The sequence below is a fragment of the Arachis hypogaea genome, chromosome 4, assembly GCF_003086295.3.
Source record: "Arachis hypogaea cultivar Tifrunner chromosome 4, arahy.Tifrunner.gnm2.J5K5, whole genome shotgun sequence".
Taxonomy (NCBI): domain Eukaryota; kingdom Viridiplantae; phylum Streptophyta; class Magnoliopsida; order Fabales; family Fabaceae; genus Arachis; species Arachis hypogaea.
Genome location: NC_092039.1, coordinates 19,925,268 through 20,069,446, shown reverse-complemented (window position 1 = coordinate 20,069,446; position 144,179 = coordinate 19,925,268). Strand labels below are relative to the sequence as shown.

At 35.9% G+C, this 144,179-nt stretch overlaps 1 protein-coding gene, 1 long non-coding RNA gene, 1 other non-coding gene and 1 pseudogene across 3 annotated transcripts; 2 read left to right on the top strand and 2 right to left on the bottom strand.

Moving 5' to 3' along the window:
* Positions 1 to 30,767: 30,767 nt before the first annotated feature.
* LOC112796454 (uncharacterized) lies at positions 30,768 to 32,717 on the bottom strand. The gene is made up of 3 exons (XR_003199209.3): positions 32,332 to 32,717; positions 31,123 to 31,196; positions 30,768 to 31,016 (listed from the first exon to the last, which is right to left on the bottom strand). It is a non-coding gene; the product is annotated as an uncharacterized lncRNA (long non-coding RNA).
* Positions 32,718 to 63,158: 30,441 nt separating this feature from the next.
* On the bottom strand, positions 63,159 to 65,035 carry LOC112794729 (uncharacterized). The gene is made up of 3 exons (XM_025836712.1): positions 64,849 to 65,035; positions 63,887 to 64,029; positions 63,159 to 63,740 (listed from the first exon to the last, which is right to left on the bottom strand). Exons 1-3 carry the CDS (start codon positions 65,033 to 65,035, stop codon positions 63,159 to 63,161), a joined length of 912 nt encoding a protein of 303 aa, XP_025692497.1.
* Positions 65,036 to 97,913: 32,878 nt separating this feature from the next.
* Positions 97,914 to 100,001, top strand: LOC112794728 (ABC transporter B family member 9-like; annotated as a pseudogene).
* A 6,950-nt stretch (positions 100,002 to 106,951) lies between these two features.
* LOC112798630 (small nucleolar RNA R71) lies at positions 106,952 to 107,055 on the top strand. The gene has a single exon (XR_003200234.1). It is a non-coding gene; the product is annotated as a small nucleolar RNA R71 (small nucleolar RNA).
* The last annotated feature ends 37,124 nt before the right edge of the window (positions 107,056 to 144,179 follow it).

Here is a 144,179-nt window from a genome sequence, read left to right as displayed (position 1 = left end):
CTTCTTTCCCTCTAGAGTGGCAGAGGGATGTGAGAGTGTCTCGCTATACCTGGGAGATGCTTGATGATGTTGAGCGTGCCTTGGTTGTTGTTCTTGAGGATCTATAGGGGGCACCACCCCATCTTGATACAAAAAGATTTTTGAATGACCCGTCCTTGGTTCGGGCCGTTTTGGGTACTTGTCTGACTTGTTTCTACACTTGTTTCTTAATTTTTTCTTCCTCTTATTGTGACTGTAACTCTTTGCTGTGGCTGATTCTGTATTTGCAGAGATGTCAAAGAACAATAACTCCATGAAGGCCTTTAAAAGGGTGAAGAAGGCAACTGCTGCTCTGAACATCTCCGCTAAAGTGGCCGGAGAGGGATCTTCTTAGGTCCCAGTGAAGCCTCCTGTGCCGAGTTCTCCCAAGCTGAGGAAAGCAATTCCTACTCCTTGGTTTCATCAGGTCGATCCTCCACAGACTTCTGCCGTTGCTTCTGGTGCTCCTCCTTTAAAAAAGCAAAAAACATCTGAGCCCTTTAACCTGGATGCCCCGGATTTTGATGCTATCAAGTTTGTTGACCAGAAAATTGCCCCCTATGGTGGGGTCTCCATGGACGACGTGTCTCTTCTTCAGCATCTGGATTTTATCGCCAAAAGTAGTGTGAAAATGGCACATATGGGTGCGGCTATTTTCCGAACAGTTCAGGGGATCCCGATTCATGCCACAAAATCCTTCATGGAAGAGGCCAAATCAGAATTTGATCGGATCAAGGGTCTGAAGGAGGAGTTGGAGGTGAAGTTGGCGAAGGTAGAGAAGGAACTGGAGGGTGAGAAGGCCAGCTCTATTGCTTTAGCTGCTTCTTTGAAGTTGGCTGAGGACATGACACTGAAGCACAAGGATAGCTATGTTTCAGCTTATAGGGAGTTAATGCATCTTCGGGATGATTTGGAAACTGTTTGGGTTAATTATGCCGAGCTTCAGGGTCACCTTGTGGGTAGCGTAACTGCCGCCTCTGAGAACCTGATGGAGCAGTTCCGGATTGTTGCTCCTGATGCCGACTTGACTCTCGTTAGTCTTGACAACGTTGTGAGGGATGGTAAGATTGTCCCTGATGACCAGGATGATGATGATGCTGACCCTCCCCCAGTGCCTTCTGTCAAAGTGTCGACCTCCTCGGTTCCTCCCATTACGTCCGACCCGGATTGCCAGATTCTGAACCGGGATGATGGAACTGTAGATGCTGTGCCTATTCAAACTTTCCCTCCTTCTCCCCGTACTGATGCTGCCGGGAAGGCTCTAGATCTTGGTTGACCTCCTTTTATTTGAGTATTTTGTGTAAATAGCTCGGTTTGTGGGCTTTTGAACTGTTTATTGTTTTGTTTAACTGCTGACACTTTTTTAGTTGTCTGCCTGACAACTTTTTACATTGAAAAACAAAAGTAGCGCTTCGAGGTAGATTTCGGTGGCCTTTTGAAGCTTTATCATACTATGCTTTTATTGTGCTTTTAGCATGGTATCTCTTCTGGTTTTGGAATCTTGCTGCTTGACTTCTTTGGGTTGCTTTTTTACTTGTTGTTCGTAGCTTGGATTCCTTTGAGGCCGTGATTGTGTGTGTCCGATTTGTTTCTCAGTTTTTCTCGCCCTGGCTTGTATTTTTAGCGCCTTATAACCGATTTCTTCATATTGGTCCCCTTTTAAGTTGTTATTGTAATCCTCTTTCTTGGACCTTTGTTAGGTCTCTTTCAGGGATTACTTTTATAACTTGTTTTGTAGGAGATCGACTTCGTTAGGTCATTCTCTTCTAAGTTGTCTTTGTAATCCTCTTTCTTGGACCTTTGTTAGGTCTCTTTCAGGGATTACTTTTACAACTTGTTTTGTAGGAGATCGACTTCGTTAGGTCGTTCTCTTCTAAGTTGTTTTTGTAATCCTTTTTCTTGGACCTTTGTTAGGTCTCTTTCAGGGATTACTTTTACAACTTGTTTTGTAGGAGATCGACTTCGTTAGGTCGTTCTCTTCTAAGTTGTTTTTGTAAACCTCTTTCTTGGACCTTTGTTAGGTCTCTTTCAGGGATTACTTTTACAACTTGTTTTGTAGGAGATCGACTTCGTTAGGTTGATCTCTTCTAAGTTATAGCAATTCCTTTTTAATAGGGTTGGCCAGACCTCTTTCCAGGGATTTGCTGATAACTTGGGTTGACTTGATCTGACTTTTTATTGTCGGCCAGGCTCTTTAAGTTATTATATAGCAATGCATAAGACCTTGTCAGGTTCTTTTTGGGATCACTTTCGATAACTTCTTGCATTATTCTGTGTTCACCTTTGCCGATTTGTAGATGGTGGTTTCTGTCCTAGTTTAATCGACCTTTAGGTGAATCGCATTTTCACCTTTGTCGGTCGATCATTCCTGTCGAGATCGTATAGTGAATCTGTTTTTCACTTTCTGTTCGATCCGTTGCTTTATAATCGGACGATGAATGCTTCAGATTAATGCGTCTTGGGAATTTGTAGAATATCTGAAATGTATTTTATTTAAAGAAAGTGCAAATATATACAGGCGGGAGTTTTTCAAATCCTTAAGTCGGATTAAATCTCAATCTTGACGCCTTATTAAAAAACCTTTTCAGGAAAAAGAGTGCATCTTGTGATGAGACCTTTTCTCTTTCCTAACTATAGTACCTTCTTAGGTTACAGGCGTGCCATGATCTGGGGAGTTCTCGTCCCTCGAGTTTGGACAGCCTGTAGTAGCCCTTCCCAATTACTTCTGTGACTCGGTAGGGTCTTTTCCAGTTGGCTGCCAGCTTTCTTTCTCCGGGTCGAGTTGTTCCAATATCATTTCGGATTAAAATGAGATCATTCTCAGCAAAACCTCTTGGCACTACCTTTTGATTATACCTGGAAGCCATTCGCCGCTTTAGTGCTTCTTCTCTGATCCAAGCTCTTTCTTGGATTTCCGGAAGTAGGTCGAGCTCTTCTCTTTGAAGTTGAGAGTTGGTTTGTTCATTGTAGTGGACTACTCGGGGAGACCTTTCCTCTACTTCTATTGGAATCATTGCCTTCACTCCGTATGCTAATCGAAATGGTGATTCGTTTGTAGTAGAATGGGGGGTTGTTCGATACGCCCATAGGACTTGTGGAAATTCCTCGGCCCAAGCTCCCTTTGCTTCTTGCAGTCTTCGTTTCAGCCCGGCCAATATGACTTTGTTGGCCGCTTCGGCTTGTCCATTGGCTTGGGAATGTTCGACGGAGGTGAACTGGTGTTTTATATTTAAGTCGGCCACTAGTTTTCTGAAGCCTGCATCTGTGAATTGGGTGCCATTATCTGTGGTGATGGAGTATGGGACCCCGAACCTTGTAATGATATTCCTATATAGGAATTTTCGACTTCTTTGAGCAGTGGCGTTGGCTAGGGGTTCTGCCTTAATCCATTTTGTGAAATAGTCTACCCCCACTATGAGGAACTTGACTTGTTCCGATCCCTGGGAAAAGGGTCCGAGAAGATCGAGTCCCCACTTTGCAAATGGCCAGGGTGAGGTCATGCTGATGAGCTTTTCCGGCGGGGCGATGTGAAAGTTGGCATGCTTCTGGCATGGTGGACATGTCTGTACAAATTCGGTAGCTTCCTTCTGTAGAGTGGGCCAGTAGAATCTCACCCGGAGTACCTTTTTGGTGAGAGCTTGCGCTCCGAGATGATTGCCACAAATGCCGCTGTGTACTTCCTCCAAGACTTCCTTTGTATTGGAGGTTGGTACCATTTTAACAATGGTGCTGAGATCCCTCTTTTGTATAGGGTGTTGTTTATGATAGTGTAGTACTGTACCTCCCTTTTTAACCTCTTTGCCTCCTTTTCATCTGTAGGGAGCGGTTCTGTTTTGAGGTAGTTAATTATGCGGGTCATCCATCCTTGATCCCGACCTGTTATGGCTAGGACTTTTTCTTCTTCGGATATTGACGGGTTCTGTAGTATTTCCTGGATGAGGCTTCTATTGTTGCCCCCTGGTTTGGTGCTGGCTAGTTTTGAGAGTGCGTCAGCTCGGGCATTTTGCTCGCGGGGTATGTGGCAGATCCTATATTCCCCGAGTTGTCCGAGCTGTTCTTTGGTTTTATCCAAATATTTTTTCATAGTAGGATCTTTGGCTTGGTAGCTCCCTGTTATTTGTGAAGTAACGACTTGTGAGTCGCTGTAGATGTTGAGTTTTTGAGCTCTAACTTCTCTAGCCAGCTTCAAGCCAGCTAATAACGCTTCGTATTTCACTTGGTTGTTTGAGGCCGGGAATCTGAATTTGAGGGAAAGCTCGAGTTGGGTTCATTGGTTGCTTTCGATTATCACACCTGCACCACTTCTGGCTTTATTCGAGGAACTGTCCACGTATATATTCCACTCTATGGGGATCTCTGGGGCGTCTGTGAATTCTGCGATGAAGTCGGCTAGGTATTATGATTTGATGGCTGTCCGTGCTTCGTATTGGAGGTCAAACTCGGACAACTCAATTGCCCATTGTAAGATTCTTCCTGCTAGATCTGTTTTCTGCAATATCCCCTTTATGGGCTGGTTGGTCCGAACCTTAATGGTATGCGCTTGGAAGTACGGGTGAAGTCGTCGGGATGTGAGTATGAGAGCGTATGCAAACTTCTCTATTTTCTGGTAGTTCAGCTCTAACCCCTGTAGTGCTTTATAATGAAGTAGACGGGTTGTTGCCCGCCCTCGTCTTCTCTAATTAGTGCTGAGGCTATTGCTCGACTTCCTACTGCGAGGTACAATATGAGTGGTTCCCCTTCTCGTGGTCGAGATAGGATAGGTGGCCGTCCCAAGAATTCTTTGAAGTCTTGGAAGGCTTGTTCACATTCTGTTGTCCATTCAAAGTTCTTTCCCTTTCTTAAAGTAGCGTAGAAAGGGAGGGATCTTATCGCTGACCCTACTAGGAATCTGGATAAGGCTGGCCAGTATCCCATTGAGTTGTTGTACCTCTTTGACGTAGGTTAGGCTCTTCATGTTGAGTATAGCCTGGCATTTATCTGGATTTGCCTCGATTCCTCTTTGTGTGAGCATAAAGCCCAAGAACTTACCGGCTTCCACTGCGAAGGTGCATTTAGCCGGGTTAAGTCGCATGCCATGCTTTCGTATGGTGTCGAATACTTGAACCAAGTCGGACAGTAATGTTTCTTCACTTTGTGTCTTTATCAACATGTCATCCACGTAGACCTTCATGATTTTTCCGATATGATCTGAGAATACCTTATTCATTAGCATCTGGTAAGTAGCTCCCGTGTTCTTAAGGCCGAAAGGCATTACGATGTAACAATAGTTTGCTTTAGGTATTCGAAACGAGGTATTTTCTTGATCCGGTGGATACATTGGGATCTGGTTGTACCTCGAGTATGCGTCCATAAACGAGAGATACTTATATCCCGATGAGGCATCTACTAGAGCGTCGATGCTTGGTAGTGGATAAGGGTCTTTTGGGCAGGCTTTGTTCAGGTCGGTGTAGTCGGTGCACATTCGCCACTTCCCATTTGAATTTCTCACCAAGACGACGTTTGCTAGCCATAGTGGGTACTTAACTTCTCTTATGAACCCTGCCTCTAGTAGTGCTTGCACCTGTTCTGCTACAGCCTGAGACCGTTCTGGCCCGAGTTTTCTTCGTCTTTGTTGTACCGGCCGGGATCCCGGATAGACTGCCAACTTGTGGCTCATCAGTTCGGGATCTATGCCTGGCATGTCGGCAGCTTTCCATGCGAAGAGATCAACATTATCTCGTAGGAACTGTATGAGTGATTCCTTTGCGTCTCCTTTCAGGATCGTGCCAATATTAGTTGTCTTATCCGAGGTGTCTCCGATCTGAACTTTCTCTACTTCACCTTCGGGCTGTGGACGGAGTTCTTCTCATCTTTGAACTCCGCCAAGTTCGATTGTGTGGAACTCTCCTCCTTCACCTCTGAGGTTTAGACTTTCGTTATAACAGCGACGCGCCATCTTTTGATCTGCTTTTATTGTAGCTATCCCTTCTGTAGTTGGGAATTGCATACATAGATGTGGAGTTGAAACCATTGCACCGAGTTGATTTAACGTCGTCCGACCTATTAAGGCGTTGTAGGCTGAGCTTACGTCAACCACAATGTAGTCTATCTTAAGTGTTCTGGACTGGTTCCCCTTTTCAAAGGTTGTATGTAGCGATACGTATCCCAGTAGTTGTACTGGGGTATCCCCAAGTCCGAACAGGCTGTTCGGATATGCTCTTAGCTCTTTTTCTTCTAGGCCGAGCTTGTCAAAGGCAGTTTTGAATAAGATGTCGGCAGAGCTTCCTTGGTCAATTAATGTATGGTGGAGGTTGGCGTTTGCCAGTATGATAGTGATGACCATGGGGTCGTCGTGTCCCGAGATGATTCCAGATACGTCTTCTTTGGTAAACGTGATTGCTGGGATGTCTGGCTCCTCCTTTTTTCCTTCGACATGGTATACTTCTTTGAGGTGTCGCTTGCGAGATGACTTGGAGATTCCTCCTCCCGCAAATCCGCCGTGTATCACGTGGACGTGTCTCTCTGGTGTGCGAGGTGATCGTTCAGACCGTCTGATATCTTCATCCCTTCTTCTTTTTCTTGGCTCTTTGTCCCGGTTGGCCAAAAATCGATCTAGTTTTCCTTCTCTTACTAATTTTTCTATGACGTTTTTCAAGTCGAAGCATTCGTTGGTGGAATGTCCTCGAACTCGATGATACTCACAGTATTCGTTCTGATTCCCTCATCCTCTTTTGCCTTTGAGTGGCCGAGCTGGGGGTATTTTTTCCGTATGGCAGACTTCTTTGTAAACATCTACCAAGGATACCCTGAGAGGGGTGTAGTTATGATATTTTTTGATTTTCTCCCCGGAGCGATCTTCCTTTTTCCTGGATTCTTTATCTTTATCTCGGTAGGCAGAACCGAACCTCGAGGCTTCCCCAAGCCGAGAATTCTCCTCCATGTTGATGTATTTCTGCGCCCGTTCTTGTACTTCATCCAAGGATGCAGGGTACTTCTTTGATATAGATTGGCTAAACGGTCCTTCTCGTAGGCCATTTATGAGGCCCATAATGGCAGCTTCTGTTGGTAGATTTTGTATGTCCATGCATGTTTTGTTGAATCTTTCCATGTAGTTACGAAGACTCTCCCGATTTTCTTGTTTGATTCCAAGTAGGCTGGGTGCGTGTTTAGCCTTATCTTTTTGTATGGAAAATCTGGCCAGGAACTTTTTGGCCAGGTCGTCGAAGCTTGAGATGGACTTCGGAGGTAGGCTGTCGAACCATCTAATGGCTTTCTTGGTAAGAGTTGTTGGAAAGGCCTTGCAGCGAACTGCATCCGAGGCGTCAGGGAGGTACATTCTACTTCTAAAATTGCTGAGATGATGGTTGGGGTCTGAAGTGCCGTCATACAGAGTCATATCCGGAGGTTTGAAGTCTTTTGGGATTTTGGTCTTTATAATTTCCCTGGTGAAAGGATCTTGATCCTTGCGAGAGCTATCTTCTAGAGTGGATTGATGAGCGGATAATTTATACACTTTTTGGCACTATTTTTAGTATGTTTTTAGTACATTTTAGTTAGTTTTTAGTATGTTTTATTAGTTTTTATTTAAAATTCACTTTTATGGGCTTTACTATGAGTTTGTGTGTTTTTCTGTGATTTTAGGTATTTTCTGGCTGAAATTGAGGGACCTGAGCAAAAATCTGATTCAGAGGCTGAAAAGGACTGCAGATGCTGTTGGACTCTGACCTTCCTGCACTCGAAGTAGATTTTCTGGAGCTACAGAAGCCCAATTGGCGCGCTCTTAATTGCGTTGGAAAGTAGACATCCTGGGCTTTCCAGCAATGTATAATAGTCCATACTTTACCCGAGATTTGATGGCCCAAACCGGCGTTGCAAATCAGCTTCAGAATTCCCGGCGTTTAACGCCGGAACTGGCACAAAAATTGGAGTTAAACGCCCAAACTGGCATAAAAGCTGGCGTTTAACTCCAGAAAAAGTCTCTACACATGAAAGATTCAATGCTCAGCCCAAGCACACACCAAGTGGACCCCGGAAGTGGATTTTTACGTCATTTACTAATTTCTGTATACCCTAGGTTACTAGTTCACTATTAATAGGATCTTTTGACATTGTATCTTCACCTCATGACACATTACACGTTTCTTATTGTATCTTCTACGGCATGAGTCTCTAAACCCCATGGTTGGGGGTGAGGAGCTCTGCTGTGTCTTGATGGATTAATGCAATTACTACTGTTTTTCATTCAATCACGCTTGCTTCTATTCTAAGATATCACTTGTTCCTCAACTGGATGAATGTGATGATCCGTGACACTCATCATCATTCTCGCCTATGAACGTGTGCCTGACAACCACCTCCGTTCTACTTTAGATTGAGTGAATATCTCTTGGATTCCTTAATCAGAATCTTTGTGGTATAAGCTAGAATTGATGGCGGCATTCAAGAGAATCCGGAAGGTCTAAACCTTGTCTGTGGTATTCTGAGTAGGATTCAAGGATTGAATGACTGTGACGAGCTTCAAACTCCTGAGGGCTGGACGTTAGTGACAGACGCAAAAGAATCACTGGATTTTATTCCGACCTGATTGAGAACCGACAGATGAATAGCCGTGCTGTGACAGAGCGCGTTGAACATTTTCACTGAGAGGATGGGAGGTAGCCATTGACAACGGTGAAACCCTACATACAGCTTGCCATGGAATGAGCCTTGTGTGCATGAAGAAGAAGACAGTAGGAAAGCAGAGATTCAGAAGATAGAGCATCTCCAAAACCTCAACCTGTTTTCCATTACTGCAAAACAAGTACTTATTTCACGTTCTTTTACTTTTTACAATCAACCCTGATAATTATTGATATCCTGACTAAGAGTTACAAGATAACCATAGCTTGCTTCAAGCTGACAATCTCCGTGGGATCGACCCTTACTCACGTAAGGTATTACTTGGACGACCTAGTGCACTTGCTGGTTAGTTGTGCGGAATTGCAAAAGTGTGATTGCAATTTCGTGCACCAAGTTTTTGGCGCCGTTGCTGGGGATTGTTCGAGTTTGGACAACTGACGGTTTATCTTGTTGCTTAGATTAGGACTGTTTTATTTTTGTTGGTTTAGAGTCTTTTATTTGAGTTTAGTTTCATATTTTAAGTTTGGTGTCAATTGCATACTTTTGTTTTCTTTTAATTTTTCGAATTTGCATGTTCTTAGTCCTTTCTTAATCCTTAAAAATTCTAAGTTTGGTGTCTTCTTTGTGTTTTCCTTTAAATTTTCAAAAATTTGTGTTTGATTTTCTAAAAATCTATTCTTAGTGTTCATCTTGACATTCAAAGTTTTCTTGTTTGTTCTCTTTGTTTTGATCTAAAATTTCTAAGTTTAGTGTCTTTTTTTTGTTTTTCTCTTTCCTCATTAAAATTTAAAAATCAAAAGAAAAATTATCCTTTCCTTATTTTACTCATAATTTTCGAAATTTTGCATTAAATTAGTCAAAGATTTTCAAAATCATATCTTTTTTTTAATCAAGTCAAAATTCTAATTTCAAAAAAATTGATCTTTTCAAATCTTTTTCAAAAAAATCAAATCTTTTTCAAAATAATTTTCAATCATATCTTTTTAATTGATTACTTAATTTAGTTTTCAATTTGCTTTGATTTTATTCTCTTTTGGTTTTCAAATTCTTATTTTATTTTCCATTTATTTTATTTCATTATTTTCGGTTATTTAAAAGAAAAAACAATTTTACTTTACTTGTGAATCCATATCATATTCCCTTTCTCCATCATGGACCTAAGTGGAATTGAGCAGTCCAGAAGGACTCTGGGGTCATATGCTAACCCCATTACAGTTGCATATGGGAGTAGCATCTGTATACCTCCCATTAAAGCAAGTAGCTTTGAGCTAAATCCTCAACTCATTATCATGGTGCAGCAAAATTGCCAGTATTCCGGTCTTCCACAAGAAGAACCTACTGAGTTTCTGGCACAGTTCTTACAAATTGCTGACACAGTATGTGATAAAGAGGTGGATCAGAATGTCTACAGATTATTACTGTTTCCATTTGCTGTAAAAGATCAAGCTAAGAGGTGGTTGAATAACCAACCCACAGCAAGCATAAAAACATGGAGACAGTTATAAGACAAATTCCTGAATCAATTTTACCCTCCAAAAAGGATGACACAGCTAAGGCTGGACATCCAAGGCTTTAAACAAGAGGATAATGAATCCCTTTTTAATGCCTGGGAGAGGTATAGAGGTATGCTAAGAAAATGCCCCTCTGAAATATTTTCAGAGTGGGTACAGTTAGACATCTTCTACTATGGGCTTACAGAAAAAGCTCAGATGTCTCTAGACCACTCAGCTGGTGGATCTATACATATGAGGAAGACGGTTGAAGAAGCTCAAGAGCTTATAGATACTATTGCTAGAAATCAACATTTGTACTCTAGCAATGAGTCCTCTACAAAAGAAGAAGTTATGGCAGTAGCCACTGATCCTACTCCTCAAGAACAGATGGTTGAGCTTAATCAGCAATTACACCTGATGACAAAACAGTTAGCAGAATTTAAAGAGATGCTCCAAGAAACTAAAATTGCTAACAAGAACATAGAATCACAGTTGAATCAGGCAAAACAGCAGTTATCTAAACAGATAACAGAAGAATGCCAAGCAGTTCAACTGAGGAGTGGGAAGACATTGAATAACACTGCTCAAAGTAGCAAAAAGCCAATAAAGAAACAATTGACAGAGGATAACCAAACCACTGTCCAAAATCCCTCTGAGGACAGTAAGAGCCCAGAGAGGAATACTCTTGGCGTTCAAACGCCAGAAAGGGGGGAAAAGCTGGCGTTAAACGCCCATTCCCTGCCCAGTTCTGGCGTTCAAACGCCAGAAAAGGGGGAAAAGTTGGCGTTAAACGCCCATTCTTCACCCAATCCTGGTGTTCAAACGCCAATGGGGAATCAGACACCTGAGAGTGCTGGTAGTAACCCCTCTAAAAAGGCTTCTCCAACCACCTCTGTAAGGAATAAACCTGCAACAATTAAGGTTGAAGAATATAAAGCCAAGATGCCTTATCCTCAGAAACTCCGCCAAGCGGAACAGGATAAGCAATTTGCCCGCTTTGCAGACTATCTAAGGACTCTTGAAATAAAGATTCCGTTTGCAGAGGCACTTGAGCAAATACCCTCTTATGCTAAGTTCATGAAAGAGATCTTAAGTCATAAGAAGGATTGGAGAGAAAATGAAAAAGTTTTTCTCACTGAAGAATGCAGTGCAGTCATTTTAAAGAGCTTACCAGAGAAGCTTAAAGATCCTGGAAGCTTTATTATACCATGCACATTAGAGGGTACTTGTACCAAGAAAGCTATATGTGATCTCGGGGCAAGTATCAACCTAATACCTGCATCCACTATCAGAAAGCTTGGCTTGACTGAAGAAGTCAAACCAACCAGAATATGCCTCCAACTTGCTGATGGCTCTATTAAATATCCATCAGGCATAATTGAGGACATGATTGTCAAGGTTGGACCATTTGCCTTTTCCACTGACTTTGTAGTGCTGGAAATGGAGGGGCACAAGAGTGCAACTCTCATTCTAGGAAGACCTTTCCTAGCAACTGGACGAACCCTCATTGACGTCCAAAAAGGGGAATTAACCCTGAGAGTCAATGAGGATGAGTTCAAGTTGAATGTTGTCAAGGCTATGCAGCATCCAGACACATCAAATGACTGCATGAGCACTGATATTATTGACTCTTTGGTGGAGGAGGTCAATATGACTGAAAGTCTCGAATCAGAGCTAGAGGACATCTTAAAAGATGTTCAGCCTAATCTGGAGGAACTAAAGGAAATAAAAGAACCTCTGAAAATTCCTCAGGAAGAGGAGAAACCTCCTAAACCTGAGCTCAAACCACTACCACCATCCCTGAAATATGCATTTCTGGGAGAGGGTGACACTTTTCCAGTGATCATAAGCTCTGCTTTAAATCCACAGGAAGAGGAAGCACTAATTCAAGTGCTAAGGACACACAAGACAGCTCTTGGGTGGTCCATAAGTGATCTTAAGGGCATTATCCCAGCAAGATGCATGCACAAGATCCTATTGGAGGATGATGCTAAGCCAGTGGTTCAACCACAGAGGCGGCTAAATCCAACCATGAAGGAGGTGGTGCAGAAAGAGGTCACTAAGTTACTAGACGCTGGGATTATTTATCCTATTTCAGATAGCCCCTGGGTGAGCCCTGTCCATGTTGTCCCCAAGAAGGAAGGCTTGACAGTGGTTCATAATGAAAAGAATGAACTAGTTCCTACAAGAACAGTTACAGGGTGGCGCATGTGTATTGACTACAGAAGGCTCAATACAGTCACCAGAAAGGATCATTTTCCTTTACCATTCATAGACCAGATGCTAGAGAGACTAGCAGGTCATGAATACTACTGCTTTTTGGATGGCTATTCAGGTTACAACCAAATTGCAGTAGACCCTCAGGACCAAGAGAAAACAGCATTCACATGTCCTTCTGGAGTATTTGCCTACAGAAGGATGCCTTTTGGTCTATGCAATGCACCTGCAACCTTTCAGAGGTGCATGCTCTCTATCTTCTCTGATATCGTAGAAAAGTTCCTGGAAGTCTTCATGGATGACTTCTCAGTATTTGGAGACTCATTCAGCTCCTGCCTTAACCATCTAGCACTTGTTCTGAAAAGATGCCAAGAGACCAACCTAGTTTTGAACTGGGAAAAATGTCACTTCATGGTGACTGAAGGAATTGTCCTTGGGCATAAAATTTCGAACAAAGGAATAGAGGTGGATCAAGCTAAGGTGGAGGTAATTAAAAAATTACCACCACCTGCCAATGTTAAGGCAATCAGAAGCTTTCTGGGGCATGCAGGATTCTACAGAAGGTTTATAAAGGATTTTTCAAAAATTGCCAAACCTCTGAGTAATCTGCTAGCTGCTGACACGCCATTTATCTTTGATAAGGAGTGTCTGCAGGCGTTTGAGACTCTGAAAGCTAAGCTGGTCACAGCACCAGTCATCTCTGCACCAGACTAGACATTACCATTTGAACTAATGTGTGATGCCAGTGACCATGCCATTGGTGCAGCATTGGGACAAAGGCATGGTAAGCTTCTGCACGTCATTTATTATGGCAGCCGTATTCTAAATGATGCACAGAAGAACTACACAACCACAGAAAAGGAGTTACTTGCAGTGGTTTATGCCATTGACAAGTTCAGATCTTATTTAGTAGGATCAAAAGTGATTGTGTACACTGACCATGCTGCTCTTAAATATTTACTCACAAAGCAGGATTCAAAACCCAGGCTCATAAGATGGGTGTTGCTTCTGCAAGAGTTTGATATAGAAATAAGAGACAGAAAAGGGACAGAGAATCAAGTAGCTGATCACCTGTCCCTGATAGAACCAGTAGCAGGAGCATCCCTCCCTCCTACTGAGATCTCTGAAACCTTTCCGGATGAGCAATTATTTGCTATTCAGGAAGCTCTGTGGCTTACAGACAGTGCAAACTATAAGACTCAAGGTTCCCCTTCTGTAACCATGGAAAGGAAGAATGAAGAGCTTCTCTCAAAACAAAGTCAAACAGAGCCCCCACAGTCAAACTCTAAGTTTGGTGTTGGGAGGCCACAACTAACTTCTAAGTTTGGTGTTGAACCCCCACATTCAAACTCTAAGTTTGGTGTTGGGAGGTTCCAACATGACTCTGAGTATCTGTGAAGCTCCATGAGAGCCCACTGTCAAGCTACTGACATTAAAGAAGCGCTTGTTGGGAGGCAACCCAATGTTATATTTATTATTTTCCTTTGTTATTTTATGTTTTCTATAGGTTGATGATCATGGAAAGTCACAAAATCAATTGAAAAAGCAGAAACAGAATGAAAAATAGAAAGAAAAATAGCACACCCTGGAGGAAAACTTGCTGGCGTTTAAACGCCAGTAAGGGCAGCAAATGGGCATTTAACGCCCAGTCTGGCACCATTCTGGGCATTTAACGCCAGAAAGGGGCACCAGACTGGCGTTAAACGCCAGGAATGGGCACCAAGCTGGCGTTAAACGCCAGAAATGGGCACCAGCCCGGCGTTTAACGCTAGGATTGGCAGAAGGAGCATTTTTGCTCACCACTTGGTGCAGGGATGAATTATCCTTGACACCTCAGGATCTGTGGACCCCACAGGATCCCCACCTACCCCACCACTCTCTCTCTTCTTTCTTCTTTTGCTCGAGAACGAGCAAACCTTCTAAGTTTGGTGTGGTAAAAGCGTTGCTTTTTGTTTCTCCATAACCATTTATGGCACCTAAGGCCGGAGAAACCTCTAGAAAGAGGAAAGGGAAGGCAAAAGCTTCCACCTCCGAGCCATGGGAGATGGAGAGATTCATCTCAAGGGATGCACTTTCCTCCACCAAACTATTGGGAGCAAATCAACACCTCCCTAGGAGAATTGAGTTCCAACATGGGACAACTAAGGGTGGAGCACCAAGAACATTCCATCCTCCTCCATGAAATTAAAGAAGATCATAGAATCATGAGAGATGAGCAACAAAGGCAAGGAAGAGACATTGAGGAGCTCAAGCACTCCATAAGATCTTCAAGAGGAAGAACAAGCCGCCATCACTAAGGTGGACCCGTTCTTTAATCTCCTTGTTCTTTATTTTCTATTTTTCGAATTTTTATGCTTATGTTTATCTATGTTTGTGTCTTATTACATGATCATTGCTATCTTAGTGTCTATGCCTTAAAGCTATGAATGTCCTATGAATCCATCACCTTTATTAAATGAAAAATGTTTTTATTACAAACAAGAAGTACAGGATTTTGAATTTATCTCTGAAACTAGTTGAATTAGTTTGATGTGGTGACAATACTTTTTGTTTTCTGAATGAATGCTTGAACAGTGCATATGTCTTTTGAATTTTTTGTTTAAAGAATGTTAAATTTGTTGGCTCTTGAAAGAATGATGGAAAAGGAGAAATGTTATTGAGGATCTAAAACAATCATCAAATTGATTCTTGAAGCAAGAAAAAGCAAAAAAAAATAAAAAAAATAAAAAAAAGAAGAGAAGAAGAAAAAGCAAGCAGAAAAAGCCAATAGCCCTTTAAACCAAAAGGCAAGGATAGAAATAAAAAGTGATCCAAGGCAAAAAGAGTGTGCTTAAGAACCCTGGACACCTCTAACTGGGGACTCTAGCAAAGCTGAGTCACAATCTAAAAAGGTTCACCCAGTTATGTGTCTGTGGCATGTATGTATCCGATGGTAATACTGGAAGACAGAGTGCTTTGGGCCACAGCCAAGACTCATAAAGTAGCTATGTTCAAGAATCATCATACTTAACTAGGAGAATCAATAACACTATCTGAATTCTAAGTTCCTATAGATGCCAATCATTCTAAACTTCAAAGGATAAAGTGAGATGCCAAAACTGTTCAGAAGCAAAAAGCTACTAGTCCCGCTCATCTAATTGGAGCTAAGTTCCATTGATATTTTGGAGTCTATAGTATGTTCTCTTCTTTTTATCCTATTTGATTTTCAGTTTCTTGGGGACAAGCAACAATTTAAGTTTGGTGTTGTGATGAGCGGATAATTTATACGCTTTTTGGCACTATTTTTAGTATGTTTTTAGTACATTTTAGTTAGTTTTTAGTATGTTTTTATTAGTTTTTATTTAAAATTAACTTTTCTGGGCTATACTATGAGTTTGTGTGTTTTTCTATGATTTCAGGTATTTTCTGGCTGAAATTGAGGGACCTGAGCAAAAATCTGATTCAGAGGCTGAAAAGGACTGCAGATGCTGTTGGACTCTGACCTTCCTGCACTCGAAGTGGATTTTCTAGAGCTACAGAAGCCCAATTGGCGCGCTCTCAATTGCTTTGGAAAGTAGATCCTGGGCTTTCCAGCAATGTATAATAGTCCATACTTTTCCTGAGATTTGATGGCCCAAACCGGCATTGCAAATCAGCTTCAGAATTCCCGGCGTTTAACGCCGGAACTGGCACAAAAATTGCAGTTAAACGCCCAAACTGGCATAAAAGCTGGCGTTTAACTCCAGAAAAAGTCTCTACACATGAAAGATTCAATGCTCAGCCCAAGCACACACCAAGTGGACCCCGGAAGTGGATTTTTACGTCATTTACTCATTTCTGTATACCCTAGGTTACTAGTTCACTATTAATAGGATCTTTTGACATTGTATCTTCACCTCATGACACATTACACGTTTCTTATTGTATCTTCTACGGCATGAGTCTCTAAACCCCATGGTTGGGGGTGAGGAGCTCTGCTGTGTCTTGATGGATTAATGCAATTACTACTATTTTTCATTCAATCACGCTTGCTTCTATTCTAAGATATCACTTGTTCCTCAACTGGATGAATGTGATGATCCGTGACACTCATCATCATTCTCGCCTATGAACGTGTGCCTGACAACCACCTCCGTTCTACTTTAGATTGAGTGAATATCTCTTGGATTCCTTAATCAGAATCTTCATGGTATAAGCTAGAATTGATGGCGGCATTCAAGAGAATCTGGAAGGTCTAAACCTTGTTTGTGGTATTCTGAGTAGGATTCAAGGATTGAATGACTGTGACGAGCTTCAAACTCCTGAGGGCTGGGCGTTAGTGACAGACGCAAAAGAATCACTGGATTCTATTCCGACCTGGTTGAGAACCGACAGATGAATAGCCGTGCTGTGACAGAACACATTGAACATTTTCACTGAGAGGATGGGAGGTAGCCATTGACAACGGTGAAACCCTACATACAGCTTGCCATGGAATGAGCCTTGCGTGCATGAAGAAGAAGACAGTAGGAAAGCAGAGATTCAGAAGATAGAGCATCTCCAAAACCTCAACCTGTTTTCCATTACTGCAAAACAAGTACTTATTTCACGTTCTTTTACTTTTTACAATCAACCCTGATAATTATTGATATCCTGACTAAGAGTTACAAGATAACCATAGCTTGCTTCAAGCTGACAATCTCCGTGGGATCGACCCTTACTCACGTAAGGTATTACTTGGACGACCCAGTGCACTTGCTGGTTAGTTGTGCGGAATTGCAAAAGTGTGATTGCAATTTCGTGCACCATGGATTTCGTAGCTTTAGTTCTGAGATCGGCTTCGAGTTTTAGAAGTTTATCTTCTAATTCTCGGCGTCGCCTTATCTCCCGATGCAGATCCTCTTCTTTTTCACATTGATGTTGGGCTTCTTTCTCAAGTTTCTTTAATCGATCCTGAAGCACCTCTATCACTCCTGGATTTGATGAATTTTTGTCCCCGTTGGGCTTCGGAGTATCTTTGAGTGTAACATCCGCGTTCTTGTGCGGCGTTCTATCTTCCAAATCTGAATCGTGGTCGTTGTCATGGTCGTCCACCATGGTGATGGGATGACTTCTAGGCCCCCTGGCAACGGCGCCAATGTTTCGAGGGTTACTTGAAACTGGAGATCGATCTCGGACGAGATCTTCTGTACTGGTCGATGCTAACGTGTCCGGCTGGTGGAAGACGGCTGGGGCTGTCGTGTCGGAATTGTTGGACTAACTACACTGCTGATTCCTTGTCACCAAAGGGTGGGGGGTACCTGCAAGGGACTCCGATGCTTAAGTTAGCAAGGGTATTAAACAGGTATTGAGTAGAATCAGAGTATGAGTTATACCTGGGTACTCCAGAGTATTTATAATGGTGAGATGTAGCCTTCTGTGGATAAGATAAGTTAGTTATCTTATCTTATCTTTTCAAGTGAGGTCATCTTATCTTCAAGGGAATCGCCCTTCTCTCTGTAAGCTTGGGCTGCCTTTAGGGTTTGAGTCGTGTTCCTTGAGTTAGGCCCTTCTTTGGGCTTTTCCTGTCGCTTTGGCCGACTTCTTCGTAAAGAAGTCGGTCTGCTTGACCTAAAGAGGTCGGTCGCTTTACTATTTGAACATCCCGGGTCGGACAACTCGACCCAGGGTATGAACAGGTGCTGATTCTCCAACTGAAGTATGCCGAACATGACCTCTACAAGTACTTGCAGGTGCTAATTCTCCAGCTGAAGCATGTGGCCCTTTCTCCTGGAAGCCATTCCATATACGTGGGCATCCCCATATAATCATTCACTCATACAGCCCACGGCTTAAAATTTTCACATAAGCACCTTAGTTATTTACTTTCCGTCACCCTCTCGTGACCTTTTAATCATTTCATAAATCACACGTGCTGTGTTCTCTTTTCCCCTTCCTCCTTCTTCTTAACAAACCGAACTTAAATAATAACTTAAAACAAAATCTCTCCTCAAAAGATTGAATTTAAAACATTATACTTTTCTTAATAACTCGAATTGAAAACAAGACTCTTTCCGTAATAAATCGAAAACAAATAATATTCTTAAATCAGATTTGCTTTTAAACAATGCTTTAAACAAAGTCTTAGAGTTTTATAAAAATTTCGGCAGCATTTTCTCTAAAACTGGGACTTTTGCCACCCTTTAAGAGTCCGAACCAAAATATTTCTCAACCTTTTTCAACCATTTCTAATAACTCAAATTAATTCCAATATCAGAAATCATCTTCAAAAACTCAACTCATGACCAACAATTCAAACCAATTTCCAATGTTAAAATCATTTCAAATAAATCAACAAAGTTCATTCCTAATATCCCAAATCATTTCAAATGCTGGTTCATTTTTCAATACCCAATTAACTGCAAGCCAAGAAAATTATTTTACATAGTATTTAATCAAACCAACTTTCCAACTCGATAATTAAAGACAAAATAAAATCATCATCATAATAACCTTAAACTAAATACAAAACCCAACTAAGCGTCTTCAATCAATCAATAAACCATTTAAACTAGCATTTACATTCATTTCAGGCAACTCAGTTTAGTTCATAAAACTTGCAAAATCATAAAAATATATTTTTCATATTAATATCAACTTAAAACAATTCTTAGTAGTAAATTAAGTTTAAGAAATCGCCCCTACCTCAGCTCGTTGAAACCAGCAAAACTAAACGCGCAAAGAAATTATTTTCTCTCAGCCTGCACTCAGCGGCAGCTGCAACCACAACTCCACTATATCCGCAGCCACAACAGCAACTTAAAATCACCTACATGCAATAATCGAGATTCGACCCTAAGGCATTAACATCGCAAGAACCTCAGCGTAAGTTAACAGAATAGTGACTTAAATAGGTTTTCAGAATGGAAACGCCTACCGCAACTAAGAAGAAACAACTGAGCCAGGTAGCGGCAGATCCGGTGGAGGTTCCGACAGGTAGAGGCACGGCGACGTAACCTCCAACAGCGGCAGTGATGAAAGGCAGTGCTCTTCTTCCCCTATGCGTCCCTGATTTGCACATCTTCTTTCTCTTCCCTGAACGGCGACACATAGCGGTGACAAAGGCGCGGATGGCGGCGACAGGCTTCCTCTCGACGATGGCTCCTCCAATGGCGATGAGACGCGGTGGTGGCAGTGCGAAAAAGCAGCAGCAGCGCAAAAGTGTGGCGAGGACAGAGCTTCCTTCCTCTTCTCCGTCGATCTCTCTTTCTCTTCTGCTCCTCGGCGACCTGATTCTTGATGGTGACGCAACGGCGATGCTGAGATGGCGGTGATGCATGGTTTGACGGTGAGCTCCAAGGCGTGGCGTGGTGCGATGGCAGAGCGGGTTGGACGGCACGGTAACAAGCTTAGCCAACGACTCCTCCCGTCTCTCTCTTCTCCTTCGCTGGTTCTCTCATTCTCCTCGCCCTCCCGTTTCTCTCTTTCTGTTTTTCTTTTCTTTCTTTTTTTACTCAGCTTCTGCATGTATGTGTGCATATGGGGTTGGGGGCGATGAGTGATGAGTAGCGGTGAGGTTAGGGTTAGATTTAGGGAAAAATTAGGATTTTGTGAATGAAATTAGGGATTTTGGATAGTTTAGTAATTTTAATAAAATTAGGATAATAGAGTAATTGAAAACTAATTTTAATCCGACACTAATATTTATAGAAATACTATTTAATTATCAACTTACAAGTTTATTTTCAAATAAATACTCTAATTCAATAATTAGAGATAATCAAATTAATTTCTTTTAAAATTATAAAAAAACTTTAATTATTTAAATTAATGCATATAAATCGTCTTTTATTATTATTATTATTATTATTATTATTATTATTATTATTATTATTATTATTATTATTATTATTATTTTATTAAAGCTTTCAAAATCAATAATAAAAAAGTACTCAATTAATATAAACGTTTTTAAAAATATATTCTCAAATAAATAAAATAAATCATTAAATAACAATATTTAGTTTTTGAAAATTCGGATCTTACAGGTTGCGGGGATATGAATTAAAAAGAAAGGAGGTTCTGAGAGTGATTTGCTAAAAAAAATATGGTGATCATTAAGTTCTTAAAGATGTTTTGATTTTGTTTTTTGAGTATAGTCCAATATTTTTTAATGGTAAAAAATAAAAGAATTGTACATAACCTTATAATAATATAGGGTCCATCTACTGTAAAGATGCATTTCTGTACAGATTTACAGATTTTTGTTTTATTGATTTAAAAGCGTATCACTAAAAGTGTTGCTTAAAGAGAAAGTGTTACCCTTAATCGTTAACTTGGCTCTGATACCAATTTTTTTCGTCGACTTTTTCGAAATTTCTATTAACTCTTCATATTTTATTTTGAATAAGTTTATAATTTGTATAGATTCAATTGGTGGTGCTTTATTTAAAGGATTTTGATAAAAATAATTTGCAAATTCATAATCTAAAATATTGACCATTTCTACTATTTCTCTTGCATTTATTACTAGTCCTTGATATATATTTATAATTTTGATTTATAACTTTTCAATCTTGTTTTAGTTTATAATATTCTTTTTTGCATGGATTATTGTATATAAAATCTTTTATCTGTTTGTCTTTTTCTTGAATATAATTTCTCAAATCCTCAATAACTTCTTTTATTTCTACACTTTCTCTTGTTTCTAAATATTTGTTTAATTTTTCAATTTCATTCTCCATTTTTTCTTTCAACAGCTTTAATTCTTTTAAGTCATAATATAATTTTTCAGTCATTTATAAATTTTTTAAGTTTAATTCCAACTTGTTTATATTTATTCTTATTTCTATCCTTTTTATTATAAGATCATCAATTTCAATATGAAGATTATTTAATTCCCTTTTATACTCCTTTATTTTACTTTTTAATTTTCTCGTCCTTTTTCTTTTTATTTTATTTTCTGATTTTTCAATCTTTTTATGCTTCATTATTTATTTTAAAATTTCTGCAAACTCTATCATCGATTCATCACTATTTTCTAGAGATTCTATTAATTTTTCTAGCTTTTCAACTTCTCTTTTCAACTTGTCATAGATTATTTTTAGGGCTTCAAATGCTCTTTGATTTATTTCAGAATAATTCAAACGATTTTCTCTTTCAAAGAGCTCTTGTTTCTTGTCTTGATAAGTTACATATATTTCTTCTTTATTTATTGTCATAATTTAGTATTTAGGGTTTCATTTAATTTTTCGACCTTTTTTGTTAGTTCTTTTATTTCAGAATTTTCTTCTTTAATTTTTAACTTGGATAAACTTAAAGGGCTATTAATTTTAGATTCTCTTATTTGAAAATTCGATGAAACTAATTTTCCTGATGGTTCTTTTAATAATAGAACTAGGTTTTCAATAGCTTTATATTTTGGTATTTCTGTTTTTACAATTTTCTGAAATAATTCATCAACATAAATTCTTTCTCTGTTTTTAAATATTATACTATGATGGCTATTTGTTAAAGCATAATTTATTGCATATGTAATTGAAAATGGTTCGTCATCTTGTTCCATTAGATTCTTTCTGTGAAATTTATAAGCCAAACTTATAGATCTTCCAAGATTTTCAGTTGATAAAGGTATAGCGTATCCAAGATGGGCATTGAATTTAACATTTACGTTTGCCAAGTTTCCATGAACAATTCCAATTATTTGATCTATTGGGTCATCAGTAATTCTTTTGTCACAGATTGCTAAGCTTATTGGTGAATTAATTCCTTTCATATATGTAGATTTGATTAAGACTTGTATAGTACTAATATGAATCGATCCAATTTTAGATCTTTTTTGTTGATCCTTAATTTTCTCAATCTATTTACTCAATTCTTCATCATTTATCAAAGCTATTTCAAGTTCTCCATTGGCGTATTTTAACTTTATAGGGGCTTCAAGTTGAATTTTTCCATAATATATTATATTTTTTCTATTAAAAACTTCTTTTAAAAGATTTTGTTTATTAAAATTTTCATTTGATTTGAGATTTAATTCTGTTTTTAGAACAGCCTGTTTTTCATTATCTAATAAGGCAGATAATCTATAATAATCAGATTCGTTCGTTAATTCTAAGCTTTTAAATAATTCATAACTAAGAGATTAGGATAAAGGCGTACCTTTCTGGAGAAAAACTTCCTTTATTTAGTATATTTTACATAAGATGTTTTTATCTCCAGAGGGGAGATTATAGATATTAACTCCAGAGGGGAGTTTAAAACTATTTTTTTCCTAAGGGAATTCTTTTGTTAGACTACAGAATCGCCTCGGCAGCTTCCTCCTCGCTCTCCTAGCATATGAGTACTCTTAGCCTTCTGCTTTCTGTTTTCTGATGATCTCTACAATCGCTCAAACAACCTATTTATAATAGTTGGGTTTGATGGACAATTCCCATCTTCACCCTTCTTATGACGTCATTGTTTGTTCTCTTGCACCAGCTACATTGTTGGTTCTTTATGACCTAAGTGCTTACGTCACTATGCAATAATGTTGAGAGATGCTTCAGATGCGCTGTCCTCCTCTTTTATCATGTGACTCTTAGTTGCATTGTCTTCTTCCTTCATCATGTGAGTTGATTCTGTTTCATTATTGCTTTCTTCAGATATCTCTGAGGCACATAGCTGGCACTTGTGGTCTTCTCTGTCTTTTATCAAATAGCAGAGATTCCTCTTTATCCCTTCAGGGAGCTTTTCTAAGAGTCCGGATAAGTTGTAGAATGCTGATTCAAATTCTACCAAGAGTCTCATCTCTCTTTCTTCAATTTCATTTCTTTTACTGGACACAATTAGAGTATTTCTACTTTTATAATTAATCCTTGTGTGAGATTCCTTCGTTATTTTTTGAGTTCTTTCAAAGACCCTTGCTAATGTGCTAGCTAGCCTTCCTTCATGACTGTAAATTGTTAAATCTTGAATCTGATCATTTGGTTGAAAATTTCCTGGGAAGACGGACATGAATATTACTTGGTGTGCTGGGACCAAGCATTCTTCTTCTTCATTAAAAATAGGTTGACTGTTTGTAAATTTTAGGGATATATCCCTTGGATTCACATTGTCAATCATATTTTTAAATCTCTTTACTGCATCAACGAATCCTGCAGGAAACTCACTAATAATTTTTAGATCATTAAAAATTAAAATTGTATCAATTAATCCATACTGAAAAAACTGATAGGTGTCAGATGGGGAAGCATCTGGAAATATAACCAGCTTTGTTAGCTGTTCTTTGGCAATAGGATAATATCCCAAAATTGCCCTTTTTTCTTCAGTCCAATTTAGGACTATGTTAAGGGTTTCTCTGAGATTTGATCTACAGACCCTTTTCTTTTCCTTGATTTCAGCCCTTGTAGGAATGTTTCTTATTATCCCTGTTCTCTGGTTTTGAATTGGAGCTTTATTTGCTCTTTTTAGGGTTTGCTCTGGATGGAGAGCTTTATATTCCCTGAAGGATTCCTTTGCTTCTTCCAGTGTTAAAAACCCTCCTTTATGAATTATCCTTGATTGATGTGTGAATGGTGCTGCTTTTTCCCAGGCATCATATACTCCTTTCATGGGGCCATTATAAATTACATAATATTTTTTTATCTTGGGTAGATTTTTTAATAATTTCAGCAATTGTTTTATTTTCTGAAATTTTATCTTCACCTGATTTGTCCACCATGCTTAGCTGGCTGAACTCTGATGGTTTTACTTGTTGTGTTGATTTTATTGCTTCAATGGACTTCTTGAGGGATTGGATCTGTGTCCTTATTTGCCGGCAATGCTTGCATTTTTCGAGTTCCTGCTCATATTTTTGAATTTCTTGATCTAATGCGTTGTAGACGAACTCCATTCTCTTGTTAATGTATCTGCAATAACATTTTTGTCACCCTTAATATATTCAATTTTTATTGGATATTGTAACAAAAATAATTGCCATCTTACCAATCGTCCATGATTATAATCAACTTTTAAATTATATTGTATGAAACCCGTTAGGTAACTTGAATCTGTCCTTAATGTAAATTCTCTGGGTAGTAAATCAATTTTCCATTTCTTAAGAGATTTAATTGCTGCTAGAGTTTCCTTTTCATGAGTGGTATATCTCTGTTCCGTTGGAGTAAAAGTCCCTGAAATATACCTGCAAAATAATTTCTTTGGGGAATATTTAGAATCTAGTGATTCTTTTTCTTGTTCCAAACTTTTTATAGCTTTCTTAGCTTTTAGACAACCTGACCAGGTTATGTCTGAAGCATCTGTTTCTACTATTAAATAGTCATTTTCTTCTGGAATATAAAGTTTTGGAAGTTTTTCACATAATTCTTTAATTCTTTGAATTTGCATACTATCTTTTTCATCCCATTTCCATTCTTTTTTAGTACTTATTTTTGGAAATAAGCTTTTAGTGTATTCTGTTATATTCTTTAAAAATCCTTGATCAGAAATATAATTTATACATCCTAAAAATCTTTGTAATTGTTTTCTATCTTCTATTTTATTAGGAAATAAATTTACCTTTTCTAGAACATTTGGTTGAAGTTTTAGCTTTCCTTGGGTGGATAGAATTAATCCAAGAAACTCTATTTCTTGTTTTGCTATTCTTGCTTTCTTTTTGCTAAGAACTAATCATTTTTCTTTACATCTTTCTAAAACTATTAATAATTTTTGAAGATGATCTTCTTTATCCTGTTTTGTAAAAATTAGTATGCCATCAATGTACACTAAAACAAATTCATTTAACTTTTTTAGATTTTCATCCATAAATCTTTGATAAATACCTGGGGCTTGTTTTAATCCGAATGGTAATACATTCCATTCATAGAGCAACACACTTGTTGATTCTTTTGTTGGGCAAGTAAAAGCAGTTAATTTCTTTGTTTCTTCGTCTAAACGAAGTTGCCAATATCCTGATTTTGCATCAAGAGATGAAAACCAAGTTGCTCCTTTGATTTTTTCTAAAATAGAATCTTTTCTTGGAAGTTTATGAGCATCACCAATAGTTGCTTCATTCATCTTTTTATAGTTAATAACCATTCTTCGTTTTCCCCTTTTAATTTCATTATTGTTTTCGACATAAAAGGCTGGAGCCACATGAGGACTTTTACTTATTCTTATAATTCATTTTTCCAAAAAATCTCTACATTCTAATGAGAACTCTTCTCTATCTCTTGCGGAATAAGGAATTTTATTTGGAACATTTATCTCTTTTGTAGGATCTTTTAATTTAATGCTTACTAATTCGTTATTTGTATTTTTAATATCTAAAGGATTTTCAGCACAAATTTCATCCAAAAGTTCTTCTATCTTTATTTCAAGATTATTTTTTTGGAATATTTATCTGAAAGTATAAATTTAAATAACATGTCTCTAATATAGAAAATATTTTAAATTTTAGAATCTTATCTATAGTAGTAGTTGGTATTTTTATACGTTTTGATTTTTGATTTATTGAAGAATCGTGTGGAGCTTTTAAAACTATATATGTTAATTCTTGAATGAATGGATGATATAGCTTTAAAAAGTTATTTCCTATGATAAAATCCATTCCAGAATCTAACATATATATAGATGGAACAATGAACCTATAATTTTGAATAAAAATTTCAGCCATCTCTGCTTTTTGGTCAATTTTATGTATTGAATTGTCAGCTATTCTAACTCTTAATGGTTTCTTTAATTTTTTCCAATCAAGTTTTATATTTGAACTAGCAAAGCATTGTGTTGCTCCAGAATCTATGAAAGCATTTATAAACTTTTCTGTTATTTTTATAGTAATAAATATGGCATTATTACTTAATCTCTGAGTCTGTTTCTGAGACATATTCAAAAATATAGTCTAAGTTATCATCATATTCCTCTATTGGTTCTATGAAACAAGACTTAGCAATTTCTATTTGTTTAGTAAGATCCTTTTTATCCTTCTTTTTCGGACATTTATTTGCATAGTGTCCTTCTTCTTGGCAATACCAACACTTGCAATTTTCTTTTTTATTCGGGCAATAGTCATTTTTTTGTCTTTTGTTTTTATTGTTATTTCTTTTTCTAAAGTACCTCTTTTTTCTCCACTTTGGATAGTATTTTCTTTTTCTAAATTGATATTTTCTTTTTCTTTGAAAAAATTTATTAAGACCATATTTTTGGGGTATTTCTTCATTATCCTGACAGCAAATTCTGATTATATTTGCAAATCTTTTTTGAGTCGCTTCTTGCATACAACGTTCTTTTATTTCCTCTCTTATTGCAGAGGTTGCTCCACCAAAATTATTTTCAATTGTCCCTCTATTTATTTCTCTTATAAATCTTCCCATTATAAATTCATTAGCAGGATATGGAAGTTTTGTTATATACATACTAAGATAATGATTTTTATCTTCTTCTTTTAATTTGTAATAATGTATTCTATATTCACATATATAAGACTCCACATTACATAGATCATATATCTGAATATTAGCTAAATGGTTTTTTGCTTCTTGATATTCTTTATTATAGACTTCTTGTCTATGATCTATAATATTTTTTTCCAAAAAATTCTTTATATAAAATCATCATTATATATAATATCTTATCATAAGCTGTTGTTTTTGTTGCTAATTCTTCTATTATTTGGTTTTCTATTGATGTCATATAATCTCTTATAGTTCCTTTAGTATGAAACCCTATGTAATTCCAAATATCTCTTCCAGACAATTCACTAAGTTTTGGATTAGTAAAGGCTTCTAATAAAAAGGAATTTAACCAATTTTCGAAAATTTCTTTTTCATTCTTTTTACAATCTAAGTCAAGCATTCTTTCTCCTTCCATTTCCTGGATTTTAGGAACGTATTTTGATGGTATTTTTGTATATTTTGAATCTTTATTTATAAACCCTTTTTTAAAAGCATAATTATCAAAACCTGTTTCCCATTTAAATTGAGATTGATTATCCTTAGATGTTCCAGCTTCATTTTTTACTTATATTGGAATTGCTGGTTCTTCGTCACTTGAATAATCTAGAATGTGTTCTTCATTTTCTATATTTTCCGAATTTACTAATTCTTCTTCTATTTGAAAACCATGTTTCATAATATTATTTTCTTGAGCCATTTTTAATTGTTTAAAAAGCATTGTAACTTCTTCTAATTTTTCTTCAATATTCATAATTTCAATGGTGGTTTTACTTTTAGATCTGTTATGTTGATTATATTCTGAAATTTTTCTTCTTTGGGATTCTCTTTTCCTTATCTCTTTGAAATTTTATGGATACTAATATTTCTTCAAGCATATCTACTATAGAATTTAATTGTGGGTTGAAAATATGATAAAGATGTGGGAAATCATTTCCATGGTAACATTTTTTAGAAATTTCGTGTGAAAAATAAGTTTTTTCAGGTTTTTGAAGTCCTTCAATAAAACTTATAGTAAAATAAAGATTTTGAAAAAAATCATTTTGTATCGATTTTAAGAATTCGGTGTCATTACAATTAACATTAGTTAAAATCATTAATGTTTGATCTATTAATTTTGATAACTTAATTATTTCTTCTCTTAAATCTTCTAATTTACTTTTTTCCATTAGGTGACGCTTTTCTTTGTGAAGAGTTGCGGTTTTGAGTGAAAAGTGTGGCTTTAGAATGTATGGTTTAAATTTGCCACATAAGCATATCTTGAAACTTTACTCTGTACACTATAATTCACTAATAATATATCTATTAAAACTAAAACATCATCTTTACCACATCGAAGTAGCGAGATTTTGTTCAAAACCAATGCAAAATATATTTTAATTCTGTTTTCAGATATGCATTGGGATATTTTCATTTGTTAACTTCCATGTATAGTATCCAACCCGGAAGCAGGTATTAAAATAGTAACTGACGAACGGATTTTTACTAGTAAAGAATTTCATAGAAATAATCACGTTGTAAGTATAGTTTCTAAACCAGTAAAAAAAATTTTCGTGCAAAAGGTTGGTTGTCACAAGTAACAAAACCCCTAAAAAGTAATAACCGAAGTATTTAAACCTCGGGTCGTCTCTCAAGGAATTGCATGGAGGTATGATTTATTATTGGTTATGGAAAAGTATCTTTTGGGTTTTTTGAAAGGTTTGACCAAAGAATTTAGATGGCAAGAAAATAAATTAATAACTAGAAAAACTCTTAGCAAAGTGTGAGAACTGGATGTCCTATCCTAGTTATCCTTATCAATTGTGATGAGAATTAGCTTTTGCTCCCACTTGGTCAACCTCTAACTATAAAGGTATGTTAAGTGGATAAATCAATTTGATTCCTCAGGTCCTAGTCAATTCCTAAGAAAAGACTAGAGTTAGGGAAATTCAAATCAATCAGCAAAGAATTCCAATTTTCAATCAAAAAGGAGTTTGATAACTCAAGTGTCTCCAATTACTCAACACAGACTAAGAATGTAAAAAGATAAATTAAAATAATAAATATGAAATATCTCAAATTGCATTAAATAAAGAAATCAAATCTAACATGGAGTTCATAAACAAATAAAAGAGAAACTAAATTAAAAGAACATTGAACCTAGAATTGAAAAGAAGAAGAAATCCTAATCCTAAAACCTAAGAGAGAGGAGAGAGCCTCTCTCTCTAAAACTACATCTAAAACCTAAAATTGTGTGAATAATGAATGTTGTATGTTGTCTTGAGTCTCTGCATGTTCCCTTGCTTTAGTCTGTGTTTCTGGGCCGAAAATTGGGTCAAAATAGCCCAAAAATCGCCCCCAGTGATTTCTGTTAATTCTGCAGATCGCGCATGCACGCGTACGCGTCAGTCATGCGTATGCGTCGTTGGTCGTTTTGGCATGTCACACGTCCGCATCAAGCACGCACACGCGTTATCTTGCAGAACTCCAATCTACGCGTACGCGTTAGGCACGCGCATGTGTCGATGCAAATTTCTTCATGTCGCGCGCACGCGTGAGCCATGCGTGCGCGTCGATGCTTGCTGGTTATCTCCTTAGTTTCTTGTGTTCCTTCCATTTTTGCAAGCTTTCCTCTCTATTCTCTAAGCTATTCTTGCCCTATAAAGGCTGAAACACTTAACGCACATATCACGGCATCGAATGGTAATAAGAGATGATTAATATTAGCAAATATAAGGCCAAAGAAGCATGTTTTCAATCATAGCACAAAATCAGGAAGGAAAATGTAAAACATGCGATTTACATTAATAAGTGTGAAAATCCTGGATAAAATCCACTCAATTAAGCACAAAATGTATCACGAAATAGTGGTGCATCAGTAACATATATTTGTTGCATTCGGATGAAAAACACCTCTCCATGTTAAAGGGTTGTTCGTACGAGTACTCTCAAGAGGGTTTGTATATCTCTCACTAGCTGACCAAAAATAGACTAGTGTACCTAAGCATATGTTTGGGTTACGACCTTGACAATGACTGCAACCCCATATTTGGAAAGGGTATTAGAAAAAGGCGAGATAATGCGCCAAAAAATCTCGTCAAATTGTGACTTTATGGTTCACGTCTGTGTCGTGAGGATGCCGACTTATTTCACCAGTATCACATCGCCTTTTCCACGCCGTTAATGACATTCGCATTGTGTGACCTCAACACCAAATCGAGGGAAATTCGTAGCCGAGTTTGGTAGTTCGCTGCCTGAAGTCATTGGATCTCAATTAATAAGTTGCATGTAGTAGTACCCTGACCGTAAATCTTCATCATAAACAAATCTTAAAACCAACAGCTCTATGTGCATCTTAAATACCCACCATAATACTGTGGATTGTCTTTCTAATCATCCATTGCAAGATCCAGATCCCGCAGTTCACTCTATGCCATCAAACATACAAATTCAATTGTGGTTGTATATATATGCAGCGAGTGGAAATGGTATCAACGAAGTATACTCCCCAATAAATTAAAAAAAATATTTTATAAAAATTATTGTCAAAAATTATTTTATGTTTACCATATTTAATGCATTATATATATATATATATATATATATATATATTAAAAAAATTTATTATTATATCTTTTAAAGTATGTCTTTAGAACACAAATTAATTAAACCCCTAAAAATAAAACTTGTATATACTATTCATACATCGATACATTTTTCAAATTAAACCAAATATTTTTTTCGATAAATTAGTTCTTAATTTTCATTATTATTATTAATATTATTTGTACTTGCCAGTAGTCCCTTCCATTTTTTTCCCATTCGGTCATTCCTATTGACTTTTTTTTTTTTGGTTAGGTTTCGTAATTGAAGTGATAATTTTCCTCTAACTTTAAAAGTGAAAACTTCTCAAAATAATTAACATTAGGGGTGATGTAATCAGTTTGGTTTGGTTCGGTTTTAGACCGAAAACCAACCAAATCGACCTGATCGGTCCTATAATAATACCAACCATTCGGTTGGTTGCTGGTTGATCAATCGAACCGAACCAAACCGAACCAACAACGGTTTGGTTCGGTCGGTTTTTTCAATTTTTTATACCTATTGATCAAAATTAAAATTATCATAAAATAAAGTTTAAAACCTTCAATAAACTAGAATAACAAGAGTATATCACATCTAAATTCAATACAAATTCAACTAAATTAAACATAAAACAAAGACAACTAAAAATGTCTAGCAAAACAACAAAAATAAACACACTTTAAACTGAAACAATCACTTTGTAACAAATAAAAACCAAACAGCCACCATGCTTAATCTGAATCCACACCAGACTCATCATCATCTTCTCCGGTTGGTGCAATTTCTACAAAAATAAAACAAAAAAAATCAATATATATTATAAACATAATATAGATTATAAATTATAAACATAAAGCATAAAAGGAACTACAAATTTCTTTTTTTCATACCTAATTCAAGTTTCTCAAACTCTTCAATAAGCTCCTCAAAATCTGTTGTCATTGGGCTGTTCTTTGCTTGTTGGCTGCATATATATAAACATAACAATGAAAAATTAGCATTTTAACTCATCAACAGCACCAAAAATTATTAATTGTAGCATTTAAACTTGTGAAACATACTAATTATATGCAGCCATATATATGCACTTATGCAGCCATGTATATACACTTATGCAGCCTAAATTATTGCATGAAGAAACAGTAAACCCATGTGCCATGTACCTATTTCTAAGCTTCATTGTGAAAGAACCATGGTTCTAAATTAAGTACTGCAGTAATCTTCATTGTGAAAGAACCATTGTGAAAGAAACAATAAACCCATGTGCCATGTACTCTTTATTTTCTAGATTAAGTACTCTTTATTTTCTAAATTAAGTAATCTTCATTGTGAAAGAACCATTGTGAAAGAAACAGTAAACCCATGTGCCATGTACTCTTTATTTTCTAAATTAAGTACTTTTTATTTAATCTTTCTGTGTTAGTATTATCAAACCTGCATCAAAGTAATTATTGGTCTTTTGGTCTAGAAAAGACTAAAGAATACTACTATTCACGTTCATTTTTATCTCTAAACTTGATTTATTAAGTATGGGATACTGCATGACATGAGACATGACAATGTTTAAAAATTTGTGGCTAATTACAATATCCCAAATCCATAACTTAAAGAAAAAAGAACACCAAAAATTAAATTATGAAGATATTTAAACAGAAAAAGGTATCCAAATCCCTCAGTTTCATAGACAGAAAAAGGTAAATATCTAATAACTTGCAATAAATTTTGAAAAAACCAAAGATCAGGGAGACAAAACCAGTCCTAAAGATTAATCAACGAGAAAATTCAATTAGGATTCAAGTGGTCAGGCAGTAACTAAAGTAGGTCAAATATCTCTGTAAGCACCAAATTTTTTTATTTTAGTTATATGAGTTAATATTCAGAATAAATTGTGAAAAAATCAACGAACAAGAACATTGTGAACACTGAACAGCAACAGCAACAAATTTTCAATCAGCCCACCAACAAACTTTATTTAATTTTTTATTTTTTATTTTCAATTCAACGAACAGCAACAGCAACAAACTTTCAATCAACCCACCAACAAGAACATCTAATAAGTAATAACTTGCAACAAATTGTGAAAAAATCGAGTTACCAACCTCAGAAGATTACACTGTGAGTTGCAGAAGAAGGCTTGGCGACGGAGACTGCTGAACGGCGACGAGGACTGCTCACTGCTGGACGACGATGGGGACTGCTGGACGGAAGAACGGCTTAGACCGAGATCGACGACGGCGAGACGATGGCGTGAAGACAGCTCTCTGCAACGCCCGTGATGGAGATCGACGACGTCCTTCACGGTGACTCGACGACGGCGCTCTCAGCTCTCTGGCTCTCTGGCTCTTTCAAGCTCTCATTCTCACAGCGTCTCAGGCAATCAGGCATAGAAGAGAAAGATGGAGGTTGTGACTTGTGGGGGTGTGACTTGTGTTGTGGCTGCGCTGAGTGAGTAGGGATTGGGGGTTAGAGGATTGCATATTAGGTTAAAGGATAAATGTGTAAAAACAAGGTTTCTGAACCAATATTTCGGTTCGGTTTGGTTCGGTTCGATTTTTACTGAACCAACTGAAAATCGAACCGAACCGATCGGTTTAATTCGAAAAAACCAAAAAAACCGATTTTTTCGGTTTTATTTTCGATTGTTGTAAATTTCGGTTTAATTTTGCAGTAAAATTCGATTCGGTTCGATAACTTACACCCCTAATTAACATTACACAAAAGTATATGCACTTGCCATAAACATGCCATCTATTAATAAGACCATAATTAGTTATCGAAACACTAAAAAAAACCTCATATATGTAACTCAATCCTTCTAAAAGAGGGGTTCATACAGAGCTCAACACAACTACCAATCCTTTTTCCTTTTTTGTATATATAGATTCACGAATATATTATAGTAACAAAAAAATATGGTTATAAATACAAAGTACAAATTGCTCTTAAGCGTATGCCTTTGTAAAGATTTACAAGAAAAACAAAGATTACTTCAACAAATAATTATACATTAATAGAGTTTAAATAGTTAACGGGACCATAGCCAATGTTGTCCAATCGTCAACAACCATAAATTTGTAATTTATTCTACACCCGGGCAATGGCCCACACGAACTCTGCTATCTGGCCGAAATGATCTTCTGTCCTCATCAGGAAAGAATTAATGAATAGAAAAAAGGTTTAATTACTTTATTGGTCTCTATAGTTTTAACAAATTAGTGAATTATGATTTTTGTCTTTTTGTTCCTTTCAATTGGTTCCTACACTACTTTTAATTTTATAATTAGGTCCTTTATAGTGTAATAGATGTTATAGTTAATTGAATATTTCTTTGCAAGTTGAACATATTCATAATTAAAAACCTAACTAAATCTTTGACCAGAGATTTCTTGGACAAAATATTCTGTTAATTTTAACGTCTTTGTCTTGAAAAGGGTCTAATTACAAAATTAAAAGCAGCATATGGACCCAATTGAAAAGATGAAAAATACATGAGCTTAATTGAAAATTTGATATAATTATAGAGACTAACAGAATAGTTAAACCTAACAAAAAAGAAAGAGTGCATCCATAACTGCCTTTCAAATTCAAAACCAAGATATCTAAAACTGTAAGATCTTTTTAAACTAGCACACACTCATTATTATTTAAGGGTAATAATCCACTCCCCAAGGTATGAAGCTGTAAACCCCGCTAAAATCAGTAGATAATTAGTCAATAAATTGAATTTTAATTAGAAAAATTAAAAATATAAATCCAATAATAAAATAGGATAGAGCTCTTCAAAATGAAAATTTTGATACCAATTTCGAAAAATTTGGCCCAAAATTTGGCGAGATGGTCTGAACCGGTTAAATCGGGCCCGTGGGCCTAACCGGATCCAATCACATAGAAAGGGACAGAGCCATCGCCTTCCCCATTCAGCAACAAAACACGCTGAAGACAGCAAGGGGGAGAGGAGAGCTCCAAACCCTCACCATTGCTTCAATCCACCGTAACTTCCCCGTTTGAGCTCTGATCGCCGCACCGTTTGCGGCTGCACATCCAGCGCGTCGAGCTCTACGTTTCTATCGGATCAATTTCACGGGTAAGCCACAATCCCATCTCAGATTCTCTACCCCCTTTTGATTTGTGAAATTGAGTATGTATGCATGCGTTGGAATTGAATTGTGGACATTTGGAGGGTTGGTGGAAGATTGGTTCTAAGGTTTTGATTGATTTCTCAAGCTTGTCGGGTTGTGTGTATGACTAGTGTGGCTGCCTTGGACTAAATGTGGTGATCGGCAAAGGTATGGTTTAGGTTTTGCGCATTTAATATGCAAGGCTCTGTGAAAACTTAGGCTAGAGAACTATAGGTTAGGTTGAAGTGGTTAAATGTGTTAAATGATTAGTCTTTATGATATTGATGGATAAATTAATGTTGGGCATGTGTTGAGGAATATGGTGAATTTATGATGTTTCTTAGTGTTTGGTTATAGTTGAGCAATTGATATATATATATATATATATATATATATATATATATATATATATATATATATATATATATATATATATATGAGGGAAAAATGATTCCATACAAACTCACCAGCAAGTGTACCAGGTCGCATCAAGTAGTAATAACTCACAAGAGTGAGGTCGATCCCATAGGGATTGATGGTTTGAGTGATTTTGATTAACAGAAGCGAAATTGCAAGTAAACTAAAGTGCAAAATGTAAATTGGCTGAAAACTAAAGTGCAGAAGAAGTAAAATTGCAGAAACTTAAAGTGCAAGAAAATAAAAGAGCTGAAACTTAAGTTACAAGAAATGTAAATAACTGAAACTTAAAGTGCAAGAAATATAAATTACTGAATATAAACTGCTGGAAATTGTAAATTGATTGAAGAATTAAAGGGATTTGGGTGCTGGGATTTAGAATTTAACAAGGAAAATGCAGATTGAAGTAAATCAGAGAGCTATGAGATGAATGGTTTCAGCTCAGTAGCAAAACAGAAATGGAAAATTACTTCAAGAAACAAAACAGCAGGAAACTTAAATCAATTATGAAATTCAAAAGAGAAATTGAAGATCGAAGAAGGGTAATGAGATTAGAAATCAGATATAGATCTCAATTACTCTCTTGATCAACCAGAAGAGAATTTGCAGAAGAAAATGAAAATGAAAACAAGAAAAAATGATTAAGATCCAACTCTTAGAACAATTGAGAAGAAAAGTAAAAGATGATTCTCAGATTTTGAATCAATGAAGCTCTTCAATCTCAATTCAAAACACAAACACAGAAAGTAGAAGTTGTAGAAGAAAAGAAAAATGAAAACAGAAAGCTAGATCCAATTCCCAAATCCCAAATTCAAAGATAAATCAAAGACGCTACCCTTGGCCTTTGGTTTGTGCTGCACCATTTGGTGCTTCCTCTTGGAGTGCTACGTTCACAATTTTGAACGTTCCTTGTTCCTCTATTGGAGCACTACGTTCAATGAAGTGAACTGGTGCACGAAATTGTAATCACACTTTTGCAATCTGCACAACTAACCAGCAAGTGCACTGGGTCGTCCAAGTAATACCTTACGTGAGTAAGAGTCGAATCCCACGGAGATTGTTGGTTTGAAGCAAGCTATGGTTATCTTATTAATCTTAGTCAGGATACCAATAGGATTCTTTAGCCTCAATTGTAAAAGATAAAAGAGCATGAAATAAATACTTATTATGCAGTAATGGAGAATATGTTGGAGTTTTGGAGATGCTTTGTCTTCTGAATTCGTGTAACATAATGCTTCCTCACTTTCAAAGTGCAAAGTTCCTTCCATGGCAAGTTGTATGTAGGGCGTCACTGTTGTCAATGGCTACTTCCCATCCTCTCAGTGAAAATGGTCTAAATGATCTGTCACAGCACGGCTAATCATCTGTTGGTTCTCGATCATGTCGGAATAGAATCCATTGATTCTTTTGCGTTTGTCATCACGCCCAAAAATCGTGAGTTTGAAGCTCGTCATAGCCATTCAATCCTTGAATCCTACTCGGAATACCACATACAAGGTTTAGACTTTCCGGATTCTCATGAATGCCGCCATCAATTCTAGCTTATACAATGAAGATTCTGATCAAGAAATATAAGAGATACTCATTCAATCTGATGTAGAACGAAGGTAGTTGTCAGGCACACGTTCATGGGTTGAGGAAGGCGATGAGTGTCACGGATCATCACCTTCTTCATAGTGAAGCGCGAATGAACATCTTAGATAGGAACAAGCATGTTTGAATGGAAAACAGAAATAATTGCATTAATTCATCAAGATGCTGCAGAGCTCCTCACCCCCAACAATGGAGTTTAGAGACTCATGCCATCAAAGAGTATAAAATTCAGATAAAAAAATGTCATGAGATACAAAATAATTCTCTAAAAGTTGTTTAAATACTAAACTAGTAACCTAGGTTTATAGAAAATGAGTAAACTAAGATGGATAGTGCAGAAATCCACTTCTGGGGCCCACTTGGTGTGTGTTGGGGCTGAGACTTAAGCTTCTCACGTGCATGGGCTGTTTCTGGAGTTGAACGACAGGTTGTAACCTGCTTCTGGCGTTGAACTCCAACTTGTAACGTGTTTCTGGCGCTGAACGCCAGACTGCAACATGGAACTGGCGTTGAACGCCAATTTACGTTGTCTATCTTCGCACAAAGTATGAGCTATTATATATTGGTGGAAAGCCCTTGATGTCTACTTTCCAACCCAATTGAGAGCACGCCAATTGGACTTTTATAGCTCCAAAAAATCCATTCCGAGTGCAGGGAGGTCAGAATCCAACAGCATCAGCAGTCCTTTTTCAGCCTGAATCAGATTTTTGCTCAGCTCCCTCAATTTCAGCCAGAAAATACTTGAAATCACAGAAAAATATACAAACTCATAGTAAAGTCCAGAAATATGAATTTTGCCTAAAAACTAATAAAAAATCTATTAAAAACTAACTAAAACATACTAAAATCTACATGAAAATACCCCCAAAAAGTGTATAAAATATCCACACATCACAACACCAAACTTAAACTGTTGCTTGTCCCCAAGCAACTAGATAAATAAAATAGAATAAAAAGAAATTAAGAAACAATAATATCTCAGAATTTCAAGGGAAGCTCAGATTCTAATTAGATGAGCGGGGCCAGTAGCTTTTTGCTTCTGAACAGTTCTGGCATCTCACTTTATCCTTTGAATTTCAGAATGATTGGCATCCATAGGAACTCAGAATTCAGATAGTATTATTGATTCTCCTAGTTTAGTATGTTGATTCTTGAACACAGCTACTTTATGAGTCTTGGCCGTGGCCCTAAGCACTTTGTTTTTCAGTATTACCACCGGATACATAAATGCCACAGACACATAATTGGGTGAACCTTTTCAAATTGTGATTTAGCTTTGCTAAAGTCCCTAATTAGAGGTGTCCAGAGTTCTTAAGCACACTCTTTCTGCTTTGGATCATGACTTTAACCACTCAGTCTCAAGCTTTTCACTTGAACTTGCATGCCACAAGCACATGGCTAGGGACAGCTTGATTTAGCCGCTTAGTCCTGGATTTATTTCCTTGGGACCTCCTATCCATTGATGCTCAAAGCCTTGGATCCTTTTTACCCTTGTCTTTTGGTTTTAAGGGCTATTGGCTTTTTCTTTTTCTTTATCCAATGATTCCTTGTAAAATTTTTTTCACTGCTTTTTCTTGCTTCAAGAATCAATATTCATGATTTTTCAGATCAACAATAATATTCTCTTTGTTCATCATTCTTTCAGGAGCCAACAATTTTAACATTCATAAAATTCAAGATAAAAAATATGCACTATTCAAGCATTCATTCAGAAGACAAAAAGTATTGCCACCACATATAATTAATTAGAATTTTCCTTATTAAATACTCAAAAAATATAAATTGCCTCTTTATTCTAAAAATCTACTATTTTATTCATGTTTGATGATGGTGAGAAAAATAAATTATAACTTAATTGAAAATAAAATCAAAATAGATATACTAATTACCACTACTTATATATAACTTCTAAGGTAAATTCCTATAATAACAACTATCACAGAGTTAAAGCTAAAATTAGAACTCAACAACCTTTATTTTGGGAAGTGGATGTTCCTCTAGTCTGTGGGGTGCTTGGTCCTTCAAGAGATAATTTTTGACGCTTCAGTTCCTTTAAGTCACGCCCTTGCTCTTCTTGTTCCCTAAGCAATTTGCAAAGCATGCTATTTTGATTATTCTGTTCTTCCTTTATTTGGTCTATAGCTTCTTGCAACTTGGCAACAAATACTTCAAGATATTCCCAATATTCAATTTGAGGGATTTCCGGGAGGAATTCCTGTGCTCTCAACTTGATGGTGTCATCCTGTGCTTGTTGTTTTTCCATTGATATTTTGGTGATTGGTCACTCAACTGAGATATACTCAGTTATTCCCATTTTTACTCCAGCATCTTTACATAGCATAGAGATTAGGCTTGGATAAGCCAATTTGGCATCCTTGGAGTTCTTGTTTGCTATTTTGTATAGTTCACATGAAATTAGCTGATGAACTTCCACTTCTCTTCCCAACATAATGCAGTGGATCATCACTGCTCTTTTAACAGTGACTTCAGAACGGTTGCTAGTGGGCAATATGGAACGCCCAATGAAGTCCAGCCAGCATCTGGCTACTGGTTTGAGATCTTCTCTCTTGAGTTGATTTGGGACGCCTGTGGTGTTGGTGGTCCACCTGGCTCCAGGGATGCATATATCCTTTAGAATCTTGTCCAGGCCCTTGTTTGTTCTCATCATTCTCCTATTAAAGGAGTCTGGGTCATCTTTTGCTGAGGCAGCTTAAAGATCTCCCTGATTTTGTCAGGATGGATGTGAACAATCTTTCCTCTGACCAAGGTCCGATAGTCATAGAGGGCAATTCCAGATATTCTCTGCCTGTCTGTTTGCCACAGATTAGCGTAGAACTCCTGAACGATGTTTCTTCCCACTTTTGTTTTATGATTAGCTAGGATTTCCCAGTCCCTGTTTCGAATTTGCTCTTGGATCTCTTGATATTCATCTTCTTTCAGATCGAATTTGACTTCCGGGATCACTGACCTTAGACCCATTATTTTGTAGTAATGGTCTGAATGTTCTTTGGTTAAGAACTTTCTTTGATTCCAAAGTGGTTTTGGAATACTCTCTTTCTTGCCTCTTGGAGTGGGTTGTTTTCCTTTGGGAGCCATGATCTTAGTGGGTATGTTTTAGTGATCACGGATAAACACACCAAACTTAGAGGTTTGCTTGTCCTCAAGTAAAAGAAAAGAAATGAGAGGGATAGAAGGAGAGCTAGTGTCGAATGGTGGATGAGATGAGGGAAGCCGAATGTGGATTTAAAAGGGAGGGGGTGGGTTTTTCGAAAATTTTAAAAAGATAAGATAGAAGATATGATTTATAAAAGATAATATGATAAGAAAAAGATATAATTTAAAAATAAAAAGTTGTGAATGATATTTGGAAAAGATAAATCTGAATTTTTATTTTGAAAAAGATTTTAAAAGATAATTGAGTTTTGAAAAATTTGAAAAAGAGTTGGATTGGATTGGAAAAGGATTTGTGTTTATGGATTAAGATACATTTGATATTTTTGAAAAAGGAATTTTAGAAATTAGGATTAAAATTTTTGGAATTGATGGATGATAGTTTGTAACATGTTTATGCAAGGAATCATGAATTGAAACATAAAAATTAAAAAATTGTGAAGTAAAAATGAATTTACCTCCTCCCCACCATCCTGGCATTAAACACCAAAATGCTGCATGTTTTGGGCATTTAACGCCCATGTGCAGCTTCTCCTGGGCGTTCAACGCCCAGCTGTTGCTTCTTTCTGGCGTTGAACGCCAGGAACTCCTTTGTCACTGGGCATTTTTCTGAACGCCCAGGACGCTGTAAATCTGGCGTTAAATGCCCAGAAGGTGCTTCTTTCTGGCTTTCAACACCCAAAAGATGCTTCTTTCTGGCGTTTAACACCCAAATGGCTATCCTTACTGGCGTTGAACGCCCAGTAGATGCTTCTTTTGGGCGTTCAACACCCAAAACAGCTTTTACTGGCTTTTTCACACCAGTGAGCTTCCTTTTTGCTGTTTTATCCTGCGAATTCTTTTGTAACTCTGTGAACTCAAGCAATTACTATTTTACCTTGAAGATAATTGACATAAACCTGTAAAAATCAATTAATTAACAAATAAACTTTGTAAATGGCTGGGCTGCCTCCCAGCAAGCGCTTCTTTATTGTCTTTAGCTGGACTATTACTGAGCTTTAGTCAAGTCTCAGTTTTGAGCATTCTTGCTCAAAATTGCTTTCAATATAATGTTTGACTCTCTGTCCATTAATAATGAACTTTTTGTTAGAGTCATTATCCTGAAGCTCTACGTATCCATATGGTGACACACTTGTAATCACATATGGTCCTCTCCACCGGGATTTCAATTTTTCGGGGAACAATCTGAGCCTAGAATTAAATAGCAGAACTTTCTTCCCTGGCTCAAAGACTCTGGATGACAATTTCTTATCATGCCATCTTTTTACTTTCTCTTTGTAAATTTTTGCATTCTCGAAAGCGTCGAGTCTGAATTCCTCTAACTCATTTAACTGGAGCAATCGTTTTTCTCTAGCTAACTTGGCATCAAGGTTTAGGAATCTGGTTGCCCAGTAGGCCTTATGTTCCAGTTCCACTGGCAAGTGACAGGCCTTTCCATACACAAGCTGGTATGGAGAGGTCCCTCTAGGAGTCTTGAATGCTGCTGTATGCCCACAGAGCATCATCCAAGCTTCTTGCCCAATCCCTTCTATGGTTAATCACAGTCCATTCTAGGATTCTTTTAAGCTCTCTATTAGGTAGCGTTTGTTTTGAGGTACTGAGACAGAGACTGAGAGACTGAGACTCAGTATCATGTTTGTTAGTTCAGAGACTGGTACTAAAATTTCAGTATTTCAGTACCTCCAAAAAGTAGGGACACAGGGGACTGAAATTTTTAGAGATGGAGACTGAAACTTTAATAACATTTTATACCTAAAATACTTTCATTTCAATTAATTAATTCCAATTTTACCCTTTGTACAAATTAAATTAGAGTTTCATTCTTGTTTCAATTACTGTCTCCCATTTTACACCAAACAGAATACTGGGAATTATTTCAATCCCTGTCTCTTAGTCTCTGTCTCTCCACCAAACGCTACCTTAGAGACTTCAGCTTGCCCATTTGTCTGTGGATGATATGAAGTGGCTACCCTGTGGCTAACTCCATATCGAACCAAAGCAGAGTAAAGCTGTTTATTGCAGAAATAAGTGCCCCCATCACTGATTAATACTCTAGGGGTACCAAATCTGCTGAAGATGTGTTTCTGGAGAAATTTCAGCACTGTCTTAGTGTCATTAGTGGGTGTTGCAATAGCTTTCACCCATTTGGATACATAATCCACTGCCACCAGAATATAAGTGTTTGAGTATGATGGTGGGAAAGGCCCCATGAAGTCAATACCCCATACATCAAACAACTCAATCTCTAAGATCCCTTGTTGAGGCATGGCATAACTGTGAGGCAGATTGCCAGATCTTTGGCAACTGTCACAATTAAGTACAAACACTCGGGAATCTTTATAGAGAGTAGGTCAGTAGAAGCCACATTGAAGGACTCTTGTGGTTGTTCGCTCACTTCCAAAATGTCCTCCATACTGTGATCCATGGCAGTGCCAGAGGATCTTCTGTGCTTCTTCTTTAGGCACACATCTACAGATTACTCCGTCTGCACATCTCTTGAAGAGATATGGTTCATCCCAAAGATAGTACTTTGCATCCGTGATCAACTTCTTTGATTGCTGCCTACTGTACTCTTTTGGTATGAATCTTACTGCCTTGTAGTTTGCAATGTCTGTAAACCATGGCACCTCCTGGATGGCAAAGAGTTGCTCATCCAGAAAGTTTTCAGAGATCTCAGTAAGAGGGAGGGATGCCCCTTCTACTGGTTCTATTCGGGACAGGTGATTTGCTACTTGATTCTCTGTCCCTTTTCTGTCTCTTATTTCTATATCAAACTCTTGCAGAAGCAACACCCATCTTATGAGTCTGGGTTTTGAATCCTGCTTTGTGAGTAGATATTTAAGAGAAGCATGGTCAGTGTACACAATCACTTTTGATCCTACTAAATAGGATCTGAACTTGTCAATGGCATAAACTACTGCAAGTATCTCTTTTTCTGTGGTTGTGTAGTTCTTCTGTGCATCATTTAGAACACGGCTGGCAAATAAATGGCGTGCAGAAGCTTGTCATGCCTCTGTCCCAACACTGCACCAATGGCATGATCACTGGCATCACACATTAATTCAAATGGTAATGTCCAGTCTGGTGCAGATATGACTGGTGCCGTGACCAGCTTAGCTTTCAGAGTCTCAAACGCCTGCAGACACTCCTTATCAAAGATAAATGGCTTGTCAGCAGCTAGCAGATTACTCAGAGGTTTGGCGATTTTTGAAAAATCCTTTATAAATCTCCTATAAAATCATGCATGCCCCAGAAAGCTTCTGATTGCCTTAACATTGGGAGGTGGTGGTAATTTTTTAATTACTTCTACCTTAGCTTAATCCATTTCTATTCCCTTGTTCGAAATTTTGTGCCCAATAACAATTCCTTCAGTCACCATAAAGTGACATTTCTCCCAGTTTAAAACCAGGTTAGTCTCTTGGCACCTCTTTAGAACAAGTCCTAGATGGTCAAGACAGGAGTTGAATGAGTCTCCAAATACTGAAAAGTCATCCATGAAGACTTCCAGAAATTTTTCCACCATATCAGAGAAAATTGAGAGCATGCACCTTTGAAAGGTTGCAGGTGCATTGCACAGACCAAATGGCATCCTTCTGTATGCAAATTCTCCAGATGGACATGTGAATGTTGTTTTCTCTTGATCCTAGGGATCTACTGCAATTTGATTATAACCTGAATATCCATCCAGAAAGCAGTAGTATTCATGACATGCTAGTCTTTCTAGAATTTGGTCTATGAATGGTAAAGGAAAATGATCCTTTCTGGTAGCTGTATTGAGCCTTCTATAGTCAATACACATACGCCACCATGTAACTGTTCTTGTAGGAACCAGTTCATTTTTTTCATTATGAACCACTGTCATGCCACCCTTTTTAGGGACGACTTGGACAGGGCTTACCCAGGGGCTATCAGAAATAGGATAAATAATCCCAGCCTCTAGTAATTTAGTGACCTCCTTCTGCACCACCTCCTTCATGGCTGGATTCAGCCGCCTTTGTGGTTGAACCACTAGCTTAGCGTCACCCTCCAATAGGATCTTGTGCATGCATCTGGCTGGGCTAATGCCTTTAAGATCACTGATGGAGCACCCAAGAGCTATCTTGTGTGTCCTTAGCACTTGAATTAGTGCTTCCTCTTCTTGTGGTTCTAAGGTAGAGCTTATGATCACAGGGAAGGTATCACCTTCTCTCAGAAATATATATTTCAGGGATGGTGGTAATGATTTGAGCTCGGGTTTAGGAGGTTTCTCCTCTTCCTGAGGGATTTTCAGAGGTTCTATTATTCTCTCTGATTCCTCCAGATCAGGCTGAACATCTTTAAAGATGTCCTCTAGCTCTGATTCGAGACTCTCAGTCATATTGACCTCTTTTATCAGAGAGTCAATAATACCAATGCTCATGCAGTCATTTGGGGTGTTTGGATGCTGCATAACTTTGACAACATTCAACTTGAACTCATCCTCATTGACTCTCAGGGTTATTTCCCCTTTTTGGACGTCAATAAGGGTTCGGCCAGTTGCTAGGAAAGGTCTTCCTAGAATGAGAGTTGCACTTTTGTGCTCCTCCATTTCCAGCACCACAAAGTTAGTGGGAAAGGCAAATGGCCCAACCTTGACAATTATATCTTCAATCACGCCTGATGGGTATTTAATGGAGCCATCAGCAAGTTAGAGACATATCCGGGTTGGTTTAACTTCATCAGTTAACCCAAGCTTTTTGATAGTAGATGTAGGTATTAGGTTGATACTTGCCCCAAAATCACATAGAGCTTGTTTGGTACAAGTACCCTCTAATGTGCATGGTATCATAAAGCTTCCGGGATCTTTAAGCTTCTCAGGTAAGCTTTTCAGAATGACTGCACTGCATTCTTCAGTGAGGTAAACATTTTCAGTTTTCCTCCAATCCTTCTTATGACTTAAGATCTCTTTCATGAACTTAGCATAAGAGGGTATTTGCTCAAGTGCCTCTGCAAACGAAATCTTTATTTCAAGAGTCCTGAGATAGTCTGCAAAGCGGGCAAATTGCTTATCCTGTTTCCCTTGTCGGAGTTTTTGAGGATAAGGCATCTTGGCTTTGTATTCCTCAACCTTAGTTGCTGTAGGTTTATTGCCTACAGATGTGGGTTGAGAAGCCTTTTTAGAAGGGTTATTATCAGCACTTGTATGTGTCTGATCTCCCACTGGCAATTGAATGCCAGGAGTGGAAGCTGGAGTGGCGTCAGACGCCAACTCCTTATCTGTTTCTGGCGTCTGAACGCCAGAACTGTGCTTTCTTTGGGCGTTCAACGCCAATTCCTTGCTTGTTTCTAGCATTGAACGCCAGGACTGAGCATGGTTTGAGCGTTCAACGCCAGCTTTCCACGCATTTTCTGGCGTTTGAGCGCCATAATCTTTCCTCTCTGGGCTCTTACTGTCCTCAGATGGATTTTGGGTAGTTTGCTCATTTCTTGGCTTTCTACTACCTTGAAGTGAGGTATTTAATGTTTTCCCACTTCTTAATTGAACTGCTTGGCACTCTTCTGTTATTTGTTTGACAGTTGCTGTTCTGTTTGCTTTAACTGTACCTCCATATTCATATTAGACATTCTTATTTCTTGTAGTACCTCCTTGAATTTGGCTAGCTGTTTTGTTAGAAAATCCAATTGCTGATTGAATTTAGTAACTTGTTCTGCAGGACTGAGTTCAACAGTTACTGTTTTAGCCTCTTCTTTCATGGAAGGTTCACTACTTAGGTACAGATGCTGATTTCTGGCAACTGTATCAATGAGCTCTTGAGCTTCTTCAATTATTTTTCTTATATGTATAGATCCACCAGCTGAGTGGTCTAGAGAAATCTGACCTCTCTCTGTAAGCCCATAATAGAAGATGTCTAACTGCACCTACTCTGAAAACATTTCAGAGGGGCATTTTTGTAACATCTCTCTGTATCTCCCCCAGGCATCATAAAGAGATTCATTATCTCCTTGTTTGAAGCCTTGGATGCTCAGCCTTAGCTGTGTCATTCGTTTTGGAGGAAAATAGTGATTCAGGAATTTTTCTGACAGCTGTTTCTATGTCTTTATGCTGTCCTTAGGTTGGTTATTTAACCACCTCTTAGCTTGGTCTTTTACAGCAAATGGGAACAGTAATAGCCTGTAGACATCCTGATCTACCTCCTTATCATGTACTGTGTCAGCAATTTGTAAAAACTGTGCCAGAAACTCTGTAGGTTCTTCTTGTGGAAGACCGGAATACTGGCAACTTTGCTGCACCATGATAATGAGCTGAGGATTCAACTCAAAACTACTAACTCCAATGGAGGGCATACATATACTACTCCCATATGAAGTAGTAGTGGGGTTAGCATATGACCCCAGAGTCCTTCTGGACTGTTCATTTCTACTTAGGTCCATGATGGAGAAAGGGGAGATAATGTGAATTTATTTTATTTATTTTATTTATTTCATTAAATAAATATATTAAAAATTAGAATTTTATGTTAAAAGAATATAAATTTTGGTATACATGAGCTTTTAAAATTAGTTTAGTTATAAAATGTCTTTTTTTTTACAAGGTTGAAATGTCTATTGAGTCAACGAAAATATCTCTTTCTCTACATTAAGATAGCTTTTGTTTATAGAAATGGGATACTGAGACAAGAATACAGATACACAAAATCGTTTTTGACAAATGAGACATGGACAGAAACATTGTATCTAGAGACAATGAATTAGTGTATTTTGTGTTCATCCTGACAGAAAGTATACAGAAATACTAATAACAGACACAACTTATTTTTTTTCTTTCATTATTCTTGTTAATTATTCATAATTATATTTTTTATTATTATATTTTTTTCCAAATTTTCTGAATGAAAAAAATAAAAATAAATTGAATTTTTATAATTTGTTCTAGTTTATTACCAAAACAGTATAAAAAAATACAGAATTTTGTATCTCTATCTTTTGTATCTTATTCTCATTGTCTTGTGTTGTCTTGTTATCAGAAACAAACACAGCTTACCAATTTGTCGCTGTCCAATAGGTTGCGGCATGGACAATGCGCGATTCAAACCTCCAACAAAATCTTAAATAAAATATTAAACTAATCACTACACCAACTTAAAAGGCTATATTTTTTTGGACAATAAAAAGCGGCCTAAGACCATCATATCATAAGGAAAATACAAAACTAAAACAAACACAAGTACAACAAAAAACTTTATGAAATTAATTAAAAAAATAATTATTTCCTTTTTTAAGTTAGAGTAGGTTCGCCCACTGCATTGGTGAACTTGTAGATTTTGTTGAGTTTCACCCACTGATCGGTGAACTCCATTGAAACTAACGAAATCGTCTACTAGTACAATAAATTTGTTTAAATTTTTATACAATTTGAATTATATTAGTATATTCTTTTTATTTTCCTTTAATTCACATCATTTAAAATTGTAGATTATAAAATTTTCAATTTAAAATTTAAGTATATATATTTTAAATTAATGTAATCGTATTGTTAAAATAATATGATTACAATAATATGACTACGTTTATTTTATTCAAATTAAATTAAATTATTAATTTAAATTTATTTTTTATTTAATTTACTTAATCTAAAATTGTAAATTATATCTATTTAAATTTTAAATTTAAAATTTTTTTTATAATTCAAAATGTTAGATTAAGTGAATTAAAAGAAAAAAAGTTAAAATATACCAACACAATCCAAATCGTATGAAAATAGGAACAAGTTTGCTATACTAATGGACAAACTCGCTAATTTCAATAAAGTTCGCTGATGCTTCAATCATGCTCCAACTTCAAAAATAAAAAGAATTTCAAAAAATAAAAATGAAAAAATTTGTTTTGAAAAATATTTTATTTTTAATTTTTTTAAAAAATAATTTGCCCAATACAGTTAATTGGTATAATTTATTGAGCAATTGGTTTTTGGTCAAAGTATGGGCCAAAACCCAACCAACATACAAGAACCCAAAAGCTAAACCCAAACCAAAAATTTAATTAGTTATTTAACTTTCATTATGAATAAATTAGTTATTTAACTTTCACTATGAATAAATTATACACCTAATAAATATTAATAACTTAATAACTAACCTACTTTGTGCTAACTTATTAATGTCATCCGGTTTACTCATGTATTAAAATACTAATCCTATAAAACTTTTCTAAATAAAATCACGTAGACTTGTTAATTTGAATAATAAAGATAACACTAACTTTAAAGTTGATAACTTCCACAATGTATCAACTACCGTTTAGGAGGTTCATGTCAAAGTTCTGTGCTTCTACGTGTGTCATAACGTCCGAGAAACTAATAACTATCAACGAAACAGTGCGAAAAAGAGAGAAATGAGAGAAATGTGGGGGCAAAGTGAGGTCAGAAGCGCTATGAACGAATTTCATTCATAGGTGCTCTTCATCTTTATCTCGTTTACAGTGTAAACGAAATAAGGCACGTGTTATAATACGTGTGCAAACATCTTACGTTGACACGTGTTTGTGCCTTATTTTGTTTACACTGTAAACGAGATAAATAACTTAATAAAAATTTATAAATACCTCCCAAATTAATGTATATTCATAATTTAAATATTTATTTTATTTATTTAAAAAAATTCACAAATAATTGTTGTTTAAAATGTTACTCATTCTATTTAGAGAAAAATCCTAAATGGCCCTTGACAATTATCTCGAAAGACAACGAGGCCCTTAACAAAAATAATATCCAATCAGACTCCTGAGATTTATTTTTGCGGGACTAATTAGTTGCTGTGGCAGTGTTTTTTTTATTTTTTTTGGCACATAAACTAATCAGTTCCATAAAAACAAATTCAGAAACTAAAGTTAGATTTTTTTTTGGAACCTCGTAGTCTTTTCAAGATAATTGTCTATTCACTCTTATATTTATAACTTATATTTACAGATAAAAACACAAAAAACGGTATTTAAGACCTATCTCAATGAATAATTTCATCAGAACACAAAACTTACTCATTAAATTACTTTGTAATGATGACTCAGGTTTTTGTTTTTTAATGGTAGAGCTGTTCTTAGGGGTTTAATGGGTACCATATTCAAATATAAATAGGATTTTGATCCCCCAACACATCAAACTCGCCTCCACAATTCTTTTTCCATTAAAAGAGTTGTGGTTAAGCTCTATTAGGAATACAAAAGACTTTGATTGAGAAAGATCAAAGAACCAAACTCTTTCAATCATGCTCATGAATTCAGGTATGCTTTCGCATTCAAGTTTTTCTTTCTTATTGATTTAACATGGATGGTCTTGGCATTAAGAAATTACTAAAATTTTCAACAAGTGGTATCAGAACCATCTATGAGAGAATCATTGAAAAATTATAAATTTTATTTAGTTATAATTAAATCTTAATTTGAGTTTATGAAATTAGACTCAAATCAAATTTGTAAAAAAAAAAAGTTTCATATATATATATATATTACCTAAATTAGCATGCGTGAGAGTAGTATTTATATGATTCGATAATAAAAAATTCAAAATTTTGTTGTTATTATTATATTTGAATTCAATGTTGGGAGTTGTTCATACCCTGGGTCGAGCTACCTGACCCAGGATGTTCTACAGACAAAGCAACCGACCTCTTCAGGTCAGATCAATCCGACCTTTTCTCAAAGAGCTCGGCCAAGTCACGAGAAAGCCCAAACAAAGGGCCCAAATAGAGGAGCACGCCCTAGATCCTAAGGCAGCCCAAGCCTACAAGAGAAGGGCGGTTCCCTTGAAGATAAGATGACCTCACTCAAAAGATAAGATAAGATAACTAACTTATCTTATCCAAAAAGGTCACTCCACACCATTATAAATACACTGGAGTACCCAGGTATAACTCATACTCTGATTCTACTCAATACCTGTTTAATACCCTTGCTAACTTAAGCATCGGAGTCCCTTGCAGGTACCCCCCACCCTCCGGGGATGAAGGATCAGCAGTACTTTCAATCCCACGAGTCGGACACACCAACTCCGGCCGCTATACACCTGCCGGACACGTCGGCTCCGACCAACACAGAAGATCTCAACCGAGATCGACCTACAGTTTCAGGTAACCCTCGGAACATTGGCGCCGTTGCCGGGGAACCTGGAAGTCATCCCATCACCATGGCGGACGACCATGACAACGACCACGATTCAGGTCTGGAAGATAGAACACCGCACAAGAACGCGGATGTCACGCTACAAGATACCCCGAAAACCAACAAAAACTCACCAAATTTGGGGGCAATAGAAGCGCTCCTAGACCGCCTAAAACAACTTGAAAAAGAAACCCAACAACAACGAAAAATCGGAAAAGATCTACAAAGAGAGGTGTAGCGACGTCGAGAATAGGAAGAAAATCTACAGCAATTGGAAGCCGATATTAAATCAAAAGCCCCCCGGGCCAAGTCTGAAGAAAATTCATGCAAAGAGCAAGACCCATTCACCAGAAAAATCATGAAAACCAAAATTCCAAAAGACTTCAAACTCCCGAATATGACTCTGTATGATGGTACCACGGATCCTAACCACCACCTCAGCAACTTCATAAGCAGAATGTACCTTACCGACGCTCCAGATGCTGTTCGCTGTAAAGCCTTTCCAACAACTCTGACAAAGACAACAATCCGATGGTTCGACAACCTACCCCCAAAGTCTCTCTCAAGCTTTGATGACCTAGCTAAAAAATTCCTAGCCAGATTCTCCATTCAGAAAGATAAAACCAAGCACGCCCCCAACTTACTAGGGATCAAACAAGGAGATCGGGAGAGCCTCCGCAACTATATGGAAAGATTCAACAAAACGTGCATAGACATACAAAGTTTACCAACAGAAGCAGCCATCATGGGACTCATCAACGGCCTACGAGAGGGACCTTTTAGCCAGTCTATATCAAAAAAGTACCCGACCTCCTTAGACGAAGTACAGGAACGAGCGGAAAAATATATCAACATGAAAGAAAACGCTCGGTTAGGAGAGACCTCAAAACCGGGGACCTCCTACCGAGACAAAGACAAAGAATCCAAGAGAAAAGAAGATCGACAAGGGGAGAAAATAAAAAATACCATAATTACACTCCTCTCAGGGCATCCCTGGTCGAGATATACAAAAAAGTCTGCCATACAGAAAAAATCCCCCCAGCACGGCCACTCAAAGGCAAAAAGGGAGGAGGAAACCGGAAGGAAAATTGTGAATACCATCGAGTCCGTGGACACTCCACAAACGAATGCTTCGACTTAAAAAATATCATAGAAAAATTGGTGAGAGAAGGAAAATTAGATCGATTTCTGGCCACCCGAGATGATGATCAAAGAAAGAGACGAAGGGATGAAGATACCGAACGAACTGAACGATCACCTCGGACACCAGAGAGACATGTCCACATGATACATGGCAGATTCACAGGAGGTGGGATTTCCAAATCATCTCGCAAAAGATATCTCAAAGAAGTATATCATGTCGAGGGAAAGGAGGAAGCACTCAACATCCCAGCAATAACATTCACTAAAGAGGACGCCTCCGGCATCATCTCAGGACACGACGATCCCATGGTCATCACCATCATATTGGCAAATGCCAATCTACACCGCACCTTAATAGACCAAGGGAGTTCCACCGACATCTTATTTAAAACAGCCTTCAACAAACTCGGCTTAGAAGAAAAAGAGCTTAAAGCATACCCAAACAGTCTGTTCAGACTAGGAGATACCCCGGTTCAACCACTGGGATACATACCACTACATACAACCTTCGAAAAAAGAAACCAATCCTGAACCCTCAGAATAGACTACATCGTGGTCGATGTAAGTTCAGCTTACAATGCTCTCATAGGTCGGACAACACTCAACCAACTTGGCGCAATAGTCTCGACCCCACATCTATGTATGAAATTTCCCACTACGAAAGGAATAGCCACGATAAAAGCAGATCAAAAGATGGCACGTCGCTGTTATAACAAAAGCCTAAACCTAAGAGGTGGGGGAGAAGAGTTCTACACAATCGAGCTGGGCGGAGTCCAACGACGAGAAGAGCTTCGTCCACAACCAGAAGGCGCGATAGAGAAGATTTAAATCGGGGATACGTCGGAAAAAACAACCAATATCGGCACAATCTTAAGAGAAGATTCAAAGGAATTACTAAAATAATTCTTACGAGATAATGTTGATCTCTTCGCGTGGAAAGCCGCAGACATGCCAGGAATAGACCCTAAACTAATGAGTCATAAGTTGGCGGTCTACCCAGGATCTCGGCCGGTACAGCAGAGACGAAGAAAACTTGGGCCAGAACGGTCCCAGGCTGTGGAAGAACAGGTACAGGCACTACTGGAAGCAGGATTCATAAGAGAAGTCAAATACCCACTATGGCTAGCCAACGTCATCTTGGTGAAAAAATCAAATGGGAAGTGGTGAATGTGCACCGATTACACCGATCTCAATAAGGCCTGTCCAAAAGATCCATACCCACTCCCAAGTATTGACGCCCTGGTAGATGCTTCCTCTGGATATAGATATCTCTCATTTATGGACGCTTACTCGGGGTACAACCAAATCCCCATGTACCCACCAGATCAAGAAAAGACCTCGTTCTTAACACCGAAAGCAAACTACTGCTACATTGTGATGCCTTTCGGTCTCAAGAACGCAGGAGCTACTTATCAAAGGCTAATGAATAAAGTCTTCTCGGATCACATCGGAAAGGTCATGGAATTCTACATGGATGACATGCTAATAAAAACACAAAGTGAAGAGACATTGTTGTCCGACCTGGCCCAAGTGTTCGACACCATAAGAAAGCATGACATGCGACTCAATCCCGCGAAATGCACCTTTGCAGTAGAAGCGGGCAAATTCTTAGGTTTCATGCTCACATAAAGAGGAATTGAAGCAAATCCAGACAAATGTCAGGCCATACTCAACATGAAGATCCCAACCTGTGTCAAAGAAGTACAGCAACTCAATGGGAGATTGGCCGCCCTATCCCGATTCCTAGCAGGAGCTGCGATAAGATCCCTCCCCTTCTATGCTACTTTAAGAAAGGGAAAATAGTTCGAATGGACAACAGAATGTGAGCAAGCCTTCCAAGACTTTAAGAAGTTCTTAGGATGGCCACCTATCCTATCTCGACCACGAGAAGGAGAACCACTCATATTATATCTCGCAGTAGGAAGCCGGGCAATAGCCTCAGCACTAGTCAGAGAAGACGAGAATGGACAACAACCCGTCTACTTCATCAGCAAAGCACTACAGGGATCCGAGCTGAACTACCAGAAAATAGAAAAATTCGCCTATACTCTCATTTTAGCATCCCGACGACTCTGCCCTTACTTCCAGGCTCACACCATTAAGGTTCGAACTAACCAACTCCTAAAAGGAATATTGCAGAAAACAGATTTAGCAGGCAGAATTCTACAATGGGCAGTCGAGCTGTCAGAGTTCGACCTCCAATATGAAGCTCGGACGGCCATCAAATCATAGTATCTGGCTGACTTTATCACAGAATTCACAGATGTCCTGGAAACCATCACAGAATAGAATCTCTATGTGGACGGTTCTTCAAATAAAACTGGAAGCGGCGCATGCGTAATAATAGAAAGCAACCAAGGAACCCAAGTCGAGCTCTCTCTCAAGTTTGGGTTCCCGACCTCAAACAACCAAGCAGAATATGAAGCATTGTTAGCTAGTTTGAAGTTGGCTGAAGAGGTGGGAGCTCAAAAACTCAACATTTACAGCGATTCACAAGTGGTCACATCACAAATAACAGGGAGCTACCAAGCCAAAGATCCCACCATGAAAAGGTATTTGGATAAGACCAAGGAACAGCTCGGACAAATTGGGAATATAATATTTGTCACATCTCCCGCGAACAAAATGCCCGAGCTGACGCACTCTCGAAACTAGCCAGCACCAGACTAGGCAGCAACAATAGAAGCCTCATCCAGGAAATATTACAGAACCCATCAATCTCAGAAGAAGAAGAAGTCCTAACCATAGTAAACCAGGACCAAGGATGGATGACCCCCATAATCAACTACCTCAAAATAGGAACACTCCCCATAGAAGAAAAGGAGGCAAAAAGGCTAAAAAGGGAGGCACAGTACTACACCATCATAAACAACATCCTGTATAAAAGAGGGATCTCAGTACCATTATTAAAATGCGTACCGACCCTCCCACACAAAGGAAGTGTTAGAAGAAGTACACGGCGGCATTTGTGGCAATCATCTTGGAGCACGGGCCCTCGCAAAAAAAGTACTTCGGGCAGGGTTTTATTGGCCAACATTACAGAAAGAAGCCACAGAATTTGTAAAGACATGTCCACCATGTCAGAAGCATGCCAACTTTCACATCGCCCTGCCAGAAGAGCTCATCAGCGTAACTTCACCTTGGCCGTTTTCAAAATGGGGACTCGATCTTCTTGGCCCCTTTCCCCAGGGGTCAGGACAAGTTAAATTTCTCATAGTAGGGGTAGATTACTTTACAAAGTGGATCGAAGCAGAACCCCTAGCCAACGCTACCGCCCAAAGAAGCCGGAAATTCCTATATAGAAACATTGTCACAAGGTTCGGAGTCCCATATTCAATAACCACAGACAATGGCACTCAATTCACAGATGCAGGCTTCAGAAAACTAGTAGCCGACTTGAATGTAAAGCACCAGTACACCTCCATCGAACATCCACAGGCAAATGGACAGGCCGAAGCTGCCAACAAAGTCATATTGGCCGGGTTAAAACGGAGATTACAAGATGCAAAGGGAGCCTGGGCAGAAGAGCTTCCACAGGTCCTATGGGCATATCGAACGACGCCACATTCCACTACAAAGGAATCCCCCTTCCGATTAGCATACGGAATAGAGGCAATGATTCCAGTAGAGATTGAGGAAAGATCGCCTAGAGTAGTTCATTACAATGAGGGAGCAAACTCCCAACTTCAGAGGGAAGAGCTCGACCTACTACCTGAAATCCAAGAAAGGGCTCGGATCAGAGAGGAAGCTCTAAAGCGTCGAATGGCTTCCAGATATAATCAAAGGGTAGTACCGAGAAGTTTTGCAGAGAACGATCTTATCCTAATCCAAAATGATTTTGGAACAACTCGACCAAGAGAAGGAAAGCTGGTAGCAAACTGGAAAGGACCCTACCGAGTTATAGAGGTACTTGGGAAGGGCTACTACAGACTGTCCGAACTCGATGGACGAGAGCTTCCCAGATCATGGCACGTCTGCAACCTAAGAAGGTACTACAGCTAGAAAAGGTAAAAGATCTCATTATTGGATGCACTCTTTTTCCTGAAAAGGTTTTTTAATGAGGCACCAGATTGAGACCTAGACACTATCCGACTTAAAAGGATGAAAAAATTTGCACAAGTATATATTCGCACTTTTCTTTGAATAAAGTTTATTTAGATATTCTACAAGATTCCAAGACGCATTAATCTGAAGTATTCATCGTCTGATTATAAAGCGACAGATCGGCAGAAAGTGAAAAGCAATTTCACTGCACGATCACGACAAAGATAATCGTCCGATAAAGGTGAAAACGCGATTCACCCAAAAGACGATCTAAAGATGCGAACCACTTTCTACAAATCAGCAAAGATGAACACAGAATAATGTAAGAAGTTATCGAAAGCAATCCAAAAAAGAACCTGACGAGGTCTTACGGATAGCTAAAATAATAACTTAAAGACTGGCCGACGTTCAGAAGTCGGACCAAGTCAACCCAAGTTATAAGTAAACCTTGGAAAGAGGTCTGACCAACCCTATTAAAGAAGATTACTTTAACTTAAGAAGAGATCGACCTAACGAAGTCGATTTCCTACAAAACAAAGTTATAAAAGTAATCCCTAAAAGAGACCTGACAAAGGTCCAAGAAAGAGGATTACAAAAATAACTTAGAAAGCGATCGACCTAACGAAGTCGGTTTCCTACAAAACAAAGTTATAAAAGTAATCCCCGAAAGAGACCTGACAAAGGTCCAAGAAAGAGGATTATAAAAATAACTTAGAAAGAGATCGACCTAACGAAGTCGGTTTCCTACAAAACAAAGCTATAAAAGTAATCCCTGAAAGAGACCTGACAAAGGTCCAAGAAAGATGATTACAAAAATAACTTAGAAAGAGATCGACCTAACGAAGTCGATTTCCTACAAAACAAAGTTATAAAAGTAATCCCTGAAAGAGACCTGACAAAGGTCCAAGAAAGAGGATTACGGAAATAACTTAGAAGGGGACCAACGCAAAGGAATCGGTTACGGAGCGCCAAAAATACGTACAAAAACGAGAAAAACTGAGAAACAAGTCAGACCCACACAGACACAAAGGATCCAAGCTATAAGCAATACGTACAAAGCAATCCAGAGAGGTCGAGCTGCTAGGTTCCAAACATTCTCAGAAAACAGAAGAGATAACAAGTTATAAAGCCTCGGAGGCCATCAAAACCTAACCTTAAAAGGATAGCGAGCTACTCTTTGTTTTTCAAAGTAAAAGTTGCTAAAGCAAGCAACTAGAAAATGTCAACAAATAAACAAACAAAAAAAAGTTTTAAGAGCCCACAAGCCGGGCCAACTACACAAATATCCAGAGAGAGATCAGCAAGTATCAGGAGCCTTCTTGGCAGCATCAGGACAAGGAGAAGGAGGGCGAGTCTGAATAGGCATAGCATCTATAGTCCCATCCTCCCGGTTCAGAACCTGGCAATCCGAATCAGGTGCAACCGCAGGAGCAAAAGAGGTTGACACTTTGGCAGAGGACACAGGGGGAGGATCAGCATCATCATCACCCTCGTCATCAGGGACAATCTTGCCATCCCTGACAACGTTGTCCAGGCTGAAAAGGGCGAGATCGGCCTCGGGAGCAATGACTCGAACTTGCTCCTTCAAGTTCTCGTAAGCAGCAGTCACGCTGCCAACAGGATGACCTTGGAGCTCAGAATAATCTTCCCAGGCATTGTCCAACTCCCCCCTCAGACGCATCACCTCCCGATAAGTCGTAATGTAACTCTCCTTATGCATCAGGGCTGTGTCCTCGGCCAACCTCAAAGAAGCTGCCAGTGAAAGGGAAGTTGCCTTCTCATTCTCTAGATCCTTCTCCAACTTGGTCACCTTTAATTCAAGTTCCTCCTTCAGCCCCTTCATTCGGTCAAACTCCTGCTTTGCCTCCTCCATAAATGCTTTGGTAACATGGAGAGGAAGATTCTGAGCAGTCTGATATATAGCAGCTGCCATATACGCCATCTGTACGTGATTTCGGGCCATAAATTCCAAATGGTGGAGGATGGACACATCGTCCATTGAGAGGGTACCATAGGGACCGATTTGCTGATCCACAAATTCAATGGCATTAAAATCAGGAGCGTTGAGGTCGAAAGGCTCAGCTGGTTTTTATTTTTTATGGGGAGGAGCAACAGAGGGAGCAGCAGAGGTAGGGTGAGGATCCACTAGACGAACTTGGGGAGTAGGGATTACCTTCTTCACCCCAGGGGAACTCGGCACAGACGACTTCACATGTGCTTGGGAGGATCCTTCCCCAGCCGCCTTGGCCGAGATGTTTTTGGCAGCAGTCGCCATCTGCGCTCTTTTAAAAGCTTTCATGGATTCATTATTCTTCATCGCCTCTGCAAATAAAACAGAAATTAAGCTACAAGTCAGCAAAGACAGTTACGAGTAATATAAAACAGATAAAAAAGGAAACACAAAATACCAAGCTCAATTTGAAGAAGAGAGGGATTGGTTAGAAATTTCTTTGTGTCAAGATGGGGAGGTTGACCCCAGTGTTCTTCCAAGACAGTCACAAAGGCTCGCTCAGCCTCATCCAACATTTTCCACGTATATCGGGATACCCTCACATCCTTTTGCCATTCCAAGGGAAAAGCAGGCTCGTCATTTTCATCTAGAAAAAAGGGCCGAGCTCCTTCAACAGCTCGGACCTTGAAAAAAATAGTTTTTAAAATCACGGAATGACTCGTCAAACATGGAAAAGACCTTCTTTCCGTGGGCAGAGCGAAAGGAGACCCAAGCTGCCTTCTTTTTAACCACTCCGGGCTTAGTCAAGACAAACAGATAGAAAAAGAGAGATTGGGAAGAAGGGATACCAAAACCATTGCACAACAATTGAAAAATCTTTATGAAACCCCAGGAATTAGGGTGAAGTTGCGAGGGGGCAACATTGCAGGACCATAATAGGTCGGCCTCAAATTTAGTAAAAGGAAGGGTGATACCCAGCTGACCAAAGAAAAAGTCATAAACATAAAAGAAAGGGCGATCGTCAACAACCCGAGTAGAGAAGCAGATTCTCTCTTCGGAGGAGGAGGGAACAAGTTCATAGTTCTTCTCATCACCAGGATTACTACAGACCCTATGAAACTGCCTAAGCTGCGCGCAAAACTCGGAATCAACCAAAGAGACACACATAAGAACCATTGAGTCCACCCAATCAGCCATGCCCTCAGGAACCCGGGAAGGCATCTCTACAATGTTATTGCAAGAAGACATGAGGCCAACTAAATCCTACAATAAGAAAAGAAGAGTGGATTACTAAAAAAGCATCTCGGACGAGGGACAAAATAACTCGACGGACGAACAAAAAGGAAAGCCCCAAGATTCAAACCAAAGTCCTGGGGCATCCTTTGGAGGCAGTAATAAAGCAAGAATTCAAGAAATTTCTACAGCTGGCGTCCCGACACTCATCAGAAAGAAAATAAGTCTCAAAGGAAACAAAGGAAGTAAAAACACAAAGTCACCACCTTTCTACAGTCTATCAGCAAAAAGCATTGTCAAAAATAAAAAATACCAAGCAAAAAATCATCAAAGACGCAAACCTTTTCAGAATCAAACAAAAACCATCATCTAAAGCGCAACCAGAAGCGGCGACAACATTTAAGCAACGAGAAAAGCAAAAAAGACTCGCACCAAAAACGAAGAAATTCCAGAACACGCAACAATCAGGCACGGTAAAAACAGAAATATCCAAACTTTCTCTGAGCAAAATTCAAACTTTCTACAAACATATAAAGAAACAGAGGAAGAAAAATTGAACCTGGAGAAACAGAAGAAACCCTCGCAAGAAAGCCGAAGAGCAGAAGCAACAAAACCACCCCTCGAAGCGGAAAACTACGGAGATAGAAAGAGAAAATCTGGAAATAACCCCTCTTCCACAAAGAGCAGTGACAGAACAGACGTTGTGGAAAGAAATTACGAAAGAAACAGAAAATGAGAGAGTAAAGGGAGAAGTTACGAAGAAGAGCGAAGAAGAGAAACCGTTTTTTGAAGAAAATTCAAAATAAAAACCAGGAGAAAACGGGGCAATTAATACCAATTAATGAAGGTATTAAACCCTCTCACATTCCCAAAAGCAAAAGCGCTGATATAAAAGCGCGCGCTTTTAGAGGAAAACATTCTACATTCAAAAGATTCTACAAAAGGAAGAAATCGACAAAATGCTTGAGTTTGGATTCATCATAGAAGGACCGAAGTCAAAAACTCGACCTCAACAAAAAAGACCGAGCTCAAGCAGGGGCACTGTTCATACCCTGGGTCGAGTTACCCGACCCGGGATGTTCTACAGACAAAGCAACCGACCTCTTCTCAAAGAGCTCGGCCAAGTCACGAGAAAGCCCAAACAAAGGGCCCAAATAGAGGTACACGCCCCAGATCCTAAGGCAGCCCAAGCCTACAAGAGAAGGGCGGTTCCCTTAAAGATAAGATGACCTCACTCAAAAGATAAGATAAGATAAGATAAGATAACTAACTTATCTTATCCAAAAAGGTCACTCCACACCATTATAAATACACTGGAGCACCCAAGTATAACTCATACTCTGATTCTACTCAATACCTGCTTAATACCCTTGCTAACTTAAGCATCGGAGTCCCTTGCAGGTACCCCCCACCCTCCGGGGACAAAGAATCAGCAGTACTTTCAATCCCACAAGTCGGACACACCAGCTCCGGCCGCTATACACCTACCGGACACGTTGGCTCCGACCAACACAGAAGATCTCAACCGAGATCGACCTACAGTTTCAGGTAACCCTCGGAACAGGAGTTTAGAACAAAAACTTTTGGCGTTTTTATGTTATACGTTTATAGATCAAGATTCAATTCATTGATATATAGGATAATAATAATTATTTTTTTGAACAAAAAAAATTCAACACAACTGAGTGGAGCAACGAATAAGCAATAAATAACAAAAAGAGTTAATATATAGGATATAGTCCATTGTCATCTCTGGCATTGTTATCAACAACCAAACGGATCAACATCGCACCATTTTCTGTAACTAAAAAATGACTTAATTTTGATTTTCTCAATACCTGTCTCTGAATTCTGAAATATTATGCTATTGCGTTCCAACCAAATGTTCCAAATAATAGCAAAGGACCATTTCAGCCACTTTTTTGTTCAACTTTTCTACCAGGCACTCCAATCTAACTTTCAAAAAACTCTTTGATGGTTTTCGAAATAGTCCAATCTCTATCCGCACATGCCTACCAAGCACATCACACCTACCAGGTAAACTCACAGCCAAAAAATAAATGATGCACAAATTCTATATCATTTTTATACAAAACACAGATATAATCACTATGATAAATAATTCCTAGTCTACTCAATCTCTCTTTAGTATTAACCCTGCCTACTAGAATAAACTATGCAAATAACTCAACTTTTGGGGAACCAATCCTCTCCATATTATACTAGTGAAACTATAGCTCATGATGTCCTCCGAGATATTCTTTTTCTGCAACACCTGCACAAATGAGTAAGTAGAAAAGGCACATGTTCTATCAAATTTCCATATAATTGTATTCTCTCTACCAGTTGATAGTTTAACTGGTCTTAATCGGTCATAAAGTTGGTTAAGAAGCTCTAACTCCCATTGGAATAAATCTCTCCTCTAATGAAAGTTCCATACTTACTCTAACCTATCCCAGAATTCACAGTCCCCTATGACAGATCCTTGTTGATTTGAAACAGATAAGAGTCTTGGAAAACTCACTTTCAAAGATTCACTTTGTAACCAATCATCTTCCCAAAATCGAATGCCTCTTCCATCTCCCACTTTCATGGATAATCCACTTATCACCTTATCTCTTACCTGTTGCTCCTTAATATTCAGCTGGCAAATGTCTTAAAGGTGATGTCTGTGTTGACAACAATACATTGGAAAAATTATTACAAGAATGTACAATCTTCTTCCACAACGGACAATCCTCCTTTAAAAAGTGTCACCACCATTTGAACAGAAGTGACATATTCCTGATTAACACATCCTCTACCCCTAATCCACCTAACTTTTTTGTGCTTGTACCACTTCCCATTTCATAAGGGATATGCCATTGTTCCCATCTTCTTTACTCCACAAAAATCTTCTCTGTAACCCAATCAACTTCTGATGACCGGATTTCATTACCCACATGAAAATGATGAATCCATTCTTTTGGCAAGCGCACCAAAATTATCGTCAAGTAATAACCCACAATGGAGTGGGATCGTATCCACAGAGACTGGTAGATTTGAGCAATTTCAATCAATTGGTGAATTAGTCAAGCTAAACAGAATAAATTGTAATTACAGAATTATAAATGGGCAGAAATATAAATGGCTAAAAGGTAAAGAAAAGCTGTAAAGTGCAGAAATAGAAATGGCAAGAATGTAAAGGGCAGAAGATTAAATGACTTAATTGTAAATGGGAATGGGAATTTGCAGAATATAGAAGAAAGCTATAAAGAATGGGGAAGATAAGGATAGGGAGATTTATTTAGATCAGGAGATGTTGCCTCTTTGGATTAGATCCAGCTTATATCCTCTTCAATCATGCAACTCATTGACCTCTTGGAAATCATGATTGATTCAGTCCCAATCCCTTGGTGACTCAATCTTTCAGATCTTGATTAATAGCCAATTCCTTGGTCTAATTGCTCATGAAGAGAGATATGTTTGGTCCCTGATTATACCACACATCATCATAGGTCCAAGTAGGGGAGGATTATATGTCACCATATCCAAACACCAAAACCGAGATCCTACTCAAGTGTGAGAAGGGAGTTCTAGCATGGTTTCATGTTTCCTTTACCAAGGTTCCCATGAAACCCATTTTGTATTCAATCTCTTTTCCAAGATAATTGAACACTAAGCATGAGGGTGAGAGCTTGGCGTGCCACACCTTCGACCTCAAGTGGCACGCCCAGACCTTTTTAGCCTTCAACCTCTTCTCTGGAATCTTGTACTAGCGTGCCACGCCATGCTGCTCAAGTGGCACGCCCATTCATTTGTGGGTTTCTTAAGCTTGGCATGCCACGCCTGGCTCCTCAAGTGGCACGCCCAAGTGATTTTTGAAGCTGGCGTGCCACGTGTTCGATACCAAGTGGCACGCTCAGCTTGTTTTGTTGTTTTCTTCCCCTTTTTGATGTCTTTTTCACCTAAAATTTAGCACAAACTCATTTCAAAGCAATGTACTATAATATTCATCAAATAATGCATGAATTGCAATGATCAAATGAGATTATGCTCTTTTATGGTCCTTTTTATGCAAGAAAAAAGGGTAGATGATGCAAGTCATCAATTTCTCTGCAACCGCCTTTGACATCTTATACAAGCTTAAGTAGTAGACCGGCAAGTTATTAAGTACAGATTTGATTAGTACTAGCTTGCTAGCTTTGTTAAAAGTCTTCGCTTTCCATAAACTAAGCTTGTCTTTTACCTTGTCTATAATTAGTTTCCAGGTCTTCACTAATCGAGGATTTTCACCTAGAGAAATCCCTAGGTATTTAACAAGTAAAGCAACTTCTTTACACCTAACAAACCATACCTATTTGTCACCTATTCCTGCTCACAATTAACAAAAATCAAATTTGACTTATCAAAATTAATACTCAATCCAGTCATAAACTAAAAAAATCGCAGAAGCCTCTTATAATTCTTAATTGTCTCCGTTTCTTGGGGGTAGAATAAGATTGTGTCATATGTAAACTGGAGATGCTATAGCTCTATGTTGTCCCTCCTAACCAGTAGTGGAGAAGTGCGTCTATTCCTAATTTCCTCACCCACCATCCTATGCAAAATATCAACGACAAGAACAAATAGAAAAAGAGACAGTAGATCTCCTTGTCTAAGACCTCTCTCCATCCTGAACAGCTTGGATGGTGACCTATTAATTAAAAGGGACATAAATGCTGTGGTCACACATTCCTTCACCATGCTCTCTATCTGAGGTCAAAACCCATCTTTTGTAGCACAATATCTACGAAGCTCCATCTAACCCTGTCATATGCTTTCTGAAAGTCTAACTTGATAATCGCCGCCTTCTTCTTGCGCAACTTCAGCCATTGGACTTCTCACATGCAATAAGGGCACCATCATGTATTTTCTGTCCCTTCACAAACACAGACTGTGCCTCCCCTACTAAACCTGGCATCACTAACCTCATTCTTCTCACTAACACTTTTGATATCACTTTATACATACAACCAACCATACTAATCAGCCGAAGATTTTTATTTTTCTTAGCTCCTATAAATTTTGGAGCTATCGCTACCCATGTTACATTAGCATCCATTGGTAGTTTAGCACTTTAGAAAAATCCTAACAATGCCTCAGTAAACTCCTGACCAATCTCATCTCAACGCTTTTTAATGAAGTTCATATTATATCCATCACTACCTGGAGCTTTAGTCGACTCACAATCCAAAACTGCCTCTTTGATTTTCTCAGTCGATGACAGTACCTCTGATGCTACTACCTTATCTTCATCAATTTGCTTTACCAACCCATCACGGAACCTAATCATAGGAGCATATTCTTGCCGATACAACTCGTTATAAAATCCTCTAATCGCAACCTTTATTCTGGCCTGGTTTTGCACTAGGCTTCCATTGATTAACAAAGCATCAATTCTGTTGTTCCTCCTTCTACTCGACGCTAGGTTATGAAAGTATCTAGCATTCTTGTCCATGTCTCTAGTATGCTGAGATCGAGACAACTGCTTCCAATGAATCTCCTTTATGACATACCACTTCGCACAACAACTCACCAAAGCCTCCCGTTGAGCCTCCACCGTTCCATCATAAGTACCAGCACTAACCATATCATCAAGCTTCTTGATCTCTTCTTCAAACTTATTTATCATGTTGTCCATATCCCCAAAATTATCCCTATGCCATCTTTTCAGCGGTACCGTCAAGGCCTTCAGCTTATTAGTGAACTAATCATCACCCAAGTTCCTCCATTCATCCTTCACCATCCTCAAATATCCCTCATGTATAAAATAGGAATCTAAACTTTGAAATGGTCTTAGGCCCCCACTAACTCTTGTACCTTTTACAGTCAACGGGCAGTGATTTGACAAACCTCTATGTCCCCTTTCAATCGAGTATCTGAGAACTCTTCAAGCCACTCTATACTGACTAGAACCCTGTCAATGGGACTACAAGATCGACCTCTAAACCATGTGAACTTCCGATCATTAAGAGGTAAATTCACAAGCTGTAAATCTTGCATTCAATCTTTAAAGTCTTCCACAGATGCCGGTAAACTAGTTGCACTTTTTCTTTCCTCCACCCGTAGTATTTCATTAAAATCTCTTATGAAACAAAACAGAACCTGACATAACCCCACAATATAGCTCAACTCCTTCTAGATCACTAGTTTCTCATTCCGCACATGCGTCCCATACACCAAGCATAATGCACAGTTAGCTATTTTTTGTCAGCAATCCTTCAACACATAGCCAACCCTCCGATTCGCTTTGGAACAATTTGAATGTTTAAACACCATATCATCCCATATTAACAATAAACTTCCAGAGGCATCTGTTGATTCCACATAGTCCCAGCCCACCATGTCACAACCCTAAATTCGTGCTACATCAAAATTAGTCACTACATCTCTTTCTTAGTTTCAATCAAGGATAACATATTCAACATATATTTTTTCTTTAATTCTTTCACCATATTGAGCTTGTCGTCCCCTCCTAATCCTCTAACATTCCAACAACTATAAATCATTTAAAAGTATTTTACACACCTTTTTATGATTTTTGGGTCTGCTCTTCCTTGCTTTCCCTTTTTGTATCGGCCAATCTTTTTTTGCCATAATTTCTTCATTCTGATCTTGCAAAATAGTCATAAGGTCTTCTTCTTTATCATGTAAGACTGCACCAAACTCCAATGCCAACCTCCATATTTCTCTATTCTCAATCATCTATGCTTCCCATGTGAACCTCTCATCAGCATTTTCGTTCATACATTTTACTTCAGTTTTGGACTTAGTATCCTCCATGTCCTATCCTTTGACATTTTTTTGTTGCACACCAGCCGTTACTAATGTTTCAGGTCCCACAACGTCGTCTTCATCTCCTACCCATGTCACATTAGTCTCCTTTTCTTGATGTTGCATCGAATAGTCTCCATGATCAGCACGGTCTCCTTCCCTTTCAACCAACACTTGCAAATCCTGGCACCCATGGTCATTCACATCCACCGCAGGCCCCATCGTCATGCCTTTACCACTGAAACTACCTTGATCCTGAGCTTGGACGTCGTTTGGAGCTACTCATCCTACTCGACCGGCCACGCTTATCCTCGGCACCGGGTCATGCGGGTTGCTTCCCTTAGCCACATCGTAACTCTTGTTAACTGCCTCTGAATGTGGACGACTCCTGTTTCTCGCAACACACCCTTCATTGCGCAAGACACGACCCACACGCACTTCTTCAGACCAGGAGACAAGTCCCCGACCTGGCCCAGCGTCCCCAACCAAATCTTGCAGCAGCTGATCTTCTATCACAAGCTCAACTTTCCCCAATTTTTTTCTTAACCCATTGGTTTGATGGCTCAAAGAGGATGTGGCTTCATTTTTGTTTTTCTTTCCCATGTTCTTTTTAAAATCCAAGCTCATATTATCCCATTCTTCCAAAATTCTCTCCCCTTCTTTGGACACACTTCCCCTATCAATATATTCTTTCATGACCATTCTTTTGGAATCAAACTCCACACTCTCATCAAATGCCCCAGAATCCGCATCCCCATTAATTCCTTTTAATTTGAATGGATCAGTTAGCTATTTTTTGTGATTTGGAGTTAATTTCTCTTTATTTTATTCATTCAAAAAAATGTCAGGTGTTACCATTCTACCCTTCTCTTCAACGTCATTTTTGCACATGTCACGACTAGAGCTCAACTGTCGGATCCTAAACTGCCACCTTCAACATCGTTCCATCATCATATGAACCAGAGCTTTCACAAATTGGCCTAACTATTACATCTTCCAACAGATATTTATCTCTATATATCTCACGTCCCACCTCTTTTACAAAAATATTAAATCCACTAGTGCCTACAGTGATATAAATCTATTCATTAATCACATTGAATACACAAGTATCGATTAAAACTTGATCAACGCTAAATGATTAAACAGGATCTATCACTTCATCATACTTGACTGCTTCCCTCCCATAGACCGTCGATCGTACATGTAAGGGCACTCCATAACACTCTAGCCAGACTCTTTTAGTCTCACTGTGTTCTGATTCCTCGCATCTCTATACACTATGAAAGAATTGTAAAAGACTATTCATTTTGAAAGTAAATGCTTCCTCTGCGTTCTTCACAGTATTAAAAACTAATAGCACCTTGTACGCTCCAAGCTCTCTGACTTCAACACCCGAAAGAAGATTCTTACAGATTACTTTTCTTAGCGATTTACACTCAATGACCGTCGTCATTCCTCCTACTAAACTCCTCAACAGCCAATCAAAGTTTTTTTTTGCTATTGGGATTTCAAAATTTTTCGTCTATCCATTCCCATGCGGGTCTTTAATGTATTCTTCTTCGTCTTTTCTACTTTTGTAGTATGAATCAAACTTTGTCCTCTTCGAGGTTGCCTATTCTCCACCGCATTCCTTACTTTTTCTTCATCGCACACCCCAATTTTCTTCCCATCCGTTGCCCTTCTATATTTAGCCTCTCCGACAGAGATTATTTTACCCCCTAAACTCATATGATTCATTTCTGCTATAGCCTTCATTGCCCCTCCCTTCATCGTATAGCGTACAAAAACAAACAAGTAAACCTTACTATTTTTCAGCTTCTGGGATATATAGATGTCATTGATTCGTCCCGTCTAATGGAATAAGTGAAATAATTTCTTTTTCGAAATATTTTGCAGTAGATTGTCCACAAAGTGAAAAATAAATTATTTTTCAAACGATAATACTCTCCTCAATTCCAAACTCTAAGATCTCTTCTTCGTCCGTCCCTAGTTCTACCTCACTTTGTATTCTCTCTCTCTCTCTCTCTCTCTCTATATATATATATATATATATATATATATATATATATATATATATATATATATATATATATATATATATATATATATATATATATATCATATTGTACCACTTCTAGTTAATGATAATAATAATAATAATAAGGATATTATTATTGATCTAGATTGAAAGACCTTTGCAAAGGGGTTTAATAGCATGAATATTATTTTATGATTTATTTTGTTATATAAAAAAAATTATTGTGACTTTTTGTTATTTAAATTCTTTTGTTGTGGATTGAATTTTTGTGTAATCAAAGAAATTAAGAATTGGTTAATAAGGATTCACTATATATGAGATTATTATATATTATGTCTTATTATTATTATTATTATTATTATTATTATTATTATTATTATTATTATTATTATTATTGTGCTATGTAAGCATTTTGAACTTGTTACATAAAAAAATTAGTAACAATTTGAATCATATTATACTCATATATTTTGTAAGGTTCAGTTTTAAAATAAATTGGTTAAATATTATGCTATCAAAGTAGCCTCTTTTGTAAAAGCTGAGTTATTTTGGAACAATTAGGAATATGGTTATATGTAATTCATGTGAATATTGGTCGGCCAAAAAGAAAGTCTATATTTGGCATAATTACATATGCATATCAATGATATTTATATATTTGGGTAGCTAGTTAAGAATAAATTAATGGTTATTTTTTATGTGAACAATAATCGACGCAAAGAAAGTTTATTGTTTGACCCAATAATAAAATCCTTATGTTTATTTTCTATTTATTTATGCAACCACTAATCGACCCAAAGTTAAGGAAGGTTGGTTTTTGGCCAATTGGTAAAAAAATATATATGTGGTAATAAATAAATATATTTCTCAAATTTTCATTTGAATAATAAGTCAATCCAAAGATAGACTTATTGTTCGACATAATTTTATTGAGAATATTTTATAAACCGCACTAATAAATTTATGTGTACGTAATTTATGTGAGTATAGATTGGTCCAAAAGAAGTTCTGTACTTTGCCAAATTACATACGCATTTATGATAGTAGACATGCGATAATTATTTAGTTCCATGTGAATAATAAGTTTTTCCAAAGATAGACTTATTGTTTAATAGGATTTATTATTAATGTTTAATTACGAGTTAATATTCAAAATGACCCCTAAAATTTGATCCCTGATGCAATTTAGTCCTCAAACTTTTAATTGACTCAAATTATACCCTGAAAATTTGACCTGTACCTCAATTTGGCCCTTTCATCATTTTTCGTCACCAGAAAACTAACTTGGCAATTTTAAATGGCACTTGATATTTTCTAAACGACGCCGTTTAACGCTTAGCGCGAGAAATATTTAGAAAGGACGTTGTGTGACATGCATGAGGGAGGGGGTTAAACAAAAACCCAAACGTTAACCAAACGTCGTGTGACATGAGGACTTATATAAGAAGGGTCAATTTTGAAGTGGTTAACGTTTGGATTTTTGTTTAACCCCCTCCCTCATGTCACACGACGTCATTTTTGAATATTTCTCGTACCAAGCGTTAAACGGCGCCATTTAGACAGTGTCAGGTATCATTTAAAATTGTCAGTTCAGCTTTCTGGTGACGGAAAATGACAAAAGGGCTAAATTGAGGCACGGGTCAAAATTTCACGGTACAATTTGAGCCAATTAAAAGTTTGAGGGCTAAATTGCTCCGGGAGTCAAATTTTAGGGGTCATTTTGAGTATTAACTCGTTCGATTACTGTATTAAAAATACCACTTTCAAATTAATATTTCTGTCTAAAAACTAAATATTAATATTGTACTAGGTATCTATGATGGTCCCACTATTATATGAATTTTATTCATATAATATGTAGCTTGTGGTAACTTATATTTCATCAAATTAATTATTATCTCATATGGTCTTTTGAAATAAATATGGTTGCTGACTGTTGGGAAAAACTCAATAAAGGTTCAAAAACAAGAACCTATCTAATAGCGGAAGCACCAAAAATAATTTTTCCACAACCTGTGCAATTAAATGGGCAACACCAAAGATACTCCAAGCAGTAAATATAATGACAGAAATTAAATAATCAGACACCAGAATTTTAACGTGGGAAAACCCCCAAAAGAGGGACAAAAAACCCACGAGACCTAGTCCGAAAAAATCTTCCACTATCAGAATAATGGGTACACAAAAAGTCTTCCTAGTAACACTAGGGCATCTCGACAATCAACAAAATGCATCACCAAAACTGGTGGAATCAACATAAACCCTCCACAAAAGTGGGTATCTCAAATCAGGCAAAAAAAAGAGAAGGCAATACAACAAATAAGTTATATCCTAATGTTCATCTCTACACCAAGAATAACATACTAAAATTTCATAAGAAATGAAGCAAGTTTACCAATTTAATAGGATCAAAGTTGGCTTGCCTTTTTCCCCTAAATTCTTCTCCTCTTCGGCGCTGTAACCCTATTTCATTCCTTTCATTCAAAAACAAAGAATGAAAGCTCTTCTCTCTCTCCCGTGCTTCCGTGGCTAATAGCCACCTTATTTCTTTTTTTTTTGTTTTAAAGTTGTGGGCCCCACTTGGTTGGAGACCCACCAACAAATCTCCCCCTCACCAACTCAAGTGGGGATAGGCTGCTTGGTGCACGAAATTGTAATCATCAATGGCGCCATCAACATGGTACGCTCAATTGCAATCTTAACTCTTTATCACAACTTCACACAACTAACCAGCAAGTGCACTGGGTCGTCCAAGTAATAAACCTTACGCGAGTAAGGGTCGATCCCACGGAGATTGTTGGTATGAAGCAAGCTATGGTCATCTTGTAAATCTCAGTCAGGCAGACTCAAATGGTTATGGAGGATAACATAAAACATAAAGTAAAGATAGAGATACTTATGCAATTCATTGGTGAGAATTTTAGATAAGCGTATGGAGATGCTTTGTCCCTTTCGTCTCTCTGCTTTCCTACTGTCTTCATCCAATCCTTCTTACTCCTTTCCATGGCAAGCTGTATGTTGGGCATCACCGCTGTCAATAGCTACAGTCCCGTCCTCTCAGTGAAAATTTTCAACGCGCTCTGTCACAGCACGGCTATTCAGCTGTCGGTTCTCGATCATGTCGGAATAGAATCCAGTGATTCTTTTGCGTCTGTCACTAATGCCCCACAATCGCGAGTTTGAAGCTCGTCACAGTCATTCAATCCTTGAATCCTACTCAGAATACCACAGACAAGGTTTAGACCTTCCGGATTCTCTTGAATGCCGCCATCAATTCTAGCTTATACCACAAAGATTCTGATTAAGGAATCCAAGAGATATCCACTCAATCTAAGGTAGAACGGAGGTGGTTGTCAGGCACACGTTCATAGGTGAGAATGATGATGAGTGTCACGGATCATCACATTCATCAAGTTGAGGAACAAGTGATATCTTAGAACAAGAATAAGCTGAATTGAATAGAAGAACAATAGTAATTACATTGATACTCGAGGTACAGCAGAGCTCCACACCTTAATCTATGGTATGTAGAAACTCCACCATTGAAAATACATAAGAACAAGGTCTAGGCATGGCCAAATGGCCAGCCTCCCAAAGTGGGTTCAATCATAAAAACATGATCAAAAGATTCAAGTGATCAAAAGACGAAAATACAATAGTAAAAGGTCCTACTTATAGAGAACTAGTAGCCTAGGGTTTACAAATATGAGTAAATGACATAAAAATCCACTTCCGGGCCCACTTGGTGTGTGATTGGGCTGAGAATTGAAGCATTTTCGTGTAGAGACTCTTCTTGGAGTTAAACACCAGCTTTTGTGCCAGTTTGGGCGTTTAACTCCCATTCTTGTGCCAGTTCCGGCGTTTTACGCCAGAATTCTTGAGCTGACTTGGAACGCCTGTTTGTGCCATCAAATCTCGGGCAAAGTATGGACTATTATACATTTCTGGAAAGCCCAGGATATCTACTTTCCAACGCAGTTGAGAGCGCGCCAATTGGGCTTCTGTACCTCCAGAAAATCCCCTTCGAGTGCAGGGAGGTCAGAATCCAACAGCATTTGCAGTTCTTTTCAGCCTCTGAATAAGATTTTTGCTCAGGTCCCTCAATTTCAGCCAGAAAATATCTTAAATCACAGAAAAACACACAAACTCATAGTAAAGTCTAGAAAAGTGAATTTTAACTAAAAACTAATAAAAATATAATAAAAACTAACTAAAACATACTAAAAATAATGCCAAAAAGCGTATAAGTTATCCGCTCATCACAACACCAAACTTAAATTGTTGCTTGTCCCCAAGCAACTGAAGATCAAATAAGATAAAAAGAAGAGAATATGCAATAAATTCCAAAAACATCTATGAAGATCAGTATTAATTAGATGAGCGGGGCTTTTAGCTTTTTGCCTCTGAACAGTTTTGGCATCTCACTCTATCCTTTGAAATTCAGAATGATTGGCTTCCATAGGAACTCAGAATCCAGATAGTATTATTGATTCTCCTAGTTAAGTATGATGATTCTTGAACATAGCTACTTTATGAGTCTTGGCCGTGGCCCAAAGCACTCTGTCTTCCAGTATTACCACCGGATACATACATGCCACAGACACATAACTGGGTTAACCTTTTCAGATTGTGACTCAGTTTTGCTAGAGTCCCCAATTAGAGGTGTCCAGGGTTCTTAAGCACACTCTTTTTGCCTTGGATCACAACTTTATTGTTTTCTTTTTCTTCCTCTTTTTTTTCGCATGTACTATCTTTTTTTTTTGAATTCTCTGCTTTTTCTTGCTTCAAGAATCATGTTTATAATTTTTCAGATCCTCAGTAACATGTCTCCTTTTTTATCATTCTTTCAAGAGCCAACGTTCATGAATAACAAATTCAAAAGACATATGCACTGTTCAAGCATACATTCAGAAGTCAAAGTATTGCCACCACATCAAAATAATTAATCTGTTATAAAATTCAAAATTCATGCAATTCCTCTCTTTTCCAATTAAGAACATTTTTCATTTAAGAAAGGTGATGGATTCATAGGACATTCATAACTTTAAGGCATAGACACTAAGACACTAATGATCATAAGACACAAACATAGATAAACATAAGCATAATTTTCGAAAAACAGGAAAATAAAGAACAAGGAGATTAAAGAACGGGTCCACCTTAGTGATGGCGGCTTGTTCTTCCTCTTGAAGATCTTATGGAGTGTTTGAGCTCCTCAATGTCTCTTCCTTGTCTTTGTTGCTCCTCTCTCATGATTCTTTGATCTTCTCTAATTTCATGGAGGGGAATGGAATGTTCTTGGTGCTCCACCCTTAGTTGTCCCATGTTGGAACTCAATTCTCCTAGGGAGGTGTTGATTTGCTCCCAATAGTTTTGTGGAGGAAAGTGCATCCCTTGAGGTATTTCAGGGATTTCATGATGAGTGGGATCTCTTGTTTGCTCCATCCTCTTCTTAGTGATGGGCTTGTCTTCATCAATGAGGATGTCTCCCTCTATGTTAATTCCGACTGAATAACAGAGGTGACAAATGAGATGAGGGAAGGCTAACCTTGCCAAGGTAGAGGACTTGTCTGCCACCTTATAAAGTTCTTGGGATATAACCTCATGAACTTCTATTTCCTCTCCAATCATGATGCTATGAATCATGATAGCCCGGTCTATAGTAACTTCGGACCGGTTGCTAGTGGGAATGATTGAGCGTTGGATAAACTCCAACCATCCTCTAGCCACGGGCTTGAGGTCATGCCTTCTCAGTTGAACTGGCTTCCCTCTTGAATCTCTCTTCCATTGAGCGCGCTCTTCACAAATGTCTATGAGGACTTGGTCCAACCTTTGATCAAAGTTGACCCTTCTAGTGTAAGGGTGTTCATCTCCTTGCATCATGGGCAAGTTGAATGCCAACCTTATATTTTCTGGACTAAAATCCAAGCATTTCCCCCGAACCATTGTAAGCCAATTCTTTGGGTCCGGGTTCACACTTTGATCATGGTTCTTGGTGATCCATGCATTGGCATAGAACTCTTGAACCATTAAGATTCCGACTTGTTGAATGGGGTTGGTAAGAACTTCCCAACCTCTTCTTCAGATCTCGTGTCGGATCTTCGGATATTCACTCTTTTTGAGTTTGAAAGGGACCTCGGGGATCACCTTTTTCATGGCCACAACTTCATAGAAGTGGTCTTGATGCACACTTGAGATGAATCTCTCCATCTCCCATGACTCGGAGGTGGAAGCTTTTGCCTTCTCTTTCCTCTTTCTAGAGGTTTCTCCGGCCTTAGATGCCATAAATGGTTATGGAAAAATAAAAAGCAATGATTTTACCACACCAAACTTAGAAGGTTTGCTCGTCCTCGAGAAAAAGAAGAAAGAAGAGAGTAGAAGAAGAAGAAATAGAGGAGATAGAGGTGGCTTTGTGGTTCGGCCAAGGGGGAGAAGTAGTGTTTAGGTTGTGTGAAAATGAAGGAGTGAAGAAGAGTTTATATAGGGGTGGGGAGAGGGGTAGGGTTCGGTCATGGATGGGTGGGTTGGGAGGGAAAGTGGTTTGAATTTGAATGGTGAGGTAGGTGAGGTTTTATGAAGGATGGATGTGAGTGGTGAGGAGAATAGTGGGATTTGATAGGTGAGGGGTTTTTGGGGAAGAGGTGTTGAGGTGATTGGTGAATGGGTGAAGAGGAGAGAGAGTGGTAGGGTAGGTGGGGATCCTGTGGGGTCCACAGATCCTGAGGTGTCAAGAAAAATTTATCCCTGCACCAAGTGGCGAGCAAAATTGCTCTTTATGCCAATTCTGGCGTTAAACGCCGGGCTGGTGCCCATTTCTGGCGTTTAACGCCAGCTTCTTGCCCCTTCCTGGCGTTTAACGCCAGTCTGGTGCCCCTTTCTGGCATTAAACGCCCAGAATGGTGCCAGACTGGGCGTTAAACGCCCATTTGCTGCCCTTACTGGCGTTTAAACGCCAGCAAGTTTTCCTCTAGGGTGTGTTGTTTTTCTTTCTGTTTTTCATTCTGTTTTTGCTTTTCAATTGATTTTGTGACTTCCCATGATCATCAACCTATAGAAAACATAAAATAACAAAGGGAATTAGATAAATATAACATTGGGTTGCCTCCCAACAAGCACTTCTTTAATGTCAGTAGCTTGACAATGGGCTCTCATGGAGCCTCACAGATACTCAGAGCAATGTTGGAACCTCCCAACACCAAACTTAGAGTTTGAATGTGGGGGTTCAACACCAAACTTAGAAGTTGGTTGAGGCCTCCCAACACCAAACTTGGAGTTTGACTGTGGGGGCTCTATTTGACTCTGTTTTGAGAGAAGCTCTTCATGCTTCCTCTCCATGGTTGCAGAGGGATATCCTTGAGCCTTAAACACAAAGGATTCTTCATTCACTTGAATGATCAATTCTCCTATGTCAACATCAATCACAGCCTTTGCTGTGGCTAGGAAGGGTTTGCCAAGGATGATGGATTCATCCATGCACTTCCTAGTCTCTAGGACTATGAAATCAGCAGGTATGTAATAGTCTTCAACTTTTACCAGAACATCCTCTACAAGTCCATATGCTTGTTTTCTTGAATTGTCTGCCATCTCTAGTGAGATTCTTGTAGCTTGTACCTCAAAGATCCCTAGCTTCTCCATTACAGAGATAGTCATGAGGTTTATGCTTGACCTTAGGTCACACAGAGCTTTCTTGAAGATCATGGTGCCTATTGTACAAGGTATTGAGAACTTCCCAGGGTCCTGTCTCTTTTGAGGTAGTTTCTGCCTAGACAAGTCAGCCAGTTCTTTAGTGAGCAAAGGGGGTTCATCCTCCCAAGTCTCATTACCAAATAACTTTTTATTTAGCTTCATGATTGCTCCAAGGTACTTAGCAACTTGCTCTTCAATGACATCTTCATCCTCTTCAGAGGAAGAATACTCATCAGAGCTCATGAATGGCAGAAGTAAATCCAATGGAATCTCTATGGTCTCGGTGTGAGCCTCAGATTCCCATGGTTCCTTATTGGGGAACTCATTGGAGGCCAGTGGACGTCCATTGAGGTCTTCCTCAGTGGCGATCACTGCCTCTTCCTCCTCTCCAAATTCGGCCATGTTGATCGCCTTACACTCTCCTTTTGGATTTTCTTCTGTATTGCTTGGAAGAGTACTAGGAGGGAGTTCAGTAACTTTCTTACTCAGCTGACCCACTTGTGCCTCCAAGTTTCTAATGGAGTACCTTGTTTCAGTTATGAAACTTTGAGTGGTTTTGATTAGATCAGAGACTATAGTTGCTAAGTCAAAGGAGTTCTGTTTAGAATTCTCTGTCTGTTGCTGAGAAGATGATGGAAAAGGCTTGCCATTGCTAAACCTGTTTCTTCCACCATTATTGTTGTTGAAACCTTGTTGAGGTCTCTGTTGATCCTTCCATGAGAGATTTGGATGATTTCTCTATGAAGGATTATAGGTGTTTCCATAGGGTTCTCCCATGTAATTCACCTCTTCCATTGAAGGGTTCTCAGGATCATAAGCTTCTTCTTCAGATGAAGCATCCTTAGTACTGCCTGGTGCAGCTTGCATTCCAGACAGACTTTGAGAAATCATATTGACTTGCTGAGTCAATATTTTGTTCTGAGCCAGTATGGCATTCAGAGTATCAATCTCAAGAACTCCTTTCTTCTGATTCGTCCCATTGTTCACAGGATTCCTTTCAGAAGTGTACATGAATTGGTTATTTGCAACTATTTCAATGAGTTCTTGAGCTTCTACAGGCGTCTTCTTCAGATGAAGCGATCCTCCAGCAGAGCTATCCAATGACATCTTGGACAGTTCAGACAGACCATCATAGAAGATACCTATGATGCTCCATTCAGAAAGCATGTCAGAGGGACACTTTTTGATCAATTATTTGTATCTTTCCCAAGCTTCATAGAGGGATTCACCTTCCTTCTGTCTGAAGGTTTGGACTTCCACTCTAAGCTCACTCAATTTTTGAGGTGGAAAGAACTTTGCCAAGAAGGCATTGACTAGCTTTTCCCAAGAGTTCAGGCTTTCTTTAGGTTGTGAGTCCAACCATATCCGAGCTCTGTCTCTTACAGCAAAAGGGAATAGCATAAGTCTGTAGACCTCAGGGTCAACCCCATTGGTCTTGACAGTGTCACAAATTTGCAAGAATTCAGCTAAAAACTGATGAGGATCTTCCAATAGAAGTCCATGGAACTTGCAATTCTGTTGCATTAGAGAAACTAATTGAGGCTTAAGCTCAAAGTTGTTTGCTCCAATGGCAGGGATAGAGATGCTTCTCCCATAGAAGTCGGGAGTAGGTGCAGTAAAGTCACCCAGCACCTTCCTTGCATTGTTGGCATTGTTATTGTTTTTGGCTGCCATGTCTTCTTCTTTGAAGAATTCTGCTAGGTCCTCTACAGAGAGTTTTGCTTTAGCTTCTCTTAGCTTTTGCTTCAAGGTCCTTTCAGGTTCAGGGTCAACCTCAACAAGAATGCTTTTGTCTTTGCTCCTGCTCATATGAAAGAGAAGAAAGCAAGAAAATATGGAATCCTCTATGTCACAGTATAGAGATTCCTTGAGGTGTTAGAGGAAAAGAAAAATAGAAGGAAGAGGTAGAAGAATTTGAACTTAGAAAGATAGAGTTCGAATTGTACATGTTAGTCCAAAATAAAAGGATGTGAGAAGAGGGAAAGAAATTTTCGAAAATAAATTTAAAATGATTTTAAAAACATTTTGAAAAATTGAAGAATGATTTTCGAAAAAAATGATTGGGAAAGAAATAAAGTGATATTTGAAAAAGATTTTGAAATTAGAAATCAAAAGGATATGATTGAAAACTTATTTTGAAAAAGATGTGATTAAAAAGATATGATTGAAAATATATAGTTTTAAAAAGATACGATTGAAAAACAATTTAAAAAAGATTTGATTTTTAAAATCAATGACTTGGCTAACAAGAAAAGATATGATTCAAACATTAAACCTTTCTCAACAGAAAAGGCAACATACTTGAAATGTTGAATCAAATCATTAATTGTTAGCAAGTATTTTTGAAAAAGGAAAGAAATTGATTTTGAAAATATATGATTGAAAAGATATGATTTGAAAAAGATTTGATTTTGAAAAATTACGAAAACTTAAAAAAATTTGCATTAAAAACAAAATCTTCCCTCTTGTGCCATCCTGGTGTTAAACGCCCAGAATGGTATACATTCTGGCGTTTAACGCCTAAAATGCTACCCTTTTGGGCGTTAAACGCCCAGCCAGGTATCCTGGCTGGCATTTAAACGCTAGTTTTCCTTCTTCACTGGGCGTTTTGAACGCCCAGCTTTTTCTGTGTAATTCCTCTGCTGAATGTTCTGAATCTTCAATTCTCTGTATTATTGACTTGAAAAGACACAAATTAAAAATTTTTTTTGATTTTTAATGATGAAGAAAAATCAAAATGCAACTAAAATCAAATAAACAATGCATGCAAGACACCAAACTTAGAAGTTTGTATACTACTGACACTAACAAATTGAGAATGCATATGAGAAACAACAAAACACTCAAGACAAGAGAATTTAAAGATCAGAGCAAGTAAATCATCAAGAACAACTTGAAGATCAATGAAGACACATGATAAATGCAAGAAGAACAGAAACATGCAATTGACACCAAACTTAAAATGAGACACTAGACTCAAACAAGAAATATTTTTGGTTTTTTATGATTTTGTAAATTTTTTTGGTTTTTTTTTAGAAAATTATATGGAGAAGAAAATAAAGAGATTCAAAATTTTTAATAAGAATTCCAGGAATCATGCAATGTTAGTCTAAAGCTTTAGTCTAAAGAAATTAGACATGGCTAGCCAAGCTTCAGCAGGACATTGCATTCAAGAGCTAAATTGATGAAGATCAATCAGCTTTAGTGATGATAAGAACATCACCTTGAAACACTAGAATTCATTCTTAAAAATTCTGAAAAATACCTAATCTAAGCAACAAGATGAACCGTCAGTTGTCCAAACTTAAACAATCCCCGGCAACGGTGCCAAAAACTTGGTGTACGAAATTGTGATCATCAATGGCGCCATCAACATGGTACGCTCAATTGCAATCTCAACTCTTTATCACAACTTCGCACAACTAACCAGCAAGTGCACTGGGTCGTCCAAGTAATAAACCTTACGCGAGTAAGGGTCGATCCCACGGAGATTGTTGGTATGAAGCAAGCTATGGTCATCTCGTAAATCTCAGTCAGGCAGACTCAAATGGTTATGGAGGATAACATAAAACATAAAGTAAAGATAGAGATACTTATGCAATTCATTGGTGAGAATTTTAGATAAGCGTATGGAGATGCTTTGTCCCTTTCGTCTCTCTGCTTTCCTACTGTCTTCATCCAATCCTTCTTACTCCTTTCCATGGCAAGCTGTATGTTGGGCATCACCGCTGTCAATAGCTACAGTCCCGTCCTCTCAGTGAAAATGTTCAACGCGCTCTGTCACAGCACGGCTATTCAGCTGTCGGTTCTCGATCATGTCGGAATAGAATCCAGTGATTCTTTTGCGTCTGTCACTAACGCCCCATAATCGCGAGTTTGAAGCTCGTCACAGTCATTCAATCCTTGAATCCTACTCAGAATACCACAGACAAGGTTTAGACCTTCCGGATTCTCTTGAATGCCGCCATCAATTCTAGCTTATACCACGAAGATTCTGATTAAGGAATCCAAGAGATATCCACTCAATCTAAGGTAGAACGGAGGTGGTTGTCAGACACACGTTCATAGGTGAGAATGATGATGAGTGTCACGGATCATCACATTCATCAAGTTGAGGAACAAGTGATATCTTAGAACAAGAATAAGCTGAATTGAATAGAAGAACAATAGTAATTGCATTGATACTCGAGGTACAGCAGAGCTCCACACCTTAATCTATGGTGTGTAGAAACTCCACCATTGAAAATACATAAGAACAAGGTCTAGGCATGGCCGAATGGCCAGCCTCCTAAAGAGGGTTCAATCATAAAAAAATGATCAAAACATTCAAGTGATCAAAAGATGAAAATACAATAGTAAAAGGTCCTACTTATAGAGAACTAGTAGCCTAGGGTTTACAAATATGAGTAAATGGCATAAAAATCCACTTCCAGGCCCACTTGGTGTGTGCTTGGGATGATCATTGAAGCATTTTCGTGTAGAGACTCTTCTTAGAGTTAAACGCCAGATTTTGTGCTAGTTTGGGCGTTTAACTCCCATTCTTGTGCCAGTTCCGTCGTTTTACGCCAGAATTCTTGAGCTGACTTGGAACGCCTATTTGGGCCATCAAATATCGAGCAAAGTATGGACTATTTACATTGCTCGAAAGCCCAGGATGTCTAATTTCTAACGCAATTGAAAGCGCGCCAATTGGGCTTCTGTAGCTCCAAAAAATTCACGTCGAGTGTAGGGAGGTCAGAATCCAACAGCATCTGCAGTCCTTTTCAGCCTCTGAATCAGATTTTTGCTTAGGTCCCTCAATTTCAGCCAGAAAATACCTGAAATCACAAAAAAACACACAAACTCATAGTAAAGTCCAGAAAAGTGAATTTTAACTAAAAACTAACTAAAACATACTAAAAACATACTAAAAACAATGCTAAAAAGCGTATAAATTATCCGCTCATCACTGCTCCACCAAGCCCGCCTTCTCTTTGCAGGAATCAAACTTCACTGCAGGTAAACTTTTAGTCATCATATCTGAACCATTATCATCAGTATGGATCTTCTCAAGTGTATATGACTTTATCTCAAGCGCTTGACGTATCCAATGATACCTCACCTCTATCTGCTTCGCTCTGGAATAAAACATCGGATTCTTGCTGAGATGGATAGCACTCTGACTATCACAAAATAACACATACTTCTCTTGATTGATGCCTAACTCTTGTAGGAATTTTTTCATCCACAAGAGTTCCTTAGAAGCTTCAACAATAGCAATGTATTCTACCTCTGTAGTAGACAAAGCAACACATTTCTGAAGTCGAGATTGCCACGACACAGCTCCCCCTGCAAAAGTCATCATATAACCAGAAGTAGACTTCCTTGAATCAAGATCCCCAGCTATATCTGCATCTGTGTAACCATCCAACACTCCACTCCCAAAGCATAAACAAACTCTGGCTGTACCATTAAGGTATCTGAGAATCCACTTCACTGCTTGCCAGTGTTCCTTGCCAGGATTAGAGAGAAACCGACTAATAACTCCAACGGCATGAGCAATATCCGGCCTGGTGCAAATCATAGCATACATCAAACTGCCAACTGCAGATGCATATGGAATCTTCTTCATTTCCGCTTTCTCTTTCTCACTTGTAGGACATTGCTGCGAACTCAGCTTGAAATGACTAGCAAGTGGAGTACTAACAGGTTTGGAATTACTCATGCTAAACCTCTCTAAAACCTTCTCAATGTACTTTTGCTGCGACAACCACAGTTTCGCATTCTTCCTGTCACGAGTGATACTCATGCCAAGGATTTTCTTTGCAGGACCCAAATCCTTCAAAGCAAAGGATCTGTTCAAGTCTTTCTTAAGACTTTCAATCTTCTTAGTGTCATGACCAACAATCAACATGTCATCAACATAAAGCAAGAGAATTATAAAATCACCATCAGAGAATTTCTTAACATAGACACAATGATCAGAAGAAGTCTTACTATACCCATGACCTTCCATGAAGGAATCAAACTTCGTGTACCACTGCCTTGGCGCTTGCTTCAACCCATATAAGCTCTTCTTTAACTTGCATACAAGGTGCTCCTTTCCTTTAACCTCGAAACCCTCTGGTTGCTCCATATAAATTTCTTTATCTATGTCACCGTGAAGGAATGCAGTATTCACATCAAGCTGCTCAACCTCTAAAATCAAGCTAGCTGCCAACCCAAGCACAACTCGAATAGAGGACATCTTCACAATTGGAGAGAAAATCTCCTCAAAATCAATACCTTTCTTTTGCTCAAAGTCTTTCACAACCAATCAAGCTTTGTACCTTGGTCGTGAGACATTTTCATCCGCTTTCAACTTGAACACCCATTTATTCTTGAATGCTCTCTTACCCTTAGGCAACTTCACCAATTCAAAAGTATGATTCTCATGCAAGGATTTCATTTCTTCTTGCATGGCCTTCAACCAATCTTCTTTATGCTTATCAGACATAGCTTCCTGGTAGCTCTCTGGCTCCCCATTCTCAGTATTCATCACATACTCATGAGGAGAGTATTTCTGAGAAGGATGACGCTCTCTAGTAGATCTTCTCAATTCATGCTCAACTGGTGGTTCAGGTGGAACTTCAACATCTAGTGGAACTTCTACATCTGGCACCTCAGGTTGAGGTGTAGGTTCATCATGCAAATCATCACCATTATTATCAACTTGTACATCTCCCCCATCAACAGGAGGTCTAGTGGAAGGACCAGGTTCATCATCAGCAGAATGTCTAACAGTTACTGTTGGCTTATCTGTCTTCTCAAGATCTTTAATAGTTTGGTCTTCAAGAAAAATTACATCTCGACTTCTAATTATCTTCTTGCTCATCGGATCCCATAATCTGTAACCAAAGTCTTCGTGACCATAACCCATGAAGATACACTGCTTTGACTTCCCATCAAGTTTAGACCTTTCATCTCTTGGAATGTGAACAAAAGCCCTGCAACGAAACACTCGCAAGTGACTATAGGAGACATCTTTCCCTCTCTAAACTTTCTCTGGAACATCACCATTAAGTGGAACTGAAGGAGAAAGGTTGATAAGATCTACTGCAGTTCTCACCGCTTCACCCCAAAAGGATTTAGACAACTTTTCATGAGAGAGCATACACCTGACTCTGTCATTAATAGTGCGATTCATTCTTTCTGCAACTCCATTATGTTGAGGAGTCTTAGGAACCGTCTTCTCAAGCTTGATTCCATGTCCTTTTCAATACTCTTCAAATGGACCCCTGTATTCACCACCATTATCTGCTCGAACACATTTCAATTTCCTTCCTGTTTCTCTTTCAACACTTGCATGAAAGTGTTTGAAGATACCGAGCACCTGGTCTTTAGATTTCAAAACAAAAGCCCACACTTTTTGAGAATAATCATCAATAAAAGTAACAAAATATGATGCACCACCTAGTGTTTTAGCATCCATAGTGCAAACATCAGTGTGAACTAAATCTAGAACATGTGATCTCCAATGAGGTCCAGAATTATGAAATGATACTCTAGCATGCTTTCCAACAAAACAATGAGTGCAAGTATTTAAAGTTGTACCTTTCACTGGAAGTGAGTGCTTCTTGGCCAAGACGCTTAGTCCTTTCTCGCTCAAGTGACCAAGACGTATATGCCACAAATCAGAAGAGGAATCATCAGCTACATTCACATCTTCTTTGCACAACTTTGCTTGCAACCGGTAGAGAGTAGTGAGACTATTGTCTTCTCTAGCAACAATGAGAGCTCCTTTGGTAACCTTGCATTTTCCACCACCAAAGAAAGTGCAATACCCCTCTTGATCCAATGCCTTCACTGAAATGAGATTGAACCGCATATCTGGCGCATGCCTAACATTCTTCAACTGAAACTTGCATCCCATGTTAGTTTCAAGCCACATATCACTCATACCAATGATATCACACACTCCTTTATCTCTCAATTTGATCTTGCCAAAATTTTCAGCAGTATAGGAAGTGAAAAATTCATGCCTCGGAGTGACATGACATGAGGCACCAGAGTCCATTGTAAAACCCGGTTAATTAACGGCTAATTAGCCTATAAATGAGAGTTTATTCTAGAAAGTCTAAAATGTAATTTTTATGGCTAAATGTGATAGAGGAGATTGAGACGAGAATTTCGGTACCAATTTTATAGAATTCGGACCAAGATTGGACCGAACAGGCCAAACCGGGCCAACCGGACCCAAAGTGGGCCCTTGGCCCAACTAAACTAAACCAAAATCCTAGTTTTTAGCATTCTCTCTCCTCACTAAACACACTCACATGCTGGAAATGGAGGCCATGGAGGGAAGAACACTCTCTCAAGTTCTTTCTCTCACTTGATCTTCAAACCACCATAACTTTTGATCTAGAGCTCCGATTGCCACTCCATTTGCGGCCACGCGTTCACCGCAGAGAGCTCTACAAAACCCATACAATTAATCTTGAGGTAAGCCACGTTTTGCTCTTTGAAATTCCAGCCTTGTTTTCGAGTTTTATGAGCAAAAATGTTGAGATTTTGGGCTCTTTGATGTTATAGGACCCAACTCTCTTGAAGGAGAAGGTTAATCTTGTCTCCTTGGACCTTGGGTGTGGTAAGATTCTCAACCCTAGTGTAATTTTGTTGTTCTATGATGTTTGGGTATTGAGATGTTGTGTATGGGTATGATGATTGTGGCTTAGGTTGTGTATATGTGAATATTGGAGCTTGATTGATGATTTTGAAAAGCTTGAAAAAGGGATTTGGTGGTGAAAAATCTGTTCTTAGAGGTATTGAGGCCTTGAGAGCTTGTGAATAAGTGGTTTGGAAGTGCTCCGGTTGAGCTTGGGAAATCGGCTAAGGTATGGTTTCGGTTTTCCGTATCTAATATGTAATGTGGTAGGAAATACTTAGGCTAGAGGCCCTAAGATAGGCATTGAATGGTTGATGTTGTTGAATGATTGAGATATATGATGTGGTCATATATGTGATGATGATTATTGATGCCTTGGTGGTATGATGTATGAGAAATATGCATGTTGTGATATATGCTTGATGATTCGTTATGGTTGAATTGTGGGTTGAACCATGTTGATGGTGAGTATGATATTGATTGTGTACAATGATGATTTAGTGGAATTGGTGTTGTTGAGAATTGGCATGAGGAAGAGTATATGATATGTCAATATGATTGAGTTTGAGCCACTTGGGTGAAGTGGGTTAAAATGATGAGATAGTGATTTTGATAAATTGTGGTAAAGTGTCAATGTGTGAGTTGAGGAGGCTTGATGTTGAAATTGATATATTTTGATTGATTTCAAAAAAAAAGGGATGAAAATGGCATGTTTTGATTGATTTTGAAAAGAGTTGAATATGGCTTGTTTTGAAAATGGCATGTTGTGGTTTTGTATGAAAAACATGGTTTTTGGGCATACTTTGATGGGACATAACTTGGACTACGGATCTCTGTTTTATGCCAAATCTGTTTAGAAATGAAATTTGATCCGGGATGTCCATGCCGTTCGAAGAACGGATGAAAAATGATTTAAAATGAGGAAGTTATGTCCACTGGAAGATAGGGGTTTGAATCTGTGAATTCTGCAGCTTTTAACTTAGAAAATTTTTAGCAGAATGACCCCTCGCGCGTAGGCGCACTTGGCGCGTACGCGCCGTTCTTCCCAAAGCACCATCCACGCGTGTGCGTGATGTGCGCGGGCGCGCCGATTGTGCTGCACCCAATGCCCAGCCATTTTCCAGAGAGTTATGTCAGAACTGTGCCAGTTTTGTGCCTGGGGCACGAGAGTACCCACGCGTACGCGTGGTTGACGCGTGCGCGTCGTTTGGCTAGTTTTCAATCCACGCGTTAGCGTGCATGACGCTTACGCGTCGATGAGTTTTCGAGGCCATCCACGCGTGCGCGTGCGTACGCGTGGACCTGTTTTCATCCCAAAGTTGATTTTTGAGTTTTAAAAGCCAAATTTCATACTTCTAAGCCTCCGATCTCATTACTTATATCTTAAATCATTATGATATGTCTAGCTATGAGAAGAAAGGCTAGTGAATGTGGTAACTTGCGAGTGAAGCAAGGGGAAAATGAACGATCATTGAGGATCAAGCATGATTATGTGAGATGCGGAGGATGGTGGTGGAAGTGCTTGTTATGCCATGGGCCGAAAGGCCGTAATTGTTAATGAGATGGCTGGTTATGGATTTAACCGTGATGCCAATGGGCTGGTTCTGGATTGAACCGTGAGCCGGAATGGCTGTGTATGCTATGAATATTGGCTGGTTCTGGACTGAACCGTGAGCCAGGTGGCTGAGATGGATGTTGATCCATGGATGAGAATTCCTGCATGTTTATGCTGAATTATTGATAATTGTGATTTGCACTTCCACTATCTGAGATAGTGATTTTGATAAATTGTGGTAAAGTGTCAATGTGTGAGTTGAGGAGGCTTGATGTTGAAATTGATATATTTTGATTGATTTAAAAAAAAGGGATGAAAATGGCATGTTTTGATTGATTTTGAAAAGAGTTGAATATGGCTTGTTTTGGAAATGGCATGTTGTGGTTTTGTATGAAAAACATGGTTTTTGGGCATACATTGACGGGACATAACTTGGACTACGGATCTCTGTTTTGTGCCAAATCTGTTTAGAAATGAAATTTGATCCGGGATGTCCATGCCGTTTGAAGAACGGATGAAAAATGATTTAAAATGAGGAAGTTATGTCCACTGGAAGATAGGGGTTTGAATCTGTGAATTCTGCAGCTTTTAACTTAGAAATATTTTAGCAGAATGACCCCTCGCACGTAGGCGCACTTGGCGCGTACGCGCCGTTCTTCCCAAAGCGCCATGCACGCGTGTGCGTGATGTGCGCGGGCGCGCCGATTGTGCTGCACCCAATGCCCAGCCATTTTCCAGAGAGTTATACCAGAACTGTGCCAGTTTTGTGCCTGGGACACGAGAGTACCCACGCGTACGCGTGGTTGACGCGTGCGCGTCGTTTGGCTGGTTTTCAATCCACGCGTGACGCTTACGCGTCGATGAGTTTTCGAGGCCATCCACGCGTGCGCGTGGAGTGCGCGTACGCGTGGACCTGTTTTCATCCCAAAGTTGATTTTTGAGTTTTAAAAGCCAAATTTCATACTTCTAAGCCTCCGATCTCATTACTTATATCTTAAATCATTATGATATGTCTAGCTATGAGAAGAAAGGCTAGTGAATGTGGTAACTTGCGAGTGAAGCAAGGGGAAAATGAATGATCATTGAGGATCAAACATGATTATGTGAGATGCGGAGGATGGTGGTGGAAGTGGTTGTTATGCCATGGGCCGAAAGGCCGTAATTGTTAATGAGATGGCTGGTTATGGATTTAACCGTGATGCCAATGGGATGGTTCTGGATTGAACCGTGAGCCGGAATGGCTGTGTATGCTATGAATATTGGCTGGTTCTGGACTGAACCGTGAGCCAGATGGCTGAGATAGATGTTGATCCATGGATGAGAATTCATGCATGTTTATGCTGAATTATTGATAATTGTGATTTGCACTTCCACTATCTGAGATACGAGTTTCCCCGGGTAGTAGCAGTGGCTAGCCACCACGTGCTCCAGGTTGAGACTTGATACTCTGTTGACCCTATGTCGTAAGTGTGGCCGGGCACTGTGAATGACTTGGATGAGCTCGCCCCCGTAAATATTCACCAGTGAGGGTGATGGATATAGATCATGATTATGATCAAGTTTATAACGAGTATAACTCGAGTTGGGGATGCGTGACAGAGGAACAGTCCAATGGTTAGCGACCAGGACTTGTCGGGTTGGCTCTATAACCGACAAGATGATATCATCAGCCACTAGGGACAGACATTCATCATATGCATACTATATGAATTGTTTGGGATTGCCTATTTGACTGCATATTACTTGCTAATTGTCTAAATACTTTACTTGTTCCTAATTGTATATTTCTTGCTTGATATAACTGTGTTTGCTACTTTATACTCCTGCTGGCGGTTGGGAGGTCTGAAGGAATTGGAAAGGGAAGTATTAGTTAGACTGAAGAATCTTTAGTCAGATGCCCTTTATGGTTTAGCCTGTTTATAAGCTTTAATATTATCTGAAGGAAGTTCTAGGATTGCCTTTGGCTTTCCTCCATTATTATGTATTATATATGTGGAAGCTGTTACCATGCTAGGGACCTCTGGTTCTCACCCATGCGGATTTTGTGGTTTTCAGATACAGGGCGTGAGGTTTCCCGCTGAGGCATGCTGGAGACTTCTGGATTTGCGAAGATCCTTTGTTCTCGGGGCTATGTTTTGGTTCATATGTTTTGCTTAGATACTCTTATCTCCATTAAATAATACAAACTGTGATGACTCCTCTTATGGGAGATTTTGGAGAATAGGTTTTATGTATTTGTGTCCCTTTGGGTTTCCTTTGGGGTTATCTTCGCAGCCGGACCTTGAGTCTTGATATTCCTGTTTTTGACACTCCTTTGTATATATATAATCTCGCGTTGGTTTATCCTTGCTCGTTACGTTATCGATCGGAGTGTTGCGCTTTAGAGTTGCGATTTTTGTTTATCCCTTTTTTTTTCTACAAAGGCTCCTAGTTATAATCAATCATTCATACTACTATACGTACTAAATTTTTATTTTTGAGGTTGTAATACCTTGCCATCTCTGAATTATGACTTAAGCATAAGACTCTGTATGGTATGGTGTTACATTATGGTATCAGAGCAGTTCGTTCCTGTAGAGCATGAGGGATGGACTGACTATGCTTATGTGCATTCTCTGTATATGTGTTATGTGCTATTAGTATATCTGCTTGATATAATTGGCATAAACGTTCATGAGCATGCATTTGGGACTTTGAAGCACTAGACTTCCGATATTGAGACTGATCAACTTAATATCGATTGTTTGGTGTGTATAAGAACCAGATGGCGCCTCGTGGACGTGGTAGAGGTAGTGTGAGAGGTCGTACGAATGCTCGTGCACTGGAGAATAACCCTAATGACCCGGTGAACTTTATGACTTCGTTGGAGAACATGGCTGCTGCTATGCAAGCCACTGCTGAGGCTCTTGGTCAACAGATGAACAACCATGGTAATGATGGAGGTGGAGTTCAGGGTCCGATGACGCTGGCAAACTTTTTGAAGGTTAATCTGCCTAAGTTCAAGGGAACTACTAGTCCGACTGAGGCTGATACATGGTTTCAGGCTATGGAGCGAGCACTACAAGCACAAGTGGTACCTAAAGGACAGCGTGTCGAGTTTGCTACCTATATGCTCATCGGTGAAGCGTCGCATTGGTGGCAAGGTATCCGACGTCTTCTGCAGCAGGATGATGACTATATCACTTGGAATGTCTTCCAAGAGGAGTTCTATAAGAAGTACTTTCCGACTTCTGCTAGGACGGATAAGGAGCTTGAATTGTTACAGCTGAAGCAGGGTACTATGTCTATATCAGAGTATACTGACAAGTTTGAGGAGCTGTTCAGGTTCTCTCGTATGTGCCAAGGGACTCCGGTGGAATATGAGGAATGGAAGTGTGTTAAGTATGAAGGAGGACTCCGGAGTGATATTTTCAGTTCAGTGGGACCAATGGAGATTAGGACCTTCTCCGAGTTGGTAAACAAGTGTAGGGTTGCTGAAGAGTGTGTGAAAAGGGCAACCGCTGAGAAAGGGAGTCATAAAGGATCATTCCCACAGAACCGAGGGAAGAGCTTTGCGCCTAGAGGTCCGTCTTTCAAGAGGGGGAACTCTTTTAGGAGGCCCAACAAAAACAACTTCCAAGGAAAGAGTTTGAGAAGCAGCTTCAGAATGATCAAGCTTGTACTAGATGTGGGAGTCACCATCCGGGAGCACCATGCAAGGCCGGATGGGGTTTGTGCTACACTTGTGGAAAGGCGGGGCATAAATCCGCAAATTGTCTGGAGAAGCAGAAACAAGGTGCTGGAAAGGCACAACAGACTGGTCGGGTATTCACCACCTCAGCTATAGGTGCCAAGGGATCCGAGACACTTATTCGAGGTAACTGTGAAATGGCGGGTCAAACTTTAAATGCTTTATTTGATTCGGGAGCATCACATTCATTCATTGCATTTGAGAAAGCCCATGAGTTAGGATTGAAGATTGTAACTTTAGGTTATGATCTAAGAGTGTACGATGCTACCCATGAAGCCACGGTAACTAGGCTAGGATGCCCGGAAGTTTCCTTTAGGTTAGCAGCGTGATTTTGTTCATAATTTAGTCTGCTTACCGATGATCGGTCTTGATCTTATCTTGGGATTGGACTGGTTATCTAAGAACCATGTTCTGCTAGATTGTTCTACAAAGTCGGTGTACTTTATGCCGGAAGATACTGAAGGGCCGGTCGTGGTGAATAATTATTACTTGAATTCGATGATGGTGAACTGTTCTGGAACCGAATGTCAGGGTATCATGTTGTTAACCGCGGGCGTTTTGGGTGATGATCAAAGGTTGGAACGGATTTCGGTTGTGTGTGAGTTTCCGGAAGTGTTTCCCGATGATATTAATGAGTTTTCACCTAACCGAGAGGTTGAGTTTGCTATTGAATTGGTGCCTGGGGCGGGACCAAACTCAAGTGCTCCTTATAGGATGTCATCGTTAGAGATGAACGAGCTAAAGTCTCAGTTAGAGGATTTGTTGGGGAAGAATTTTATACGACCAAGTGTCTCTCCGTGGGGTGCTCCAGTGTTACTGGTAAAGAAGAAGGATGGGAGTATGCGGCTCTGTGTGGATTACAAGCAGCTGAACAAGGTTACGATAAAGAATAAGTACCCATTGCCGAAAATTGATGATCTCATGGATCAGTTACAAGGAGCTGGAGTTTTCTCCAAGATCGATTTGCGATCCGGTTATCACCAGATAAGGGTGAGGGGTGAGGATATCCCTAAGACCGCTTTTAGGACTCGTTATGGTCATTACGAGTACACTATAATGTCTTTCGGGTTGATGAACGCTCCTGCAGTGTTTATGGACTACATGAATAGAGTTTTCCGTCCGTTTTTGGATAAATTCGTTGTTGTCTTCATTGATGACATACTGATTTATTCCAAGACTGAAGAAGAGCATGCGAAACACTTGAGGACCGTGTTGCAGATTCTAAAGGAGAAGAAACTCTATGTAAAACTGTCTAAGTGTGAGTTTTGGAAGAGTGAGGTGAAGTTTTTGGGCCATGTGGTGAGTAAGAAGGGAATAGTCGTAGATCCAACTAAGGTGGAGGCTGTGATGGATTGGAAGCAACCAACCACCGTGACAGAGATAAGGAGTTTTCTAGGTTTAGCTGGCTATTACCGAAGGTTTATCAAGGGCTTTTCACAGATAGCTTTGCCAATGACAAAGTTAACCCGCAAAGACACTCCGTTTGTTTGGACTCCTGAGTGCGAGGAGAGCTTTCAGACATTGAAGAAAAAGTTGACCATTGCACCTGTGTTAGTGTTACCCGAGCCGAATGAGCCATTTGAGGTGTATTGTGATGCCTCATTAAAGGGTCTAGGGTGCGTGCTGATGCAGCATCATAATGTGGTGGCGTATGCCTCACGACAGTTGAGACCTCATGAAGTTAGCTATCTTACACACGATTTGAACTCGCTGCGGTTGTGTTTGCCTTGAAGGTGTGGAGGCATTACCTCTATGGGGTTAAGTTCTAAGTTTTCTCTAATCATAAGAGCTTGAAGTACCTCTTTGATCAGAAAGAGCTTAATATGAGGCAGAGAAGGTGGATGGAATTGTTGAAGGACTACGACTTTGAGTTGCATTACCATCCGGGAAAGGCGAACGTAGTGGCGGATGCATTAAGTCGAAAGTCATTATATGCGACTTGGATGATGCTTCAAGAGGAGACGTTGCTCAAGGGATTCGAGAGTCTAAAAATTGGTGCTCAAGAAGTATCCGGAACTTTGTGTTTGAGCCGATTAAAAATCTCGAGTGACTTTAAGTCCGAACTCCTAAAGGCTCATCAGAATGATGAAGCTTTATGGAAGGTGTTACCGACCATTGAGCAAGGAAAATAGTGGAGAGTGTCGGAAGAAAAAGATGGGTTATGGAGATTCAAGGGTAGGATCATTGTGCCGGATGTTGGCACTTTGAGACAAGATATTTTAAAGGAGGCACACAAAAGCGGATTCTCCATTCACCCGGGAAGTACTAAGATGTACCATGATTTAAAGGCAATGTTTTGGTGGCCGGGTATGAAGAATGATGTGGCGGAATATGTACCAAAGTGCTTAACTTGTCAAAAGGTAAAGATTGAACATCAAAGACCTTCCGGGATGTTGCAACCTTTAGAGATTCTGCAATGGAAGTGGGAAAGTATTGCAATGGACTTTGTGTCTGGATTGCCAAGGACTAGGACTGGTGTTGATGCTATCTGGGTGATTGTGGACCGACTGACGAAGTCAGCTCACTTTTTACCCATTCGGATGACTTACACCCTTGAGGAGCTAGCACGGTTATACATAAAGGAGATTGTGAGACTTCATGGTGTACCTGCTACTATAATCTCTGATAGAGATCCTCGCTTAACTTCAAGGTTTTGGGGTGCATTTCAGAAAGCTTTTGGAACCCGATTAAGCTTGAGCACGGCTTACCATCCTCAAACAGATGGTCAATCTGAAAGGACGATCCAAACACTAGAGGATATGTTGAGAGCTTGTGTTTTGGACCAACCGGCGAGTTGGGATCGGTATATGCCATTAGTGAAGTTTGCATACAATAATAGTTATCATGCGAGCATCGGAACGGCTCCGTATGAGGCCTTGTATGGGAGGAAATGCCAATCTCCGCTATGTTGGTATGAAGCTGGAGAGAAAAGCTTGTTAGGGCCGGAAATGATAGCCGAGACTACTGAACAAGTCAAGAAAATCCGTGATAGGATGCTTACGACGCAGAGTCATCAAAAGAGTTACGCCGATCAGAGGCGAAAGCCCTTAGAATTTGAGGAAGGAGATCATGTTTTCCTTAAGGTTACTCCGACTACAGGAGTAGGTAGGGCGATTAAGGCAAAGAAGTTGAATCCTCGATACATTGGTCCATTTCAGATCCTGGAGAGGATTGGACCGGTGGCGTATCGGATGGCTCTACCACCTCATCTTTCGAATCTACACGACATGTTTCACGTGTTGCAGCTTCAGAAGTACACTCCTGATGCTAGCCATGTGTTAAAACCTGAGTCGGTTCAGTTAAAGGAAGATTTGACGCTTCCAGTGGCTCCAGTCAGAATTGATGATACTAGTATCAAACGGTTGCGTGGAAAAGAGGTTTCATTAGTCAATGTGGCATGGAGTCGAGGCGGTGTTGAGGAACACACTTGGGAACTCGAGTCGGAGATGCAAACGGATTATCCACATTTATTCCCAGGTAATTGCATTTGAATTTTGTGGGCAAAATTCCCAATTAGGTGGGTAGAATGTAAAACCCGGTTAATTAACGACTAATTAGCCTATAAATGAGAATTTATTCTAGAAAGCCTAAAATGTAATTTTTATGGCTAAATGTGATAGAGGAGATTGAGACGAGAATTTTGGTACCAATTTTATAGAATTCGGACCAAGATTGGACCGAACGGGCCAAACCGGGCCAACCGGACCCAAAGTGGGCCCTTGGCCCAACTAAACTAAACCAAAACCCTAGTTTTCAGCATTCTCTCTCCTCACTAAACACACTCACATGCTGAAAATGGAGGCCATGGAGGGAAGAACACTCTCTCAAGTTCTTTCTCTCACTTGATCTTCAAACCACCATAACTTTTGATCTAGAGCTCCGATTGCCGCTCCATTTGCAGTCACGCGTTCACCGCGGAGAGCTCTACAAAACCCATACAATTAATCTTGAGGTAAGCCACGTTTTGCTCTTTGAAATTCCAGCCTTGTTTTCGAGTTTTATGAGCAAAAATGTTGAGATTTTGGGCTCTTTGATGTTATAGAACCCAACTCTCTTGAAGGAGAAGGTTAATCTTGTCTCCTTGGACCTTGGGTGTGGTAAGATTCTCAACCCTAGTGTAATTTTGTTGTTCTATGATGTTTGGGTATTGAGATGTTGTGTATGGGTATGATGATTGTGGCTTAGGTTGTGTATATGTGAATATTGGAGCTTGATTGGTGATTTTGAAAAGCATGAAAAAGGGATTTGGTGGTGAAAAATCTGTTCTTTGAGGTATTGAGGCCTTGAGAGCTTGTGGATAAGTGGTTTGGAAGTGCTCCGGTTGAGCTTGGGAAATCGGCTAAGGTATGGTTTCGGTTTCCCGTATCTAATATGTAATGTGGTAGGAAATACTTAGGCTAGAGGCCCTATGATAGGCATTGAATGGTTGATGTTGTTGAATGATTGAGATATATGATGTGGTCATATATGTGATGATGATTATTGATGCCTTGGTGGTATGATGTATGAGAAATATGCATGTTGTGATATATGCTTGATGATTGGTTATGGTTGAATTGTGGGTTGAACCATGTTGATGGTGAGTATGATATTGATTGTGTACAATGATGATTTAGTGGAATTGGTGTTGTTGAGAATTGGCATGAGGAAGAGTATATGATATGTCAATATGATTGAGTTTGAGCCACTTGGGTAAAGTGGGTTAAAATGATGAGATAGTGATTTTGATAAATTGTGGTAAAGTGTCAATGTGTGAGTTGAGGAGGCTTGATGTTGAAATTGATATATTTTGATTGATTTCAAAGAAAAGGGATGAAAATGGCATGTTTTGATTGATTTTGAAAAGAGTTGAATATGGCTTGTTTTGAAAATGGCATGTTGTGGTTTTGTATGAAAAACATGGTTTTTGGGCATACTTTGACGGGACATAACTTGGACTACGGATCTCTGTTTTGTGCCAAATCTATTTAGAAATGAAATTTGATCCGGGATGTCCATGCCGTTCGAAGAACGGATGAAAAATGATTTAAAATGAGGAAGTTATGTCCACTGGAAGATAGGGGTTTGAATCTGTGAATTCTGCAGCTTTTAACTTAGAAAATTTTTAGCAGAATGACCCCTCGCGCGTAGACGCACTTGGCGCGTACGCGCCGTTCTTCCCAAAGCACCATCCACGCGTGTGCGTGATGTGCGCGGGCGCGCCGATTGTGCTGCACCCAATGCCCAGCCATTTTCCAGAGAGTTATGTCAGAACTGTGCCAGTTTTGTGCCTGGGGCACGAGAGTACCCACGCGTACGCGTGGTTGACGCGTGCGCGTCGTTTGGCTAGTTTTCAATCCACGCGTTAGCGTGCATGACGCTTACGCGTCGATGAGTTTTCGAGGCCATCCACGCGTGCGCGTGCGTACGCGTGGACCTGTTTTCATCCCAAAGTTGATTTTTGAGTTTTAAAAGCCAAATTTCATACTTCTAAGCCTCCGATCTCATTACTTATATCTTAAATCATTATGATATGTCTAGCTATGAGAAGAAAGGCTAGTGAATGTGGTAACTTGCGAGTGAAGCAAGGGGAAAATGAATGATCATTGAGGATCAAGCATGATTATGTGAGATGCGGAGGATGGTGGTGGAAGTGCTTGTTATGCCATGGGCCGAAAGGCCGTAATTGTTAATGAGATGGCTGGTTATGGATTTAACCGTGATGCCAATGGGCTGGTTCTGGATTGAACCGTGAGCCGGAATGGCTGTGTATGCTATGAATATTGGCTGGTTCTGGACTGAACCGTGAGCCAGGTGGCTGAGATGGATGTTGATCCATGGATGAGAATTCCTGCATGTTTATGCTGAATTATTGATAATTGTGATTTGCACTTCCACTATCTGAGATACGAGTTTCCCTGGGTAGTAGCAGTGGCTAGCCACCACGTGCTCCAGGTTGAGACTTGATACTCTGTTGACCCTATGTCGTAAGTGTGGCCGGGCACTGTGAAAGACCTGGATGAGCTCGCCCCCGTGAATATTCACCAGTGAGGGTGATGGATATAGATCATGATTATGATCAAGTTTATAACGAGTATAACTCGAGTTGGGGATGCGTGACAGAGGGACAGTCCAATGATTAGCGACTAGGACTTGTCGAGTTGGCTCTATAACCGACAAGATGATATCATCAGCCACTAGGGACAGGCATTCATCATATGCATACTATATGAATTGTTTGAGATTGCCTATTTGACTGCATATTACTTGCTAATTGTCTAAATACTTTACTTGTTCCTAATTGTATATTTCTTGCTTGATATAACTGTGTTTGCTACTTTATACTCCTGCTGGCGGTTGGGAGGTCTAAAGGAATTGGAAAGGGAAGTATTAGTTAGACTGAAGAATCTTTAGTCAGATGCCCTTTATGGTTTAGCCTGTTTATAAGCTTTAATATTATCTGGAGAAAGTTCTAGGATTGCCTTTGGCTTTCCTCCATTATTATGTATTATATATGTGGAAGCTGTTACCATGCTGGGGACCTCTGGTTCTCACCCATGCGGATTTTGTGATTTTCAGATGCAGGGCGTGAGGTTTTCCACTGAGGCATGCTGGAGACTTCTAGATTTGCGAAGATCCTTTGTTCTCGGGGCTATGTTTTGGTTTATATGTTTTGCTTAGATACTCTTATCTCCATTAAATAATACAAACTGTGATGACTCCTCTTATGGGAGATTTTGGAGAATAAGTTTTATGTATTTGTGTCCCTTTGGATTTTCTTTGGGGTTTTCCTTATTTTTATCATATGTATATATTGCTATGCTCGGACCGGTTATCTTCGCAGCCGGATCTTGAGTCTTGATATTCCTGTTTTTGACACTCCTTTGTATATATATAATCTCGCGTTGGTTTATCCTTGCTCGTTACGTTATCGATCGGAGTGTTGCGCTTTAGAGTTGCGATTTTTGTTTACCCCTTTTTTTTTCTACAAAGGCTCCTAGTTATAATCAATCATTCATACTACTATACGTACTAAATTTTTATTTTTGAGGTCGTAATACCTTGCCATCTCTGAATTATGACTTAAGCATAAGACTCTGTATGGTAGGGTGTTACATCCATAATCCAAGTGGAATCATCACAGACAAGATTCACATAATTTTCATCATATGTGATAAGAACATCTTCATAAACAATAGCAGCAGTTTCTTTATCACTATCTTTACCTTTGTCTTCATTTCTTCCCATTGATTGTTCTCTTTTCAATAACCTACAATACCTCTTGATATGCCCCGGCTTGCCATAATGGTGACAAATGAACTCCTTTCTTGGCTTGTACTTTCCTCTTGACTTGCTTCGACTCTCTGACCTGTCAGAACTGTGAGGTTTTCTACTTTGACTTCTCCCCCGTGACTCTGAAACAAGTGCTTCTGACTGTGAGGAGGCATTAGTCAAACCTCGCTCTTTTCTTCTAGCTTCTTCATTCAACATGCTCTCTTTAACCATTGCTAACGTCAACTTTCCTTTTGGAGCTGAGTTAGTCAGTGTCACAACCAGAACTTCCCAACTATCAGGCAAAGAGCTCAACAGCAACAAGGCTTGCAACTCATCATTCAAAGTGATTTCATTATTTGTCAGTTGGTTCACCGTCTCCTGAAAAATGCTCAAGTGCTCCGGCATTGATTTACCTTCAACATACTTCATATTGACAAGCTTCCTAATCAAGAATGCTTTGTTTTGCACATTCTTTCTCTCATATAACTCCTTCAATTTCTTCCACATCTTCTCAGCATTCGTTTCGTTGTCAACATGTGGATACACACTAAGATCAAGCAATTGCTTAATCAAAGCAACTGCCTTCCGATTCAGCTTCTTCCATTCAGCATCGGATTTAGTACCTTTGGATTTATCTCCCTCCACAGGATCATACAAGTCCTTGCTATACAACATATCTTCCATGAGGGTCTTCCAAATTGAATAATTTTGGGAATTCAATTTGATCATATTCGGTCCATGAGTATTTTCCTCCATTTAATCAGCACAGAGATAACCAACCAAAGCTCTAGATACCACTTTGTTGGGAAAAACTCAATAAAGGTTCAAAAATAAGAACCTATCTAACAGTGGAAGCACCAAAAATAATTTTTCCACAACTTGTGCAATTAAATTGGCAACACCAAAGATACTCCAAGCAGCAAATATAATGGCAAAAATTAAATAATCAGACACCAAAATTTTAACGTGGGAAAACCCCCAAAAGAGGGACAAAAAATCCACGAGACCTAGTCCAGAAAAATCTTTCACTATCAGAATAATGGGTACACAAATAGTCTTCCTAGTAACACTAGGGCATCTCAACAATCAACAAAATACATCACTAAAACTGGTGGAATCAACATAAACCCTCCACAAAAGTGGATATCTCAAATCAGACAAAAAAAGATAAGACAATACAACAAATAAGTTATATCCTAATGTTCATCTCTATACCAGGAATAACATACTAAAATTTCATAAGAAATGGAGCAAGTTTACCAATTTAATAGGATCAAAGTTGGCTTGCCCTTTTCCCCCAAATTCTTCTCCTCTTCGGCGCTGTAACCCTATTTCATTCCTTTCATTCAAAAACAAAGAATGAAAGCTCTTCTCTCTCTCCCGTGCTTCCGTGGCTAATAGCCACCTTATTTCTTTTTTTTTTTTTAGTTGTGGGCTCTACTTGGTTGGAAACCCACCAACACTGACTTATATCAGTTCAATGGGAGTAAGTATATTTTTTATTATTCTTGTATATCAGGAACATGCAGAATTATAAATAAGGTTATATACTCAACTCTAAAAGAGATAAGTATTGTCTTATTAGATGTCTCAAAAAAGTTATAAAACTCAAAAGTGCATAAGGTTTATTATACTTCAACAGTAATCTAATAGATAACAAATTTATACACTTATAATTATTTGTGTACTTTATTAGTATTTTTAGCAGATATTTGAGTCAGTTAAATATAAATCATTAAATAGTAGACAAACAAATTTTGTTAGAGCAAAACATTATAAGTTCACACATATGAAATCATAAACTAAAGTTAGAAATTATTTGATAGTTAGATTCTGATTTTATTGGATGTCAAGACAATTTTAATTCATTGCATGTATATTCATATCTTCATTGAAAGAGTTCTTTAGAAATATGTTAAAAAAACACTTATTACTCTTTCTACTAAAATAATTGAACATAAAAAACCTTTTGAAAGCATTCATTTGATGATTACGAAAATTTGTCATAAATTATGAAAAAAATAAATTTAAAAGACCACTTGAGTTATTTTGTATTTTATATTTTTATTAAACAAGAGAGTTCAGAGTGTTTAAGTATTTTGTGAGCAAGTTAGCACAAACTCCACAAATGCACGCATATTTGGTTAATAAAAAACAAGCACCCAAAGTCTTTCATGGGAATACTATTCATATGAGTGTCATATCATTTTATGATATATTGTCTTAGAAGACATTAATGGAGATATTGAACTGAAAGATATTAACTTCAGATATCCTGCTAGGCCAAATGTGCAGATCTTTGCTGGATTCTCATTGTGTGTTCCAAATGGCACAACTGCTGCTTTGGTTGGTCAAAGTGGCAGTGGCAAGTCAACTGTGATAAGTTTATTGGAAAGATTCTATGATCCTAATGCTGGAGAAGTACTCACAGATGGAGTCAACTTAAAGAATTTCCAATTTAGATGGATAAGAGAACAAATTGGTTTGGTTAGTCAAGAACCGACTCTTTTTACAGCTAGTATCAAAGACAACATTGCTTATGGAAAAGAAAGTGCAACTGATGAGGAGATAATGACAGCAATAACACTTGCCAATGCTAAAAAATTCATTGACAAGTTGCCTCAGGTATGTCAATATTAAAACTTCATTGCCCTTTTTTAGTGTTTGGTTAAGGTAAATGAAAGTTTATTGTTATGTTCTCAGGGAATTAACACAATGGCAGGGGAGCATGGCACGCAACTTTCTGTTGGCCAAAAGCAAAGAATTGTCATAGCAAGGGCAATTTTGAAGAATCCTAAAATTCTGCTTCTTGATGAAGCCACAAGTGCATTGGATGCTGAATCTGAACGTGTTATTCAAGAAGCCTTAGAAAAAGCCATGTCAAATAGGACTACTGTAGTTGTTGCACATCGTTTAACAACTATTAAGAATGCTGACACTATTTCTGTGGTTCAACAGGGGAAAATCGTTGAAAAAGGTAATACAATTTCTTTTTCCTCAGACAAAACTAGTTTGAAATGTGTTATGTTGTATCATTATCATGTTAAATTTCCATTCCTGCAGCATGTTGAAAGTATGTTTATCATTTTTTGCATGTTTCCTTTTATTTGTAGGGTCTCATGATGAGTTCATCAAGGACCCTGAGGGTCCTTAATCTCAGCTTATTCGCTTACAAGAAGGGGAAAAAAATGAGGATGAAGATAGCAGAATTTTTGAAGCAGATTTAGATAGAGCTTCCTTCCACAAACCATCGAATTTGAGATCATTAAGCCGAGGTTCATCATGGAGCAGGCGTTCTCATTCAAATAACATTGTTGCCCCTTTAACTTCACAAAGTTCAGTACAAGAAAGAGGTGATGGCGATGTTGAAACTGGTGAACACAGTGATAAGAAGTGCAAAAACGTTTCAATGAAACACTTGGCCTATTTGAACAAACCTGAACTTCCTGTGTTACTGCTTGGAGGCATTGAAAGGATTCGCTCGTTGACAATCCAGAAGGTTATGCACCAAGAAATCAGTTGGTTTGATCATCCTGAAAACGCAAGGTATGGCAGCAACATACCAATATTTCACTTACAAGAAGGAAATATGAAAACATAGAAATATTAATCATCATGTGTTAATTTGATTCATTTTTATTGATTTAACTGAAAGAAATGAATCAACTTTCAGTGGTTCAATCGGTGCAAGACTATCTACTGATGCTTTAACAGTAAGAAGTCTTGTCGGTGACACATTGGCCCTCATTGTGCAAAACATATCCACAATCATAGCAGGCCTAATTATAGCTTTCACTGCTAATTGGATTCTAGCTTTTGTTAATTTTTCAGTAATGTCACCATGTTTTGTATACAACATGATAAGATTCTGTGTTGTCTGGTATAGTTGATGTATGAAGAGGCAAGTCAAGTGGCAAATGATGCTGTTGGTAGCATCAGAACTGTTGCATCGTTTTGTGCAGAACAAAGGTGATTGATATGTATAGGAAGAAGTGTACAGGACCAGAAAAACAAGGTGTAAGGTTGGGGCTTGTTAGTGGAACATGATTTGGTTTCTCATTTATTGCTCTATACTGCACAAATGCCTTTTGTTTCTTCATAGGATCTATTCTTGTGCAACATGGGAAAGCAACATTTTCAGAGGTTTTCAAGGTACCTACCATCAAAGGATCTAGAGTTAAATCTAAGCGTGTGGATAGAACTAATGTAGTGGTAGCTCATAGGCTTTCAACAATCAAAGGTGTTGATATCATTGCTGTGGTGAAGAATGGAGTGATTGCTGAGAAGGGAAGACATGATAAATAAATACACTAAAAAATTAGTGATAATTAATTATATTATATTAGTTAATTAATTAATAATTAAATTAAAACTTAGTTTTCTAATTAAATACAATTTAAATTATTAGTGATTTTTTAAAAACTGTTTAAGATAAAAAAATATATTATTTATGTTAATGAGTTTGGAAAACTCTAAATTAATTTGATGATGAACAAACATTATTAAAAACAATTAATTACAAAATTATTAATTTGATCTTAATTCATACTTGCTTAATAAATAATTTTGTGTGTGCAGATTTGTTACTGGGCCGAAATGAAAAGAAATATCCCAAGCCCAATTAATTAAAATTTCAACCTGGTGGACGAAATTGTGATCACTATTCTTTAAGTTACATTTATCAACTTGGTGCTGTAGTTGCACGTAATTGTAAAATTATGGAAATTGAATTTGGCATGAGTGGACACAACTCCGTTCAACTAACCAGCAAGTGTACTGGGTCGTCCAAGTAATAAACCTTACGTGAGTAAGGGTCGATCCCACAGAGATTGTTGGTATGAAGCAAGCTATGGTCACCTTGTAAATCTCAGTTAGGCAGATTAAATTTGTTTATGGGTTTTCGAAAATTAATAATAAAAAGAAAATAAAAGGGATAGAAATACTTATGTAAATTAACATTGGGGATTTCAGATAAGTGTATGGAGATGCTATGCTCCTCTTGAATCTCTACTTTCCTATTACAGTCATCCAATCCTTCCTACTCCTTTCCATGGCAAGCTGTATGTAGGGCATCACCGTTGTCAATGGCTACATCCCATCCTCTCAGTGAAAACGTTCCTATGCTCTGTCACAGCACGGCTAATCATCTGTCAGTTCTCAATCAGGTTGGAATAGAATCCCTTGATTCTTTTGCGCTTGTCATCACGCCCAGCCTTCAGGAGTTTGAAGCTCGTCACAGTCATTCAATCACGGAATCCTACTCAGAATACCATAGACAAGGTTTAGACTTTCCGGATCCTCATGAATGTCGCCATCTATCTAGCTTATACCACGGAGATTCTGTTGGAGAATCTAAGAGATACACATTCAAGCTCTGTTGCATGTAGAACGGAAGTGGTTGTCAATCACGTGCGTTCATAGGTGAGAATGATAATGAGGGTTACTTATCATCACATTCATCATGTTCTTGGGTACGAATGAACATCTTGGAATAAGAATAGAAGAGAATTGAATATAAAGTAATAATAATTATATTGAAACTCGAGGTACAGCAGAGCTCCACACCCTTAATCTATGGTGTGCAGAAACTCCACTGTTGAAAGTACATAAGTAAAAGGTTCAGGCATGGCCGAATGGCCAGCCCTCTCCATGATCAAGTGACCAAATGATCAAAAGATTAAACTGTCCAAAGATATCTAATACAATAGATAAATGTTCTATTTATAATAAACTAGCTCCTAGGGTTTACATGAGTAAGTAATTGATGCATAAATCCACTTCCGGGGCCCACTTGGTGTATGTTTGGGTTGAGCTTGATCAATCCACGAGCTGAGGCTTCTCTTGGAGTTGAACTCCGAGTTATGACGTGTTTTGGGCGTTCAACTCCGGATCATGACGTTTTTCTGGCGTTTAACTCCAGACAGCAGCATGTACTTGGCGTTCAACGCCAAGTTACGTCGTCAATATCCGAATAAAGTATGGACTATTATATATTGCTGGAAAGCTCTGGATGTCTACTTTCCAACGCCGTTGAGAGCGCGCCAATTGGAGTTCTGTAGCTCCAGAAAATCTATTTCGAGTGCAGGGAGGTCAGATTCCAACAGCATCAGCAGTCCTTTTGTCAGCCTTTTTCAGAGTTTTTCTCAAATCCCTCAATTTCAGTCAGAATTTACCTGAAATCACAGAAAAACACACAAACTCATAGTAAAGTCCAGAAATGTGAATTTAACATAAAAACTAATGAAAACATCCCTAAAAGTAGCTTAAACTTACTAAAAACTATCTAAAAACAATGCCAAAAAGCGTATAAATTATCCGCTCATCACAACACCAAATTTAAATTGTTGCTTGTCCCCAAGCAACTGAAAATCAATTAGGATAAAAAGAAGAGAATATACTATGAAGTCCAGAATATTAATGAATATTAATTTAATTAGATGAGCGGGACTTGTAGCTTTTTGCTTCTGAATAGTTTTGGCATCTCACTTTTTCCCTTGTAGTTCAGAGTGATTGGCGTCTCTGGGAACTCAGAATTTGGGATAGTGTTATTGACTTTCCTAGTTAAGCATGTTGATTCTTGAACACAGCTACTTATGAGTCTTGGCCGTGGCCCTAAGCACTTTGTTTTCCAGTATTACCACCAGATACACAAATGCCACAGACACATGACTGGGTGAACCTTTTCAGATTGTGACTCAGCTTTGCTAGAGTCCCCAGTTAGTGGTGTCCAGAGCTCTTAAGCACACTCTTTTGCTTTGGATCACGACTTTAACCACTAAGTCTCAAGCTTTTCACTTGGACCTTCATGACACAAGCACATGGTTAGGGACAGCTTGATTTAGCCGCTTAGGCCTGGATTTAATTTCCTTGGGCCCTCCTATCCATTGATGCTCAAAGCCTTGGATCCTTTTTACCCTTGCCTTTTGGTTTTAAGGGCTATTGGCTTTTTCTTCTTGCTTTTTCTTTTTCTTTATTTATTTTTTCGCCATTTTTTTTCGCAAGCTTCCTTTTTCACTGCTTTCTCTTGCTTCAAGAATCAATTTCATGATTTTTCAGATCATCAATAACATTTCTCTTTGTTCATCATTCTTTCAAGAGCCAACAATTTTAACACTCATAAACAACAAGATCAAAAATATGCACTGTTCAAGCATTCATTCAGAAAACAAAAAGTATTGTCACCACATCAATATAATTAAATTAAATTCAAGGATGAATTCGAAATTCATGTACTTCTTGTTCTTTTGAATTAAAACATTTTTTATTTAAGAGAGGTGAAAGACTAATGGATTTTATTCATAGCTTTAAGGCATGGTTACATACTAATGATCATGAAGTAGAGACACAAAACATAGATAAACACAATACTAAAAACCGAAAACAGAAAGAAATAAAGAACAAGGAATGAATCCACCTTTAGTGGCGTCTTCTTCTTGAAGGTCCAACAATGTCCTTAAGCTCTTCTATGTCCCTTCCTTGCCTTTGTTGCTCCTCCCTCATTGCTCTTTGATCTTCTCTTATTTCTTGGAGAATGATGGAGTGCTCATGATGTTCCACCCTTAATTGTTCCACATTATGGCTCAAATCTTCTAAGGAGGTATTGAGTTGCTCCCATTAGTTGTTGGGAGGAAAGTGCATTCCTTGAGGCATCTCAGGAATTTGTTGATGATGAGCTTCCTCATGCACTTCTTGAGGGCCGTGAGGAGCTTCTCTTGCTTGCTCCATCCTTTTCTTGGTGATGGGCTTGTCTTCTTCAATGGAGACATCTCCTTCTATGATAACTCCAGCTGAGTAACATAGATGGCAAATAAGGTGAGGGAAGGCTAGCCGTGCCATGGTGGAGGACTTATCGGCTATTTTGTAGAGTTCATTGGAGATGACCTCATGAACTTCTAGTTCCTCTCCAATCATGATGCTATGGATCATGATGGCCCGATCCACAGTAACTTCGGATCGGTTGCTAGTAGGAATGATGGATCTTTGGATGAACTCCAACCATCCTCTAGCCACAGGCTTGAGATCCAGTCTTCTTAGTTGAACTGGCTTGCCTTTAGAGTCTATTCTCCATTGAGCTCCTTCCACACATATGTCCATAAGGACTTGGTCCAACCTTTGATTAAAGTTGACCCTTCTAGTGTAGGGGCGTTCATCTCCTTGCATCATAGGCAAGTGAAACGCCAACCTCACATTTTCCGGACTAAAATCTAAGTATTTCCCCCGAACCATTGTGAGATAGTTCTTTAGATTCGGGTTCATACTTTGATCATGGTTCCTAGTGATCCATGCATTGGCATAGAACTCTTGAACCATCAATATTCCGACTTGTTGCATGGGGTTGGTCAAGACTTCCCAACCTCTTCTTTGGATTTCATGTCGGATTTTCGGATACTCATTCTTTTTGAGCTTGAAAGGGACCTCGGGGATCACCTTCTTCTTTGCCACAACATCATAGAAGTGGTCTTGATGGCTCTTGGAGATGAATCTTTCCTTCTCCCATGACTCGGAGGTGGAAGCTTTTGTCTTCCCTTTCCCTTTTCTAGAGGATACTCCGGCCTTAGGTGCCATTGATGGTAATGGAAAAACAAAAAGCTTATGCTTTTACCACACCAAACTTAAAATTTTGCTCGCCCTCGAGCAAGAAAGAAAAGAAGAGTAGAAGAAGAAGAAGAGAAGATGGTAGAAAGGGAAAGAAGTAGGTTCGGCTATGTGGGAGAAGAAGGGGTTGTAGTGTGTGAAAATGAGGTAGAATGGAAGGGTATTTATAGGGAGAGGGGAGGGTGGGTGTTCGGCCATGTTGGGTGGGAATGGGTGGGAAATTGAATTTGAATTTTATGAAGGTAGGTGGGGTTTATGGGGAAATTGGGAAGAGGAATTGAGGTGATTGGTGAAGGTTTTTGGGAAGTGTGATGTGGGAAAGAGTGAAATGAGATTTGGATTAGGAGAGTGTGATTAGGATTAAAAGAAAAGGTGGGAATATGGTAGGTGGGGATCCTGTGGGGTCCACAGATCCTGAGGTGATCCTGTGGGGTCCACAGATCCTAAGGTGAAAAGAAATACCATTCCTTCACCATATAGGCATGTAAAATGCCTTCGTGCATCATTCTGGCATTCAAACGTCCATTGGTGCACGTTCTGGGCGTTCAACGCCCATGTAATGCATGTTTCTGGCGTTAAACGCCAGTTTCATGCTTGTTGCTGGCGTTCAACGCCAGCTTGTCTCCTCCAGGCACATTCCTGGCGTTCAGCGCCAGGATGTTGCTTGTTTCTGGCGTTCAGCGCCAGAATGGTGCTCTGTTCTGGCGTTGAACGCCAGCCAGATGCATCTTACTGGCGTTGAACGCCAGTCTGCGCTACCTCCAGGGTGAAAATTTTTTTCTTCTGTTTTTGACTCTGTTTTTAATTTTTTTGATTTTTTTCGTGACTCCTCATGATCATGTACCTAATAAAACACAAAATAACAATAAAATAAAATAAAATAAAAGTTAGATAAATAAAATTGGGTTGCCTCCCAACAAGCGCTTCTTTAATGTCAATAGCTTGACAGTGGCTCTCATGGAGCCACAAGGTGATCAGGTCAATTTTAGTGTGTAGTCCCAACACCAAACTTAGAGTTTGGATATGGGATCTTAACACCAAACTTAGAGTTTGGTTGTGGCCTCACAACACCAAACTTAGAGTTTGACTGTGTGGGCTCTTCTTGACTCTGAACTGAGAGAAGCTCTTCATGCTTACTCTCTTTTGTCACAGAGGGATGGCCATGTGCCTTAAACACACGGTAGTCCCCATTCAATTGAAGGACTAACTCACCTCTGTTGACATCTATCACAGCTTCTGCTGTGGCTAGGAAAGGTCTTCCAAGGATGATGCAATCATCCTCTTCCTTCCTAGTGTCTAAGATTATGAAATCAGCAGGGATGTAAAGGCCTTTAACCTTTACTAACACGTCCTCTACTATTCCATAAGCTTGTCTCATTGACTTGTCTGCCAATTGTAATGAGAACAAGGCAGGTTTTACCTCAATGATCCCTAGCTTCTCCATTACAGAGAGTGGCATAAGATTTATCCCTGACCCCAGATCACATAGAGCTTTTTCAAAGCTCATGGTGCCTATGGTACAAGGTATTAAGAACTTGCCAGGATCTTGTTTCTTTTGAGGTAGAGTTCTCTGAATCCAAGTATCTAATTCACTAATGAGCAAGGGAGGTTCACTTTCCCAAGTCTCATTACCAAACAGCTTGGCATTCAGCTTCATGATAGCTCCTAAGCATTGAGCAATTTGCTCTCCAGTCATATCTTCATCCTCTTCAGAGGAAGAATAGTCTTCAGAGCTCATGAATGGCAGAAGGAGATTTAATGGAATCTCTATGGTCTCTATATGAGCCTCAGATTCCTCTAGATCCTTAATAGGAAACTCCTTCTTGCTTGAGGGACGTTCCAGGAGGTCTTCCTCACTAGGATTTTCGTCCTCCTCCTCCTTAGTGCATTCGGCCACATTGATCACATCAATGGCCTTGCACTCTCCTTTTGGATTTTCTTCTGTATTGCTTGGGAGAATACTGGAAGGAGTTTCAATGACTTTCTTACTCAGCTGGCCCACTTGTGCCTCCAAATTTCTTATGGAGGATCTTGTTTCATTCATGAAACTGAAAGTGGCCTTTGATAGATCAGAGACTATATTGGCTAAATTAGAAGTGTTTTGTTCAGAATTCTCTGTCTGTTGCTGAGAAGATGATGGATATGGCTTGCTATTGCTCAGCCTATTGCGTCCACCATTGTTGAAACCTTGTTGAGGTTTTTGTTGATCCTTCCAGGAGAAATTTGGATGATTTCTCCATGATGGGTTATAGGTGTTTCCATAAGGTTCACCCATGTAATTAACCTCTGCCATGGCAGGGTTCTCAGGATCATAAGCTTCTTCAGAAGCTGCCTCTCTAGTACTGTTGGATGCATGTTGCAATCCATGCAGATTTTGAGAGATTATGTTGACCTGTTGGGTCAACATTTTGTTCTGAGCCAATATGGCATTCAGAGCATCAATTTCAAGAACTCCTTTCTTCTGAGGTATCCCATTATTCACGGAATTCCTCTCAGAGGTATACATGAATTGGTTGTTTGCAACCATGTCAATGAGTTCTTGAGCCTCTTCAGGCGTTTTCTTCAGGTGAATAGATCCACCTGCAGAATGGTCCAATGACATTTTTGAAAATTCAGAGAGACCATAATAGAATATATCTAATAGGGTCCATTCTGAAAACATGTCAGATGGACATCTTTTGGTCAACTGCTTATATCTTTCCCAAGCTTCATAGAGGGATTCACCATCTTTTTGTTTGAAGGTTTGAACATCCACTCTCAGCTTGCTCAGCTTTTGAGGAGGAAAGAATTTATCCAAGAAGGCAGTGACCAGCTTATCCCAGGAGTCCAGGCTATCCTTAGGTTGTGAATCCAACCATATTCTAGCTCTGTCTCTTACAGCAAAAGGGAAAAGCATGAGTCTGTAGACTTCAGGATTAACTCCATTCGTCTTTACAGTCTCACAGATCTGTAAGAACTCAGTTAAAAACTGATAGGGATCTTCAGATGGAAGTCCATAAAACTTGCAGTTTTGTTGCATTAATGCAACTAGTTGAGGCTTAAGCTCAAAGTTATTGGCTCCAATGGCAGGAATGGAGATGCTTCTTCCATCAAACTTGGATGCTGGCTTTGTGAAGTCACCAAGCATTCTCCTTGCATTATTATTATTATTTTCGGCTGCCATGTCCTTCTCTTGTTCGAAAATTTCTGAAAGGTTGTTTCTGGATTGTTGTAATTTAGCTTCTCTTAATTTTCTCTTCAGATTCCTTTCAGGTTCTGGATCAACTTCAACAAGAGTGTCTTTTTCCCTGTTCCTGCTCATATGAAAGAGAAGAAAACAAGAAAAGAAAGAGGAATCCTCTATGTCACAGTATAGAGATTCCCTTTTGTTAGTAGAAGAAGAAAGGGGTATAAGAAAGAAGAAGGATGGATTCAGATTTTTGGATGAGGAGAGGTGAAGAGAAGTGTTAGTAAATAGATAATTAAATAGAATAAGAGAAGAGAAGAGAAATTTCGAAAATAATTTTTGAAAAAGGAGTTAGTAATTTTTGAAAATCAAAAACAAAATATAATTAAAATTAAAATTTAAAACAAAAAGAATTTTTGAAAAAGAGAGGGAGAATTTTCGAAAATTAGAGAGGGAAAAGTAGTTAGGTGGTTTTGAAAAAGATAAGAAACAAACAAAAAGTTAGTTAGTTGATTGAAAAAGATTTGAAATTAAATTTTAAAAAGATAAGAAGATAAGAAGTTAGATAAGATATTTTGAAATCAAATTTTGAAAAAGATAAAATTTTTGAAAAAGATAAGATAAAAGATAAAAAGATATATTTGAAAAAGATTTAATTTTAAAAATTACTTAACTAACAAGAAACTACAAGATAAGATTCTAGAATTTAAAGATTGAACCTTTCTTAACAAGAAAGTAACAAACTTCAAATTTTTGAACCAATCAAATTAATTGTTAGCTAGTTTTTGAAAATATGATATAAAAGATAAGAAAAAGATTTTTGAAAATTAATTTTTAAAATTTTCGAAAATAATAAAAAAAATGAAAAAGATATGATTTTTGAAAAAGATTTTGAAAAGATAAGATTTTTAAAATTGAAATTTTGACTTGACTTGTAAGAAACAACTAATTTTTAAAAAATTTTTGACCAAGTCAACCCAAAATTTCGAAAATTTGGAGGGAAATAAGGAAAAGATATTCTTTTGATTTTTGAATTTTTAAAGAAAAACACAAAAATGACCCAAAACATGAAAATTTTGGATCAAGACACAAGATGCATGCAAGAATGCTATGAATGTCAAGATGAACACCAAGAACACTTTGAAGATCATGATGAACATCAAGAACATATTTTTGAAAAATTTTTAATGCAAAGAAAACATGCAAGATACCAAACTTAGAAATCTTTAATGCATGGAAAATATGAATGCAAAAATGCACATGAAAAACAACAAACAACACAAAACAAGAAATCATCAAGATCAAACAAGAAGACTTGTCAAGAACAACTTGAAGATCATGAAGAACACTATGAATGCATGAGATTTTCGAAAAATGCAAGAAAAATTTTTAAAGCATGCAATTGACACCAACTTTAAAATTAACACAAGACTCAAACAAGAAACACAAAATATTTTTTATTTTTATGATTTTCTAATTTTTTTGTATTTTTATTGATTTTTTTTTCGAAAAACAATTTTGGAAAAACGAAAAAGAAAGGAAAAAAATTTTTGAAAAAGATTTTTGAAAAGAAAATTACCTAATCTGAGCAACAAGATGAACCGTCAGTTGTCCATACTCGAACAATCCCCGGCAACGGCGCCAAAAACTTGGTGGACGAAATTGTGATCATTATTCTTTAAGTTACATTTATCAACTTGGTGCTGTAGTTGCACGTAATTGTAAAATTATGGAAATTGAATTTGGCACGAGTGGACACAACTCCGTTCAACTAACCAGCAAGTGTACTGGGTCGTCCAAGTAATAAACGTTACGTGAGTAAGGGTCGATCCCACAGAGATTGTTGGTATGAAGCAAGCTATGGTCACCTTGTAAATCTCAGTTAGGCAGATTAAATTTGTTTATGGGTTTTCAAAAATTAATAATAAAAAGAAAATAAAAGGGATAGAAATACTTATGTAAATTAACATTGGGGATTTCAGATAAGTGTATGGAGATGCTGTGCTCCTCTTGAATCTCTACTTTCCTATTACAGTCATCCAATCCTTCCTACTCCTTTCCATGGCAAGCTGTATGTAGGGCATCACCGTTGTCAATGGCTACATCCCATCCTCTCAGTGAAAACGTTCCTATGCTCTGCCACAGCACGGCTAATCATCTGTCGGTTCTCAATCAGGTTGGAATAGAATCCCTTGATTCTTTTGCGCTTGTCATCACGCCCAGCCTTCAGGAGTTTGAAGCTCGTCACATGCATTCAATCACAGAATCCTACTCGGAATACCATAGACAAGGTTTAGACTTTCTGGATCCTCATGAATGCCGCCATCTATCTAGCTTATACCACGGAGATTCTGTTGGGGAATCTAAGAGATACACATTCAAGCTCTGTTGCATGTAGAACGGAAGTGGTTGTCAATCACGTGCGTTCATAGGTGAGAATGATAATGAGGGTTACTTATCATCACATTCATCATGTTCTTGGGTACGAATGAACATCTTGGAATAAGAATAGAAGAGAATTGAATAGAAAGTAATAATAATTGTATTGAAACTCGAGGTACAGCAGAGCTCCACACCCTTAATCTATGGTGTGCAGAAACTCCACTGTTGAAAGTACATAAGTAAAAGGTTCAGGCATGGCCGAATGGCCAGCCCTCTCCATGATCAAGTGACCGAATGATCAAAAGATTAAACTGTCCAAAGATATCTAATACAATAGATAAATGTTCTATTTATAATAAACTAGCTCCTAGGGTTTACATGAGTAAGTAATTGATGCATAAATCCACTTCCGGGGCCCACTTGGTGTATGTTTGGGTTGAGCTTGATCAATCCACGAGCTGAGGCTTCTCTTGGAGTTGAACTCCGAGTTATGATGTGTTTTGGGCGTTCAACTCCGGATCATGACGTTTTTCTGGCGTTTAACTCCAGACAGCAGCATGTACTTGGCGTTCAACGCCAAGTTACGTCGTCAATATCCGAATAAAGTATGGACTATTATATATTGCTGGAAAGCTCTGGATGTCTACTTTCCAACGCCGTTGAGAGCGCGCCAATTGGAGTTCTGGAGCTCCAGAAAATCCATTTCGAGTGCATGGAGGTCAGATTCCAACAGCATCAGCAGTCCTTTTGTCAGCCTTTTTCAGAGTTTTGCTCAAATCCCTCAATTTCAGTCAGAATTTACCTAAAATCACAGAAAAACACAAAAACTCATAGTAAAGTCCAGAAATGTGAATTTAACATAAAAACTAATGAAAACATCCCTAAAAGTAGCTTAAACTTACTAAAAACTATCTAAAAACAATGCCAAAAAGCGTATAAATTATACGCTCATCACAGCCCCATATAATTCTTGTTGTGTGATTTTTGGCTGAAACGGTTTTATTAGTTGGGCCAGAAAATTTTTGTTTCTATAAAGCCCAAAGAAAGCCTTCCTATGTGTTCATTGCTTGATCCCAATTTCATCAGGAAAGCAAATGTTAACTCAATGGGCCAGTTTTAATCTCAATGTTACAAGCCCAAAATGTTAATGGTTCCAAGCTTGGTCCGAAACCAAGGAAAAATGAAAGCAAAGTGCTTCCAACGGAACCAAACCTTTAACCATGCGATGGATTTCAAAATCTATTACATTGTTAATTAATGCATGGGGAATATGAGAGAGAAATACAGCTGAATTGATTGATGGCTATTATGACAAACACGCCACTCTAAGCTAGGGAAGTAAAAGCAAGCTATTCTCAATTAATTGGTTTAACCACTTTGTATTGCTTCTCTTCAGATTCTTTTCATTCTCTCTCATCTCTTTTTTCTTCTTTCTTCGGTCCTTGTCCAGGAAGCTATGGACGCTATGCTCATCAACAAAGAAAAAGAAGAAGTTGCATGCATCAAGACCATCAAGTTAATGATGGCAGAAAAAGTAAAGTATGTAGTGGCTGAGATTTTCACCAAATGTGGTTAGATTTGGTGAGGTAATCTCGAGCTCTTCATGCTCAGAAAAGGAAGATGAAGATTCGGCCAGTAAGGGAGATTCTTGAAGCATGGCTTGTCTTTGATTCTGCTCAACCACCACATGGAGTAGCTAGAGTGGCGAAGTGATGGTTGAAGGCAGAGATTGAAGCAGATGAAGTCATCATCATCATGAAGCATCAAGAGCCAGAAATCCATCTTGGAGAGCAAGCCAAGGATGGAGAGCTCGGATTGATGAAGGGTGATGATCAAGAAAGGACTAGAGGTAATTGCATGTTAGGTTTTACATGGTTATCTCTTCTCTCTCTAAGTGGCCGAACCGGTTCTGTGTTGTTGAAGGAGGAAGAAGTTGGTTCGGTTTTGGCTTCAAGTGTGGAGGCTTTCCTCTTCTTTAAAAAAGGGGGAACAACCACTATTTGAAGCAAGGAGAAAATTTGAGAGTGCAAGGCACAGAGTTCTCAGAGCTACCTGAGCTAAACAAGTAAGGTTTGTATGAAAAAGCCATAGAGCAAAAAAAGGCAGAGAGTGCAAAATTAAAAGAAAAAGCCATAGATGTCTTAGAGGTCCTTTGTTCATCTATGTTGTGTTTCATGATTCTGTGGGAATCCCCTTGTAAGTTGGGTTAGCACTTTACAAGTTGTAATTAGATTGATTATAGTGAAATTCCATCATGTTTGTGATGGAGACTGGATGTAGGTTGCACTGCACTTAGCAGCCGAACCAGGATATATCTGGGTGTAACTTCTTCTCCTTTCTACTCCATTTCTGTTTTCAACTACACAGGAGCAAAAACCAGAACTATCTCGTGCCAAGTGACGAGATAAAAAGAAAAGTCTCGTGGCTAGGGACGAGACAAAACAAAAAATCTCGGGTGTACTGAAGAGATAAAAAGAGTAAAAGTTTCCAGAATTAGTCTGACAAGTCAGCAAGTGTTATCAAGCAAAAACGGGGGCTAAGATTCAACCCCCCTTCTCTTAGCCACTGAAACCATTAATTGGTATTAGAGCTTGGTCTCAAAGAGATCAAGCTTTGCAGCTTGGAGAAAAGATCCTCATGGCAGAAAACAGTGGCGCAAATACGGTGTCTTACAATCTGGCTGAAAGTCAATCAAGCAACAGACCTCCCCTTTTCAATGGGAAAAATTATACCTATTGGAAGGAGAGGATGAAGATATTTGTACAAGCAGTGGATTACAGACTATGGAAGATCATCCTAGAAGGTCCTCAATTCCCATCTACCACAAGTGCTGAAGGAGTAGTCACTCTTAAACCAGAAGCAAGCTGGACCGAGGAAGATAGGAAGAAGGTGGAGTTAAATGCCAAGGCAATAAATCTGCTCAACTGTGCTATCAGCTTTGAGGAGTACTGACGAGTATCACGATGCACAACGGCAAAGGAAATCTGGGACAAGTTGCAAATCACTCATGAAGGAACCACCATTGTAAAGAAGACTCGGACAGACATGTTGAACAGGGAATATGAAATGTTTGCAATGAAGGAAGGAGAGTCCATTGATGAACTGTTTGAACGGTTCAACTCCATCATTGTTGGCTTAGATGCTCTTGGAATTACTCATTCAGAATCTGTGCTAGTGAGAAGAGTATTGAGATGTCTTACAAAAGAGTGGGAACAAAAGCTTTAATTATTTCTGAGAGTAGTAGCTTAGATTCCATGACACTTGATGATTTGAGAGGAAATCTTCTTGCTTTTGAAAACTCCTATTTAAAAAAAGATTCAAAAAAGAAAGGAATTGCTTTTTCTTCTGTGACTAACCCTGTGGATGATGAATCCAGTGATAATTCTTCTGAAAATGAGTTTGTATTGTTTGCAAAAAAATTCAGGAAAATGATGAAACTCAAAAGCAAAGGCAACAACTCAAGGAGGATGAAGAAGGACCTTAGCAAAGTAATATGTTATAATTGCAAGGAAATGGGGCATTTTAAATCTGATTGTCCCAAGCCAAAGAAGGAGGAAAAACCAAAAAGGGGAAAGAAGAAGGGACTGATGGCTTCATGGGAAGATTTGGAAAATGACTCAGATGATGATGATGAAGAGTTTGAGACTAAATCACAACCTTTTCTCATGGAAAATGAGGTAGATCAGGTATCATTTCAAAACCCTGACACTGAAGACCTTCATCTTATGATAGATCACCTTTCTGGAAAAATAAGATGTTTTCTAACTGAGAATCAAGATCTTGAACAACAAAATTTCATTCTTAAAGCTGAAAATGATTTTCTCAAAGAAAAACTAAGAGAGGCCGAAACTGCTTGTGATCTTGTGGAAGAAAATAAGCAGTTAAAAGCCCAAGTTAGAAGTTGTGAAAGTGACCATTCTGTCCTTGCATATGTGAATTGTTTTAAGCAAAATGAAGAGTTGCTCAAAGAGGTTAAAAGACTTAAGGAAGACTTAGCTAAGTTCACCCAAAGTTCTGAAAATTTGAATCAAATCTTGGCTAGTGAAAAACCTCTTTATGATAAAGCTGGGTTAGGATTTTATAAATCTGAAAAATCACATTTTGAAAACTTTGCTTCATCTTCAAATGATGTAAAGTATCAAGACCCAACTTACTTTAACAAAACAGCAACTCTAAGATTTTGTAGACTATGTAACCGAAGTGGTCATTTTCCAGTTCAATGTTTCTTTGGTGAAAGAATGATTGGTGATAAAGTTTACAAAGTTGTTTTTGATTACAATGATTTGGGACATAAGAGATGGTTTAATGTGAAAGGATCCAAGAAAATTTGGATACCTAAGGTCACTTGAGCTTATTTTGTAGGTATGCCTAGCATCCAAGAAGAAAGAAAATATGTGGTACATGGACAGCGGATGCTCTAGGCATATGACCGGAAAGACAACCTTCTTCATAAAGCTTGATGAATATGATGGAGGGCTTGTCACTTTTGGAGATGATGCAAAAGGAAAAATAGTGGCTGTTGGGAAAGTTGGTAAAAACTTTTCATCTCGTATAAATGATGTGCTTCTTGTAAATGGTTTGAAACATAACTTACTTAGTGTTAGTCAATTGTGTGATTTAGGTTTTGATGTTATTTTTAAGAAGTTTGTTTGTTTGGTTGTTTGTGAGAAAACTGGAGATATTTTATTTGAAGCCAAGAGATGCAACAATGTATATGGATTAACTCTTGAGGATTTAAAGGAACAAAATATAACATGCTTTACATCTTTTGAATCTGAAAAATGGCTTTGGCATAGAAAGTTGGGACATGCTAGCATGTACCAAATTTCTAAGCTAGTTAAAAAGAATTTGGTTAGAGGAATCCCAAACATCAAGTTTGATAAGGATCTTACTTGTGATGCATGTCAATTGGGCAAGCAAGTAAAATCCTCTTTTAAATCAAAAGATGGAATCTCAACCAAAAGGCCATTAAAAATGTTGCACATTGATCTCTTTGGTCCTACTAGAACTCAAAGTTTAGGAGGTAAACACTATAGTCTTGTAGTGGTAGATGATTACTCTAGATTCGGTTGGGTACTTTTCCTTGCTCATAAGAATGATGCATTTTATGCTTTCTCCACCCTTTGCAAGAAAATTCAAAATGAAAAGGATTTGAAAATTGCCCATTTGAGAAGTGATCATGGAAGAGAATTTGAAAATCAAGACTTTGAAAAATTCTGTGATGACTTAGGGATTTCTCATAATTTTTCATGCCCTAGAACACCCCAACAAAATGGGGTGGTTGAAAGAAGGAATCGAAGCCTTCAAGAAATGACTAGGGCCATGCTATGTGAGAATGAAATTCCTAAATTTTTATGGGCTGAAGCTGTGAACACAGCATGTTATATTTTGAATAGAACAATCATTAGAAAAGGGTTAAAGAAAACTCCTTATGAGCTATGGAAAGGAACCCCTCCAAATCTTAAGTACTTTCATGTTTTTGGATGCAAATGCTTTGTGCTTAATAATAAAGAAAATCTTGAAAAATTTGATCCAAAATCCTATGAAGGAATGTTTGTTGGATATTCCACCACAAGCAAGGCCTATAGAGTTTATCTCAAGGAGCATAGGACAATAGAGGAATCCATACATGTTACTTTTTGTGATTCTAACTTAATTCCCAGTACTGTGATAGATAATGATTCAGATGGAGAAGGAACTGGAACAAGCAAAGAAAATCCCAAATCTGTCCAAAATGAAAAATATGCCAGTCCAGTTTTGTCTCGTCAGATTGAAGGAGACTTTTCCAATTTGTCTCCTGAGCAGGCACGAGCAACTGAAACAGTGAGATCACCAGAAGCTCATCAAAGCTCTACACCTATCCGAAAGCCTAGAGAATGGAAGTCCATGAGGGGTTATCCTCATGACTTCATTATTGGTGATCCCTCTCAAGGAGTAACAACAAGATCCTCCACCAAAAGGCAAACCGAACCTAGCAACTTTGCTCTCTTGTCACAAATGGAGCCCAACAATGTCAAACAAGCTCTTGAAGATTCATCATGGGTCAAGGCCATGCAAGAGGAGCTTGCTCAATTTGACAAAAATGAGGTTTGGACACTAGTACCTCATCCGGATGGTAAGAAGGTAACGGGTACTAAGTGGGTGTTTAAAAATAAACTTGGTGAGGATGGACAAGTTGTTCGTAACAAGGCTAAATTAGTGGCCCAAGGTTATGATCAAGAAGAGGGTATTGATTTTGATGAGTCTTTTGCTCCGATAGCTAGAATGGAAGCAATTAGGTTGCTTCTTGCCTATGCTGCCCATAAGGGTTTCAAAATGTTTCAAATGGATATTAAGTGTGCCTTCCTTAATGACTTTATTGATAGAGAAGTGTATGTGGCTCAACCCCCCGATTTTGAACATAAAGAGTTTCCAAATCATGTTTTTAAATTAACTAAGGCTCTTTATGGTCTTAGACAAGCTCCAAGAGCTTGGTATGAAAGACTTAGTGCCTTCTTGTTGGAAAATAAATTTCAAAGGGGTACCACCGACACTACTTTATTTATTAAAGCATCTAATCATGATATGCTCCTAGTTCAAGTTTATGTTGATGACATTGTATTTGGATCAGCCAACATTTCCTTGTGTGAAGAGTTTGGAAAACTCATGACTAGTGAGTTTGAAATGAGTTTAATGGGAGAGCTTACTTTCTTTCTTGGCCTCCAAATTAAACAAACTCCTAGTGGCACTTTTATTTACCAAGGAAAGTATGCCAAAGAACTTATCAAAAAGTTTGGCCTAGAAAACTCCAAATCAATGGGCACTCCTATGCATCCCAATACTAAACCTGAAAAGGATGATGATGGCCAAGATGTGGATGAAACAAGGTATAGAGGAATGATAGGTTCACTTATGTACCTTACCTCCTCTAGACCGGATATAGTCCAAAGTGTGGGTGTATGTTCAAGGTTTCAATCTCATCCAAAAGAATCCCATCTTACGGCTGTTAAGCGCATCATTAGATACATTAAGGAAACTTGTAATTATGGATTATGGTATCCTAAATCTGATGACTTTTGTGCAGTAGGTTTTTGTGATGCAGATTATGCGAGAGATCGAGTGGATAGGAGGAGTACCTCAGGCATGTGTTGCTTCCTTGGAAGCTCACTCAACATGTGGTCAAGTAAGAAACAAGCCACAGTGGCTTTATCCACTGCTGAAGCCGAATATGTTTCCGCATCTGCATGTTGCTCACAATTAATTTGGTTAAAAACACAATTGGAAGATTACAAATTAAAAATCAATAGTATACCCTTATTTTGTGATAATATGAGTGCTATAAACATTTCAAAAAATCATGTTCTGCACTCAAGAAATAAGCACATTGAGATAAAATATCATTTCATTAGGGAACATGTGCAAAAGGTACTATTGATATTCAATTTGTAAAATCTGAAGACCAAATTGCTGATATTTTTACAAAACCTCTATGTGAAGACAGATTCTGTACCTTGAGAAAAAGTTTGGGGATGTTTGATTTAAGTTTCATTGAAAATTTGTGAATGTGTGACTCTGTTCTGTTTTGCTCGTAGGTTTAGACGAGATGAAAATAATGGCATAATGGAAGAGCTGTGGTCAAGGGGGAGGCAACGCAGAATTCAAAATTTTATGGGCCCCACCAAAATTTCATGACCCCACCATAACAGCTTTGTTAGTTATCTCTCATGCAAATAAGAATCTTCTTCCTTGTTTCATTATATCTTCTTGGAAGTGGTAATTGTCAAATCAAATCCCTCTCTCCATCTAATCCCTTGATTTAAGGCAACAACTTTTCAGTTTTAGATTTCAAAAGTTAAAAGGAAAATCATTTTTTGGGTAATAACCACCCTATAATGGTCATTACTTCCACCATCCTCTCTCTCTAAGCCTCATTTAATGCGTCACCCACCTTGCCTCTCTACCACTCAACTCGGTTATCACCCCCAACCTTTCATATTTCATTCCTCCATTACCATGAAAAAGAAAACCGCGCCAAGAAAGAGTGAAAGAATTCTTCTTTATCAAAAACCATCAACGCCTCAAACCCGCACTCATATCCACATTCATTCAACCTCATCATCTTTTCTTTCACCACCGTCCAAACAAACAACCACCATGAGAAAAAAGGTGATTGCCCACAAAAGTTCAAGCCGAGGCAAGAACAAGAAACCTGTAGTTGAAGAAGAAGAGCAAGAATCTCATACTTCTCCCACTCCTTCACCTCCACCCTCATCACCGAAGAAGACTACCCCTGGAAAAAGCTCACAAAAGAATCAGGGGTTTGCACTCAATGACACAACTGAACCTCCAAACTTGGAATCCATGGAATTCAGAGACAAGTATGGCAAGACTCACTCTCACTTTGATCCAAGCAGATTTAACTCTTGTACCTCTTTTGAGTTTCACAAAGAGGTTATGGGGAAGCGTCATTTGTGCACAACCTATCTTGTTAGCCTCGAAAATCTCAAAAGCATCAACATCTCCTCTCTGTTTGAACTACTCAACTGGAAGCCTTTGCTCCTCATCAAGAAACCAGTTTACCCTGGTCTTGTTCGAGAGTTTTATGCCAATATGCGGCTCATTGACGGCACCCTTCATTCCTATGTCAAAAGGGTTCAAATAGCCCTTGATGCTGAGACAATTGGAGCGGCCCTGGGCTTCAAGGATGAAGGACCACGAGCATAAATGGTGGAGAAATAGGACACACAAGTTGGCGTTCCATAAAAGACTGTTCTCCAGCACATTTGCAAGAACCTTTCTGGACTGCATGGCACCATCCCAACCCACAAAGCTCTAGGACCAGTCAATTTCCTGCTTCACCGAATCATCACTCATATTCTGACTCCCCAAAGCGGCTCACACAATCGAGTAACATTTTTTGACTGTCTCATATTATTTGCTTTGGTTACCTCTACCCCTATCTCCTTTGGTTATATTATGATTAGGCACATGTGGGATTCTGTTAGAAGCACCAGAAAGGCTAACCTGCCTTATGGTATGTTTTTAACTAGAATTTTTGAGTACTTTAAAGTTGATTTGTTAAATGAGAAGGTAGAAAACAAGGTGTCTACAATCCGAGGAGGAGGAGCAACTAAGGAAACTAAAGGGCGAAAAACTGCTGCATCAGATAGTGACTATGAAGGTAGGCCAGAATCTTCCAAAACAATCAAGTCCATCAAATAGATTTTGGGAGAATTTTCGAACATGGCAGACATGATGTTTCGATCCCACAAAGAGGCCCGCAAGCAAGCTTATGAGAGTGAGAAAGCTTGGAAAAATTGCAAAGAAAGGGTCAATCTGATGATGGAACGTTATAAAGAAGATTTGGGAGATGATAGTGAAGGAGACGCTGAGGAAGAAGATATTAATTTTTCTGATGATTAGTGACTGTTTTTTACTCTGTTTGATATTGGCTCCATTAGGCTCAATCTTTTTTTGTATGAGCATGACTTGATACTCACTGCTCTAGGATAATCTCTAGGATACTTGATATACTTTTGCTACTTTATCTTGAATATTTTGCTATGATAATCATGTTTTGTGCAGGTGCCCCCATGATGACAAAAGGGGGAGGAAATTTAGTTTCCAAAATTGAAATTGAAAAACAAATAAAAACAGGGGATGAGAACAGGGGATGAAATTTTCAAATTAAAAATTCATGATCACCCTTGTTCAAAGAATGCATGTTGTTATTGCATTTGTTTTACTATGGTCACTGCTGTTTAAACTGCATTTGGCATTTGGTTTATCATGATTAGTTTATTTGGCATTTGGTTTATAATAATGATTGATTTATTTTGATGCCTGGCTGTTGATTCATCATTGATAAACTTGTTGGATTGAAAATTGTGAGTTTGTTAAGTTCTTCTTTTCTTCTTCCACAGACTCATCACTTAGTCGCCTTCACTATGAGTCGGATGTTACCGTTGCAGTTTCATCTGAGTCTGTCACCGAATAAAATAGAATTTTTATTCAAGTTAAAAATCGACATGCATGAGATTATTTTTGCATGTAATTTCTAAATTTTCTCATCCAAATTTGATCTATGTGGTTGAGTATTTTAGTATGGGATCATCGTAGTTTTGTTGTGACACTAATGTGATAAAGTTTTGGTAATTTCATAACTAATATATGAGATAGACCATATTATTAAAGTAATAAGAGAAATAACATTCAGATTTACGCGTAAAATTTATAAGAGGTTATCTCAGAAAAATATATATTTATAACCCAAGTAGAAGATTGTTAGGAAATTATTATTTCTTAATATATTTATGGATAATACATATATTAATTATAATTGTAAATTAAGTAATTTCACATTAAATGACTTATATGACGGTGATGTCATTTATTGTCATAAATGTTAAATTAAATAAGTCATTATTACCTTTGATTTGGATAAATAAGATTAAAATCATAGATACTATTTTATTTGAGTTTTAGGGTTTAATGAGTGTCACACTTAAATATAAATAATGACTTTAGAATTTTGGTCTCCAACACATCAAACTCGCCTTCGTAATTCTTTTCCCACAGTAAAATTGTGATTCAACCCTATCAAAAATACAGAAGATTTTGGTTGATGAAGATCAAAGAACCACAAGAGCCAAGCTCTCTAATCTCAATCATACTCTCGAATGAAGAAACGCTTCTGCGTTCTTAGTTATATTTTTTAATAATTTAACATGGATGATCTTGAGGCTAAGAAATTCTAAAATTTTCAGCTAAAATAAAAATTTTATTCAATCAAATGATAATAAATAATTTTATTGAATTAAATTATATTAATGTGATCATTAGATGATAAAGAATGCTAGAAAAATAAATAAATAATATTTTAAGAGTATAGAAATATTAAATTGTCATTTCAATTTACTTTTTTAATCAACAATAATAAATATCTTAAATTAATTAAATTTTTACAAAAATTATACACAAAAAACTATTTCATTTTTTCAAAAATATTTTGAAAATACAATGGTTCAATAAGAGGTTAACTATTGAGAATTGAATATAATATTTTTAAATTCGTATTTTCAATAAAAAGATGTACTTAGTTTTATCCATCCTAAATAATTCTATATTCACTATTACTTATCCATCTAAATAATTCTAATATTGATAGAATATTATTTTTAGATGCAAAAAATTTAAAATATATTTATTCTATTTCAAAAATTAATATTCATATTTAACTTAGAATTCCAACAAATATGACAAAAAATATTATAATTTTTAGTTATTAAAAAATTAAAATAAAATATCTATAAATATATTTTTGTGCTTTAGCTTTAGATTTTTCAAAAAAATTTGGCAAGTTAATGAATCAAATCATATTTCTATAACATATATAAGAATGTATATTAAACATAAAAAAAATTAGGTATAGTAAGAACAAATATATAAATTAAAATAAAATTTAGAAAAATAAGAACCAATAAAATATTGAAGGAAAGAAATATAAATAGAAGAGAAACAAAATTATTAGATGGAAGAGAAATAATTTAATAAATTTTATGTGTATATAAAAGAAGAATAAAAAGAAGATATACAATATTTTATTTAATTTAGTAAGATTTATGGGAATAAATACATAGAATAAGAGAATAAAAATAATAATAAAAAGAAGCTAAACATCTAAATTAATATCAAAAAATAAAAAATAACAAAATAATAATAATCTATCATAATCTTAATCTTTTAATATAATTAATAAATAATAATATAATTAATCTATCTAATCTTAATATAATATTTTAATATAATTAATTTTAATTAAATAATCAAATAAATTGAATATAAATATGTCTAATCTAATCATATAAAAAATAATAAATTTTTTACAATTACACACACACACATATATTGGGAATAAAATATCACTTTAAAATGAGATTATTATTATTATTATTAATGACATATAAATATTAAAATTATATTAATACATTAATAGAAATACATTATTATAATAAAAAGTTGCAAGAATTAAAATAAATGAAAATTATTAACTTTAATTAGTTAAATTAACATAAAATAAGAAAGAGATGATTAATCAGATTAAATAAATTAAAAAAATATTACTCAACAAAGTAAATATCACAATAATTATATTACTAATTGAAAAATAATATATTTAATCAATTCAAATTTTTATTGAAAATAGAGAACTAAAGATTATCAATGAATAAAAATAAATAAGATATAATACATTAAAAAATAATTTTAGTAGTATAAATAATAAAATAAATTATTATATACAATTTTTATTTTTTATCTTATTATGATTGAAATTAACATTAATGGTAAAAAACTAATTTTAAATAATCCATATTTGTATTTTACAACATAATTAAAGCACAATTCATAATTTTTTATTTTGTGATTAATCAATATTTTTTAAATTTTTTGGTTAAGTCTTCTGTGTTTTATGATTGATAAATAAACTTTACAAAACACAAATTTATTATTAGTTATTACAATCATAATTAATTAAAAAAATCAAGAAAAATTATAAAAAATCAAATAAAAGATAAAAAAATAGAGTAAACATTTATTTTGAAACTAAAAATTTGTTAATTGTGCTAGAAATTCTAAAAATTTGTATCTTATTATATAATCAATTTTGTTACTCACTTTAACCTTATTATTCATTTATTGTATCTAAAAAAGTATATAATGTCACACTTTATTTTTAAAAAGATGAAACTCTTCAAATATACGGTATAATATATAATTTAAGAACAATAAAATAAAAATATTTATAATTTTATAATATTATTTGAAATTTTCAACGACGATATTACAAAGTGTTTAAATCGACCAAATGAATTCAATAGTTATTCTTTGCACGTCTTATTTAAATTTAAATCTTAAAATTTTACTTTTATCTTTTTTTTCTAATATAAATTATTTTTGACAAAAAAATAGAGAAAAAAATTTATTAGACCAAAAAAATATCCAATCAAAAAATTATTATAAGGAGATTTATAATTAGAGAAGAAAAGAATAAAAGTATTAATAATAATTAAGAAAAAGAAACGAAGCGTGTATTAAAGAATATTAGAAAAGAAATAATAAAGTTCATATTAATAATAATATTGAGGAATGATGTTGCTGCTTTAGGTTTTTAACCTTCGTCTTTGGCCATCTTTTTTTCTGTTCTTTACCTTTTTTTAAATTATCAAGTCATACAAAAATAAAGAACAATTCAAGAAAACAAAAGCAGCAAGATCAAAAACAGTAAGATCAATAGTAACTATACAACTCAAAATACATAGGAGAAAAATAAACTATTATATGATAGAATTATGAGTATATTTCATGATTAAATAAACAAAGTTAATGCACAACAAAATTACATGTAAAGAGAAAAAAAAAGAGTTAAAATATCCAAAGTGATAAAAAGATTATTTTATAGAAGACTATAAAATAATGAACTTTTAACTAAATTAAATTGTACTTATTATTATTAGAAAGGGTAAGAGAGCAGTAGAGAAAATGTTTGTGTGTATTGAAGTTGTGTAAAATGATACAATATAGAAGGGTATTTATAAGTGTTAAGAGAATTGAAGTAATAAAGACGTAATATCCTATAATAAATATTTAGATATGTTAAATAATACTAATTGATCTAATTGATCCTAATTATACTCTAACAAATATATTCAATTAATTGATATACATAATATTAAATTGTGTGATACTTAAATATCTCAATTAGTTGATATAATTAATCCACCGTAATGAATTGTATTTAATGACTTAAAAGAAATAAATCAGAAAACATTCTAAGAAACATGCCATGTCAACTTTATCATTAAGTGTAAGAATTTAATTTTTATATAATAGAATAAATCGAATAGATAGATATCTCATTATTCGTTATTTTAACTTATCTATTATATATTTTTTTATATTTACCACTCAATATATTAAAATACAATTTATATATCTAGATAAGAATTACATAAATATTTAATTAAAAGAGCATTTAATTTTTTAAAATATAATAACAATTTTAATTTCTTTGATTTTTCATTTTACATTTTTGTGTGTGTTTTTTCAAATAAAAGACAAGTCTATAGCAAAAATAAGAAGAGATTGTAGTATTTATTGAAGAGGAAAAAAATAAATATAATTAAAATTTATACATTTAAAATGTGTTTGAACTTTAAAAAATGAGATGAGACATGAGAATCCATAGATACTTGGCTTCAATGAATCTGTTTACACCATTTAACTCAGTGTTCTTTAGCTTTTTTCTTCTTTTCTATTTCATATGAATTTATCAGTGCCAAACATGCATCACATAGAGTATTTTTTAACTCCATCCTAATCCATATATTATCTTTACTAAACAAAATATAAAAGAAAAAAAGACAATAAATAAATTAAAGTTATTATTATTTAAAAAGACAGCAAATATATTAGTATTTTTGTATTTTAAATTAATTAAGATCTAAATGAAAGATAACATTAATTTAAAAAAGTTAAATTAAAATTAACTCAAACATTGATATTTAAATTATAAAAAAAATTGATTTTCATATTTTATAAAATATCATACTGGCGGTAATTGTAAATATGACGATACTTAAAATTAAATAAAGTAATACATATAAAACAAATAAAAAAATAAAAATAATTAAATCTTGTATAAAATTTACCTATAAAATTCTGTACCGAAAAATGAATTTAATTTTAGTATATTAATAATATAAATATTTTATATAATCATTCAATTCAATTAGATTTATCTATTTAGGTCATTATTGAAAAATAAATTTAAGATACCAACATATAATTACTTTAAATTAAGCAACAATTATCAATACTATATAAGGGACACACTATTCCACTAAGAATGATTGCTATAAGGAATAATTTTCCAATTTTCTATACTAATATTAGAAAGTTTATATAATACTATATAATAATATTATCATTATCAATACTATATGATATCAAAACAAAAAAAAATACTGTGCTAATATAATATTATCAATATTATATAAATTATCTTTGTATTTATTTTTCAGTGTGTATATAATATTTAATTAACACATTAAACATATATAATATAAAGTAATTTATAAATTATTTTATTGAATATTATAAATTAGAGTAATTTATAAATTATTATAAATTCGTATATAATGTATAATTAAATTTAATAAATTCAATTAGAATAAACAATAAATTATTTATTTTATTTCAGACTTTATAAATGAATAAATTAATTAACTAATATAATAAATTACAATTAGTGTAGTAAAATTAATTAAGTAATATATATTATAATAAATTATATTAATATTTAAATATTTAATCAAATCAATTAGCTGATATAATTAAGTCATAGTAATAAATTGTATTGAATGAGTTAAAATAATTAAATCGAGAAACACTCTCCGAAACATGCCACGTCAGCTCCATCATTAAGTGCAGACATCCGATTTTTATATAATAGAACTAGTGTATGTTCCCGTGTCCTACACAGGATAATACATAAAATTATATAATTTTTTTATTAAATTTAAATAAAAAATATACATAGTAATTATTATTATAAATATTTTATAACTTAAAAAATTAAAAATAATTAATATTTATTTTAATCAATTTAAATTTACTGAATGGTCATCTCATTTGCCCGCTTAAGCAAGTATTTTGAGTTTGAATCTCGACTTGTGTGTATCACAATCCATTAGTTAGCGACAGACCCTTAATAAATAGAACATCAATATGTGGTGGATTAATTCTCGACTTGCCAAGTTAGGAAATTCATAGAAAAAATTTGTATTTGTTTTTAAAATAGATTAATTTTTTATTAATAAAAATACTTATGAATTTTTGTTTTTGTTAAAATTTACTTGGGACAATTTTATTTATTGCTATCATATTTATTCTTGAAATCAAAATAATATGATCAACATTATTACTTGTTAAAACTTCACATTTTATGAAATAATTTTTAAATTTTCAAATTCATAAACTTATGTCATTACAAAAGTTATTAGATCCATTAATATTTTTTGGTAATATGGTGTATGGAAACACCATCGTTGAGTATTAGTTAGTGTGAAAAGAAATCGATAGCAACTTTTGTTATTCAATATATAATTTATTCTATTGAAAAATAAATTAATATGGTAACGAGGACTCAGGGGAGCATGAGAAACCCACTTTCCATCCCTCATTCCTATTTAAAAAAAATGTCCCCCGTTCTTTCTCCGTCATTGCAAATTCCTGTTTAGTTACCCCTTAGAGAACGTAAATCTCTTCGGGTATCTACGAATATTCTTTGAAAATTTTTAAAAAAATTAATACAAAAAGACATAATATAATAAATCATAAAATAATCAATTCAATATAATTCAACACAATTTATAACATATTCGTTATAAAAAATAACATTTCAAAAGGAGAAAACATAAAAAAATAATCCAACATAATAACATAACATAATTTTTTAGGACGGTACTAAGCGACATAGTGATGGACTTGATGAGAGGTAGAGAAAGTGAGTTAGAGAGAGAGAGGATCAAGGCTGAGAATGAGTTTGGAAGAAAAAGAAAAATTCGAATGGGAGGTAGAAATTAGGATTACTAAATTCAAGAAATGGATTTACGTATATATAAATTAGGATAAATTAATAATTTTATATTCGCGTATATTTAATAAGTTTCATAGGGCGGGTACTTATGTCTGTTCCCCTATTAAGAGTGGCAAACGGGAAAGTCCACACTGTCTCGCCAAAAGCCCGCCCCGCCTAATAAGACGGTCCTAAATTTTTTTCCCACCCGCTTAATGGTACGCTGGCGGGATCTTCTTTTTTTTATAACTCATTAAATATTAAACAATATATATAATTTCACAATAATTTCAATAAATTTACTAAAAATATATATAATTTCACAACAATTTTAATAAATTTCACAACAATATATATAATTTACTAAAAATATAAAAAAATTATAATTTTTAAATTCATGTACATTAACGTCTTTTTAATTATAAATGTGTAATAAATATAATAATAAATATTTTTTTGAAACAAAATAATAAAACCAGCATTGTCTAAAATAAAACAAATATTATCCAAAATATAACTTAAAACTTCTTCAATTATCATCTTCATCATTTTGTAGATCAATAACATTATAAAAATTTGTAAAAAAATGGCTCTACCAAAATAAAAGCTTAGCCCAGCGAGAAAGCCTGTCCCGCCCCGCCGAAACCCGCCAAATCTCGTGGATTAGGCGGTGCAGGGTAGGCGGGATTTTTAAGTTTGGTGGCCATAAATTTTCAGCCCAACCCGCATTTTTTTTGCGGGTTATACGACCAGCTCAACAAATTTCGACCCGTTTGCCATTCCTAGTCCCCATTCATTTTCGCATGGCAGGTCGTGAGGATTTCAGGAGTCCCCATCTAGCTCCAAAACGCGAGTAATCCCTGCAAATACCCGTTTTGGCTGTTTTTGTGATCATCCTTATTGCTAGCATTCATTGGTTCGTGACATGGAGCTATTTTAGCCACTCAATAAATTCTTAAATAATCAAAGTTTAGGTTATATCATTTTTATAAAGTTACAAGTATCCTTGTTATAACAATATTAATAAAAGATAAATGGATAAACACTAAACTATTGTTTGGATATAAGATAAAAAATAAGAGGAAAGAAAATGGAAAGAAAAGTATATTTTTTTTTTTGTGCTGTTTAGATGAAAAAAATGAATGAAAAGAAAATAGAGAAAAAAATTTATTTTGCTTGAATGGAAGGGAAAGTAAGAAGAGAAAAAATTATAATAGAGAAAAATTATATTAATGTTTTTATATATTATATATAAATTATATTTCAAATGGTAACTCTGTATTTTTATCCATGTTTGCACTTTTGAATCAGTTTTCTTCGCAACTTTGAAGAGAAAAAATTTACGTGAGCTTCATATACACTTTTATGTTTTTCATTCAATTTCTTTGTTGAACCAAATAATGAAAAATTAATTTTTCCATTCATTTTCTTCCTCAGCATGTTATTTCTCTACAAATTCTTCTAATCTAAACAATGCATAAATATGTCACATTTTTTATATATATAACAATAACTAATATCACATATTAGACTAATTTACGTTGATAAATCAAAGTCACACTAAAATTACTTGAATCCCCTAAATCAAATAACGTTACCTAGTTGTCTCTATTTAAATCGAATTTAATGAATTTGAATTAGGATAATAAGTAATAAATCTAATTTATATTTAAAATTTACCTCTAACTTATGGTAAAAATGTAAGATATGATGCCAAAAAAAAAAAACTAAAGCGTCATAAATTTTTTACTAACAAAAAAAATATTTTTATTTTTATTTTTTAGACACGTATCTATCTTTTTACGTTATACATTTTGATTTACATATATTTACTTCAAGATTTATACTTCGAAAACACAGTATATTAATATTTTGTATTTGTATTTTTTAATTTTATACTATCACAAACATTAGTTACTCTCTAATAATGAAAATACTTTTAAAAAAATAAACATAACTAAATTATCTTAAAATTATATAATAATTTTTAACATAACAAAAAAATATACAATTACCTAAAATATAATATTTGTGTAGTAACTAAAATTTAATTGTCAATATAAAGTAATATATAATATCATTTCATAATCAAATAAGTATTTAATCGAAGAATTTAATATTTATATAATAATATGACAAAATAAATTAAAGTTTGAGTTTAATCATAGCAAGCGTTCAAGTTTAAATTTTTATAAATTAATTTATTTGTGTTAAAGTGAATTGTGCAATAAAAAATTCATAAAAATTCCATATATTGAAGTAGACAATAATTTATTTGTAAATACAAAAAGTGTATTGAATAAGTAAGAAATTATTTTATTTTAATTTGGTGCATAATTCACAGGATTTGAATTTAGTTTAATATATATGATTTGATTTGATTTGATTTAATTATTAGTTGAAAGTATCTCAGTTGCCTATTTTAGTCATAGATTTATTATTTTAATGACTAATAAATTAATCAAATTAATTAATTAGTACACGCAATAAATTTGGGTTAATAAATTTAAAAAAAATTAAAAATAATAACAGAATATTAAAATAAATAAATTAGAAAATACTACCAAATCAAATTGATATAAATTACAATAAATTATATAATATTTAAATATTTAATCAAAGTAATTAGTTGATATAGTTAATTTATTGTAACAACTTATAATTAACGAGTTAAAAGAAATAAATGGAAAAGCATTCTCAGAAGCATGCTACGTCAGGTACATCATTAAGTATAAAAATTCGATTTTTATATAATAGAATAGATAAATTTAAATGCGTAATATTATTCTTATTAAAATTATCTAATTATATTTATGCAACTTAAACTTTTAGAGAAGAATATTAATGACATCTTATTGGTCAAAAAACTTATTAATAACTCTAGAGTCTAGATAACTTGATGTGAATTTTTTTATATTTTGCATTAACTTTAAATAAAAAAAATAGTTCTGACATATAATTGAAAACTTAAAATACAATTAATAAAAAATTTTTATCTATAATTATTAATAAGATATAATCTAGATATAATGAAAAATAAATTATATAAATAGAGATTTTGTATAATACGTAGAGTTAAATTCGAGAATAACGATGTTTTTTAATTTATTCAATAATAATAATAATAATAATAATAATAATAATAATAATAATAATAATAATAATAATATATTTGTCTAACTTAATTTAATTTTCTCTTAGACAATTTCTAATATATTTTATATTTATCTACATTAAAAAAAAAAGAAAGAAATGAAGGATATATAATCTTTAACACGGTGCTCTTTTAGGTATTTAGAAATCTGGAAAAAAAAAGCCTTGAAAAATCAAATACCCACCTAACTTTTCTTGTCCTCAATTCTACGATCTCACTCCCAAAACCCTAGGAGAGTAGAATATTGCTTGATCTGCTTTTGAATGCAATAGAAAAGAATATGCAACTTCCATCTCGTCGTTGTTATTCCACCTGTCCAGTCACTACTGTTGTCGTGTCTGCTCTGTCGTTGTGTGCGTTGTTATGCGTCATCCAATTTAATGAATTTAATTAGAATAAATAATAAATTATTTATTTTATTTTAGATTTTATAAATGAAAAAACAAATTCACTGATATAATGAATTATAATTAACGTAGTATAATTAATTAAGTAATATAAATTTTAATAAATTATATTAATATTTAAATATTTAATTAAATCAATTAGTTAATATAATTAAGTCATTGTAATAAATTGTATTTAATGAGTTAAAATAATTAAATTGAGAATCACTCTCTGGAGTATGCTATGTCAGCTTCATCATTAAGTGCAGAAACTCAATATTTATATAATAGAATAAATAAATAGAATAAATAAGTAAGTAAGTATTTGCACTATTATACTTCTTGTTCTACATGATGACTTAGGATATTTGTTTTGTATGTTAAATAATATAAATAATATTTTATATCTTATATTCATTAAATATTGATATTAAGATGAGAAAATTATGTAATAAATTTTATAAATAGTAATTATAAAAAATAAATAATTATTTATTATATATAATAATTCTTGGTATACATAGGATCGGATCATGTATATATTAGGATATTTATTTTAATTATGTGCGTAATTATTGTTATTTTTAATTTTTTATTATATTAGTAAATAATATTTAAAACTAAAAGAAAAAAATAACTAAAAATAAAATTTTCTTAATTTGAATAAAAACTCTCTTATAAATATAGTAAAAATATAAGATGTGATATAGAAAAAAAAACTAAAGCGACATAAATTTTTACTAAAAATAAAAATATTTTTTGTTTATTTTTTTTAGACACGTAACTATTTTATTCAAGGTATAAATTTTAATTGATATTTTATAAAAAAAAAGTAATCAATACAAAAATAAAACTTAAATAAGGCAAATATGTTCTGAAAAAAATTAGAATAAAATAAAAACTCCAATTATAACCATTAATCATAATCATATATATTTATTTTAAGATTTATACTTTGAAAATTCAAAATATTAATATTTTGTATTTTTTATTTTTTTCAATTTTAAACTATTATAAATATTCGTTGTTCTCAAATAATAGTAATCTTTTTAAAAGAATAAACATAATTAAATAATTTTAAAAATATATAATAATTTTTAAAATAACAAAAAATGTACAATTACCTAAAATATATTATTTTTATGTAGCAATTGAAATTTAATTACCAATATAAAAATTATATATAATATCCTATTATAAACAAATAAGTGTTTAATCAAATAATTTAATATTTATATAATATTAAAAATAAATTAAAATTTGAACTTAATCATAATAAACGCTCGAGTTTAAATTTTTATAAATCAAATTTTATCATTTTTTCTCGAAGTAACTTATACAATGAAAAATTCCTAACGCATTATTGATACTCAAATAATAGAAATAATATATAATAAATAAAAAATATTATTAAAAGTTAAATATACAGATAAAAAATTATAACTTGCAAAAATATCTCTAAAATTTATTACATAAATATTAAAAGTGATGTATTTATATAAATTAAATTATATTAAATTCTAAGATGTTTAGATATTTAATTAAATTTAAAAATAAATGGTATGCCAATTCAAATAATTTAGATTGAAGATAAAAAAATATATAATCAAATTATATCATATAACATAACATTTCTATAAGTTTCTTTTATAAGAGATTTAATACAAAAATATTTATCATCATCTGTTTAACGTAACAATTTAAATTTAGGAGAATTGTTCCAAAAAATACCTTTTTTTGAATTATTTATTGTTAATATGAGGTCAATTTCATAACACTCAATAATAACATAAATGATTACATTTGAACCACAAAGTTAACCTAAAATAAAATATAGATATTAATGAGAACAAAATATTAAGACAAAAAATGATTAGAAGCGTAAAAGTAGAAAAAAATATCAAATTTAAATAATGTAAAAAAGAATCTAATATATAAAAATGTGAATTGTAAAAATAGAGGGATACATATATAAAGAAGAATAGCATGTATGAATAAATGTTTTTTTACTATATCATAATTTGCTCCAGCTATACGATGAATTCAGCGGCAGTCAGCAGCTCCAAAAATTTGCATCGGTGCACCTCGAACACATGACCTGATTTCTTAAGCTGCAAGTATGCCGAGCACATTGTTGTCCAATTCCATCAGCAATGGTAATGCCTAAATTAAGACATTTTCGAGTTATAAACAAACAATGAACGAAATACTATTTATCCATATCTTCTCATTTATCCACAAAAGAAATTTTACATAAAAAAAAAGAAAAGAAGAGTTAAAATAGTAAGAGCGATAAAAATGATGATTCTTATCATTTTGTTTGGCCGTCTATATATAGAAGACCAGAAAATCATCATTATCTACAAAATTAATTTGTATTTATTGCATTTAATTTGAATAAGTAAGAAATTATCATATTTTAGTTTAGTATTTAATTCACATGATTTAAATTTGACTTAATACATATAATTTAATTTGATTTAATTATTAGTTAAAAATATCTCAATTGCTTATTTTATTTATAGATTTATTATTTTAATTATTAATAATTTAATCAAATCAATTAATTAATATAAATAATTTATACCTAATTTGATTTAATAAATTAAAAAATACTACCAGAATATTAAAAGAAATAAATTAGGAAATATTATTAAAATAAATTGATATAAATTATAATTATTATGTAATATTTAAATATCTAATCAAATCAATTAGTTGATATAATTAATCTCATAATAAATTGTATTTAATGAGTTAAAAGAAATAAATCGAAAAACACTCTCAGAAGCATGCCACGTCAACTCCATCATTAAGTGTAAAAATTCGATTTTTATAATAGAATCGAATAGATATTAATTCATATATAGTATATAAATAAATTTAATTAGAATAAATAACATTTTATTTATTTTATTTTAGACTTTATAAATGAAAAGACTAATTCACTGATATAACGAATTATAATTAATGTAGTATAATTAATTAAGTAATATAAATTATAGTAAATTATATTAAAAAAAATATTTAAATATCTAATCAAATCAATTAGTTAATATAAATAATTCAATGCAATAAATTGTATTGAATGAGTTAAAACAATTAAATCGGGAAACATTTTCCGAAGCATGCCATGCCAGCTTCATTATTAAGTGCAAACATCCGATTTTTATATAATAGAATAAATAGATAGATAGATTTGCTTGACTTTACGCACATATTTTAAAAATATTATTCATTTGAATTCAATATCATTTCTGAAATTTTGGTAGATCTTGTATATAATTTTAGATATAAGAATAAAGTTTTTCCTTATCAGGTATTTGAACATTAAATTTACTTGCTCAAATTTGGTTTTCAATTAATTACTTAAGAAAACATTTTTTAGAAATTTTAAAAGTTGAGAAAACAATTATTATAACTTTAACAAAATTTTTAAGTTTATACTTATCCATTGTTGATTATCAAATTTAACATGAGACGCTAAAAATTAGAAAAGAAGGGGAAGGGGCATATATTGTGTGCACATTGGCTTTTAAAAATAAAATAAAAGATACTTTTCAATAAATATAAAAAATAATAATTATATTTGATAAAATAATTTTTAAAATTTAAAAAACTATAATACACATAATGTAATAATAAGTTTAGATATTTAGTAATAATTAAGTTTATATTAAACTTTTAATTTTAATAAAGATAAATAAAATTTGAAAAATTTTATATTAGGTGTTTTCGTAAGCACTCCTAACTCTTAAAAATTATAAAGACAAACATGTAATTTTTTTTATTTACTAAACAAAAAAATAAGATGTTTGTAGTTTTACAAAAATCTTTTTATAAAATTTTACTAAATAAAGTCTAAGTCTTTTAAAAGATTTTTACGAATTCACAACTTTTATATAACTAAATTATTTTAATAACTAAATTTAATTAAATTGGCCTAATAATTTATTGCCTCAAAACTATTCCAACAAAAACCATTTATGCATGCACTTGTTTGTGTCATTATTTTCGTCAACAAAGATATATTATTTTTAAAATATTAAAAGATAAAGAATTTAAAAGTTTTTTATTTAAAAATTTGAAGGATAGTTATGAAAATTAATTAAGGCTTTTAATATTTTTTTACTAAATTAAATGATCAGATATGTGTGTTTCTGAAAAGTTTAGTGATAGAATTATAGAAAATAAAAGTAGTATTAATTTTTTGGAGTCTAAGTAAAATTCTATTTTTTTTAAAGTAACTTATTAAACCTGTCTTTTAAAAGTTGTAATACTTATGTTTAGTAAAATTAAATAAAAAATAGCTTTTAATAAATATAAACATTAATAACTATATTTGATAAAATAATTTTTGAAATTTAAAAATATTATAATACATATAATGTAATAATAAATTTGGATATTTATTAATAAATAAAATTATATTAAATTTTTTAATTTTGATAAGAACAAGTAAAATTTAAAATATTTTATCTTAGATATTTTTATAAATACTCCTAACTTTTAAAATTATAGGCACAAGTACGCAGTCTTTTTTTATTTACCAAATATAAAATAAGGTATTTGTGCTTTTATAAATACCTCTTTAAAAAATTTTACTACATAAAGTCCAAGTCTTTTAAAAATTTTGCAAATTTAGAGTTTTTATGTAACTATTTTCTTTAATAACCAAATTCAATCAAGTTGACCCAATAATATTATTGGCTCAAAATTAGTCCAACAAAAACCACTTATGCATGCACTTGTTTGTTTAATTAATTATTTTAGTCAACAAAAATATATTATTTTTAAAATATTAAAATATAAAGAATTTAAAACTTTTATTACTCAAAAATTTAAAGGATAATTATGAGAATTAATTAAAGCTTTCAATATTCTTTTATTAAGTTGAATGATGAGATATGTATGTTTCTGAAAAGTTTAGTGATAGAATTGTAAAGAAACAAATAGTATTAGTTAAAATAGTATTATTTTTTTAAAATATTAAAAAATAAAGAATTTAAAAATTTTATTATTTAAAAATTTGAAGGATAGTTATGAGAATTAATTAATGCTTTCAATATTCTTTTAGTAAATTGATTGATGAGATATGTGTGCTTTTGAAATGTTTAGTGATATAATTATAAAGAAGAAAAATAATATTAGTTAAAGTTTGAGTTGGTAAAACTTTTTTTTTAAAACTAGCTTATTAAATCTGTCTTTTAAAAGCTGTAATATTTATGTTTGGTAAAATTAAATAAAAATAGTTTTTAATAAGTACAAATAACAATAATTATATTAAATAAAATAATTTTTAAAATTTAAAAAGACCATAATATACATAAATATAATATTAAGTTTAGATATTTATTTATAAATAAGGTTATACTAGACTTTTTAATTTTTATAAAGACAAGTAAAATTTTAAAACTTTTATGTTAGATGTTTTTATAAGCATCCTTAATTAATTCTTAAAAGCTACAAACACAAACATTATTTGTTTTATTTTTACCAAACAAAAAAATTGTTTATATTTTTACAAACACCTCTTTAAAAACTTTATTAAACAAAGTCTAAGTCTTTTTAAAGATTTTGCAATTCAGAACATTTATATAACCAAATTTTTTAATAAATTTAATCAAATTGACCTAATAATTTATTGGCTCAAAACTATTCCAACAAAAATCAATTATGCATGCACTTGTTTATATAATTATTTTGGTCAGCAAAGATATGTTATTTTTAAAATATTAAAAGATGAAAATTTTAAAACTTATTTATGTAAAAATCAAAGGATAGTTATGAAAATTAGTTAAGGCTTTCAATATTCTTTTATTAAATTGAATGATGAGATATGTGTGATTCTGAAAAGTTTAGTGATATAATTATAAAGGGGAAAAATAGTATTAGTTTAGGCTTGAGAAAATATTACAAGATAAAAAATTTAAACATTTTATTGAGAAATTTGGAGGATAGTTATGAGAATTAATTAAGACTCTAAATATTATTTCATTAAATTGAATGATGAAATATGTGCGTTTTTAGAAAATTTAGTGATAGAATTATAAAAAAGAAAAATAATATTAGTTAAAGTTTGTGTTGATAAAACGTTTATTTTTTGGAAGTAGCTTTTTAAATATGTCTTTTAAAAGTTGCAACATTTATGATCGATTGATGAAGGAAAAATGTCGGTAAATATTTTTATAAAAATATCGCGTTGTAAGTATAATTCTAAATCGACAATTAAACCTCAATCAATGTTTAGATTGTTTGTCACTTAAGCAAACACAATAAAATTGACCGAAGTATTTACACCTTGGGTCGTATTTCAAGGAATTGCAGGAAAGTGTATTTATTATTAGTTATAAAAAAGTATATTTTTGGATTTTGTAATGAGAAACAAGAAAGTAAAATGGCGAGAAAATAAACTAATAACTAAGAAAGCTCTTAGCAAGGAAAGAGAATTAGATGTCCTATCCTTATTATCCTCGTCAATTGTGATGGTAAATATGAATTGTCTTCACTTAGTTAACCTCTAACCATAGAGGAAGGTCAAATGAATACAATCAACTTGAGTTCATAAGTCCTAGTCAACTCATAGTGAGAGACTAGCTTTGGTGAAGTTCAAGCTAACTGGCAATCTTCAATTGCCAATCAACAAAAGATTTTTGATAACTCAAGAGTCTCTAAATAATCAATCCAAGTGAAGAACATAAAAATCTAATTTAAAATTCAACCAAGCATTTTATCAAACACTTGGAAGGCATAAAATAAAAACATAGAAAATTAACAAGACATAGAAAATTCTAAGACTAACCAAAGCAAAGAAATAACCATAACAAATCAATTGAATAATAAGAAGCATGAAGCATAAATTGCATTAATGAAAATTGAGAGTAACACATGAACTCATAAACTAAATTAGCAAAATAAATGAATCAATGATAGAAGTAGATAACTAAAGTGATGGAACAATTAAAAGTAAGAGAAAACTAAATTAAAATAAGACTGAAACCTGAATCTAAGGAGAATTTGGAAGAAGAAACCCCTAAATCTAGAGAAAGGAGAGAGCCTCTCTCTAGAAAACTACATCTAAACCTAAAATTATCTGAATGAAAGTATGAATGATCCTTCTAGCCTCACTCTGTAGCCTCTAATCAATATTTTTGGGCCTGAAACTGGGTCAAAAGCAGCCCAGAAATTGCCCCCGGCGTTTTCTGCAATTGCAGCACGTGAGGCTCTGGCACGCGTACGCGTCGCTTGAACTCGGCACTGGCCACACGTAGGCGTCAGCCACGTGTGCGCGTCGTATGTATGCTGTAACACCCTACTACACAGAGTCTTATGCTTAAGTCATAAAACAGAGATGGCGAGGTATTATGACCTCTAAAAATAAAATTTAGTACATATAGTATTGCAAAAAAGTTTATAACTAGGAGCCTTTGAAGAAAAACGGGTAACTCAAAACCAATGAATCGAAAAGCGCAATATTCTGATCGATAGCGTAAACGAAACAGATACAGGATAAGTTAACATGAGAAGATATACAAAAGAGAGCCGACAACACAAATATCAACGCTCAGGACTCGGTTTGCGAAGATAACCGGTCCGAGCATAGAAGTATACATACATATATATAGAGGAACTATCCAAAATAAAAACCCAAAAGACAATATACAAATCCTGTTTCTCCAAAATAACCTCTAAAAGGAATTAATACAAAATATATATACAGTGGAGAAAATAAGTATCTAAACAAGTATATAAGATCAAAATAAAGCCCCGAAAGCTAAGGATCTTCGCCAAAATAGAAGTCTCCAGCATGCCTCAGCGAGGAGCCTCACGTCCTACATCTGAAAACCACAAAATCTACATGGGTGAGAACCGGAGGTTCTCAACATGGTAACCGTGCCCAAATATCTAACATGTAATGTCCTGGGAAAGACGAAGGCAATCCTAGAACTTCTAAATTATAAGCAAAGCGTATAAATACAACTAAACCATGAGAAAAATTAAAACAGGCAACTAGCTTAAGGATCTTCGGTCTAAGTATATATATCCCCTTTCCAAATTCTACAAACCTCCCAACCGCCAACAGTAATTGAGATGCAAACACAAGTATATCAAACAAATAAATGCACAAGTAGGAAACAGATATAAAAGTTAGACAAATAGCAAGTAATGATGTAATCAATTAGGCATTCCAAACAAATCACATATAATGCATATGATGCATGCCTGTCCTAGTAGCTGATGAGTCTCATCTGTCGGTTATAAAGCCAGCTCGACAAGTCCTAGTAGGTAACCATTGGACTGTCCTCTGTCGTGCATCCCACTCGAATTATCTTATAACAAAAACATCATATATATATATATATATATATATATATATATATATATATATATATATATATATATCCAACGCCCTCATTGGTGTATGCTTACGGGGCCGAGCTCATCCGAAATTTTCACAGTGTCTGGCCACACTTACGACATATGGTCAGTAGAGTATCGAGTCTCAACCTGGAGCATGTGGTGGCTAGCCACTACTTTCACCCATGGAAACTTGTATCTCAGATAGGTGGAGTGCAACAATCACAAAAATCAACAATTCAACATATATGCATTTAATCACAACCATACATTAACATTCATCTCAGCCATCTGGCTTACAACTCATAATTCCTAATTAGCCGTAATCATCATCACACACAGCCATTCGGCTCATATCATACTCAGCCATTCGACTCATCTCATATACAACACTCCACCATCCTCCTCAACAACTCATATCATCATTATTAATCATAACTCATCATAACATCCCCTTTCTTCATCCACAAATTACCCTCTTCCCTAGCTTACTTTCATTCACTAGGCATTCTATATCAATTTAAGATCTAAAGGATGAAATTGGGGGTTTATATGCATGAAATAATATCTCGAAAGGCACAAACTTGCTGAGAATGTGAACGACTTGAGAACAAAAGCTTTAGAAAACAACAGGGCTGTGCATGCAGACACAAACCAGAAATCACAAATTCTGTAGAAGTTGCAGAATTCAGATTTTTGGCCAAAACTTTCAACGATCATATTTCCTTCCACAAAATTCAGATTTTCACCAAATTTAAACCATTTTAAATCTTATGAAATTATCTTTCATTTGATATAAAAAATCATCAAATTCTGAAAACAATAGCTCAAGTTATGATCCATCGAAATTTATTAAAATTCTATTTTCACCAAAACTCGTAAACTCCCAAGTTTCAAAACATACACTCCCAATTCTCATTTAAAACCAATCAAAACTTACCCTTGCAACATCAGTCATTTCCAAACCCTCATTCAATCATCAACCCATCAATTCTTCCATATTAAACCAATTCTCAATTCAACAATTCAATTCGTAATCTACACTTCATATCTCAATTTTCAATCAAACACCCAAGTTCATCAATCACCATATATGTACATATATCAAAATCACACTCCAACTCATGCTCATCAACAAGAGTCTCAACATTATCATCAATCAACCAAGTTAATCCATGTCACATACAACATTACATGCTTGCCAACAACTATCACCACTCACAATCATTTCACCATTATTCACATATTCAATTCAATCCAAAGCATCTAACAAATACATCAACATTCCAAAATCCTATTCTAGGGTCAATAGCCTACGTTTTCACAACCACATTACATTTTAGATACAGAAAATCGAAACCATACCTTGGCCGATTTCCGTTCCACCCGGAACACTTCAAATTTCAGTTTTCCTCAACTTCTAATGTTTCAAAGCTCCCAAAAATGGATTTTCAAGCACAAAACTCCTTCCCAAGCTTCTCAAAACCACCAATCAAGCTCCAATACACATATATATAAGGCCTAAGTCATAATATCACACCCAAACACAATAACTCAATCACGAAATCACAAAATTCTAAGTTTTTAGCTTAGGATTGAGAATCTCACCTTACCCAAAGATTAAGGAGGCAAGAACAAGCTTTCCCTTCAAGTTAATTAGATCCTATAACACAAAAGAGCTCACAATTTCAATATTTTTGTCCAAAATTTTTTAAACTAAGGGCTGAGAATTTGAAGAATAAAACGTGGCCTACCTCAAAATTGATTGTGTGAATTTTGTAGAGTTCAATGCTGCGGTCGGGTGACGGCAAACGGTGCGTCGATCGAAATTTCGGATCAAAAGTTATGATCAATGGAAGTTGGAAGTGAATAGGAGCAAGGGTTTCCATGTTTCTCCCTTTTTTCCTTTTTAATTTCAGCGTGTGTGTTTGTTTTGGAGAGGGAGAGAGGTGAGCTCTCTCACTAAATGAGAGCTTGGCTGGGCCCTTGGGTCCAAAATGGGTTCGGTTGGTCAGGTTTGGCTTGTTCGATTCAATCTTAGGCCGATTTCTATAAAATTGGTGTCAAAATTCTCGTTTTAATTTCCTCTAACATATTAAACCATGAAATCTCCATTTTCTCATTTTATAGAATATATTTTATTTATGGGTTAATTAGTCATTAATTAACCGGATTTTACATATACTGCGCCAGTCACGCGTACACGTCGTCCACGCGTGCGCATCGCTGCCAGCTTCTCAAAACATCACTTTTTTGTGTTCCTTCCACTTTTACATACTTCTTTTTCATTCTCTAAGCCATTCCTGCCCTATAAACCCTGAAAACACTTAACGCACATATCACGACATCGAATGGTAATAAAAGATGATTAAAATTAGCAAATTTAAGCTCAAAGAAGCATACTTTCAATCATAGCACAAAATTAGGAAAGAAAATGTAAAACATGCGAATTATATGCATAAGTGTGAGAATAATAGATAAAATCTACTTAATCCAATACAAAATAAACCATAAAATAGTGGTTTATCATCGATACAAACCAAAAATGATTTTCAGTAAGTACATACAATAATAATAATTATATTTGGTAAAATAACTTTTTATAAATTATTAAATTTTATTAAATATAAATAAAAAATTACTATATAATAAGAATATTAATAGATTATAATAAACTAGAATATACTTGACATCATTAGTACATAAATAACATATACACTATTTTAATTAACAAACATAATTTTTTATTTTAAATAATAAATATAAAAATATATAAATAGAAAAAATATAAAACTTTTTATTGATTAAGATTAATTATCATGCAATAGAATTTTTATAATATTCAAAAAAAATATATTAAAATAATATAATAAATTTTAACATAAAAATATAAAATAATTAAATTTTATTTTATATTACTTGATAAATAATTATATTACTATCTTAAAATTTTATTAACTAATTACTTTGTTAAAATATTATTATATACTATAATTTTTTATTAAAATATAATTTATTTAAAATATTATATATAATACTTAAAAATTTTGAGCTTTTTATTTTTTTAATATTTTAAGAAAAATTGTTTTGAATAAAAAAGAAAAAAATAATTAAAGAATACGCATATCTTTTATGAAAAAAAGAAAATAAAAAAATAAAAAAATTGTTTAGAAGTTGTAGTTAATTTGTTGCGGCGTTATACCTTATGGTTTATTTATTTAGTTATTTATTTTTCAATGCGTTTTTTTTCATAAAAGATGTGCCTATTCCTTTTTTTTTCTTTTTTATTCAAAATAATTTTTCTTAAAAAAATTTAAAATAAAATATCAATATTTCATGTATTATATATAATATTTTAAATAAATTATATTTTTATAAATATTTTAATAAAAATATTATAATAATATTTTTTAAAAAATAATTAATTAAAAAAATTTTAATATAACAATTTAATTACTTATCAATTAATATAAAATAAAATTTAATTATTTTATATTTTTATATTATAATTTTAAAAAATTATTTTCATATAATTTTTTAATATTATAAAAATTTTATTACATGATAATTGATCTTAATAAATAAAAAATATTTATTTTTTTATATTTTTATATTTTATATTTATTATTTAAAAATAAAAAATTATGTTTGTCATTTATAACATTATATATTAAAATATATTTATTTATTTATGTATTAGTGACATTTAGTGTATTATATATTTATTACAATCTATCAATATTCTTCTTTTAATTATAATAATTTTTTATTTACATTTAATGAAATCTAATGAGTTATAAAAATGTGATATATCTAATATGCACAAATTAAAGTTGTTGTACTTATTTTATACCTATCCTTTATTACTAGATAAAATTATATATTAGATCTTTTAATTTTAATAAATATAAATCAAATTTAAAAAAGTTTTATTTTAAATACTTTAAAAAATGCTTTTAATTTTTTAAAAGCTAAAAATACAAACGCCCAATCTTTCTTATTTACTAAACATAAAACAAAAAATTTATACTTCAAAAAAAGTTTATCAAACCAAATCTAAATCTTTTAAAAGATTTTACAAATTTAAAACTTCTATGTAACCAAAATATTTTAATAACTAAATTCAATAAATTAGTCTATGTTGTAAAATAAATAAATAAAAAAGAAGAAATAAATATAAACTAAAGAAATATAAATAACAAACTCTAATACTAATATTCACTAATATAATAATCTCAATATAATAGAGATGATTCATATATATATATATATATATATATATATATATATATATATATTTATCAATATATGTAGCAACATATATGTAAAAGAGAGATAGAGAAATGTTGTTATTGGTTGTGTGTTGTTTCTCTTATCAGGCTTCTCTATTTATAGGCGTACAAAAGTTAAAATTTTAAATGTAATTAACTTCAGTCTTGCCTTGATAAATTGAATTTTTCTCTTGTAAATAAATCTGCCAGATTATCGATTGAGTGGATTCGTTGGACATTAATTGTCCCTTGATTTTGAAGATCATGAGCGAAGAAGAATTTGGGAGAAATATGCTTTGTTCTATCACCTTTGATGTATCCACCTTTAAGTTGAGTAATGCATGCTGTATTATCTTCAAATAGAACAGTTGGAACTATCTTATGATCAATTAATCCACGTGATAACAGAATATATTGGATCAAACTCCTGAGCCAAAAACACTCGCGACTTACTTCATGTATCACTAGTATTTCAACATGAATAGAGGATGTTGCTGCTATGTTTGTTTCGTGGACCTCCATGATATAGCTGTATCACCATATGTGAATAGGTGTCTTATTTGAGATCTTTCTTTGTGTGGATCAGACAAGTATCCAACATTTGCATAGCCGACTAATTGCGACTTGGATTCATATGGATAAAACAAACCCATAACAACTGTTCCAGGAAGATATTGAAAAATTTGTTTGATTCCATTCAAATGTGTTCTGGTTGGAGAGGAACTATACCTTGCTAGTAAATTTACCGCAAATGATATGTCAGGTCGTGTATTATTAGCAAGATACATCAGTGATAGAATTAATCATTTTTCACATCTAGAGACCTTATAATCATTGGGATACTTAATGGATGTGACTTATCCATATAAAATCTCTTTAAAATCTTTTCTGTGTATATTGTTTGATGAATAAAGATTCTATTTTTTGTGTGCTTGATCTTTAGGTCGAGACAAAATTTAGTCTTTCCAAGATCTTTAATCTCAAACTCTTCTTTTAGAGCTTTTATAATCGTTGGAATCTTTTCAGGGATTCCAATGATATTTAAATCATCAACGTACACAGCAATTATAATGAATCCAAATGCATATTTCTTTATGAAAACAAATGGACAAATATCACCATTTTTAATCCATTTTTGGCCAAATACTCAGTAAGACGATTATACCACATTCGTCCAGATTGCTTTATACCATAGAAAGATCTTTACAATTTGAGTGAATATAGCCCCTGCGAATATTCATGGGATGGTTTAGATATCTTTAGTCTTTCAGGGACTTTCATATAAATATCATGGTCTAATGATCCGTATAAATAGGCTATTACCACATCCATTAGATGCATATGTAGTTTATGGTATACAGATAAATTGACCAAATAATGTAATGTTATTGCATCTACTACAAGAGAATATGTTTCTTCATAGTCTATACTGGGCCTTTGTTAAAAATTTTGTATCACAAGTCGAGTTTTGTAGCGTACAACTTCATTTTTCTCATTTTATTTTTTCACAAATACTCATCTGTATTCAACATGTTTTCCATCTTCTGTGTACAAAC

Coding starts and splice junctions, on each gene's coding strand:
- LOC112794729 (XM_025836712.1), bottom strand. CDS start 65,035: ATGACGATGGGGCCTGCGGTGGATGTGAATGACCATGGGTGCCAGGAT. Junction 64,030..64,848: donor TGAAACATTAGTAACGGCTG/GTGTGCAACAAA, acceptor ATTGAATGCAAG/ATTTACAGCTTGTGAATTTA. Junction 63,741..63,886: donor GATTGAAAGGGGACATAGAG/GTTTGTCAAATC, acceptor GGTGATGATTAG/TTCACTAATAAGCTGAAGGC.